The sequence below is a fragment of the Salmo trutta genome, chromosome 7, assembly GCF_901001165.1.
Source record: "Salmo trutta chromosome 7, fSalTru1.1, whole genome shotgun sequence".
In the NCBI taxonomy this organism is placed as follows: domain Eukaryota; kingdom Metazoa; phylum Chordata; class Actinopteri; order Salmoniformes; family Salmonidae; genus Salmo; species Salmo trutta.
Genome location: NC_042963.1, coordinates 43,197,512 through 43,329,506, shown reverse-complemented (window position 1 = coordinate 43,329,506; position 131,995 = coordinate 43,197,512). Strand labels below are relative to the sequence as shown.

At 42.2% G+C, this 131,995-nt stretch overlaps 5 protein-coding genes across 11 annotated transcripts; 1 reads left to right on the top strand and 4 right to left on the bottom strand.

Moving 5' to 3' along the window:
- Positions 1 to 13,714: 13,714 nt before the first annotated feature.
- elmo3 (engulfment and cell motility 3) lies at positions 13,715 to 67,800 on the top strand. 3 transcript variants are annotated; one of them, XM_029759006.1, is made up of 21 exons: positions 13,715 to 13,919; positions 16,371 to 16,477; positions 17,415 to 17,455; positions 17,577 to 17,649; positions 30,813 to 30,863; positions 31,056 to 31,225; positions 32,060 to 32,159; positions 32,567 to 32,718; positions 32,970 to 33,048; positions 34,954 to 35,004; positions 35,209 to 35,331; positions 35,541 to 35,663; positions 35,845 to 35,949; positions 36,097 to 36,205; positions 38,352 to 38,488; positions 55,480 to 55,643; positions 64,437 to 64,549; positions 64,750 to 64,854; positions 65,005 to 65,084; positions 65,457 to 65,537; positions 65,781 to 67,800. In XM_029759006.1, exons 2-21 carry the CDS (start codon positions 16,403 to 16,405, stop codon positions 65,991 to 65,993), a joined length of 2,145 nt encoding a protein of 714 aa, XP_029614866.1. In that variant the 5' UTR covers positions 13,715 to 13,919; positions 16,371 to 16,402; the 3' UTR covers positions 65,994 to 67,800. The 3 variants fall into 3 exon arrangements, with proteins under 3 accessions (XP_029614866.1, XP_029614867.1, XP_029614868.1); XM_029759007.1 differs by lacking the exon at positions 13,715 to 13,919 and adding an exon at positions 13,929 to 14,221; XM_029759008.1 differs by lacking the exons at positions 13,715 to 13,919; positions 16,371 to 16,477; positions 17,415 to 17,455; ... (10 more) ...; positions 36,097 to 36,205; positions 38,352 to 38,488 and adding an exon at positions 52,348 to 52,547.
- A 1,990-nt stretch (positions 67,801 to 69,790) lies between these two features.
- Positions 69,791 to 79,428, bottom strand: LOC115197455 (F-box/LRR-repeat protein 2-like). 2 transcript variants are annotated; one of them, XM_029759004.1, is made up of 9 exons: positions 78,465 to 79,428; positions 77,271 to 77,319; positions 73,631 to 73,732; positions 73,236 to 73,541; positions 72,482 to 73,141; positions 72,158 to 72,376; positions 71,764 to 71,976; positions 71,323 to 71,540; positions 69,791 to 71,157 (listed from the first exon to the last, which is right to left on the bottom strand). In XM_029759004.1, the coding sequence occupies exons 5-9, from the start codon at positions 72,620 to 72,622 to the stop codon at positions 70,989 to 70,991; spliced, it is 960 nt and encodes a 319-aa protein (XP_029614864.1). In that variant the 5' UTR covers positions 72,623 to 73,141; positions 73,236 to 73,541; positions 73,631 to 73,732; positions 77,271 to 77,319; positions 78,465 to 79,428; the 3' UTR covers positions 69,791 to 70,988. The 2 variants fall into 2 exon arrangements, with proteins under 2 accessions (XP_029614864.1, XP_029614865.1); XM_029759005.1 differs by lacking the exons at positions 73,631 to 73,732; positions 77,271 to 77,319; positions 78,465 to 79,428 and having other exon boundaries at positions 73,236 to 73,543.
- A 9,961-nt stretch (positions 79,429 to 89,389) lies between these two features.
- Positions 89,390 to 99,243, bottom strand: LOC115197454 (cyclic nucleotide-gated cation channel beta-1). Of its 2 annotated transcripts, XM_029759002.1 has the most exons (19): positions 98,979 to 99,243; positions 97,824 to 98,001; positions 97,629 to 97,646; positions 96,219 to 96,317; positions 95,734 to 95,888; positions 93,903 to 94,070; positions 93,255 to 93,463; positions 93,040 to 93,090; positions 92,549 to 92,635; positions 92,215 to 92,279; positions 91,881 to 92,003; positions 91,656 to 91,797; positions 91,290 to 91,449; positions 91,091 to 91,188; positions 90,905 to 90,988; positions 90,610 to 90,728; positions 90,350 to 90,496; positions 90,070 to 90,247; positions 89,390 to 89,904 (listed from the first exon to the last, which is right to left on the bottom strand). In XM_029759002.1, exons 1-19 carry the CDS (start codon positions 99,217 to 99,219, stop codon positions 89,680 to 89,682), a joined length of 2,547 nt encoding a protein of 848 aa, XP_029614862.1. In that variant the 5' UTR covers positions 99,220 to 99,243; the 3' UTR covers positions 89,390 to 89,679. The 2 variants fall into 2 exon arrangements, with proteins under 2 accessions (XP_029614862.1, XP_029614863.1); XM_029759003.1 differs by lacking the exon at positions 97,629 to 97,646.
- Positions 99,244 to 99,467: 224 nt separating this feature from the next.
- Positions 99,468 to 117,741, bottom strand: LOC115196613 (RNA polymerase II degradation factor 1-like). The gene is made up of 5 exons (XM_029757467.1): positions 117,504 to 117,741; positions 113,981 to 114,032; positions 104,982 to 105,276; positions 100,026 to 100,062; positions 99,468 to 99,708 (listed from the first exon to the last, which is right to left on the bottom strand). The coding sequence occupies exons 1-5, from the start codon at positions 117,739 to 117,741 to the stop codon at positions 99,491 to 99,493; spliced, it is 840 nt and encodes a 279-aa protein (XP_029613327.1). The 3' UTR covers positions 99,468 to 99,490.
- A 213-nt stretch (positions 117,742 to 117,954) lies between these two features.
- Positions 117,955 to 131,792, bottom strand: LOC115197453 (uncharacterized). Of its 3 annotated transcripts, XM_029759001.1 has the most exons (14): positions 131,540 to 131,792; positions 131,121 to 131,320; positions 127,787 to 127,871; positions 127,606 to 127,636; positions 127,416 to 127,467; positions 127,189 to 127,291; positions 127,037 to 127,056; positions 126,772 to 126,874; positions 122,104 to 122,128; positions 121,901 to 121,985; positions 121,566 to 121,657; positions 119,433 to 119,487; positions 119,206 to 119,310; positions 117,955 to 118,850 (listed from the first exon to the last, which is right to left on the bottom strand). In XM_029759001.1, exons 3-13 carry the CDS (start codon positions 127,868 to 127,870, stop codon positions 119,226 to 119,228), a joined length of 735 nt encoding a protein of 244 aa, XP_029614861.1. In that variant the 5' UTR covers position 127,871; positions 131,121 to 131,320; positions 131,540 to 131,792; the 3' UTR covers positions 117,955 to 118,850; positions 119,206 to 119,225. The 3 variants fall into 3 exon arrangements, with proteins under 3 accessions (XP_029614861.1, XP_029614860.1, XP_029614859.1); XM_029759000.1 differs by lacking the exon at positions 131,540 to 131,792 and having other exon boundaries at positions 131,121 to 131,421; XM_029758999.1 differs by lacking the exons at positions 131,121 to 131,320; positions 131,540 to 131,792 and having other exon boundaries at positions 127,787 to 128,132.
- Between the last annotated feature and the right edge of the window lie 203 nt (positions 131,793 to 131,995).

Below are 131,995 nucleotides of genomic sequence, written 5' to 3'. Positions count from 1 at the left end.
ATGGAAGAAGGTACTCTGGTCAGATGAGACTCCGATGAAAATGTAGCTTTTTGGCCATCAAGGAAAACACTATGTCTGGCGCAAACCCAACACCTCTCATCACCCCGAGAACACCATACCCACAGTGAAGCATGTTGGTGGCAGCATCATGCTGTGGGGATGTTTTTCATCGGCAGGGACTGGGAAACTGGTCAGAACTGAAGGCATGATGGATGACGCTAAATGCAGGGAAATTCTTCAGGGAAACCTGTTTCAGTCTTCCAGAGATTTGAGACTTTGATGGAGGTTCTCCAGCAGGACAATTACCCTAAGCATACTGCTAAAGCAACACGCGAGTAGTTTAAGGGGAAACATTTAAATATCTTGGAATGGCCTAGTCAAAGCCCAGACCTCAATCCAATTGAGAATCTGTGGTATGACTTAAAGATTGCTGTACACCAGCGTAACCCATCCAACTTGAAGGAGCTGGAGCAGTTTTGCCTTGAAGAATGGGAAAAAATCCCAGTGGCTAGATGTGCCAAGCTTATAGAGACATACCCCAAAAGACTTGCAGCTGTCATTGCTGCAAAAGGTGGCTCTACAAAGTACTGACTTTGGGGGGGTGAATAGTTATGCATGCTCAAGTTCTGTTTTTTTGTCTTATTTCTTGTTTGTTTCACAATAAAAAAAAATATTTTGTATCTTAAAAGTGGTAGGCATGTTATGTAAATCAAATGATACAAACCCCCAAAAAATCTATTTTAATTCCAGGTTGTTAGGCAACAAAATAGGAAAAATGCCAAGGGGTTGAATACTTTCACTAGCCACTGTATGTATGTATATATATATATATATATAGAGTATACCAAACATTAGGGACACCTTCCTAATATTGAGTTGCACCCCCTGCTTTTGACACTACAAGGTGTTGAAAGCGTTCCACAGTGATGATGGTCCATGTTGACTCCAAAGCTTCCCACACTTGTGTCAAGTTGGCTGGATGGTGGGTGGTGGACCATTCTTGATACATGTGGGAAACTGTTTGTTGAGCGTGGAAAAACCAAGCAGCGTTGCAGTTCTTGACACAAACCGCTGCGCCTGGCACCTACTACCATACCCCTACACCAGTGTTTTATTGCCCCCACCACAAGTTTTCTGAAAAAGAAAAGTTGAATTTCCATTGTTTTTCATTAAAAAAAACACCAGGAAATCAGCTCCAATTTATTTTAATTTGGGAAATCTGTACCTAAGTATTTCCAAACATAATAGAGAGACGTGATCATATACAAACGTAAGCAAGGTTTGAAATGATGTTTTAATAAAATATATCTGGGCTTCTTGCGGTCAATTTACAGGCTACAAATGATTTGTTATTACGTTCCGGCCCCCTACCATCCGCTCAAGAATAGAAATCGGCCCACGGCTGAATCTAGTTGATGATCCCTGCCCTACACTGATCGAAGTTGATTTAACAAGTTACATCAAGGGATCATAGCATTCACCTGGTCAGTCTATGTCATGGAAAGAGCAGGTGTTCTTAATGTTTCTATACTCAGTGTATATCTGTCAGATATATTACTCATTTGGGGTTATGGTGTATGAAATATATTGACAAAACTAGCATCTGTATCAAACTGCTCTCAAATCATTGCACTTTACACCATTCCAACCTGTTAGGATTGCACCATCCGTCTGGGTTGGGTGGTGTTGCCAGTTCACTGAAGCCTTCATTGCCCAGGGAATTGAAGCTGAGTCTGCTTACATGTAACATTGGATGTGTTAAGAGGCTCAGAGGTTCTGCAGTATCATTCCATTCGTAATAATAGGTTCATGATGACTAAACTGTTATGTTACATCACACATGAAAGGAATATATATATATTTTTTACATGTGTATTTGTAAACTTTGCATAAAGTTTTTTTCCGTTTTTGTCTCATCTTATTGTTGTTGGCAGAGAAGGCCAAATTGCAGGTAATGCAATGTTAGAACTTACTATGGCTAAAGAACCCCATATACAACTATGATGACTGCATGAATTGGATTGCAAAACATGTAGTATTGGCTGCTGCACTGGCTGCTGCACAGCTCTGTGTAGGTAGGTTATCCAAAACCAAGATAATATAATCTGACAGACAATATTTATCAGACCAGATTCATATTTATGGATTAGTAGTGGCCTATATAATTGAAATACCATATATATTTGAATGCGGACAACGATCACATTCCCCCAAAAAATGTATTACATTTTTTAAATACTGAATGTGGGAAATAATATGCGCCATATTTTAGTGTATTCTAAACCCACCTATGCTAATTTTGAGCGCTCTATAGGTGTTTCACTGAATTTCCCCTTGAAATGAAAATGCATTTACAGTAGACCTACTGTAATGTTGGAAAAGTTGGGACAGGTCTATGGTCTACAACAGGGTGGCAGGTGGCCTAGCGGTTAAGATCGTTTGGCCAGTAACTGAAAGTTCACTGGTTCGAATCCCTGAGCTGATTAGACAAAAAAAAAACTGTGCTCTTGAGCAAGGCACTTAACCCTAATTGCTCATGTAAATAGCTCTGGATAAGAGTGTCTGCAAAATACCTAAAATGTAACATGGATGGGCAACTCCAGTCCTTCGGGACATGATTGTCACACTTTTGCCCCAGCTAACACCTAATAATCAAGTAATCATGATCTTCAGTTTAGACTGCAATTGGTTTAATCGTCTGTAATTGCTAAGGATGGGGGAAAAGTGTGACACCATCCTAGGTCTACAACAATGATTTATATATATATATATATATATATATATATATATATATATATATATATATATACACACATTAACTCTTTAGACCCCAATAGAATTATAGAATGATGCTATAGATTACTGAGAATTTTCACACATTTCAAACAAAGACAAAGCTAAAAAAAAAGACAATTACAAGTTAACTTAGTTGTAAATAGCACAACCTTTTCTTTAATATGACACTACATTCATGTAAATAGGAATAACACTAATTTTGTGTAGACAATCACTATCAAAAAATATTATCTCTCAACACAACAAAGAACCCTAGAGTATTTCAATTGAAGTATATTTGACTAAATTACTCACTCAAAATGTACCAAGTATATACAGTACCAGTCAAAAGTTTGGACACACCTACTCATTCAAGGGTTTTTCTTTATTTTTACTATTTTCTACGTTGTAGAATAATAGTGAAGACGTCAAAAACTATGAAATAACAAATATGAAATCATATAGTAACCAAAAAAAGTGTTAAACAAATCAAAAAATATTTTATATTTGAGATTCTTCAAAGTAGCCACCTTCTGCCTAGATGACAGCTTTGTACAGTCTTGACATTCTCTCAACCAGCTTCATGAGGTAGTCACCTGGAATGCATTGCAATTAACAGGTGTCCCTTGTTAAAAGTTAATTTGTGGAATTTGTAGGGGTGGTATACAGAAGATAGCACTATTTGGTAAAAGACCAAGTCCATATTATGGCAAGAACAGCTCAAATAAGCAAAGAGAAACGACAGTCCATTACTTTAAGACATGAAGGTCAGTCAATACGGATGATTTCAAGAATTTTGAATGTTTCTTCAAGTGCAGTCGCAAACACCATCAAGTGCTATGATGAAACTGGCTCTCATGAGGACCGCCACAGGAATGGAAGACCCAGAGTTACCTCTGCTGCAGAGGATAAGTTAATTAGAGTTGCCAGCCTCAGAAATTGCAGCCCAAATAAATGCTTCACAGAGTTCAAGTAACAGACGCATCGCAACTGTTCAGAGGAGACTGCGTGAATCAGGCCTTCATGGTCGAATTGCTGCAAAGAAACCACTACTAAAGGACACCAATAATAAGAAGAGACTTGCTTGGCCCAAGAAACACGAGCATTAGACCGGTGGAAATCTGTCATTTGGTCTGATGAGTCCAAATTTGAGATTTTTGGTTCCAACCATCGTATCTTTGTGAGACGCAGAGTAGGAGAACAGATGATCTCTGCATGTGTGGTTCCCACTGTGAAGCATGGAGGAGGAGGTGTGATGGTGTCTCTAACCAGTCAAAAGTTTGAACATTCCTACTCATTCAAGTTTTTTTATAATTTTTTTATTACTATTTTCTACATTGTAGAATAATAGTGAAGACATCAAAACTATGAAATAACACATATGGAATCATGTAGTAAACAAAAAAGTGTTAAACAAATAAAAACATATTTAATATTTTATATTCTTCGAAGTAGCCACCTTCTGCCTTGATTACAGCTTTGTACACGCTTGGCATTCTCTCAACCAGCTTCAACTGGAATGCTTTTACAACAGTCTTGAAGGAGTTCCCACATATGCTGCGCACTTGTTGGCTGATTTTCCTTCACTCTACGGTTCAACTTATCCCAAACCATCTCAATTGGGTTGAGGTCGGGTGATTGTGGAGGCCAGGTCATCTGATGCAGCAGTCCATCACTCTCCTTCTTGGTCAACTAGCCCTTACACAGCCTGGAGGTGTGTTGGGTCTTTGTCCTGTTGAAAAATGAAAATGATAGTCCCACTAAGCGCAAACCAGATGGGGTGACGTATCGCTGCAGAATGCTGTGGTAGCCATGGTGGTTAAGTGTGCCTTGAATTCTAAATAAATCACTGACAGTGTTTTTTAAATGTATTTTTATTTCATCTTTATTTAACCAGGTAGGCCAGTTGAGAACAAGTTCTCATTTACAACTGCGACATGGCCAAGATAAAGCAAAGCAGTGCGACACAAACAACAACACAGAGTTACACATGGAATAAACAAACGCACTGTCAATAACACAATAGAAAATGTCTATATACAGGCAATACATAGGCCATAGTAGCGAAGTAATTACAATTTATCAAATTAACACTGGAGTGATAGATGTGTAGTTGATGATGTGCAAGTAGAAATACTGGTGTGCAAAAGAGCAAAAAAGTTAAAAACAATATGGGGATTAGGTAGATTGTTGGATGGGCTATTTACAGATGGGCTGTGTACAGCTGCAGCGATCGGTAAGCTGCTCAGATAGCTGATGCTTAAAGTTAGTGAGGGAGATTCTGCAATTCGTTCCAGTCATTGGCAGCAGAGAACTGGCGTCCAAAGAGGGTGTTGGCTTTGGGGATGACCAGTGAGATATACCTGCTGGAGCGTGTGCTATAGGTGGGTGTTGTTATGGTGACCAGTGAGCTGAGATAAGGCGGAGCTTTACCTAGCAAAGACTTATAGATGACCTGGAGCCAGTGGGTCTGGCGATGAATATGTAGCGAGGGCCAGCCGACAAGAGCATACAGGTCGCAGTGGTGGGTGGTATATGGGGCTTTGGTGACAAAACGGATGGCACTGTGATAGACTGCATCCAGTTTGCTTAGTAGAGTGTTGGAGGCTATTTTGTCAATTACATCGCCGAAGTCAAGGATCGGTAGGATAGTCAGTTTTACGAGGGTTTGTTTGGCAGAGTGAGTGAAGGAGGCTTTGTTGTGAAATAGGAAGCCAATTCTAGATGTAATTTTGGATTGGAGATGTTTAATATGAGTGAGTTTACAGTCTAGCCAGACACCTAGGTATTTGTAGTTGTCCACATATTCTAATTTAGAACTGTCCAGAGAAGTGATGCTAGTCGGGCAGGCGGGTGCAGGCAGTGATTGGTTGAAAAGCATGCATTTAGTTTTACTAGCGTTTAAGAGCAGTTGGAGGCCACTGAAGGAGTGTTGTATGGCATTGGAGCTCGTTTGGAGGTTTGTTAACAGAGTGTCCAAAGAAGGGCCAGATGTATACAGAATGGTGTCGTCTGCGTAGAGGTGGATCAAGGAATCACCCGCAGCAAGAGCGACATCATTGATATATACAAAGAAAAGAGTCGGCCCGAGAATTTAACCCTGTGGTACCCCCATAGAGACTGCCAGAGGTCCGGACAACAGGCCCTCCGATTTGATGCACTGAACTCTATCTGAGAAGTAGTTGGTGAACCAGGTAAAGCAGTCATTTGAGAAACCAAGGCTATTGAGTCTGCCGATAAGAATACGTGATTGACAGAGTCGGAACCCTTGGCCAGATTGATGAAGACGGCTGCACAGTACTGTCTTTTATCGATAGTGGTTATGATATCGTTTAGTACCTTGAACGTGGCTGAGGTGCACCCGTGACCAGCTCGGAAACCGGATTGCACAGCGGAGAAGGTACGGTGGGATTCGAAATGGTCAGTGATCTGTTTGTTAACTTGGCTATCGAAGACTTTAGAAAGGCAGGGCAGGATGGATATAGCTCTCTAACAGTTTGGGTCTAGAGTGTCACCCCTTTTGAAGAGGGGGATGACCACGGCAGCTTTCCAATCTTTAGGAATCTCGGACGATACGAAAGAGATGTTGAACAGACTGGTAATAGGGGTTGCAACAATGGCAGCGGATAATTTTATAAAGAGAGGGTCCAGATTGTCTAGCCCAGCTGATTTGTACGGGTCCAGGTTTTGCAGCTCTTTCAGAACATCTGGTATCTGGATTTAGGTGAAGGAGAAGCAGTGGGGGCTTGGGCAAGTAGCTTCGGGGGGTGCGGAGCTGTTGGCAGGGATTGGGGTAGCCAGGAGGAAAGCATGGCCAGCCGTAGAGAAATGCTTATTGAAATTCTCGATTATCGTGGATTTATTGGTGGTGACAGTGTTTCCTAGCCTCAGTGCAGTGGGCAGCTGGGAGGAGGTGCTCTTATTCTCCATGGACTTTACAGTGTCCCAAAACTTTTTGGAGTTAGATCTACAGGATGCAAATTTCTGTTTAAAAAAGCTATCCTTTGCTTTCCTAACTGACTGCGTGTATTGGTTCCTGACTGAGTGTCACCAGTAAAGCGCCATCACACCTCCTCCATGCTTCATGTTGGGAACTACACATGTGGAGATCATCCGTTCATCTACTCTGCGTCTCACAAGAGACACGGTGGTTGGAAACAAAAAGCTCAAATTTGGACTCATCAGACAAAAGGACAGATTTCCACCGGTCTAATGTCCATTGCTCGTGTTTCTTGGCCCAAGCAAGTCTCTTCTTCTTATTGGTGTCCTTTAGCAATGGTTTCTTAGCAGCAATTCGACCATGATTCACACTGTTGATGTTGAGATGTGTCTGTTACTTGAACTCTGTGAAGCATTTATTTGGGCTGCAATTTGAGGCTGCTAACTCTAATGAACTTATCCTCTGCGGCAGAGGTAACTCTGGGTCTTCCTTTCCTGTGGCGGTCCTCATGAGAGCCAGTTTCATCATAGGGCTTGATGTTTCTTGCGACTGCACTTAAAGAAACTTTCAAAGTCCTTGACATTTTCCAGACTAAATGACCTTCATGTCTTAAAGTAACGATGGAGTGCCGTTTCTCTTTGCTTATTTGAGCTGTTCTTACAATAATATGGACTTAGTATTTTACCAAATAGGGCTATCTTCTATACCACCCCTAACTTGTCACAACACAACTGATTGGCTCAAACGCATTAAGAGGTAAAGAAATTCCACAAATTAACTTTTAACAAGGCACACCTGTTAATTTAAATGCATTCCATGTGACTACTTCATGAAGCTGGTTGAGAGAATGCCAAGAGTGTGCAAAGCTGTCATCAAGCCAAAGGGTGGCTACTTTGAAGAATCTAAAATATATATATATATATTTGTATTTATTTAACACCTTTTTTGGTTACTACATGCTTCCAAATGTGTTATTTCATAGTTTTGATGTCTTCCCTATTATTCTACAATGTAGAAAATAGTAAAAATAAAACCCTTATATGAGTAGGTGTGCCCAAATATTTTACATACACTACCGTTCAAAAGTTTCAGTAATCTTTTCTTTTTATTGGCCAGTCTGAGATATGGCTTTTTCTTTGCAACTCTGCCTAGAAGGCCAGCATCAAACAAGGGGGAACTAACAAAGATTCACTGACAACAACCAAAACAAAAACAGAGGGGTTCTGAATGTTAACTAGTAACAACTGGGACCTAAAAGACATCCACCATGAGCGCCCCCTAAATTTGCCCACTGAGATACAAACAAAAGAAAAACCCATACCAAACTTAAAGACAGAATGCAAACCAAAAAGTTGAACAAAACAAAAACAGGGAAGATCAGACAAAGGAATGTTTTTCTAGAAATCTAAGGGTCAACTAAAGGTGTTGACCCTTCGCATCTCTCAAGACAACTAGAGCACTGGGCCAGCCACTCTTAAATATCACCTGGGCCAGCACTGGTGAAACTCCTGAATAACGATATAGACAAGCCAGCACAGGTGTAACACATATTGACTAATGAGATGACACAAATCGGTGCGCCCTACGTACTAATATGTTATACATGCTAAAAGTGTTACGATTGGGCCTTACTGTGCCACAATAATATGTGTAAGTGCTGTACTTCCACCATTTTCTGCCAGTGCGTCCAACATTATAGTTGCTCCTGAGCTTGTCAAGATGGTCAACCCCGCCCATTTTCTTGTTGTAATTCATTACAAACTCTGCAACAGATTTGTACATTTGTTCTGCCTGAACATAAGACAATGATTTGAGGATGTCCTTTCCTGAGCTGTTTGTGGACAGAAAATACACGTCTCTTTTGTCCCTCCAGCGACACGCCGTTATATGATCTACTGACCATTTCACACTGACCTCTCTGGAGCTTGCCCTCCATAATGGCCTTGGGGAAGTTCTTACGATTGGGCCTTACTGTGCCACAATAATATGTGTTGGTGTCAAGCAAGTCTCTCACCAGAGGAAGGGATTTGAAAAAGTTGTCTGCGTAAAGATGGTGGTGTGACAATAGGTAGCCTCTCATGAGCTCCATTACTAGCTCAGTTGCTTCACCCCCCCACCCTCCCGACCTGTGTACACATTGAAAACAAGGCAGTAACCAGTCAATGAGTCACACAGACACCATATTTTAATCCCCCACTTCACTAGGTTCTTCAGCATGACCTGTTTCCATAAAAGTCTACTGTCAACTTTGATCATTGATCATCCACAGAGAGGGCTTGCCAGGGATGAAATAGTTTGGGGAAGTTGTGTTGCAAAATGTGGATGAAAGGCCTAATTTTCTACAATTTGTCTGTCTCATTTGTTGAATTTGGATCCAAAAAGTGCATGTACCTACATAGCTGCTCAACTCGTTTGCGTGCCATTTTACTAGCTATGTATGTGTACCCTGAGGGCGGCGTCAGTGGACCAGTACTCGATGAGAGAGGGTAGGCGGTGGATTCCCATGAGAGTATTGATGCCTATGAAGCTTTTCAATTACATATTCAGACTCAGGGGAGGATGGCCAAAAATCCACAGTTTTACTTTAAAGTATTTATTTTTTTATTTCAATCTTCAATAGCTGTTACACAAAGCATGTCATGAGTATGATAATGATATATTCTGAATTGGGGAAGGATGGACAAAAATCCACGGCTTGTTTTTGTTTTCTAGATTTTTTTTTGCTTTCAGTCTTCAAAGGCTCTTTCTGTTAAGGAGCAGGTTGTTGGGGTGGGAGGAGGGTGATTAATGACCTGACAAAGATTCAACTCAGATCAAGCTACCCAGGAAAAGGGCTGAAAATAGCCCATATTATGACATCTATAGCAATGTGTGTTTTTTGGTCATGAGGTTAGGTGAAACACGAACAAAGTAGAATAAATATGTGTGTATCACAGTTTAGTGTGAACCCTTTTTACTCCACTCAACACAGGATTTAATATTATCCAGCACACAACCCCAACAAAGAAGACCAGGACAGGTAAGTATGCTCAAGGTAAGTTTTATTTTACATTCATGGGTTAACATGGATCGGACCCCGTTTCCCCACCTCCCACAGCAGACTGCACGATTTCTTGGACTGTGTCGACACAATAGAGCCTCCCCTCCGGTAGGTTACTGTCCCCCTGACTACCTCAGGTAAATATCGGGCATGCAAAAGTGACACTGCACACTGAATTATTCTGATATGGCACTGCAACAATGTGGTGAAAGGCACTACAAATCTCACTCTACTGCACACTGTGAATTATTCTGATATGGCACTGCAACAAGATAGTTATTCTAAGGGAAGGCACTGCAAACAATATGGTGAAAGGCACTACAATCTCGCTCTATTGCTGCACGCAATATGGGACCCACCCTTGGCCCTGCTCTACTCTGCCAACCCTCTATGGGACAAAATATGGAGGGGGAAAGACAGACAAGACAACATATAGAAAGGGTGGGGATCAGTTCATTTTCGAATCCGAGAATAAATAGAGACAAATATATTGATAAAAGTCACCTTGTCCAAGAGAGATTTAAATGGTTATCAAAACGCCACGCCAGTGTAAGCCTACACGAAATACAGGCCTTATTTTAAGTTTCTAAAATGATGGAAAAACGATTGGAACCATTTCCCTGTTTGACCACTAGGTTTTATGGGTATTATGACACCTCCACTGTGGGGCTCTATTGGCCAGTATAGAGAATAAAGTAAAATCACAAGTCCAAATCCTTATCTCCATCCATGGCTAATTTAGGAAAAGGACACTTTAAACCACTGGAGGACAACAACAAAATGAGATGCAACGACTTGCCTTGTTAAATAAAGGTTAAATAAAACATTTTTAAAGTTTTTTTTCTGTCAATTACATTTTGCTCATGATGTGATGTAATTGTTGTAAAGCGAAGTCCAAACTGGCTTTCCTTGACACTTTATTTTGGTGCAGCAGCTGAGCTCAACGCAGATTGGCTTGTATTTTATACTTTTTTTTTTAATCAAGGGAGGCCAAATGCTCGCTGGCTTCCCTTGCATTCAATGCTACGGGCGGTAACAATGTCATACTCTTTTTGACCAGACAGCATCAGATAAATGGGCTACATATACAAAGACAGAGAGGCGCTGTTTTGCTCGCACAGATGCTTTCTCCGGTGAGACACATTTAGCCTCTTGCGAATTAAAGGAAAGTTATGAAAGATAAATATTTTATGTTTTTGTCTTTTTATTGGTCAATTTTGGGGGGAAGCCTGGCTTCCCTTGGCATCCATTGACACACTGTTGATTCGAGAGAGGTTGTTAATCACTCCATCTCTGAAACCTCAAAAAGCCAGACTAAAATAATACAGCTAACTAGGGTAGCTACAAGTTAAGTAGTACTTGATGTAGGCTAACAACCCCTCACCCACAAACACACATAATCAAGAATGCCTAGCCCCAGCTTCACTATCTAAGTTAGCTAGCTAGTTAACTAGCAAGCTAGACTGTTGGTTTATAAAAGCCAAAGAAAGCTAAACTAGTTTTTATGAATTTCACATGCATTTAAATGGATAGACGAAGACCACTAATGTAGCCATCTAGCCAGGCTAATCTTGCTAACCATGAGCTAGCTAGCTAGATGACAGGCATTTTTAATTTAAAACTTGCCTTGCATAGTTCACAATTGTCCATTTAAACAACTTTAGCTAATTTATTAATTACAAAATGTAGCTAACATTAGATAGTTAATCCAGAGATTATTATGCTGCGTTCACATACTAGTGGGAACTAGGACATTTTCCAACCTGCTGATTCGTTGAATGCGTACGTGTATAACTACAACCAATTAGCAAGTTGGAAATATCAGAGTTTCCTAGTTCCTACTAGCACGTGAACGCAGCATTACCTTTGCCTTGATTTGGCAGTCTCGTCCAGATCATCATGGCCCTGTTGAGTGACGTGAAGCTTGAGACAGGCATTTCTGTATACATTTTTAATTCACATTAGCAGCTAATTAGCATTTCATTTTGGGGGGGGGTGAATACAGGCGAATATATTGAGAGATTTATACCATTATCAAAATGGCATGCCTACACGAATCACAGCCCTTACTTTAAGTGTTTCTAAAATCCACAATGGATCAAATTAATAGTGGAAAAATGATTGGAACCATTTCCATGCTTGACCTCGAGGTCAAAGATTTTTATAACTATCCCAAGATAGACCTGGGTTTTATGAGCATTATGACTCATACTCAGTGGTGTAAAGTACTTAATAAAAAATACTTGAAAGTTCTACTTAAGTCATTTTTTGGGGTGTCTGTACTTTACTATTTATATTTTTGACAACTTTTACTTCACTACATTCCTAAAGAAAATGATGTACTTTTTACTCCATACATTTTCCCTGACACCCAAAAGTACTTGTTACATTTTTATTGCTTAGTAGGACATGAAAATGGTCTAATTCACACACTTATGAAGAGAACATCCCTTGTCATCCCTTCTGCCTCTGATCTGGCGGATTCACTAAACACATGATTCGTTTGTAAATTATGTCTGAGTATTGGAGCATGTCCCTGGCTATCTGAAAATGTAAAAAACAAGAAAACGGTGCCGTTTTATAAGGTATTGTAAATGATTTATACTTTTGCTTTTGATACTTAAGTATATTTTAGTAATTACATTTACCAATGATACTTAAGTATATTTAAAGCCAAAAACTTTTAGACTTTTACTCAAGTAGAATTTTACTGGGTGACTTTCACTTTTACTTGAGTCATTTTCTATGAAGGTATCTTAACTTTTAGTCAAGTATGACAATTGGGTACTTTTTCCACCACTGCTCATACTGTGGTAGACTATGGAGGACTGCTCCTTCTGGGAGTGCCAATATGGCCGACCGGTGTCTCCATAGCACTGAGGTATAAGCCTCTCACTGGCAAATACATAGCTCAGCATTCCAGGGTTTATATACAGCTCCACAGTGGAGGTGTCATAATACCTGAGGCTCCCGAGGGGCGCAGCGGCCTAAGGCACTGCATCTCAGTGCTGGAGGCGTGACTACAGACACCCTGGTTTGAATCCAGGCTCTATCCCAACCGGCCGTGATCGGGAGTCCTATAGGGCGGCGCACAATTGGCCCAGCGTTGGCCAGTGTAGGCTGTCATTGTAAATAAGAATTTGTTCTTAACTGACTTGCCTAGTTAAATAAAGGTTAAATACTTTATTTATTTATTTATTTATTTACATAAAACCAAGTGGTCCAACAGGGAAATGGTTCCAATCATTTTCCACCATTCATTTTAGAAACACTTAAAATAGGCTTACCCTGGCGTGACGTTTTGATAACCATGTAAATCTCTCTCTGACAAGGTGACTTTTATCAATATATTCAACTCTATTTACTCTCAGATTCGAAAATGCTAATTTTCATCAAAGTAGACGTCATGCAAAACTAAAAATCCCTGCAAGCTCCTGCATGTCATCTCTAGCTGACATCTTTGCTAAAAGGAATTGTGTCAATTTAAAACTTACACAAGACAGTTCACAGAATTGTCAATTTAAAGAAATGTTGCAAATGTATTCATAACTACATTTAGATAACATAGTTAAAATAGTTAATCCAGAGATTTTTTTACTTTTGCCTCGATTCGGCAGTCTCGTCCAGATCATCATGGCATTTGCATTTCTTTATGATAGCCACATTAGCGGCTAATTAGCATTTACATTTTGGGGGGTAAATACAGGCGAATATATTGATAAAAGTTACCTTGTCCAAGAGGGATTTACATGGTTATCAAAACGTCACACCACAGTAAGCTTACACAGCCCTTATTTTAAGTGTTTCTAAAATCCACCTATGGGAAAAATGAATGGTGTAAAAACGATTGGAACCATTTCCCCGTTTGACCACTAGGTTTTATGAGTGTTATGATTCATACTGTGGTACTCTATACCTTCTTTTTACTGTCTATGGTCTACACACAGTGCTTCCTACAGGGGGCGGGTGACTAAACTCAACCCGGAACTTTGCATGGTCAATAATTTTTGGAAACCTCTCCACCTAGGCAGATAGGTTCTCCAAGATAGTTGAAAATATAATTCACTCTCGGATTATTGTCGTCCTCTCTAGGGAGAGATTTTAAATGTTTCCAGTCCCGATCTCGGCGCTTTCGCGAGGACAGTAACTTTTCTTTTCAAACAGGTAGGAGCCAAATAAAAGTGCAACTCAACCAGATATTTTCTTTGATTGTTCGCTAAACTTTGCGAACGAGAATGAACAAATCTGTTTCGTAAACCGGATACAAATGGCCCCTGGGTCCCAGTTCAGCATTACCTGTCTCTTTTTAACGTTACCTGTTTCGTCCTTTTTTGTGTCTATGGCGAACTAGTAGGATAAACGGGCTGACGAGCGTTGACATCATCAATAGTCAGTCACCCTAACTTTTATATATGAGTGAAACAACAACTCGAATCAACCTACATAATGAATAGTTTAATTCATTGGTGGGTATATTTTAAGTCATTTTCAGTGTATGCTAGCATGCTGTGAAATGGCTTACTGCAAAGAAAATAGTTTCCATTCCATTTTTGTAAAGTGTCAATGTTTCGACATACATTTGCTATTAATCACGACAGAAAAGGGCTGGCTCTGGAGCCATGGATCAATTTCACTAGTGTGTCGACAACTGTCATTGACAAAGTTCTACTCAGCACACAGAATGTAAAGCCTCAGGCACTAATAGCCCCTCTCAAGTGGTGGTGCCGATGACAACAGACTTCAAAGTGTGTGTGTGTTTGTGTGTGTGTGTGTGTGTGTTTGTGGTGGCAGTTGTAGGTGGTCTGTCAGGATTGGAATTCCAGGGAGCTGAAGGCCAGCTCCTCCCCACCCCCTAAGGGGACAGGCGGTGGGATGATTATTACAGAGTCAAGGGGCATGGCACAGTGTTAGTTCTGCAGGCTAACAGTAATAAAACAGTAATTTAAAAAAATGCATGAAATGAAAATGAAATGTATGTGTTCACTACTGTAAGTCGCTCTGGATAAGAGCGTCTGCTAAATGACTAAAATGTAAAATGTAAATGTAACAGAAGGGATACAGGAGGATACACATTTATGCATAGCCCTATATGGTCATGGGCACTATTACTATATGGTTCACTGTAATCAAATGAAGCTTTATTTATACAGCACATTTCCAACATGGAATGCAACGCAATGTGCTTCACAGGAAAAAACTAAAAATTATGAAAGTAAAAAGTTAAATATTTACTACACAACAAACATAAGAGGAGTGAACAGTAGTTATACCATTTATATACAGGATTTACAAATGCAGAGACACTGATTCACACGTTACCTCTACACTCATACAACACAGTCTCTTTCTGTCTTTTCTGTTTCTCTCTCTCGCACCTCTTCCTCTTGCAGTAGTAGCGGAGGGAGGGTGCAGCCCAATGCATGCTGGGACAGGCAGGGGAGAGAGCCTAGGAAACCCAAACACTGCTCTCCCTTCCAGCCTGTCATGTAGCCTACATTTTGCATTTTAGTAATTTAGCAGACACTCTTATCCGGTGTGACTTACAGTTAGTGCATTCATCTTAAGATAGCTAGGTGGTACAAACCAAATATCTCAGTCATAATAAGTAACATTTTCCTCAATAAAGTAGCTATCAGCAAAGTCACTGCTAGTAAGAGGGAAAAAAGTCAAGTGCGAGTGTTAGTTCACAAAAGCTTATTATTATAATTGCCTTGTATTAATAGTAGGCTGGTATAGTAATATTTTGGGTCGAAGGAGCATTGTCTTTCGCTAGGCTTCAAGAGTATTAATATATGAAGTGAGTGAGAACATTTTCAGGTTAGAGTTTCCATCAAAGCCAAAACACTGGTGGTGATCATGGTCATTCATAATCTGCTCTGCTTTCAATGTGTCTTAACAAAATCAAGGCTGAAGAGCTTATGACATTCCTGTAATTACAGTGTTATGTGATTAGCTAGCAAAGTAGGCTACAAGTTAACATCTATTGACCTACTTGGGATGACATGGGGCTACTGAAATGGAAGGGTTTTAGAAAACTATGTGCAGTTTGTCAGGTGAAAGAGGAAGTGTCCAAGTTTTGACAGAAATGGCACTTAAACACCAATAATAAAACATACCATATTTTCTGTAGGTTAGTTCCATTGACCTATGAATGGGAGACAGACAGACACACACACATATTTCCATTTTCATCAAGTGAAGCATGTGCAGAATTGTTTAAAAAACTTTAGTCTTTCCATATGTGCTGGAGAGAGTATGAAAAGAGCTTGACTGTCCTCTCCTCTGGGACTCTTCATCTGTGAGCTGAGGAGGAAATGGATGTCTATGTGTGCCATGGGGGTTGTGTATGTATGTCTGTCTGTGTCTGGCCTTGTATTCAATTGTATGTAGTCCTATACACAGAAAGGGCTATGTTTCTGCACACACTGAAGCAAATGTAGACATAGTACCTTAAAAGAGGAAGATATAAGTTCAGCAAATTCATTTGGAAAATGAAAGCTCCAATGACTCGAGGGCAGGGCTGATCTGGTCAGGCCAGAAACGTACAGAAAAATCCTAATTTACTGTGTGAATGATTTGATAGTAATATTAACTTAATTTGACCTTATCTCTCAGAGTCTTAGGAGGACACACACACACACTTCAAGATGCCCCAACAGGATATTGTGAAGATTGCCATCCAGATGCCAGGGGCATACCCTCAGCTCATTCAACTGGACCAGGTAAGCATCAGAACACAGGAGTGGAGCCTGAGTCAGATAGTTTAGAAAATCTACTGTACTATCAATGCCTAAGTGGAAAGTTACAATAGGAATCCGTATTGCAGCCTGTGGGTTGTATTAGAGCTGTGATATATGTAGCAATACTGAGCGGCGATGGGCGGGATAATAATGTTTTTTATGAAGGGCTGATGCACCTCGGCATTACAATGACGCATACCCCGGCCAAACACTAACCCCGACGATGCTGGGCCAATTGTGTGCTGCCCTATGGGACTCCCAATCACATCCGGTTGTGATACAGCCTGCAATCGAACCAGGGTCTGTAGTGACGCCTCTAGCACTGAGATGCAGTACATTAGACCGCTGCGCCACTCGGGAGCTAATGTGCTGGGTGTTTAGGATGTCAAACTGTTAATAGACGAAGGCCATAATTAAATAAAAGGTTTTAGTTCGATATGGGTGCCTGTGAAGTTTGAACAAGCTGGTTCTGTAGACATTTCATGGGAGAAAGAAACTAACGGCAAGTCCCTCAGAAGCACTCCTATTGGACTACCAGACCTCACCAAAAACCTCTGATTGGTTGACCCCCTACAGACCACAAATTACAGGGCAGTGATAGGTCTACCACAGTACACAATCACTTTTGATTGGTTGACCACCATGTATACCACAAATTACAGGGCAATTGAAGTGTAGACATTGAAGTAGTTTGTCTCAGTTTGTCTTATTTATTCACTCTACCGAATGTCCCTGTTGCCTCATAAGTCAACAGCATAGAGGAAGTAAAAGCTTTGAGTTTATCTTGGATCAGCAGGCTCAGGGTCATAGGACCAGTGTACTATAGTTAATCCACCATGGTTTACAAAATGAATGCATGATATCTAAATCAGTTCTTACCTTCTGCTGCTTATTGAAAACTATGTTTTTCTCCTGACAGAAAAAGCCCCTTTCTGCTGTAATAAAGGAGGTTTGTGATGGGTAGGTGTCTGTGTGTGTGTGTTTGTGTGACTGAGTGTGTGTTCATGTTATCCTTGTTGAGTTCAAGCAACTACTTTGTCCACTTGCAGTAGTTACAGTGCCTATGATGACTGGGTTTTAGGTGGAATCTTCCAGGCCCTGATAACTACGCCCTCCAGTATGCCGACGGTGTTCAGACCTACATCACTGAATCTGTGAGTTGATTCTCTTTTTTTTCAGTGAACATGGAGGCTGTCTGTAAACAAACATAGGTCTTTCTGTCTGTCCAGTGTGTGGCTTCAATACTTTAAGTTAACAGTAGAGGGTGTGGTGTCCCTGTCATGCCAGTGATGTCTTAAATGTCATCAACGCCAGTGGCCTTGGTCTGGGTAGCTGTTGGAGCTAAACTAAGCTTGTGACTTTTGAAAAGGCCAGACACAAACCTCTACCAGGGGGTATGCTGTGGCTGTGTTCATTGTTATTCCACTGGGTGTGTGATGAGCATGGGGTAATAGGAGGTCTGGTTGGCACTGTTACAGTTGTGTGTCTGTGTCTGAGGAGAGATTCCAGCTATTTCCTGGGCCAGTGCAGGCATGAATGACAAATGAAACTAAACCAACTTAATTTCTTGCTCTCTCTCGCTCTCTCTCTCATCCCCCTCTCTCCTTGCCCCCTTCTCTCTCCCCCCCTCTCTCCCTCTTTCCCCCTCTCTAATTCTACTGAACAAAAATATAAATGCAATATATAGCAGATCTACTGTATATAGTTATAGCGTACCTACTGTATATAGTTATAGCAGACCTACTGTATATGGTAGACCTACTGTATATAGTTATAGTAGACATAATGTATATAGTTATAGTAGACCTACTGTATATTGTAGACCTACTGTATATAGTTATTGTAACCCTACTGTATATAGTTATAGTAGACCTGCTGTATATAGCTATTGTAGACCTACTGCATATAGTTATAGCAGATCTACTGTATATAGTTATAGTAGACCTACTTTATATAGTTATAGTAGACCTGTATATAGTTGTACTAGACCTACTGTATATAGTTATAGCAGACCTACTGTATTTAGAATGCCTAATGTATATAGTTATAGTATATCTACTGTATATAGTTATAGTATACCGACTGTATATATTTATAGTATACCTACTGTATATAGTTAAAGCAGACCTACTGTATTTAGAATACCTAATGTATATAGTTATAGTATACCTACTGTATATATTTATAGTATACCTACTGTATATAGTTATAGTATACCTACTGTATATATTTATAGTAGACCTACTGTATATAGTTATAGCATACCTACTGTATATAGAATGCCTACTACACAAGTTATAGCAGACCTACTGTATTTAGAATGACTACTGTATATATTTGTAGTAGACCTACTGTATATAGTTATAGCAGACCTACTGTATTTAGAATGCCTAATGTATATAGTTATAGTATATCTACTGTATATAGGTATGCTATCTACTGTATATTGTTGTAATATACATATGTATATAGTTATAGCAGACCTACTTTATTTAGTTTTAGTAGACCTACTGTATATAGTTAGAGCATACCTAATGTATATAGTTATAGTAGACCTACTGTATATGGTAGACCTACTGTATATAGTTATAGTACACAACTGTATATAGTTATAGTAGACCTACTGTATATAGTTATAGTAGACCTACTGTATATAGTTATAGTAGACCTACTGTATGTAGTTATAGTAGAACTACTGTATATAGTTATAATAGACCTACTGTATATAGTTATAGTAGACCTACTGTATATAGTTAGAGCATACCTAATGTATATAGTTATAGTAGACCTACTGTATATCGTTGTTGTAGACATAATGAATATAGTTATAGTAGACCTACTTTATATTGTAGACTTACTGTATATAGTTATAGCTGACCTACTGTATGTAGTTTTAGCAGACTTACTGTATTTAGTTATAATAGACCTACTGTATATAGTTATAATAGACCTACTGTATATAGTTATAGTAGATCTACTGTATATAGTTATAATAGACCTACTTTATATAGTTATAGCAGACCTACTGTATATAGAATGGCTTCTGCATATAGTTATAGCAAAACTACTGTATATACTTATAGTAGATCTACTGTATATAGTTATTGTAGACCTACTGTATATAGTTATGGTAGACCTGCTGTGTAAAGTTATAGCAGACATACTGTATATAGTTATACCATACCTACTGTTTATTGTTTTTGTAGACCTGCTCTATATAGTATAGTAGACCTACTAGTTATAGTGATAGCAGGCCTACTGTATGTAGTAGACCTACTGTTTGTATAATTCCTGCCACATATAGTCATAGCATACCTACTGTATATAGTTATAGTAGATCTACGGTATATAGTTATAGTAGATCTACGGTATATAGTTATAGTAGACCTACTGTATATAGTTATAGCAGATCTACTGTATATATTTATAGTAGATCTACTGTATATAGTTAAAGCATACCTAATGTGTATAATTATAGTAGACATAATGTATATAGTTATAGTAGACCTACTGTATATAGTTATAGCAGACCTGCTGTATTTGGAATGCCTACTGCATAAGTTATAGCAGACCTGCTGTATATAGTTATAATCGACCTACTGTATATTGTTATAGTAGATCTACTGTATATATAATGGCAACTGTATACAGTTATAGTTTACCTACTGTATATTGTTGTGGTTGGCCTACTGTATATAGTTATAGTATACCTACTGTATATAGTTATAGCAGATCTACTGTATATAGAATGCATACTGCATAAGTTATAGCAGACCCACTGTATTTATTTATAGTAGACCTACTGTATATAGTTGTAGTAGACCTTCTGTATAGAGTTATAATAGACATAATGTATATAGTTTTAGTAGACATACTGTGTATGGTAGACCTACTGTATATAGTTATAGCAGACCTACTGTATATAGTAATAGCAGGTCTACTGTATATAGTTATAGCAGACCTACTGTATATAGAATTCCTACTGCATAAGTTATAGCAGACCTACTGTATATAGATATAGCAGACCTACTGTATTTATTTATAATGACCTACTGTATTTAGTTATAGCAGACCTTTATATAGTTATAGCAGACCTACTGTATATAATTGTAGTAGACCTACTGTATATTGTTGTGGTTGGCCTACTGTATATAGTTATAGCAGACCTACTGTATATAATTGTAGTAGACCTACTGTATATAGTTATAGTAGACCTACTGTATATAGTTATAGCAGATCTACTGTTTATAGTTATAGCAGACCCACTGTATTTATTTATAGTAGACCTACTATATATAGTAATAGAATACCTACTGTATATAGTTATAGTAGACCTTCTGTATATAGTTATAATAGACATAATGTATATAGTTATAGTAGACATACTGTGTATGGTAGACCTACTGTATATAGTTATAGCATACCTACTGTATATATAATGCCTACTGCATATAGTTATAGCAGACCTTCTGTATATAGTTATAGTAGACCTACTGTATATAGTTAGAGCATTCCTAATGTATATTGTTGTAATATACATATGTATATAGTTATAGTAGACCTACTGTATATGGTAGACCTACTGTATATAGTTATAGTATACAACTGTATATAGTTATAGTAGACCTACTGTATATAGTTATAGTAGAACTACTGTATAGTTATAGCAGAACTACTGTATATAGTTATAGCAGACCTACCGTTTATAAAATGCCTACTGTATATAGTTATAGCAGACCTACTGTATATAGTTTTAGCAGACCTACTGTATTTAGTTATAATAGACCTACTGTATTTAGTTATAATAGACCTACTGTATATAGTTATAATAGACCTACTGTATATAGTTAGAGCATACCTACTGTATATAGTTAGAGCACACCTACTGTATATAGTTGATGTCGACATAATGTATATAGTTATAGTAAAATTACTGTATATCGTAAAACTGCTTCACTAACAACTCTCTCTCTCTCCCTGCTCCTCCAGGTATGATCCTGTTTTGTTTGTTCCTTTGTAGGTTTACTTAGTTTCCACTCAGTCATGTTCACACACACAGGTTCATGCATCCCTGCACCTTACCTACACCCTACATTATGACATTTCCACACCTCATTACTTTTTCTTTGTTTAAAGGTAATCGTTTTTTGGTTTACAATAAAGAACCTTTTGATTGGCCTGTACCTGTTGTTCATGCCCCCTAATTTTTGCCACAGGCTATGAGCCGGCCTGTGACAAGTGGGAACTCGTCCGTAAGTTAAAGTTAATTGTACTTTAGTCTTACTTTAGTATTTTAGTTTACTTTAACATTTTGTCATAGTTGGTTAAGGTTTTGTCTAGATTGTCTTTGCTTTATTATTGATACGTTTGTTTATTTGTAATTTGACTATTGTTTTATAGTTGGGTTAGTTTAGTTCAGATTGCCAAATGTTTTTGTTTGAGGGGATGTTTTGGTTGGGCCAATATTGTTGAAGAGAGCGTTGACAGCCATGTGTTCTTTTGGTTCAGTTAACTTGGTAGCTAAATTTGGTTAGCAATTCACTCTGGGTTTTTCTGGGTTTTGTTCAAGTGGGAGTCCTCTCCTGTTCAGGCTTATCAGCGAGTGTCAATAGGAGGCTTGTGTTTTTGTTTTAGGTGGCAGTGAACGTGGGTAGAGCTTCCCTTTTCCCCTACATCGGCTCGGGAGCACCTCCGTGGTTATGGGGGGGCCGCCAGTTTCTGGTTGTCTTTTCCACTCCACTGGTTTTGTGTGCATAAAACCCCACCACATGTGACTGCACGAAGACCAGGGCCAGTTAGTTAGTTGTTTTTGGAGGATAGTGGGGTGTGGCTCCTGTCCTTGAACCCAGACTGACAGCAGGTGAGTTGTGTATTTTTTTTAGAGCATTTGTAATAGTTGAATTGGTTGAGGAAAATGTCTTCCATTCTGAGCAGTTTTGTTCAAGCTCCTTCAGAGGTAGCCTTAGAGTTGTGTACTAAGGAGCAGTTAATTGAAATTGCTGAACATTATTAGATTGAGATTGTTGATAAAAAAAATTAAAGAGACTGTTAAAGCTAAATTAAAGCAGGGTCTTAAGGAAACAGGTGTTTTTCGGGGTCAGTCTGCTAGTAGTGAGGATACAAGTTTTCAGTCTAGTCCTTCATTAACTTTTGAGCAGCAGAGGGAGCTGTTGCAAATGCAGTTGGAGATAGCGTGATTGAGAAATGCTAATAGACCAGAAGGCCTACCACAGTTTGATGTTTCACAGAATCTTCATTTGTTGTCTAAATTTGATGAGTCAGATCCAGATACATACTTTACTTTATTTGAGCGTATTGCGGAAGCTAGAGCTTGGTCAGATTTGGACATGACTATGTTGTTGCAATGTGTACTTACAGGTAAAGCACGTGAGGCTTTTGCAGCACTGAGTGTAGCTGACAGTAAAGTGTATGCTAAAGTTAAATCAGCAGTTCTGAAGGTTTACGAACTTGTGCCAGAGGCATATCGTCAACGTTTTCGTTACAGGAAAAAGTTAGATTCACAAACCTATTCTGAGTTTGTTCGTGATTTGACTTCTGCATTTTATCGTTGGTGTACAGCTTCTGAAGTTAGTAGTTTTGAGGATCTGTCTAATTTGATTGTGTTAGAACAGTTCAAAAATTCTGTGTGTGACCAGGTTGCGACATACATGAATGAACGTAAAGTTAAGTCTCCAAGTGATGCAGCAGTCCTTGCAGATGAGTACAGGCTAACACATAAAAGCCATTTTGAGTCAAGCAGTGACATGTACCAGAAAAATAACTTTACTTCTAGGAATAGTAGGTCAACTTTTTTTGGAGCTTCTTTCCAAAGGCCTCAGCAGAAATTTGGGTTTGGAGGACTTAAAGCACCGGTTAATGCTAATACCTGTCACTACTGTTTAGTTGAAGGACATTGGAAGAAAGATAGTCCTCTACTTAAATCAAAAAAGTCAGGTCAAGTTAAACCTGCTGTGATGGCAGCTCCTGTTTCAGCCTCTGACCACCAGGGTGAGCTTTTTCAGCCACTAGTTGAGTTTGATTCTCAGTCTTCCCACTGTGATTTTTCAGCCTTTATTTCAGATGGTGTAGTGTCCCTGAAAGATGGCAACCAAAATGTTTCAATCAAGATCTTAAGAGACACTGGAGCTTTAGATTATTTTCTCTAAGGAGTCTGATACTGGCAGTTGTATAATGGTACGTGGTATGGGTTTAGTTCCATTCTCTTCTCCTTTACATGAAGTTACCCTAAAATGTGGTCTGGTAGAGGGTGATGTAGATGTTGGGGTTAGACCCCAGTTGCCAGTAGAGGGAGTCCACATGATTTTGGGGAATGACTTGGCGGGTAGTAAGGTGTGGGCTGATGGCAAACTAAACATCTTTACGAAGCAACCTTCAGTGTCCCCAGCAAGGGTATCTCCAGATCGCAACTGTGTGTCTCCTGAGGTATTTCCAGTTTGTGCTGTTACCCGCGCTGCCTCTCGTAATAAGGTTGAGAGTAAGCCAGAAAGTCTTGAGTTGCCAGTCAAACTCCAGACAGAACAGTTGACTAGTTCTAGAGATTCATTGATGGCTGAGCAAAAGGCCGATACTACCTTGGCTGATCTGTTTGATAAAGTTGTTCCTGATTCAGTGGTGAGGAATAGTGCTCAGTGTTATATTCTTCTTGATGGGCTGTTGGTCAGGAAATGGGTTCCACACTATGATCAGGGTCCAGGAGAACCAGTCTTTCAAATAGTTGTACCTACTACTTTGCGAAATAAAGTGTTGCAAACTTCACATGGTGATGTGGCAGGTCATATGGGTGTTCGTAAAACGTATGATCGCATACTCCGTTATTTTTTCTGGCCACGTTTAAAGCGGGATGTAGCTCAGTTTATTAAAACTTGTCATACGTGTCAGTGCACAAGCAAGCCAAACCAGGTTGCGTCCCACCTACTCAACAGCCAGTGTAATCCCGTGGCGCGATATTCAAATACCTTAGAAATGCTATTACTTCAATTTCTCAAACATATGACTATTTTACACCATTTTAAAGACAAGACTCTCGTTAATCTAACCACACTGTCCGATTTCAAAAAGGCTTTACAACGAAAGCAAAACATTAGATTATGTCAGCAGAGTACCCAGCCAGAAATAATCAGACACCCATTTTTCAAGCTAGCATATAATGTCACATAAACCCAAACCACAGCTAAATGCAGCACTAACCTTTGATGATCTTCATCAGATGACAATCCTAGGACATTATGTTATACAATACATGCATGTTTTGTTCAATCAAGTTCATATTTATATCAAAAACCAGCTTTTTACATTAGCATGTGACTAGCATGTGACTAGCATTCCCACCGAACACTTCCGGTGAATTTACTAAATTACTCACGATAAACGTTCATAAAAAACATAACAATTATTTTAAGAATTATAGATACAGAACTCCTTTATGCACTCGCTATGTCCGATTTTAAAATAGCTTTTCGGTGAAAGCACATTTTGCAATATTCTGAGTAGATAGCCCGGCCATCACAGGCTAGCTATTTTGACACCCACCAAGTGTGGTACTCACCAAACTCCGATTTACTATTAGAAAAGTTTGATTACATTTGCTGTTCTTCGTCAGAATGCACTCCCAGGACTTCTACTTCAATAACAAATGTTGGTTTGGTTCCAAATAATCCATAGTTATATCCAAATAGCGGCGTTTTGTTTGTGCGTTCAAGACACTATCCGAAGGGTAAAGAAGGGTGACGCGCCCGACGCGTTTCGTGACAAAACATTTCAAAATATTCCATTACCGTACTTCGAAGCATGTCAAACTCTGTTTAAAATCAATTTTTCTGCTATTTTTCTCGTAAAAAAGCGATAATATTCCGACCGGGAGTCGTTGTTTTCGTTCAAAGAGAGAGAAAGTAAACATGGTGTTGGCTCATGCACGCGCCTCCAGTCTCATTGTCCTCAGATCGACCACTTACCAAATGCGCTAATGTTTTTCAGCCATGGCCTGCAAAGCCACCATTCATCGTTCTGGCGCCTTCTGAGAGCCTATGGGAGCGTTAGAAAATGTCACGTTATGCCAGAGATCCCCTGTTTTGGTTAGAGATGATCAAGAAGGCCAAGAAAAAGTCAGAGAGAGCGCTTCCTGTTTGGAATCTTCTCAGGTTTTGGCCTGCCAAATGAGTTTTGTTATACTCACAGACACCATTCAAACAGTTTTAGAAACTTTAGGGTGTTTTCTATCCAAATCAAACAATTATATGCATATTCTAGTTACTGGGCAGGAGTAGTAACCAGATTAAATCGGGTACGTTTTTTATCCGGCCGTGCAAATACTGCCCCCTATCCCCAACAAGTTAAAGCCTATTTATTTTTGTTACAAGCCGTGTTTCGTTAAAGCCTGTGTAAAGTTAATTTGTTTCAATGTACCGGTAGGCACCTGCGGCTTATAGACATATGCGGCTTATTTATGTTCAAAATAATATATATTTTTTAATTCAGTGGGTTATATTCAGGTGCGCTTAATAGTCCGGAAATTACGTTAGTTATAATAGACCTACTGTATATAGTTATAATAGACCTGCTGTATATAGTTATAATAGACCTACTGTATATAGTTATAGTAGATCTACTGTATGGAGTTATAGTAGACCTACTGTATATAGTTATAGTAGACCTACTGTATATAGTTATAGTAGACCTACGCTGTATAGTTATAGTAGAACTACTTTATATAGTCATAGTACACCTACTGTATATAGTTAAAGTAGAACTTTATATAGTTGTATTAGTCCTACTGTATATAGTTATAATAGACCTACTGTATATAGTTATAGTACACCTTCTGTATGTAGTTATAGTAGACCTACTGTATATTGTTATAATATACCTACTGAATATAGTTATAATGGACCTGCTGTATATCGTTTTAGCAGACCTACTGTGGATAGTTATAGCAGACCTGCTGTATATAGTTATAGCAGACCAACTGTATATATAAATCCTACTGTATATAATTATAGCAGACCTAATTGTTATTATTGTTATTGTTATAATATACCTACTGAATATAGTTATAATGGACCTGCTGTATATCATTTTAGCAGACCTACTATATATAGTTATAGCAGATCTACTGTATATAGTTATAGTAGTCCTACTGTATATAGTTATAATAGACCTCCTGTATATAGTTGTATTAGTCCTACTGTATGTAGTTATAATAAATCTACTGTATATAGTTATTTACATTTACATTTAAGTCATTTATAGTATACCTTCTGTATATAGTTATAGTATTCTTACTGTATATTGTTATAATAGACCTACTTTATATAGTTATAATAGACCTTCTGTATATAGTTAAAGCATACCTAATGTGTATAGTTATAGTAGACCTACTGTATATAGTTATAATAGACCTACTCTATATAGTTGTATTAGTCCTACTGTATATAGTTATAATAGACCTACTGTATATAGTAATAGTTGATCTGTTGTATAGTTATAGTATACCTACTGTATATATTTATAATAGACCTTCCATGTATAGTTATAGCAAACCTACTGCATATAGCATGCCTACTGCACATAGTTATAGCAGTTCTCTATATATAGTTATAGCAGACCTACTGTATATGGTTATAGTAGAACAATTGTATATAGTTATAGCAGACCTACTGTATATAGTTAGAGCATACCTATTGTATATAGTTATAGTAGACATAATGAATATATTTATAGTAGACATACTGTATATCATAGACCTACTGTGTGTAGTTATAGCAGACACACTGTATATAGAATGACTACTGCATATAGTTATAGCAGACCTTCTGTATATAGTTATAGTAGACCTACTGTATATTTTTATAGTAGATCTACATTATATTGTTATAATTGACCTACTGTATATAGTTGTTTCAGACCTACTGTATATAGTTGTAGGTGACCTACTGCATTTTGGTTTAGTAGATCTACTGTATATAGTTACAGTAGAACTACTGTATGTAGTTAAAGCAGAACTACTGTATATAGTTTTAGCAGACCTACTTTATATAGAATGCCTACTGTATATAGTTATATTAGATCTACTGTATATAGTTATGGTAGACCTACTGTATATAGTTATAGCAGACCTGCTATATATTGTTATAATAAATCTACTGGATATAGTTATAGTACACCTACTGTATATAGTTATAATAGACCTACTGTATATAGTTATAGTAGACCTGCTGTATATAGTTATATTAGACCTACTGTATATAGTTATAGCAGTCCTACTGTATATATAATGCCTACTGTATATAGTTATAGTATACCTGCTGTATTTAGTTACGGTACACCTACTTTATATAGTTATAGTATACCAACTGTATATAGTTTTAGCAAACCTACTGTATTTAGAATACCTACTGCATAAGTTATAGCAGACCTACTGTATATAGTTATAGTCAACCTACTGTATATAGTTATAATAGACCTACTGTATATAGTTATAGTATACCTACTGTATATAGTTATAATAGACCTACTGTATATAGTTATAGCAGACCTACTGTATATAGTTAGAGCACACCTACTGTATATAGATTGCCTACTGCATATAGTTATAGTAGACCTTATGTATATAGTTATAATAGACCGACTCTATATAGTTGTAGTAGACCTATTATATATAGTTTTAGCATACCTGCTGTATATAGTTATAATAGACCTACTGTATATAGTTATAATAGACCTACTGTATATAGTGATAATAGACCTACTGTATATAGTTATAATAGACCTACTGTATATAGTTATAGCAGTCCTACTGTATATATAATGCCTACTGTATATAGTTATAGTATACCTGCTGTATTTAGTTACGGTACACCTACTTTATATAGTTATAGTATACCAACTGTATATAGTTTTAGCAAACCTACTGTATTTAGAATACCTACTGCATAAGTTATAGCAGACCTACTGTATATAGTTATAGTCAACCTACTGTATATAGTTATAATAGACCTACTGTATATAGTTATAGTATACCTACTGTATATAGTTATAATAGACCTACTGTATATAGTTATAGCAGACCTACTGTATATAGTTAGAGCACACCTACTGTATATAGATTGCCTACTGCATATAGTTATAGTAGACCTTATGTATATAGTTATAATAGACCGACTCTATATAGTTGTAGTAGACCTATTATATATAGTTTTAGCATACCTGCTGTATATAGTTATAATAGACCTACTGTATATAGTTATAATAGACCTACTGTATATAGTGATAATAGACCTACTGTATATAGTTATAATAGACCTACTGTATATAGTTATAGCAGTCCTACTGTATATATAATGCCTACTGTATATAGTTATAGTATACCTGCTGTATTTAGTTACGGTACACCTATTTTATATAGTTATAGTATACCAACTGTATATAGTTTTAGCAAACCTACTGTATTTAGAATACCTACTGCATAAGTTATAGCAGACCTACTGTATATAGTTATAGTCAACCTACTGTATATAGTTATAATAGACCTACTGTATATAGTTATAGTATACCTACTGTATATAGTTATAATAGACCTACTGTATATAGTTATAGCAGACCTACTGTATATAGTTAGAGCACACCTACTGTATATAGATTGCCTACTGCATATAGTTATAGTAGACCTTATGTATATAGTTATAATAGACCGACTCTATATAGTTGTAGTAGACCTATTATATATAGTTTTAGCATACCTGCTGTATATAGTTATAATAGACCTACTGTATATAGTTATAATAGACCTACTGTATATAGTTATAATAGACCTACTGTATATAGTTATAATAGACCTACTGTATATAGTTATAGTAGACCTACTGTATATAGTTATAATAGACCTACTGTATATAGTTATAATAGACCTACTGTATATTGTTATAATAGTCCTACTGTTTATAGATAGCCTACTGCATGTAGTTATAGTAGACGTTCTGTATATATTTATGGTGGTCCTACTGTATGTAGTTATAGCAGACCTACTGTATATAGTTATAGTAGACCTACTGTATATAGTTATAGTATACCTACTATATTTAGTTATAGTTGAACTACTGTATATAGTCATAGCAGAACCGCTGTATATATTTATAGTAGACCTACTGTATCTAGTTATAATACATCTACTGTATATATTTATAGCAGACCTACTGTAAATAGTTAAAGCAGATCTACTGTATATAGTTATAGTAGACCTACTGTATATAGTTATAATAGACCTACTTTATATAGTTATAGTAGACCTACTGTGTATAGTTATAGTAAACCTAATGTATATAGTTATATTAGACTTCATATATATATAGTTGTAGTAAATCTACTGTATATAGTTATAGTAGACCTACTGTATATTGTTATAGTATACCTAATGTATGTAGTTATATTAGACTTCATATATATATATAGTTGTAGTAAATCTACTGTACATAGTTATAGTAGACCTACTTTATATCGTTTTCGCAGACCTACTATTTATAGTAGACCTACTGCATATAGTCATAGCAGACCTACTGTATATAGTTATAATAGACCTACTGTATATAGTTATAATAGACCTACTGTATATAGTTATAGTATACCTACTGTATATAGTTATAGTATACCTACTGTATATAGTTATAGTAGACCTACTGTATATAGTTATAATAGACCTACTGTATATAGTTATAGTAGACCTACTGTATATAGTTATATTAGACCTACTGTATATAGTTATAGTATACCTACTGTATATAGTTATAGTATACCTACTGTATATAGTTATAGTAGACCTACTGTATATAGTTATAGCAGACATACTTTTTATAGTTATAATAGACCTGCTATATATTGTTATTATAGGCCTACTGTATATAGTTATATTAGATCTACTGTATATAGTTATATTAGACCTACTGTATATAGTTATAGCAGACATACTTTTTATAGTTATAATAGACCTGCTATATATTGTTATTATAGGCCTACTGTATATAGTTATATTAGATCTACTGTATATAGTTATAGCAGATCTACTGTATATAGTTAGGAGTTATCTGTGACCAACAGATATATATCCATAGATTAGGGGCTAATGAATTTATGTCAATTGACTTATTTCCTTATATGAACTGTAACTCAGTAAAATCTTTGAAATTGTTGCATGTTGCATTTATATGTTTGTTCACTTAGATGTTCCTCGGTGGAGTGTGAAAATAGTAATCATTGCATGTATGACTGTGTTTGTTATTGTGTCTGCTCTGTGGTCTTCATGTTCTAGAACCGTCTGGACATAAAGAATGGCTGCATTCTCCGTCTGACCAAGGCACCGGTGAGTCTGCAAAGAAGAGCCTGTGTGTGTGTGTGTGTGTGTGTGTGTGTGTGTGTGTGTGTGTGTGTGTGTGTGTGTGTGTGTGTGTGTGTATCTGCCCGCTATGTAGGCCTATTGCAATTTTATTACATTATGGGTATATCTACTTCATCCATCCTTTGTCTGTGTGTTTTTATGCTGTGTGTGTTGTAGGGCCGTTGTGCCGAGGACCTCTACAAGGGCATCCAGAGCTCAGACTCAGGTGTGCGCTGTGATTCGCTGAAGCAGCTGGCCTGCGTGTCCACTGATGTCACTTTTGCCCAGGAGTTTATCAGTCGTGATGGCCACTCTCTGCTGGTGAAGATCGTAGAGGACGCTGACGAGTCAGTTCCCTTCTCTGTGTCTCTCTATATGTCTCTGTGTCTCTATGTGTCTCTGTGTCTTTCTTAGGTCTCTGTGTCTCTCTATATGTCACTGTGTCTTTGTGTGTGTCTCTGTCTCTCTCTACTCTCTCTTCAACTAACCTTATATAGCAGAGACAGCAGACTCACATAAGTGAGCGCTTCTCTGTCTGTCCTGTTCTCCTAGCAGACTGTGTGTGGTTATTTTGGGGGATGGGGGAAAGGCAGTGCAGTAGTGCATATTTTTGCTGGCTGCAGTTGAATGCTGTGCTTTGATAGATGCTGCTGCAGAGATATGAGACGATTACCTCACGTGAGAACACGTCCCTGGGTGAAGTATGGGCTGAGTCTGGCCTTCCCCTCATACTGTTAGCATAGTTACTGTTGAGGAATTCAAGGAAGCTGTAGTTGGGTTCGTCTGTTGAATTCTAGAATAACATTGAGTTGGCATGGAGAATTGGCTAGTAAGAATATGCAGCTCTGTGTTGCGTAGTTAGTGATGGGGTTATTTTGATCAAAATCAACATGGGATGGAGAGATCCAAGGATATGAGTCTGACCTCATGTTTTTGAAGATGTAACATCTCACAAATCAATTATACCTCTATTATACCACTTGAATCCCAGGGAAGGCATGAAACACATTCCTACCAAACCTGAGAAAGCATTTCAGCCTGGTATGGTCTAGTCTCTCCTAATCTCGCCACCTAGAACCAAATCAGTGGAAATACTCAGTGGCGTCTGTGGTTTTCTTTGTCAATGTTGTATTTCCTGAAGTTGTAATATTCTGTTCTGAGTTGTGTGTATTGTCTGTTAGGGCCCCTCTGATCATGACCCACACACTGACAGGCTTCATGGAGTTGATGGACCATGGGATTGTATCATGGGAGAATCTCTCTGCTGTCTTCATCAAGAAGGTATGTTCCTAAACTATTGGCTTCTTTAACCTAAGTGGAGGAGGAGAAATAAAGATATGTCAGGAGAAAGAAAGTAAGGAATTAGGCATTTAGGGCTGGTTCCCAGGCCTAGTCCTGAACTAAAAGGGGCTTTCAATAGAGATGATCTACTGTGAGTTATTTGTAAACCAGGACCAGGCTTAATCTTTGTCTGGGAAACCGGCCCATAATGTTAATGTGTGTAATCTTTGACCATGAAGAAATGTCTGATAGGAGCTCTGGTGACCACTAGTCGTGGGACTGACTCTCCGCACTCAGTTTCAACCTATTATATCCCTATCACATTCCATCCCACTAACTATCCCACTCTGCTATCTGTGCTCTACTATACTAACTGTATCCTGTGTCTGTTTCCTGCTACCTGTCAGATTGCTAGCTTCGTCAATGCCAAGGTGCTGGACGCGTCCATCCAGCAGGTGTCCCTGGCCATCCTGGAGAGCATGGTGCTGAGCAGCAGCAGCCTCTTCCAGCAGGTCAAGCAGGAGGTCACTCTGGAGAGACTCCTCTCACATCTGCAGGTGTAAGTGTGTGTCATCCATGGATAGAATTGTGGGAAAAACCTGCATTACCTTCAATTAATGAGTGTGCTTATACCTGCTTACACACATAGACCCTCATCTCTAAATCATTTTACGGTTAAATGTACCTCAGGAAAATGTAATGATAAGCTTGTCCAGGGTCTGAAGTCTACAGTTCATCAAAGAAATACACACACATACTACTCTCTCCCATCTCTCATTATGCCCACCCATACGCTCTCTTTTATTCCAGGACAAACCAACAGATTCAAACCAAAGCCATGGCCCTCCTCATGGCTCTGCTACAGACTGCTGGAGATGCAGACAGACAGGTAAGAATGGTCTCTATTTTCTCTCTCTCTCTCTCTCTCTAATTCAATTTGCTTTATTGGCATGACGTAACAATGTACATATTGCTTACTTTGGAGATTTACAATATTAACATAATTAATAATAATAATCAATATTCTCAATGGGACAACAGTAATAACAATAACCAAGGGTCAAAATAACCATACATTGAACAATAAAAATAAACATAGAGGACATGTGCAGGTTGGTTGGTCTGTCAGACACTGCCAACCCACAGCTCTCTGCGTCCTCCCCCAACAGGACAGATATCCTATCCTCATCATAGAGGTCTTTGAAACCTTGAACAAGGGTTTTTGTCAGGAAATGCAGCTCTGTCTTGGGTTCTGCTGTTGTGCAGTGGTTGCACAGCCTTTCCTCTACAGGGAGCCATGTTTTCCTGTGTCTACCCTTCTCAATGGCAAGGCTGTGCTCACTTGAGCCTGTACTTTCTCAACGTTTTTCTAAGGTTTTGATCAGTAACCATGGTCGCATAGTTTGCCACGGTGTACTGTCGATTTAGGGCCAGATAGCACTGCATTTTGCTTTGTGCTTGTGTTTACATTTCCCAATAAGTAATGTTGTTTTGTTTTGACTGTGTTGTAATTTGGTTTGATCTGATTGATTGGATGTTCTGGTCCTGAGGCTTCAGTGTGTTAGTAGAACAGGTTTGTGAACTCCCCAGGACCAGCTGGATGAGGGTCCTGAGGCTTCAGTGTGTTAGTAAAACAGGTTTGTGAACTCCCCAGGACCAGCTGGATGAGGGTCCTGAGGTTTCAGTGTGTTAGTAGAACAGGTTTGTGAACTCCCCAGGACCAGCTGGATGAGGGTCCTGAGGCTTCAGTGTGTTAGTAGAACAGGTTTGTGAACTCCCCAGGACCAGCTGGATGAGGGGACTCTTTTCTTTGCTCAGCTCTTGGTATTGCAAGGCTTGGTAATGATATGAGAGGGGGTCACTGTATTTTGGATGTTTCCAAAACTGAATTGCTTTTTTAAAAGTTGTTATTATTAGTGGATATTGGCTTCATTTTGCCCTACATGCATTGTTTGTAGTTTTCCTCTGGACATGTAGGAGAATCTTACAGAACTCAGCAGGGTTTCAATGGGGGGTTTTCCCATTGGGTGAAATCTTGTGGACCGCACTCCTCGCTGCCATAAAGTGCAATTGGTTCAATGACACATTCGATTAGGTATTTCAATTTGAATTAGTTTTTTAATGGCATAGAATGCCTTGCTTTCTCTCTCTGTCTCTCTGTCTCTGTCTCTCTCTCTGTGTATCGCTCTCTCTGTTTGTCTCGCTGTCTCTCTCTCTCTGTCTGTCTGTCTGTCTCTCTCTCTCTCTCTCTGTCTGTCTCGCTGTCTCTCTCTCTCTCTCTCTCTCTCTCTCTCTGTGTATCGCTCTCTCTGTCTGTCTCGCTGTCTGTCTGTCAGTCTGTCTATCTGTCTGTCTGTCTCTCTCTCTCTCTCTCTCTCTCTCTCTCTCTCTCTGTCTGTCTCGCTGTCTCTCTCTCTCTCGCTCTCTCTCTCACTCTGTCTGTCTGTCTGTCTGTCTCTCTCTCTCTCTCTCTCTCTGTATCGCTCTCTCTGTCTGTCTCGCTGTCTCCCACTCTCTCTCTCTTTGTCTGTCTCTTTCTTTCTTCTCTCCCTCGCCTGCTCTGTTTTCCAGAGGGAGGTACAAGTTAATCAGTTTAACCAGCCTGAGTGAGTCTGTTCAAAACAAAGGGTTTTGTTCAGATTTATGTGACCATTATGTCAGAGTCCTGACCTGATTTGTGACTGTAGCGCTTTTACCGCCTACTTATGGGGAAGTAGTGTCACTGCATTTCAGTAATAACTGATATAGCCAGTGGTAGTTATCTGGTGATGACACACATGATATTGGTTTTCAGGAGCTGTTTGCCTTCTTGGGAATGAAGAATCTTCGACAGTACATCTATAAGGTAAAGCCATCTTGAATGTTTGAGATTGAGGTACAAGGGCACCTTACTGTCATTGCATCCAGTAGAATGTCAAATTGGGGAAATGCAATTGTCTTTCATTAAATCTTCTATGTAGCAATTTTTTGGTCTTCTTCCAGTCATTTTATCCATAGTAAATACTCTACTGTCTTGAACCTATGGCTCATGGTTTGTTGTGACCCACAGAACATTATCCATAGTTCTGCCTCTGTGGGGGATGAGATGGCCCACTACCTGTATGTCCTCCAGTCTGTCACTCTGAACCACCTGGAGCCTCGCATGAGGATGCCCCTGGACTCCTACAACCAGGTGAGATAGGTTGACCTCCCTGACCTCTGACCCCTCCCACACCAGGAAACCACTGCCTCTTCGCACCCCAGGAGAGAGTGCTGACTAGTGCTTACTAAGTATCCTTGAAATCCACTTAGTCATATGGTACCATACTCCCTCTCATTGGACATTTGTGTCTCTCTACTGTTATCTTTCCATCCTTCCCCTTCCTCCCTCTCCTCCCACAGGACCAGAGGGAAATTCTACACGGCCTGCGGCAGGCAGCCTTCGAGACGGAGAGTGAGAACAGCTTGAGTCATGAGCGACGGCGCTCTCTCTGTGCCAAGGAGTTCAAGAAGCTGGGCTTCTCTGTGAGTCTACCCCATGGGATTCTACTTACCGCCACCTCAATCAGTCACTCTCATTCGGCCTCTGTGTGTCCTACATATACACATTAATAAACTTCTCTGAGTCTTACTCTTGTCTATCCAAACCGTTGTCTCCCTCCATACAGAGTTTGTTTTATTCCTGTTCTGTCTTCTCTCTCTAAAGAACAACAGTAACCCAGGTCAGGACCTGCTGCGGGCCCCTCCTGGCCTGCTGGCTCTGGACACCATGGCCTACTTCGCCTCCCGCTACCCCGATGCCTACAGCAGGGTGAGCAGAGGGATGGAAAGGGGAGGAACAGAGGGCGGGAGGGAGGGAGTTAAAGGGACAATCATGGCTCTTTGTTAGGGAGAGGGTTAAGTATTTGTCATCCTCTGACTATTTATTTCTCTCTCTGTCTCTGTCTCTTTATCTCAGTTTGTTCTGGAAAACAGCAGTAGGGAGGATAAGCACGAGTGTCCATTCGCCCGCAGCAGCATCCAGCTGACTCTCATCTTGTGTGAGATCCTACGCATCGGAGAGCCCCGTAAGTCAACCTGAGCTCGTACATGTAGGTCTACATGTATTTAAGACAGGTTAAGCCAGGTCTTGCTTTTTTTTCCACTGATGTCAGGCATGTTTCCTCTACTTATGACTTTCAGCTGTTAGTGTCTACATGCTGGTGTGAGTTCACATAGTATGGATACATCTGTGCATGGGTGCATTGGGTCTGTACTGGAAACATACAGTACCAGTCATGAATTTGGACACACCTACTCATTCAAGGGTTTTTCTTTATTTGTACTATTTTCTACATTGTAGAATAATAGTGAAGACATCAAAACTATGAAACAACACATATGGAATGATGTAGTAACCAAAAAAGTGTTAAACAAATCAAAATATATTTTGTATTTTATATTCTTCAAAGTAGCCACCATTTGCCTTGATGACAGCTTTGCACACTCTTGGCATTCTCTCAACCAGCTTCACCTGGAATGCTTTTCCAACAGTCTTGAAGGAGTTCCCACATATGCTGAGCACTTGTTGGCTGCTTTTCCTTCACTCTGCGGTCCAACTCATCCCAAAACATCTCAATTGGGTTGAGGTCGGGTCATTGTGGAGCCAGGTCATCTGATGCGGCACTCCATCACTCTCCTTCTTGGTCAACTAGCCCTTACACAGTCTGGAGGTGGGTTGGGTCACTGTTTGTTAAGTTTGCCTTGAATCCCAAAAAATCACTGACAGTGTCACCAGCAAAGCACCATCACACCTACTCCTCCAATGCTTATTGGTGGGAACCACCTACTCTGCGACTCACAAAGACACGGCGGTTCGAATCAAAATCTCAAATTCGGACTCATCAGACCAAAGGACAGATTTCCAGCGGTCTAATGTGGGCTCCCGAGGGGTGCAGTGGTCTAAGACACTGCATCTCAGTGTAAGAGGCGTCACTGCAGTACCTGGTTCAAATCCAGGCTGCATCACATCCGGTCGTGATTGGGAGTCCAATTGGGCGGCGCACAATTGGCCCAGCGCCATCTGGGTTTGGCTGGGGTAGGCTGTCATTGTAATTAGGAATTTGTTCTTAACTGACTTGCCTAGTTAAATAAAGGTTAACAAAAATTCCATTGCTTGTTTTTCTTGGCCCAAGCAAGTCTCTTCTTATTATTGTTGTCCTTTAGTAGTGTTTTTTTTTGCAGCAATTCGACCATGAAGGCCTGATTCACACAGTCTCCTCTGAACAGTTGATGTGGAGATGTGTCTGTTACTTGAACTCTGTGAAGCACTTATTTGGGCTGCAATTTCTGAGGCTGGTAACTGTAATGAACTAATCCTCTGCAGCAGAGGTAACTCTGGGTCTTCCTGTCCTGTGGCGGTCCTCATGAGAGCCAGTTTCATCATAGCGCTTGATGGTTTTTGCAACTGCACTTTCTTTGATTATTTGAGCTGTTCTTGCCATAATATGTACTTGGTCTTTTACCAAATAGGGGTATCTTCTGTATACCACCCCTAGCTTGTCACAACTGACTGGCTCAAACGCATTAAGAAGGAAATAAATTCCACTTTTTAACTTTTAACAAGGCACACCTGTTAATTGAAATGCATTCCAGGTGACTACCTCATGAAGCTGGTTGAGAGAATGCCAAGAGTGTGCAAAGCTTTCATCAAGTAAAAGGGTGGCTACAGCCTTCCCTGTGGCTCAGTTGGTAGAGCATGGTGTGTGCAACGCCAGATTTGTGGGTTCGATTCCCACGGGGGGCCAGTACAAAAAAAAATGCATGAAATGTATGATATGTATGTATTCACTACTGTAAGTTGCTCTGGATAAGAGCGTCTGCTAAATGACTAAAATGTAAAATGTACTTTGAAGAATATCAAATATTTTTTTATTTGTTTAACACTTTTTGGGTTACTTCATGATTCCATATGTGTTATTTCATAGTTTTGATGTCTTCACTATTATTCTACAATGTAGAAAATAGTAAAAATAAAGAATAACCCTTATGTATATGTATACTACTGTATAAGAATATACTGAAGCTATGTGTAGCCCTATAAATGTACGCTGATACAGGGTTGTGTTCATTAGGGTTTGCAACGGAAAACATTTAAAAACATTTTGCAACAAAAAACTAAAATGAACGTTTCTTACAGGTCTCATATTGTTCCTCTCGCTCTCTCTCCCCTAGCCTCAGAGACTGGTTCAAACTACCACCCCATCTTCTTCTCTCAGGACCGGCTGCTAGAGGAGCTTTTCTGCGTCTGCATCCAGCTGATCAACAAGACCTGGAAGGAGATGAGAGCCACGCAGGAGGACTTTGACAAGGTAACACAGCCTGTGTTACCCATCATACACCTGTCTGTGTCTCACAGTAACTTTTTTTCTCACTCTCCCCATATCTAACTTTCATCTATGAGTACAAGCAACCGCTTCTTGTTATAGGCAAGCAGGCAGTTTTAGGCAAGCAAGCAGCAATCATGTCCTAGCAAGTTACACTGTAACGTCTGATAGATGGTTCATTTGTGTGGCAAAGCAGTAATCTAATTTAGAAAATCTAACTTCAAAGCAGTCCATGGCATCCGGAGTGGACACAGTCTATTTGACTGCATACGCTACACTGAAAACAATAACAAGCGCTCTGTGTCCTGTGAGCCACCATAAGCCACTACAGTATCCAAGAACAGTATACAGGACAGTGACAGGCAACCCGCTGGGGCATATTAGTCAGACGGAATTGTTAGAACGGGACATTGATTAGTCAAAGTCTAGATGGTAGACACTGATGTAGAGCTATAGCCTTTGAAGCGTTTTTATTTCCCAATAACCATTCCTAGGTGATGGCCATCTCCTTTCTAATACTAACTGCACTGGGCTCCCTCAGACAGAGCTATTCAAGAACACTCAACAACAACAAAACAACCTCACAACAGGGCCATGTTTAACAAAGGAGTCATTCCATGTAATTTGAGCAAGCCATGACACCCGCCATCTCAGATTGTTCTTAAATTGTTTCTGTAGTTAGAAACAGGTAAGATTGTCATCCCTGAAACATTATTTGGTTGAAATTTTATATATGAGAAATTAAGCTAATTGATTGCACCCAAATGGGCCATTTTAATTTATAGGATTCAGATCATATTCAATAAATATAGTACCCAACATCTGACATTTCCTAGCCAAAGATTAAGCGTAAAAGAAGGCCAAACTAATTTGCTTTCATAGAGGACTAGCTTGAATTAAGAGGATGACCACACAATTTATTTTCATAATGAGCAAATCTATTGGTTTTCTACCCTAGTATAGCATGAACTGTGGCATCTAGTGGTCAAAACCTGATACTTTCACACTACTTTATGGTAAATAATGCAAGCGACTTTAATGACTAATTTCTCTGAACAGTTCAATTTTAATTTTTTTAATTACCTGGATTTCTGCATAAATTGGTCATGAAATTTGACACACAAACAATTATGCATTTTCATGTTTTTATTGAACACACCATGTAAACATTCACAGTGCAGGGTGGGAAAAGAATGTGAACCCTTGGATTTAATAACTGCTTGACCCTCCTTTGGCAGCAATAACCTCAAACAAATGTTTTCTGTAGTTGCGGATCAGACCTGCACAACAGTCAGGAGGAGTTTTGGACTATTCCTCTTTACAAAACTGTTTCAGTTCAGCAATATAATTGGGATGTCTGGTGTGAACCGCTCTCTTGAGGTCATTCTACAGTATCTCAATCGGGTTGAGGTCAGGACTCTGACTGGGCAACTCCAGAAGGTGTGTTTTCTTCTGTTGAAGCCATTCTGTTATTGATTTACTTCTCTGTAAATGAGATGTTAGCATGTTACTTCTCTGAGATGTTAGCATGTTCTAGAGATTTCTGTATGACTTTAGCTGACACTCAAGGATTCTTCTTAACCACAGTGAGCATTCTGCGCTGAGCTATTGCAGTCATCTTTTTTTGTGAAAATTAATATAATTTTTATTTATTTTTTATTATTTGGGATTTTTAAATTTGTAAAAATATATATATATAATTTACCCCTCCACCACTCCCCCTCTTCAGAGGACAAATATTGTAGTTTTTTTTACTGCTTTTTTGCTACATATACATACATTTTACCTTTACATTTTACATGCACATTTTACATATACATTTTACATACATGGTACTTTTATATATAACAACAATACATTACCAAACAAACTCTTTAATCCCAACCCTCAGCCACTCTCAGTCCATCCCACCTATCACCATAGACCACCCTTGTTTGGTTTCCATGTTCCATATATTTTTCAATTGTGCTCTGATGTTTTACAAAATGTTTGAATCTTTCTAATCGTATAATATCCACAGATTGTGAGCTAAAGATGAAAACCTTTCCTACGAGTATTATTATATTATTTATTGATTGGCTATGGCTTTCCAGATCGCCCAACACTGCTTTTCGTAAGGTTAATTTTAAGTGCATGTTGTGATTTTTTAACCATTCCTGAACCTGTGACCAGAAACAAGCTACATAGGGACAATACCAGAATAAGGGAACTATTGATTCTGTCTCTTCGTAAACAAAATCTACAGAGCTGAGATTGTTTTATGCCCCATATATACAGTCGTGGCCAAAAGTTTTGAGAATGACACAAATATACATTTTCACAACGTCTGCTGCCTCAGTTTGTATGATGGCAATTTGCATATACTCCAGAATGTTATGAAGAGTGATCAGATGAATTGCAATTAATTGCAAAGTCCCTCTTTGCCATGCAAATGAACTGAATCCCCCCCAAAATCATTTCTACTGCATTTCTGCAGAAGGCTTCAGGGCGCCCAAGAAAGTTCAGCAAGCGCCAGGACCGTCTCCTAAAGATGATTCAGCTGCGGGATCGGGGCACCACCAGTACAGAGCTTGCTCAGGAATGGCAACAGGCAGGTGTGAGTGCATCTGCACGCACAGTGAGGTGAAGACTTTTGGAGGATGGCCTGGTGTCAAGAAGGGCAGCAAAGAAGCCACTTCTCTCTAGGAAAAACATCACGGACAGACTGATATTCTGCAAAAGGTACAGGGATTGAACTGCTGAGGACTGGGGTAAAGTAATTTTCTCTGATGAATCCCCTTTTCGATTGTTTGGGACATCCGGAATAAAGCTTGTCCGGAGAAGACAAGGTGAGTGCTACCATCAGTCCTGTGTCATGCCAACAGTAAAGCATCCTGAGACCATTCATGTGTGGGTTTGCTTCTCAGCCAAGGGAGTGGGCTCACTCACAATTTTGCCTAAGAACACAGCCATGAATAAAGAATGGTACCAACACATCCTCCAAGAGCAACTTCTCCCAACCATCCAGGAACAGTTTGGTGATGAACAATGCCTTTTCCAGCATGATGGAGCACCTTGCCATAAGGCAAAAGTGATAACTAAGTGGCTCGGGGAACAAAACATCGATATTTTAGGTCCATGGCCAGGAAACTCCCCAGACCTTAATCCCATTGTAAACTTGTGGTCAATCCTCAAGAGGCGGGTGGACAAACAAAAACCCACATATTCTGACAAACTCCAAGCATTGATTATGCAAGAATGGGCTGTCATCAGTCAGGATGTGGCCCAGAAGTTCATTTGACAGCAGGCCAGGGCAGATTGCAGAGGTCTTGAAAAAGAAGGGTCAACACTGCAAATATTGACTCTTTGCATCAACTTCATGTAATTGTCAATAAAAGCCTTTGACACTTATGAAATGCTTGTAATTATACTTCAGTATTGCATGGTAACATCTGACAAAAATATCTAAATACACTAAAGCAGCAAACTTTGTGGAAATTAATATTTGTGTCATTCTCAAAACTTTTGGCCACTACTGTATATATAGCATTCTGCTGGTGGCAAGAATTTTAAATAATCAGTTAACTTGAAAAACTCTAAGTGTTGAGTCAGGTGTAGTTTTTTGTATCAGTTCATAAACCATGTGCCATGAAATTGGTACATCGAAAATCTTGCATTTATTTTGCAACCTGATTGGTGCAGCTGTCAACATCTTTGTCCTCAGATGAAACTGGTATATTTTTCTATTTATGCCAGTTAATTTCAGCCAATTTGTATCTTTAATATATGGCAGACAAACAAGTTCCCTACCTTCTCCCTTTTCCACTTGCCTCCTGCATTTTTGTGGTAGTGCTGCAATCAGTTGGTTGTAAATTTGGATTGAGCAGATATTCCCATATATTTTTGATAACTGCATATGTGACATAACGCCTCCATTTCTATTCATAATATCATGAATAAATATAACACAATTAAATTTTATATTTATTAATCAATATCTTTGAGTTCAACCATAACATTTGTTGAAGTATTATCTTTTCTGTATGATAAAACTGGAATTGTAACCAGCTTTGTATGGCTTGTTTAAGAAAGGGTGATACTTTAAACAAAATTTCATTTTCAATTCATCGGAAATTAGAAGTAGTAATCTGTATGAAGGCAAAAAAGCAATTTTTGAACAAAGGATGAGCTTTTCTTAATAATCTACTGGAGAACCATTTTGGGTTTAAGTATAACGTATGTATGAGTGAAACTTTTAGTAAGAGGTTTAAAGCTTTAATATTTAATAATTTTAGCCCCCCCAAACTCATATTCATTATATAAATAGGCACGTTTAATTTTGTCTGTTTAGCATTCCAAATAAAATGTTATATTTTGCAGAAATATGTTATATAAAATGTTATATAATGCAGAACACCACAGGATGTTTTTGTGCTGGTCAAGGGCAGTCAGGTCTGGGGTGAACCAAGGGCTATATCTGTTCTTAGTTCTACATTTTTTGAATGTGGCATGCTTATTTAAGATGGTAAGGAAAGCACTTTTGAAGAGCAACCAGGCATCCTCTACTGACGGGGTGAGGTCATATCCTTCCAGGATACCCGGGCCAGGTCGATTAGAAAGGCCTGCTCGCTGAAGTGTTTTAGGGAGCGTTTGACAGTGATGAGGGGTGGTCGTTTGACCGCGGACCCATAACGGACGTAGGCAATGAGGCAGTGATCGCTGAGATCCTGGTTGAAGACAGCAGAGGTGTATTTAGAGGGCAAGTTGGTCAGGATGATATCTAAGAGGGTGCCCATGGTTACGGATTTAGGGCTGTACCTGGTAGGTTCCTTGATAATTTGTGTGAGATTGAGGGCATCTAGTTTAGATTGGTCGGGGTGTTGAGAATGTCCCAATTTAGGTCACTGAACAATACGAACTCTGAAGATAGATGATAGACACCAATTCACATATGGTGTCCAGGGCACAGCTGGAGGCTGAAGGGGTCTATAACAAGCGGCAACGGTGAGAGATTTGTTTCTGGAAAGGTGGATTTTTAAAGGTCGAAGCTCGAACTGTTTGGGCACAGACCTGAATAGTATGACAGAACTCTACAGGCTATCTCTGCAGTAGATTGCAACTCTGCCCCCTTTGGCAGTTCTATCTTGTCGGAAAATGTTATAGTTAGGAATGGAAATTTCTGGATTTTTGGTGGCCTTCCTAAGCCAGGATTCAGACACGGCTAGGACATCCGGGTTGGCGGAGTGTGCTAAAGTAGTGAATAAAACAAACTTAGGGAGGAGGCTTCTAATTGTAACATGCATGAAACCAACGCTTTTACGGTTACAGAAGTCAGCAAATGAGAGCACCTGGGGAATGGGAGTGATGCTTTGGGCTGCATGGCCTGGGTTAACCTCTACATCACCAGAGGAGCAGAGGAGGAGTAGGATAAGGGTACGGCTAAAGGCTATAAGAACTGGTCGTCTAGTGCGTTTGGGAACAGAGAGTAAACGGAGCAGATTTATGGGCGTGGAAGAATAGATTCAAGGCATAATGTACAGACAAGGAAGGGTATGGTAGGATGTGAGTACAGTGGAGGTAAACCTAGGTATTGAGTAACGATGAGAGATGTTTTGTCTCTAGAGGCACCATTTAAGCCAGGTGAGGTCACCGCATGTGTGGGGGGTGGAACAAAGGGGCTAGCTAAGGCATATTGAGCAGGGCTGGAGGCTCCACAGTGAAATAACACAAAAATCACTAACCAAAACATCAATAGACAAGGCATATTGACAGTAAGGAGAGGCATGTGTAGCCGAGTGATCATAGGGTCCAGTGAGTAGCTAGGCGAGCTGGAGACACGGCGAATCAGACAGCTAGCAGGACGGGGCTAGCAGATGGGCCTCAGGGGGACGTCGCAATGGAAGAGCCTGTTGAAACCCACTCGGGCGGTTACGTCAGCAGACCAGTCATGATGGATCGGCGGGGCTTCATGTCGGCAGCAAAGGGTCCAGGCCAATTGGCAAAATAGGTATTGAAGCCCAGGAATTGTCTGATGGATCTCTTCAGCTTGATGGGCATAGCTCGAGGCTAGCTCCTGGCTAACTGGTGCTTGCTTCAGGACAGAGATGTTAGCCAGGAGTAGCCACTCGTATAGCAGCTAGCTAGCTGCGATGATCCAGTGTAAAGATTCAGAGCTTGCGGTAGGAATCCGGAGATGTGGTAGAGAAAAAGCAGTCCGCTATGCTCTGGGTTGATATCGCGCTGTGCAGACTGGCAGGAATTAATGGTGATGACCGCTAGCAGTGGCTAACTGACTACTAGCTAGTAGCTAGTTAGCTGGCTAACTTCTGATGGGAGTTCCAGTTCTAAAGTATAAAAAATAGCAGATCCATACCACATTGGGTGAGGCGGGTTTGCTGGAGAGTATGTTCCGTCCATAGATGGAAATTGAGATTAAATATATTAAATATATATACGAAGAAAACGATATATACACGGGACGGGTCAAGACAAACAAAACAGACATCCGACTGCTACGCCATCTTGGAAATTGTTGAGTAATTAAAAAATGCTAGTAATGGTCTGATATACCTCTATTGATATACCGTTAAGCCCTGGTGTTTTTCCAGACTGAAAAGATTTTATTGCCTCAAAAAGTTCCTCTTCTGTAAGTTGGCCTTCACACCGGTCTTTCTGTAAATTTGTTAATTTTACATTATTATTATTATTATTATTATTATTATTATTAGGAAAGAAATCCTTACAGTTAACATCATTCAGTGGAAATGGAGGAGACTGAAAAGAAAACATATGTTCTAATGTATCCATGATCTTTCTAATCTCCTTAAGTGCTTGAGGGTGATAGTTTGTAGAATGATTTATTTTACGATCCATTGAGGTTCTTAAAACCATATTATAATCTCCCACCATAATAATAGATTATTTCGTTGCTTGTGAGCTCAATATATTATTATATATATTTTCGAAAAAGTGTGGATCATCATTATTTGGCCCATATAGATTAATTAGCCAGATCTGTTTTTGGTCCAATAGCATATTTAAAATAATCCATCTTCCTTGTGGATCTGTTTGCACAGTTTGCACAATCGGCTCAAAATGTGTATTAATTAGTATAATCACCCCTTTTGTTTCTTTGACCATGGCAAAAATATATTTCTCCCTCCCAGTACTTTTCCCATCCAACCTCATCTATATTTGTAGAATGAGTTTCCTGTAAACAATATATATTATATTATTTCTCTTTTAACCATGTAAAAATTGATATTATTTTTTTATGATCTGCTAAGCCATTACAATTATATCTTGCTATACTTATTTTCCCACTTACCATAATGATACCCAAGTTTCAATTATACTTACCACAACCAATGTTTGTAAACTTACCATTATAAAGCACCATGATGATAAAGTGTCTATAGCTGTACCATAATAATTTGCACTGTTAAGCATACTGTAGCTGCAACATTGTAAACCTCCAATTATCCTAATATTCCACCCACTAAAACCTCCCCGCATATCTAGGTCTGTTGTCACTAAGACCATCAGACCGTCTCCCTGACTCATGACACACCTTTGCGTCCTAAGGCAAATCCTTGGCCGCCAATTGGTGTTGGCCAGAGGGAAATATGGGCAATCCCATGATAACATAATTATCTATGAGGATGCCTAAGAGAACTAACCAATAACATGGAAAACAGTCAGAAAAAAAAAAATGGTAACAATAATAGATAATATTACTTTAAAAAATAACAGCACAATCTAACAGCGTGCTCATATTTGAAAGTCCTAGCAAGGCTATAAGCATGTCAGCCCAGCCTGCTCAGTTCATTGGATTCAATTGTTCGTAAAAAATTAAATAAAAAATAAAACAAAGAAGAGAAAACAACCTAAATATATCGCAAGACCAGTCCCTTTTTTTATGACTATTGCATGCAAGACATATTTCATGTAGTCCTCATTATATCCTGTTGTATTCTGACAATAAAAGGAAGGAAAAAGGAACATAGATTCTAACACCCGCTAATGACTTCAAGTAAAAATTAGTCTTAGGCATCACATTATATCCTGTTGTATCGTGCCATGGCTGTGCCAGAGCCGACCGCAAGCCAACCCCAGGCACTCCCTTATGGGAAGGCATACTCAAGTTCAACTCACAATCGATTCCGGCACAGCCACGCAAGACAGCCAAGAACACATGCAGTACTGAAAATCCAGAGAGAGTAAACCTGTAAAACCAACCCTCTCTCCACCCTACACATTATGTTTTTTATTCCAGGGTCATTGCTCTATCACTTTGGCTGTTTTACACCTAGGCCTATATCATTAGGATCAAGAATATAAAAGGTAGCATAAATAGCTTATATAGAAATATATAATATACCTTTCTCTTGCTTAGAGAGATAAGCCAATTATTGTGTTAGTTCTACCGTTAACTTGAATCACTTTATCCCAGTGTTAACCAGCCCACACACACTAGAGACAACAACCCTGTTGACAATACCTAATCCATCCATTCACCCGTGTGTATCGGAAGAATAATCATCCTTTACATTTTTTATATTCAGATTTATTTTTTAAATGTAAAAGGGTAATACCAATTATTTTAGGATCGTATAGGCCTATTCCAATTGAGAACCTAGGCAGGTTTTTAATTATATAATTCTTTATCCTAGCCCTATAATACATCTATTCATATTTATTAAGTTTTATCTTAAAAGCTAATCATTCCGATTTACATTGGCGAACAAGGGCGGCACTATATAGCAGCTTTTAAGTCATAATATACCCGACCTCTACAATTAGGACATACAGTTGAAGTCAGAAGTTTACATACACTTAGGTTGGAGTCATTAAAAATAGTTTTTCAACCACTCCACAAATTTCTTGTTAACTTCTATGGGCTAGGTGGCGTCCCACCCCTGGTACACCCTATCAACAACAGGTGAAATATCAAGAGCGCCAAATTTGAAAACAATTAAATGTCATAATTCAAATTTCTCAAACATACAACTATCTTACACCCTTTGAAAGATAAACATCTCCTTAATCTAACCACGTTGTCCGATTTCAAAAAGGCTTTACGGCGAAAGCATAAAGTTAGATTATGTTAGGATAGTACATTGAAAATAGCTGTGTGTAATGTTTTGTCAATGCAAAGACAGGCGTCACCAAAAGCAGAAAACCAGCTAAAATTATGCACTAAACTTTGACAATCTTCATCAGATGACACTCCTAGGACATTATGTTAGACAATACATGCATTTTTTGTTCTATCAAGTTCTTATTTATATCCAAAAACAGCGTTTTACTATGGTGTTGATGTTGAGAAAATAATTTTCCCTCCAATACCGCCAGTCAATCAGCACAACAAATTAAATAATTACTATTCGAAACCATTGGTAAAATATTATATTGTCATTCAAATAATTATAGATTAACATCTCGTGAACGCAACCGCATTGCCAGATTTAAAAATAACTTTACTGGGAAATCACACTTTGCAATAAACGAGGTCCTGTTCTCAGAAAAATAGGCTTGGCGATACAGACTAGGCGCCATGTTGGAGAGATCTAAAATCAAAAATACTATGTAAATATTCTCTTACCTTTGATTATCTTCATCAGAAGGCACTTCCAGGAATCCCAGGTCCATAACAAATGTAGTTTTGTTCGAAAAAGCTCATAATTTATGTCCAAAAAGCTCCGTGTTGTTAGCGCGTCCTGTAGGCTACTCAAAAACATGAACATCGCCCGCCGGACTTGTCTTCACCAAAGAGGGAAAAAAATATATTTACGTTCGTTCAAACATGTCAAACGTTGTATAGCATAAATCATTAGGGCCTTTTTCAATCAGAACTTCAATAATATTCAAGGCGGACGATTGCATTCTCTTTTAAAACGTATTGGAACGAGAGGACCCAAACATGCACTCGCGCGCCAGAGTAGTATCGGCCATCCGCTTATGACCAACGTTCCAAGTCTCTTGTTCGGTCAGTTTTCGTTTTCACAGTAGAAGACTCAAACCACTTTGTAAAGACTGGTGACATCTAGTGGATGGCGTAGGAAGTGCTCAATGATTAATAAGTCCCTGTGTGTTTCAATGGCATAGGCTTAAAAGTAATTCAACACATCAGGTATCCACTTCCTGTCAGAATTTGTCTCAGGGTTTTGACTGCCATATGAGTTCTGTTATACTTACAGACACCATTCAAACAGTTCTATCCAAATCTGTTAATAATATGCATATCCTAGCTTCTGAGTTGGTGTAGGAGGCAGATAAAAATGGGCACATATTTTTTTCAAAATTCTCAATACTGCCCCCAAGCCCCAACAGGTTAACTTCTTATGGCTCAAATCCTGTTAACGGGATCGATTTGACAACATCCGGTGAAATGGCAGAGTGCCAAATTCTAATTAAATTACTATAAATATTAAACTTTCATGAAATCACACATGCAATACACCAAATTAAAGCTACACTTGTTGTTAATCCAGCCCACTTGTCAGATTTCAAAAAGGCTTTACGGCGAAAGCAAACCTTGCGATTATCTGAGGATAGCACCCCACCAAACAAACACAGACAATCATAATTCAACCCGCCAGGCGCGACACGAAACTCTGAAATAAAGATATAATTCATGCCTTACCTTTGACGAGCTTCTTCTGTTGGCACTCCAATATGTCCCATAAACATCACAAAAGGTCCTTTTGTTCGATTAATTCCGTCGTTATATATCCAAAATGTCCATTTATTTGGCGCGTTTGATCCAGAAAAACACCGATTCCAACTTGCGCAACATGACTACAAAATATCTCATAAGTTACCTGTAATCTTTGTCCAAACATTTCAAACAACTTTCCTAATACAACTTTAGGTATTTTTTTTACGTAAATAATCGCTAAAATTTAAGACGGGATAAACTGCGTTCAATATCGGAGGAAAACAAAGTGGAGCGTGCTTTCAGGTCACGCGCCTCAACCACAACTTCACTTGACCCTCGTTCTGAACAGGGCTACTTCTTCATTACACAAAGGAAAACCATCAACCAATTTCTAAAGACTGTTGACATCCAGTGGAAGCGATAGGAACTGCAAGCAACTGCCTTAGAATTCTAGATTCCCATTGAAAACTCATTGAAAAGAGAGTGATCTCAAAATGTTTTTTTTCCTGGATGGTTTGTCCTCTGGGTTTTGCCTGCCAAATAAGTTCTGTTATACTCACAGACATCATTCAAACAGTTTTAGAAACGTCAGAGTGTTTTCTATCCAAATCTACTAATAATAGGCATATCCTAACTTCTGGGCCTGAGTAGCAGGCAGTTTACTTTGGGCATGCTTTTCATCCGGACGTGAAAATACCGCTCCCTAGCCTAGAGAAGTTAATAGAGAATGGGGTGTTCTTCAATTCCCTACCCTGTTGTAAGAAGGCAATTTTCATTTTGTAGTGGGTTAGCATAGCTACGATCGGACAGGGCCTTCCCTCTGTTCTGCCACCAAAACGGTGAGCTCTTTGAAAATCAATTGTTTCCACCTGTTCGTCCGTCACCTTGAGATTACGTTTCATGAACACTTTGACTTTTTCCTCCGTTGACTGATAGATTTCGTTTTCATCCTCCTTTATTCCCATTATAACAATATTATTTCTCCTACTTCTGCACTTTAGATCAAGTATTTCGGCTTTCATTGTTTTATTATCATACCGTAGCCTCTCTGTTGTGTCTTGTAGGGAGTCCACATTAGTTTTCAATATCTTATTTTCCGCTCGTATTTCTTCCATAATTTTATTACTGTAATCCATTCCTGTTTTTAAGGCCTCAACCTCCCCCAGTAGCCCAGGCAATAGATCCAGTTTTTTTAACTGATCGCTCATGCATGAGCGATGTTAAGTTTGGAATTTTTGAAGGCGGCTTTCCTCCCGTTTCGCTCGCAGAACTCGAGGAAAGATCTTCTCTTGTTCGCTTCGATGTATCCGTTTCTTTTTCAAGCATATCAAAATGCTGATCAATAAATAGTTCCAGATTCACTATATTGTCCAGAATGTTTGTTTCGTAGTTAGCAGCTATTTTTTGTGATTAATTCATGGGACAAACTGTGCCTACCATGCTGCCACCTGCCACATCATCACCCCCCTTGCAGTCATCTTTGTAGGACGGTCACTCCTAGGGAGAGTAGTAACAGTGCTGAACTTTCTCCATTTATAGACAATTTGTCTTACTGTGGACTGATCAACATCAAGGCTTTTAAAGATACTTTTGTAACCCTTTCAGCTTTTGCAAGTCAAGAATTCTTAATCTTAGGTCTTCTGAGATCTCCTTTGTTTGAGGCATGGTTCACATAAGGCAATACTTCTTGTGAGTAGCAAACTCAAATTTTGTGAGCGTTTTTTATAGGGCAGGGCAGCTCTAACCAACATCTCCAATCTCGTCTCATTGACTGGACTCCAGGTTAGCTGACTCCTGACTTCAATTGGCTTTTGGAGAAGTCATTAGCCTAGGGGTTTACATGCTTTTTCCAACCTACACTGTGAATGTTTAAAGTATGTATTTAATATAAACAAGAAAAATACAATAGTTTGTGTGCTATTAGTTTAAGCACACTGTGTTTGTCTATTGTTGTGACTTAGATGAAGATCAGATCAGGTCAAATTCTATGACCCGTTTATGCAGAAATCCAGGTAATTCCAAAGGGTTCACATACTTTTTCTTGCCACTGTAGTATGGAGAACAATACTCCAAGCCACAGCTTCATACTACTTGGTGTGGGGGGTACATGGGTGGCGTTTGACAATTTTGGGGGATTCCTCATGTCTTACTCATTCGTATGAAGAACTTTGGTCCAAATTGGATGTTGGGTACTATATTTTGGTCATAAGTCCCTAACCTTGTGTCATTGTGTTGCACAGCTTGTGCCCACAACTCCCTCCCACAGTCCCGTGAGGCAGGGACAATGGGGCATTAGAAGCACAAAGAGAATCCCGCTCCATAGCAGAATCAGAGCAAGGGAGAAAGGCCCCACACAATCGCTTGGTTCCATCAGCAGTAATTACACAAGAGAAAAACCTCTGGACGCCAACAATGGAGAGATGGACAGTGGTCAGCCATGTTAGAAAGAGAGACAGAGAGAGGGGGGATACAAAACTAAGGCATCTTCCTATGTTGCTTGTGTTATTCTTCTCTCCGCTTTAGATTAGTTCACCCTTTAGTCAGATACTTGTTAGGTCTGATGAGAAATATTAAGGGAATGAATGCAGACTACTGGTGCTGAGCGAATGTGTTGTTTACTGCTTGAAGAGTGACTGGTATCTGTCCCATCCATGCTTGTCTCACAGGAGCAAATTCAACACCTCAGTTAGACTGTCAACAAGCCATACTGAGAGTCTATATTTGGCTTTTACTACCATGTCCCTCAGACTCTCTTCTCATCCTCTACCGCTCTGTTGCAGTCTCGCTGTTTCTCTTGTCATTCAATCACAAACCCTGTCTCTCCATCTCTTTCTCTCTCTCCCCCTTCCCTCCAATAAACCCCTAACTGTGCTGTCGATTTCAGCCGTTAATCGCTCCAGGCAACACGCTGCTGCCAGCTGGGGGCCTCCAACTAGCGCTGTGTGTATGTGTGTGTGTGACAACCCCCCCACCACACACACACACACACACACACACACACACACACACACACACACACACACACACACACACACACACACACACACACACACACACACACACACAACACAGCAGTGTGTGTGTGTGTGTAAGGGAACAGAGACAGCTGCTCCTCACTATGGCTGAGGTAACAGTCTCCTGTACTGGGGTTCTCTTTCTATTGGCTAAACCAGAGGAGTGACGGCAGGGGAGAGAGGCAGCGGACGGGAGTGTTTGTGACTATGTGTTTACAAAATAACCTTAGCTCTGGACTATGATGCCATAAAGGTGCTACTCTCTCTTATTCCCCCCTCGGCTGTCCTCTCCTCCATTTCTCTCCTCTCATATCTCCCTTTCTCTCTCTCTCTTGACTGTGGAACTAACATTGTTGGCCTCTGGGTTGTACTTGAAGGACACACTATGGAGGTGAGATACTGTATTTTTGTTCATTTATCATTTGTAGGTGGTCTGTACACAGAATGTGAATAATGTTGCTACACAGGGTGAAGCTTGGGGGCATTTAAGCAAAGTGTCAATTATAGCTTTGTTTTGTTCAAGTATTTATCAGAATATAAAATGACTGTCTGAATTTTGGTTACAGTTTTCGTGCTATTGTCCTTGGATGTGCTGTTATAAAGATGTTTTTGTGCCTACATGGATTAATTAAGTAATAAGGCCTGAGGAGGTGTGATATATGGCCAATATACCACGGCTAAGGACTGTTCATATCCACGACGCAATGTGGAGTGCCTGGACACAGCCCTTAGAACCCCCGAGGTGCCTTATTGCTATTATAAACTGGTTTCCAACATAATTAGATGTTTTGTCATACCCGTGGTATACGGTCTCATATACCACAGCTGTCAGTCAATCAGCATTCAGGGCTTGAACCACCCAGTTTATAATACATATTATATTACATGGCTATTACATATTAGTACAATTTTGGGCTTTTGTTTTAGAATTGTGTGATTACTTTACCATAAAGTGCTGTGTATGTCATGTACAGTAGTTGTGTTGTAGTGTAGCCTTGTCCAATTCTGTGTTTAATACAGGATATTTGTTTAACGGTCACTGGATGTAAAGTTATATTGTTTTTAGTAATATGTATTTTGTTATAGGTGTTGCATTCTATTTCCTTTCATTTCCGTTATTGAGGCTTGATTATTTTGGATTTAACATCAGCACGACAGGCATTGGGATGAATTGGTCTAATAGACTTGCTGCTGACAAATACAACTATGTGTCTCATGAGTACTATATGGACAGCAGATAGATGATGAGTGCCCCGTTGCTAAACACTGTTTGCTCCTTGCTTCTTACTCCATAGATACTGGGGTCTCTATGGATACTCTGTAATTTAGAGCCTGTCATCCTTCATGGGGCATGGTTATTGTGCCCTCCACATATCTGTACACATTATTTCATAAAAGGGCTCCATACTATGGTGCTGTGGAGCTTCTGAGAGGGCAGGTTACCATGACGCACAGAAAAATGACATTCCCATGGCGACGGCTGCTTGGGGTCAAGAGCAGTGTTGAGACACATTCCAAGTAGGGACATGCTGAGAGGAAGAGAGATGAAGATAAAGGGAGAGAGACAGAGGAGGGGAGGAAAGAGGGAGATTGAATTTAATTGTGGTGGGTTTGGTGTGTTCTCATAGATTTCTGCAATGAATTTTTAAACTGTGGCCGCAATGGTAGAGAGAAACATAGATTTTCCTCTCTCACATACAGACACACACCAGCGGCAGTCGGTACCATTTAAGATGATGGAGGACGATAATTTTTTTTATGAGCATGGCCTTATTTCTATTAAAGCATATTGGATGACTGTCATTCATATTCCATTCACCCAGATCAATGTGACATTGATAGGTTTAGGATACTACATGATACTCAACATGTTCCCTATACCCATCATGATGTTGCTACAACCTAGCCTATGAATGACAGTTTACAACATAGGTGCACAGGTTGAGAGAAAAATTTGAGTAATCAAGGTGACAGACAGTGACACATTCAATACTGCATTGCACACTCTTGCCTGCATCTAGTTGATCTATGCCCTAGAGTGTAAGCATTAGTCCAACAGTGGCAAACTCCAGTTTCTATTGGACAAATTCAGGTATGTTTATCCCTGTTTCGTTCCGTTTAAGAAACTGTTTTTCAACAGAATCGGGGAAAGAATACACCCATGATCACACGCAAACACAGTTCACTTTCATAGCAGCCACATACAAACAGCATGTACACTTTGCTCATTGTATATTCCTTCTCGCACCTACGTGCTCTCCTCCTCTCACCTTTTCCATTCACTTGTGGACTTCAGTGTACAACACAATCAGCTGTCTGTGACCAGGCTAAAAAAAACTTTCCAAGCCAAACTTTCATATCACAACCGCTAACCGCTACACACAGCCTACATCGGTGTCACAAAATGAGCTAATGTCATAGTCAACACAGCTACTAGAACTAATTCCTTAGTAAACTCGCTACAATCATGCAGTACAGTGTACGGTCGGCAAACAGTTTAGCAGTTACACCGGGAGGCCCCGGTGGCAATACATTAATACAATCAAAAGCTTACCTTGACTTGGAAAAGTTCCAATGTTGGATAACCATAGCCAGCTAGGTAACATAGCATCCCTCTCTGTTTGAGCTGGGTGTTTGAATAGGCTAAACTAGCTAGCTGCATTCACTAGATAAGTAAGTGAAAGTGAAAAAATATAATACAACGAAATATAGCTAGCTCTCTCTCTCGCTTCTCTTTCTTTTTTGAATAGAAGTATTTGTTCAAAACTAGGCTAGCTAGCTGTAGCTTATGCTTTCAGTACTAGATTTATTCTCTGATCATTTGATTGGTTGGACAACATGTCAGTCCTCCAGAAGCTGTCATAATTACTGTGTAAGTCTATGGAAGGGGGTGAGAACCATGAGCCTCCTAGATTTTGTATTGAAGTCAATGTACCCAGAGGAGGACGGAAACTAGCTGTCCTCCAGCTACCCCATGGTGCTACCATACAGAGTGCTGTTAAGGTTACTGTTGACATTCGCTGCAAAACAGTGTGTTTTAATCAATTATTTGGTGACGTGAATTGATTTAGCATAGTTTTATCTAAAAAGGTGTGTAAAGCCTTGTGTAAGCATCACTGTGTCCAGCTCTCTCTCAACTCATACCCACATTCACTCAAATTGCTAGCTACTGAAAAATATTGAACAATACATAAACTATGATATACAGTACTGCATACTTTTGAATAGTGTAACCCACCAGAGAAACCATTTCTACAGGTATAACATAGCTGGTATGTTTTCCATTTAAATAATCAATGTTGACTGTCTCTGTACATCTATAGGTAATGCAGGTTGTGCGTGAGCAGATCACTAGGACTCTGTCCAGTAAGCCCACGTCTCTGGAGCTGTTTAAGAACAAGGTGAATGCTCTGAACTACAGTGAGATCCTCAAACTACGCCAGACAGAGCGGCTGCACCAAGAGGAGACCCTCGCCCCGCCTGTATTGTGAGTCCTTTAACTGTTTGAGCAGAATTTTTTCTCTCTATCTTGCTCTCTCTCACTCTCTATGACACACACACAACCCCTTTTCAGCCTGTACTTCCCCCAAAGGCCTCTAGAGGGCAGCGATCAGCCCCCGTAGTGTGTGTATGTGTGTATACTTCAGGGTGTATCAAAATCAAATCAAATCAAGTTGTATTTGTCACATGCGTCGAATACAACAGGTGTAGACCTTACAGTGAAAACCATACTTTCAAGCCTTTAACCAACAATGCTTTAGGAAGTTTAAAGAAAAATAAGTGATAAGTAAAAAATAGATAAGTAAAAAAGTAACAAATAATTAAACAGCAGCAATAAAATAACAGTAACGAGGCTATATACAGGGTGTACCGGTACAGAGTCAATGTGCGGGGGCACCGGTTAGTTGAGATAAATGAGGTAATATGTACATGTAGGTAGAGTTATTAAAGTGACTATGCATAGATAATAAACAGAGATTAGCAGCAGCGTAAAGGGGGGGGCAATGATTAGATGTTCAGGAGTCTTATGGCTAGGAGCTAGAAGCTGTTAAGAAGCCTTTCGGACCTAGACTTGGCGCTCCGGTACTGCTTGCCGTGTGGTAGCAGAGAGAACAGTCTATGACTAGGGTTGTCTTTGACAATTTTCATGGCATTCCTTTCACCGCTTGGTATAGAGGTCCTGGATGGCAGGAAGCTTGGCCCCAGTGATGTACTGTGCCGTACGTACTACCCTCTGTAGTGCCTTGCGGTCAGAGGCCGAGCAGTTGCCGTACCAGGCAGTGATGCAACCAGTCAGGATGCTCTCGATGATGCAGCTATAGAACCTTTTGAGGATCTGAGGACCCATGCCAAATCTTTTCAGTCTCCAGAGGGGGAATAGGCTTTGTTGTGCCCTCTTCACGACTGTCTTAGTGTGTTTGGACCATGATAGTTTGTTGGTGATGTGGACACCAAGGAACTCTCAACCTGCTCCACTACAGCCCCGTCGATGAGAATGGGGGCATGCTCGGTCCTCCTTTTCCTGTAGTCCACAATCATCTCCTTAGTCTTAATCACATTGAGGGAGAGGTTGTTGTCCTGGCACCACACAACCAGCTCTCTGACTTCCACCATAAAGGCCAGGGGTGCACAATTAGAATTCAAAGAGGCCCAGTGACTAACATTTTCTCCCCCCAAAGGTCCAAACCATTAAAATGTCTAACGTGCGCTATGATTTGGGGGCAAATGTAGTTCTTGTATATGTATAGCTAATAAACAAAGTACTACATTTCAATAACATTTCAACAATATTTATTGCATATTTTCAATGCAGACACATTAAACATGAGGTAAAATAAATATGCAGCCTAATCATAAATAAAAGTAGGCCTATCACAAATGTTCTCATTTCAAGTAAAACAAGACTGCATCTTCACAAAAAAAAGTGCCTGTTTCTGAAAAAAGTGCTTTGATTTTTGAACAAATAAGAAACCACAGGTTTAATATTAATCTTTCCTACTCTCTCCCACTTCACTTCTCCATATCTCTTCTTTAGTGAGAGAAATGGGCTTTTGCTTTCCCTGCCAGTAATTTGAACCTTGGCTGGAATGGAGTCAGTGCCATTCTCATGCACATATGTAGGTGCTCATTGGTGAGTCTAGAATGGTAATTATTTTGAATGATGTTCATAGTGGAGAAAGAAGACTCACAACTGTATGTGGAGCCAAACATGGTCAAGGTGTTTAGTGATACTTTGGTTAGACCAGGGAAAACAGTCTCAGACACAGTCTGCAGCCAGAAAGGGTCATGATCAGTTAGTTGGTTAGACCAGGGAAAACAGTCTCAGACACAGTCTGCAGCCAGAAAGTATCATGATCAGTTAGTTGGTTAGACCAGGGAAAACAGTCTCAGACACAGCCTGCAGCCAGAAAGGGTTATGATCAGTTAGTTGGTTAGACCAGGGAAAACAGTCTCAGACACAGCCTGCAGCCAGAAAGGGTCATGATCAGTTAGTTGGTTAGACCAGGGAAAACAGTCTTAGACACAGTCTGCAGCCAGAAAGTATCATGATCAGTTAGTTGGTTAGACCAGGGAAAACAGTCTCAGACACAGTCTGCAGCCAGAAAGGGTCATGATCAGTTAGTTGGTTAGACCAGGGGAAACAGTCTCAGACACAGCCTGCAGCCAGAAAGTATCATGATCAGTTAGTTGGTTAGACCAGGGAAAACAGTCTCAGACACAGTCTGCAGCCAGAAAGGGTCATGATCAGTTAGTTGGTTAGACCAGGGAAAACAGTCTCAGACACAGTCTGCAGCCAGAAAGGGTCATGATCAGTTAGTTGGTTAGACCAGGGAAAACAGTCTCAGACACAGTCTGCAGCCAGAAAGTATCATGATCAGTTAGTTGGTTAGACCAGGGAAAACAGTCTCAGACACAGTCTGCAGCCAGAAAGGGTCATGATCAGTTAGTTGGTTAGACCAGGGAAAACAGTCTCAGACACAGCCTGCAGCCAGAAAGTATCATGATCAGTTAGTTGGTTAGACCAGGGAAAACAGTCTCAGACACAGTCTGCAGCCAGAAAGGGTCATGATCAGTTAGTTGGTTAGACCAGGGAAAACAGTCTCAGACACAGCCTGCAGCCAGAAAGGGTCATGATCAGTTAGTTGGTTAGACCAGGGAAAACAGTCTCAGACACAGTCTGCAGCCAGAAAGGGTCATGATCAGTTAGTTGGTTAGACCAGGGAAAACAGTCTCAGACACAGTCTGCAGCCAGAAAGGGTCATGATCAGTTAGTTGGTTAGACCAGGGAAAACAGTCTCAGACACAGCCTGCAGCCAGAAAGTATCATGATCAGTTAGTTGGTTAGACCAGGGAAAACAGTCTCAGACACAGCCTGCAGCCAGAAAGTATCATGATCAGTTAGTTGGTTAGACCAGGGAAAACAGTCTCAGACACAGTCTGCAGCCAGAAAGGGTCATGATCAGTTAGTTGGTTAGACCAGGGAAAACAGTCTCAGACACAGTCTGCAGCCAGAAAGGGTTATGATCAGTTAGTTGAAAGTGCTCTCTTGGTGCAACATTTGCTTGCAGATCAATCAGTTCCATCTGTAGAGATCCAGCATGTGCCCACTTGAAGGTCTATGTCACCTCCTTTAAAAATCCCCTGACATCTGTGATGAGGAATTGATTCTCAATTAGAAGAAGGAGCTGCTGTCCAAGACTGAAGCTGTCAAAGCAATTTCTGAAGTTTCCAATCAGCTTATCTATGAATTCAACATGAGGAGAAACATCTCTCTCACCTTGAATCTGTTCCTGCACTTTTGGGAAGTGTGCACAGTCTCCTTGAAGATCTTCCTTGAACACTTCCAGTTTCCCCTGGAAGGACCAGACAGATGTCATCAAATCACAAACAGAATTGTTCTTGCCCTGTAGTTTCACATTGAGCTCATTAAGGTGTGATGTGAAGTCTACCAAAAAAGCAACAATATCCATTTTGCTCTCGTCTTGCAAAAATAGTGAAAACTATGTTGCCTTCTCTTGAGCTGTACTAGGAAAGCTGTTATTTCCTTTCGAATGGACCAAAAGCGTTCCAACACCCTGCCTTTACTGAGCCATCTTACATTGTCATTTGCATTTGCCACAACTTCTTTCAGGAATTCTCTCAGCAGGCGATGTTGATGAGATGAGGATGCCCTGAGGAAGTTGATGAGTTTCATCATTGTATTCATCACTTCAGCATACTCTTCTGATAGATTGGTGCACAGGACAGACTGATGAATGCAGTGGTAAGCTGTGAGATCAGGGTTGTCCTCTTTCAGCCGTGCCACAGCTCCTCTTCCTGTCATGGCAGGGGCCCTGTCTGATGTGGTAGAGACCACTTGTTTTAGATCTATCCCCCTCTTTCTCAGCATCTCCTTTATGGCCATGTATACAGTGGGGGAAAAAAGTATTTGATCCCCTGCTGATTTTGTACGTTTGCCCACTGACAAAGAAAGGATCAGTCTATAATTTTAATGGTAGGTTTATTTGAACAGTGAGAGACAGAATAACAACAAAAATATCCAGAAAACCACATGTCAGAAATGTTATAAATTGATTTGCATTTTAATGAGGGAAATAAGTATTTGACCCCCTCTCAATCAGAAAGATTTCTGGCTCCCAGGTGTCTTTTATACAGGTAACGAGCTGAGATTAGGAGCACACTCTTAAAGGGAGTGCTCCTAACCGTAGCTTGTTACCTGTAAAAAAGACACCTGTCCACAGAAGCAATCAATCAATCAGATTCCAAACTCTCCACCATAGCAAAGACCAAAGAGCTCTCCAAGGAAGTCAGGGACAAGATTGTAGACAAGGCTGGAATGGGCTACAAGACCATCCCCAAGCAGCTTGGTGAGAAGGTGACAACAGTTGGTGCGATTATTCGCAAATGGAAGAAACACAAAATAACTGTCAATATCCCTCGGCCTGGGGCTCCATGCAAGATCTCACCTCATGGAGTTGCAATGATCATGAGAACGGTGAGGAATCAGCCCAGAACTACACGGGAGGATCTTGTCAATGATCTCAAGGCAGCTGGGACCATAGTCACCAAGAAAACAATTGGTAACCCACTACGCCGTGAAGGACTGAAATCCTGCAGCGCCCGCAAGGTCCCCCTGCTCAAGAATACATATACATGCCCGTCTGAAGTTTGCCAATGAACATCTGAATGACTCAGAGGACAACTGATGAAAGTGTTGTGGTCAGATGAGACCAAAATAGAGCTCTTTGACATCAACTCAACTCGCCGTGTTTGGAGGAGGAGGAATGCTGCCTATGACCCCAAGAACACCATCTCCACAGTCAAACATGGAGGTGGAAACATGCTTTGGGGGTGTTTTTCTGCTAAGGGGACAGGACAACTTCACAGCATCAAAGGGACGATGGACAGGGCCATGTACCGTCACATCTTGGGTGAGAACCTCCTTCCCTCAGCCAGGGCATTGAAAATGGGTCATGGATGGGTATTCCAGCATGACAATGACCCCAAACACACGGCCAAGGCAACAAAGGAGTGGCTCAAGAAGAAGCACATTAAGGTCCTGGAGTGGCCTAGCCAGTCTCCAGACCTTAATCCCATAGAAAATCTGTGGAGGGAGCTGAAGGTTCGAGTTGCCAAACATCAGCCTCGAAACCTTAATGACTTGGAGAAGATATGCAAAGAGGAGTGGGACAAAATCCCTCCTGAGATGTGTGCAAACCTGGTGGCCAACTACAAGAAACGTCTGACCTCTGTGATTGCCAACAAGGGTTTTGACACCAAGTACTAAGTCATGTTTTGCAGAGGGGTCAAATACTTATTTCCCTCATTATAATGCAAATCATTTTATAACATTTTTGACATGCGTTTTTCTGGATTTTTGTGTTATTATCTCACTGTTCAAATAAATCTACTATTAAAATTATAGACTGATCATTTCTTTGTAAGTGGGCAAATGTACAAAATCAGCAGGGGATCAAATACTTTTTTCCCCCACTGTATGTCCTTTCCTCTTGTATGTGTCTCGAGTGGTGTTACACCTAACAGGTCTTCACAGAATTCCTTCTTCTCTGTGTGGTAAAATCTAACATACACCAGAAGCTGGGCATTATCACTCACATCAGTAGATTCATCAACAGCTAATGCTCTGCAGGGTGCACTCCGAATAGCTTCACCAAGCTGTGTTAATACATCCTCTGTTAATATTTCACTCTTTCTTGCTGTTGTTGTACGTGGCATTGGGATTTGCTTGATCTTTTCACACAGCACGTCTTATTGTTTACCATCAAGTTTCAGCAACAGCATTCATGCACTCCATCACCACTCCCCCGTCAGTAAATGGCTTTTGGTGTTGACCCAAAATCCAAGCAATTTTATGTGAACATTCGTTTGCACGTTGTTGGGTAGTGAATGGATGGGAGAGGACTCTGGTGGACCGATCATACTGGGCTTTGAGTTCATTTATTTTGCGTGCCCTCACCTCAGACTGATGTGGATATATTTGCTGAAAAGATCTGTGCTTTGTCTCGTAGTGGCGCTTCACTTTGACACGGTCTCTGAACACGGTCTCTGAACACGGTCTCTGAACACGGTCTCTGAACACGGTCTCTGAACACGGTCTCTGAACATATCAGACAGAGTGATTTGACACTCGCTGCGGGAAGGATAAATGCATATTTGTCTGTCCACTTCTCTTTGAAAGCAACATTTTCTGTATCAACTTTCCTGACTTTTGTGCACGCCATTCTATAATTTCTCCCCTCGCTTCCGCTTCTCTCGCTGTCTCTCTCTCTGACAACATCAGTCTCCTAACATGCATTGTAAACATTCACTTTGATTGGCTGAGTTTCGTGACGTGATTTAAATAACACACGTGATTGGACAACACACAGTAGTATGGGGCGCTGTCTGGGACCTTCCCAGCTGCGCTTTACCAGCTCAGTATGTTAACATTGAAAAAAAGGGTTGCTTCATCAGTATTTAATTTAACAATTATTTATAAGAAATGTGTCAAAGTCCAGATAGAACCTTCACTCGGTCCGGACCCGGACCAAGGTCCGCCAATTGTGCACCTCTGCTATAAGCTGTCTCATCGTTGTCGGTGATCAGGCCTACCACTGTTGTGTCATTGGCAAACTTAATGGTGTTGTAGTCGTGCCTGGCCATGCAGTCATGAGTGAACAGGGAGCACAGGAGGGGACTGAGCATGCACCCCTGAGGGGCCACCTGGTTGAGGATCAGCATGGCAGATGTGTTGTTACCTACCCTTACCACCTGGGGGGGCGGCCCGTCAGGAATCCAGGATCCAGTTGCAGAGGGAGGTGTTTCGTCTCAGGGCCCTTAGCTTAGTGATGAGCTTTGAGGGCACTATGGTGTTGAACGCTGAGCTGTAGTCAATGAATAGCATTCTCACGTAGGTGTTCCTGTTGTCCAGGTGGGAAAGGGCAGTGTTGAGTACAATAAAGATTGCATCATTTGTGGATCTGTTGGGGCGGAATGCAAATTGGAGTTGGTCTAGAGTTTCTGGGATAATGGTGTTGATGTGAGCCATGACCAGCCTTTTTAAGCACTTCATGGTTACAGACGTGAGTGCTACGGGTCAGTAGTTATTTAGGCAGGTTACCTTAGTGTTCTTGGGCACAGGGACTATGGTGGTCTGCTTGAAACATGTTGGTATTACAGACTCAGTCAGGGACAGGTTGAAAATGTCAGTGAAGACACTTGCCAGTTGGTCCGCGCATGCTCGGAGTACACGTCCTGGTAATCCGTCTGGCCCTGCGGCCTTGTGAATGTTGACCTGTTTAAAGGGCTTACTCACATCAGCTACGGGGAGCGTGATCACACAGTTGTCCGGAACAGCTGGTGCTCTCATGCATGTTTCAGTGTTACTTGCCTCGAAGCGGGCATAGAAGCAATTTAGCTCATTTGGTAGTCTTGTGTCACTGGGCAGCTCACAGCTGTGCTTCCCTTTGTAGTCTGTAATAGTTTGCAAGCCCTGCCACATCAGACGAGCGTTGAAGCCGGTGTAGTACGATTCGATCTTAGTCCTGTATTGAAGCTTTGCTTGTTTGATGGTTCGTTGGAGGGCATAGCGGGATTTCTTATAAGCGTCAGGGTCCCGCTCCTTGAAAGCGGCAGCTCTACCCTTTAGCTCAGTGTGGATGTTGCCTGTAATCCATGGTTTCTGGTTGGGGTATGTACCTACGGTCACTGTTCGGACAACGTCATCGATGCACTTGTTGATGAAGCCTGTGACTGATGTGGTGTACTCCTCAATGCCATCGGAAGAATCCCGGAACATATTCCAGTTTGTGCTAGCAAAATAGTTCTGTAGCTTAGCATTTGCTTCATCTGACCAGTATGCAAGTGTGAATGAATGACCACCATTCTTCTCTGGTCCAGAATGCTTTCGACCCCTATGAAATCAGGGGTGTTGCTATACTTTGTCCTTGCTTTAGCAATGCAAGATACTCACTTATCAGTATCAGGTCAAATAAAGCTCATTGAATTGAATAGAATGATGTTGAGTGTGTTATGGGTATGGGAGAACTGGGACAAAAGTAACACTTTTAGTTTTCTTCCTAAATACTCAAAGATCGATTGAGCTAGAGAGACCATATTTTATGACAAACACGTATATATCTCCTCTGCCATTAGCAACTGTAATTTAATTTCTAGGGTAAATGAGTTGAAATTAAATAGACAGAGAACAGAACTACCGCAATGTTACTTTTGTACCTGCCGGCGGGGCAGGAGTAACACAGCCTTGGGACGGAAGTAACAGTTTGTGAGAAACGCACAATATCTGTCTTATATCCATGTTTCTGGTTTGTAATGCTCGTTACGTTCAACAAATGTACTACCAGCCATAATTTCATGTTTGTGTCGATTTGAATAATGAATTAACCATGCATCAATATCACAATGTTGTGCAGCCACAATATTTTGCCTTACAATATTAATTAGACTAAAATGGATGACATAGCTATATTAACCATCATTTTCTTGTCTCACTTTAATGGGAATGTAGTAGGATATGTTTCTCACCATTTTCATTGACTATTCATGCTTAGCCATAGCTCGGCCAGACATTGTAGGACTTTGCTGTTTTTTTTGCAGGCAGCTCGTCCTATGTATTAGGAACATACTGACTTCACTACGTCATTCTAGCTTCTGTCTTATCTGAGAAAATGAGTGCATTACTTTAGACCCATAGTACTTTCATCCTGGCTCTCCCCTACTTGCAGTGTGTGTGACTCTTTCTTTGTCTCTGCTCCTGCAGAGAGCTGAAGGAGCGTCTGAAGCCTGAGCTGTTGGAGCTGATTCGTCAGCAGAGACTGAACCGCCTGTGTCAGGGAACACTCTTCCGTAAGATCAGCAGCCGACGAAGACAGGGTGAGACTCCGCGCACCTCTACGAGGGGTGGACAGGCATTTACATTAGAAAGAGAGAGAAAAGTAAAAGGGGAAGGTACCAGGAGAGCCCAACCCCCAGTGAAAAATAGGGAGACGAATGAAGGATGGTAGATGAAGCGAGAAGAGACAGATGCCCTTTCTTTAATCATGCTGATGATTTGTTATTATTGGTCATTTCAGATAAGTTGTGGTACTGTCGTTTGTCACCCAATCACAAAGTCCTGCACTTTGGCGATGTGGAGGAGGACACAGAAACCCCCCCCATCGAGAGTCTCCAGGAGAAGAGTGAGTTATTAACAACAGCAACACTATGAGTAACTCTGTAACCTTCCATTGTAGCCTTGACACTCCTTTGACATCACTCTCTTGTCATTGGCTCTGTGTTCAAAGCTGAAGTGTGCCGCTAAACATGCTCTTCCGATTTTCCTCTCTCAGTTCCTGTTGCAGATATCAAAGCACTGCTGACAGGGAAAGACTGCCCTCACATGAAGGAGAATAAGGGCAAACAGACCAAGGTTTGTACGATAAGATATAAGGAATGGATATGTGTCTTCTGCTTTTATCCAACCCCCTCCCCCGGTATATACACCTACATACACATGGTCGGAGAGGCTGGAGCAGAGGCAGCGCAGCGCCCAATGAGAAATTTAGGGGGTTAAATTCCTTGCTCAATTGAACATCAGCAGAAGGTGGAACCTGAGATATTGATGCCAGCAACCCTCCAGTTGCCGGCTCACTGCCCGCTAGATTCCCCCCCCATCAGCATTGGCTACCACTGCCCTACTGACAACGTCCCCTGAACACTCCTTTGGCCCTACAGCTAATTTCCTCTTTCACACTATGTACCTGGCCCTCCATAAACTATGTTGTGCTGTGTCCTCCTGCAGGAAGGGTTGGACCTGGCTTTCAGCATCACTTATGACGTGGAGGAGTACAGCCTCAACTTTATCGCCTCATCCAGAACAGACGTGAGTAGTCATGTCACAGGACCTAGTGTCTGTATTGGCCACATAGATCCTTCTCCCACTCTCTTCCCAGAGTTAAATCACACATCTCTCTTTCTCTCTCTCTCTCTGTTTCTCTTTCTCTCTCAATTCAATAACTTAATTGGTGTGGAAATTTGAAGCATGTACAGTACATTGCCAAAGTAAACATAAAGTATAACAAAGATGGTCAAATAACAAGATGATCTCTCTGTCTCCCTCCTTCAGTTCTGCCTGTGGACAGATGGACTGAGCGTGCTCCTGGGGCGGGACATGAGTAGTGAATGCATGAGGAGTGAGCTGGATATCCTGCTTTCCATGGAGATCAAGCTCCGCCTCCTGGACCTGGAGAACGTTCCCATCCCAGACTGCGCCCCCCCGGTGCCCAAACCCCCCAGCAACTTCAACTTCTGCTACGACTTAAGCCAGGCTGAGCAGTAGGCCTGGAGAGAGGTCAAGGCATGGTAGAGGAGGAGACCTGGGGCCTGTTCAGGAGGATGTAACGTTACAGAATTTTCGGATAGAAATGCATGAAATAGAACATACATGATCATCTGTCCTATGGAATAGGGGCACATGTCAGTTCTATTCATTCTATTTCTATCTGCAATGTTCAGAAATGTTTCATGCCACTGAATGTACCCCAATAATGACCAAGCATGTGGACATAGCTAGATACACAGGAGGAACAGTGGCCTGGATGGACATAAAGATGATTTAAAGCAGAGGCAAAGGTGTCTTCTTATATGGGCGGAGTAATGTGGAAGACGAGAGGCTGAAGATGATTCCTTAGCTACTATTAGAGTGGTCATCTTTTTGGGTGTGGTCTGGGCACACAAGTGTATTGTAACTGTAGAAATGAAAAACAGAAAGGAAAACGCTGCACACTGCTGCTCCCAGGTGATATTTATTTATAACAACGTTTCAACCCTTAGGTCTTCATCAGGCATCCATATCCCAGGTGGGGGTGGAAGGTCCTATATATAGGGGCAGTTCTCAGTGACATCACAACCTGAAACAGGAGGTCAAAAATATATAACATAGGTTGACAATATTAACATTCGGTGTATCAAAATATATGATCATACACAATGTGATCAATATTTACAGTAATATATATATATATATATTACTGTAAATATATATATATATATATACACAAACAATATTCAATTAGGATAAAAAATATATATATAATTTGGATATTTTGAAACTATATAAACGGTTTTCAAGAAATTACCCACAAAATGAGAAGCTTCTGAAGGGAGTTATGTTTTCTATAGTTGAATGCATGATACTTTAGCATTACTTGTCTTCAGTGTTTCTGTCATTCGTACTTCGGTCTTCACCTCTCCATGGCTCCAGTCCTCTGTGTATTGTGTTTGGGCAGAGTTCATGTTTCATTTTGGTCATATCTGTGTTTTAAGTTTTTCTAGTTTTTCAACTTTTGGGGGGTTTTCCATAAACTGATAACTTTGTGAAACAGGCGGCATGACAGCTCTTCTGAACGTACTGAACCAAAGGATTGAAACAGAACAAAACAATACATATATATATATTTTTGCATATATATATATGCCTCTGAGACAGAATCACTTGTTTTGACGTTTACATTTTACATTTTTACATTTCAGTAATTTAGCAGACGCTCTTATCCAGAGCGACTTACAGCAGTAATTACAGTTAAGTGCCTTGCTCAAGGGCACATGGACCCTTGAGCACCTAGTTGACATGGTACTTAACAACTTGACCTCCTACACCAACAGAATCCTGTCTAGCAGATTGTAACGGGCTTTATTAGTCTTTACAGGATAGGTACAGTTTGGCATAGCACCAACCTTAAAGGGATTCTCTGGTACTTTTGTATACTTTTTAGACAGTAGTTCTGAAAGTAGCACCCATGAGCCAAAAGTGGTCCCCGAAAATTGCATAATACATCAAGTGCAGATATGTGTACCACGTCATTGCTCTCACTCTGCTGTGTATGATTCTTGCTAGTGGTCACTCAAATGGTGAAGGGGTCAATCTCATTAGCTGGAACTCGAATTGCTAGGGGACTGGCCCACAAGGGGGAAAATGGCGCAGATAGTATCGCCGAGTTAAGGTTGGTTCAAAAATTCTCTGTGCTATGCCAAACAGTACTTATTCTGTAATGGCTAATGGAGCATCACATTAGCCTGTTACAATCTGCTAGCTAACAGAATCCTTACTTCCTGTTCTAAAGTGGTACTTTAATAATTTGAAGACAGAAACAAGAAAATAGAGATAACCGAGATAATCAGGCTCCAAGCCTGGTAGAATCCCTATTTATAATATATGAGATATCCTGTATATGTACAGTGCCTTCGGAAAGTATTCAGACCCAGTGACTTTTTCCACAATTTATTATGTTACAGACTTATTCTAAAATGAATTAAATATTTTTTCTTCGCATCAATCTACACACAATACCCCATAATGACAATACGAAAACAGGTTTTTAGACATTTTTGCAAATGTATTAAAAATAAAAAACAGAAATACCTTATATGCATAAGTATTCAGACCCTTTGCTATGAGACTCGAAATTGAGCTCCGGTGAATCCTGTTTCCATTGATCATCCTTGATGTTTCTACAACTTGATTGGAGTCCACCTGTGATAAATTCAATTGATTGGACATGATTTGGAAAGGCACACACCTGTCTATATAAGGTCCCACAGTTGACAGTGAATGTCAGAGCAAAAACCAAACCATGAGGTCGAAGGAATTAGCCGTAAAGCTCCAAGACAGGATTGTGTCGAGACACTGATCTGGGGAAGGGTACCAAAAACAATTCTGTAGCATTGAAGGTGCCCAAGTACACAGTGGCCTCCATCATTCTTAAATGGAACTTTGGAACCACCAAGACTCTTCTTAGAGCTGGCCGCCCGGCCAAACTGAGCAATCGGGGCAGAAGGGCCTTGGTAAGGGAGGTGACCAAGAACCCAATGGTCACTCTGTGGAGATGGGAGAACCTTCCAGAAGGACAACCATCTCTGCAGCACTCCACCAGTCAGGCCTTTATGGTAGAGTGGCCAGACGGAAGCCACTCCTCAGTAAAAGGAACATGACAGCCTGCTGGGTGTTTGCCAAAAGGCACCTAAAGACTCTCAGACCATGAGAAACAAGATTATCTGGTCTGATGAAACCAAGGTTGAACTCTTTGGCCTGAATGCCAAGCGTCACATCTGGAGGAAACCTGGCACCATCCCTACGGTGAAGCATGGTGGTGGCAGCATCATGCTGTGGGGATGTTTTTCAGGGACTGGGAGACTAGTCAGGATCGAGGCAAAGATGAACGGAGCAAAGTACAGAGAGATCCTTGATGAAGACCTGCTCCAGACCTCAGACTGGGGACAACGACCCTAAGCATACAGCCAAGACAACGCAGGAGTGGCTTCGGGACAAGTCTCTGAATGTCCTTGAGTGGCCCAGCTAGAGCCCGATCTAACATCTCTGGAGACCTGAAAATAGCTGTGCAGCAACACTCCCCATCCAACCTTACAGAGCTTGAGAGGATCTGCAGAGAAGAATGGTAGAACCTCCCCAAATACAGGTGTGCCAAGCTTGTAGTGTCCTACCCAAGAAGACTTGATTCTGTAATCATTGCCAAAGGTGCTTCAACAAAGTACTGAGTAAAGGGTCTGAATACTTATGTAAATGTAATATTTCAATTTTAAATGTTTTTTATTTGTCATTATGTGGTATTGTGTGTAGATTGATGAAAAAAATGATTTATTCAATTTTAGATTAAGGCTGTAACGTAACAAAATGTGAAAAAAGTTAAGGGGTCTGAACACTTTCCGAAGGCACTGTATGTGCAGATAGCATTTTAATTAGTTCCATTTGCTCATGAGCCCTTTGATGAGAATACCTCAGAGATACTCACATGGGCTGATGATCATGATTGATCTTCTGTACGTTTTATTTAAGGTTGCCATAAGGTTTGATGGCTAACATTCAAACGGTTCTGTCTTAGGCAATGGGCTTTTGTGCTTTTATTGGTGTTGAGAGCTTGATCAATGATACAATCACCTTCCATATGCTCTTTATTGTAGGTACTATTCAAGCTACAGATAAGGTAGCTTAAGATACAGATAATGTAGCTTAGGTACAGATAAGTATTTTGTATCACTGACAAATGATTTAGCTTCAAGCACCATATATTTATCTCTGCTATTAATACATTTTGCCTGGTAACCTTTTTTGCTCTGGAGCTGAGGGCAAAGGCTCTTAAAGGTCCATTATGAATTTCAGTCCATATTAAATGGATATTAGTTCAACATTGATATTGTTGTAGGGTACTTGGGCTTTATTTTCATGACAATATGAATGATTCTGATAAATAAATCTGACCTCATCAAATTTTACTGTAATATATTGTAAAACAGTAAACAAATGTCCTATCAGTATGGTGGATTTTCAACTTTTCATATTCAAAATCTCAATGGCCAGTGAGACGGGTGAAAAGGTAAACTCATAATAATGGATTTTTGTAGCCAGTGATCTGGGCTTCTCTGAAATTTGGGGTGATTTTGCTGTTCATTGCAAGTGTGTTCATGTTAAACACACAATAATCTCCATGGTAACCCCTAATTTATGCTTTACTAAGATTAGGGTTGACATGAATAAATATGATTTATACAGATTGTCTTTGTCTAGCTTGGTTCATGGTCTGGTGGAATTGTAGAATAAACAAATCTACTCCAACTCATTGATGATTCCAAGCAACAGATAAACGAGATAAATGTACATTTATTGATGGAATTAAATATTCAATAAATACATATATACTTTTACACAAATAAATATTTTAACTATTTTGCAGTGTTAAATTAAGTTGAATACAAAATGACTTAAGCCTGCTCAACTAAAAACGTGATGATTAAGGGCCAGGGTTCTCAGACACAGATTAATTCTGGTCCTAGACTAGATAAAATACTTTATTAGTCCATACAGGATGGAAATTTGTCTTCTGCTTTCCCCCCCCCAACCTCTCTCACACATATACACATTAGGTTGGAGGGGCTGGAGCAGACTAAGGCCAGGATGTAATCTGATCGTGCTTTGTCTGCTAAGCACCTTTTGAAGGCAATGTTCCCGCATTCGCGAGATCGCATTCACGGTAAATGCTCCATATGCTCCAATGAATCCTGGCCTAAAATGCACTTACATGGGAGTTTCTCCAATGAGAAGGATTTTTAATCCAGCACTTGACAATTTGAGTCTAAGAAATTGGCTCTATGAGTCCTACTAAGTGTCTAACTGCTGGAACCTGCCAGTTTTAGGGTTTACATGGGTTTGAAACTAAGATAAACTACTGAATCTATTACAAATAAACTCTGGATAATAGGTGCAGGTAGGTGCGTAATGCAATTACTGAAATGTGATTCAAGCAGCTGGAGAGAGAAGAAATCAGAGTAGGAGGGTCAGGTCAGCTCCACCCACAAAGCGGCAGTGGACGTTCTCTATGAATGGAAGCTGTGATTGAAGGAGCTCAACCGTTGTTAGGGAGATGTGTTTACACATGGAGATGTCCAGTGTCCGCAGTCTCTTACAGTGTTGGACGAGCATGGATAGAGACCTGTGGGAGCATAAGTTTACTGCTGTCACACACTGATATACAGATAACATAATTTATTTATCACAGTCTAGTTCTAGTTACTCAACTTTAACAATGCTTCACTGTTTCATAGTATTGGCATAGTTTCACATTCTGTCTGTGTGTATGTTGGTGTGTGTGTCTCACCTATCTGTGAGTGCATTGCAGCAGGACAGGTAGAGGTGCTGCAGCCTGGCGAGATAAGGGGCGGCACGGGTGATACCCTGGTCACTAATGTGTGGGCAGTGGCTGAGTTCCAGGCTGGTGAGGCTGTGGCAGTGGTAGGCCACTGACGCCAGGCTGTCATCACTGATCTCAGGCAGCATGGAGAGAGAGAGGCGCTGGAGGTCTGGATAACACAGCACCTGCTCACAACAACAAAGGCCCGGTTAACTAGGGTTCCCCATTCAATGGACACAGGACATCAACCACTCAATCACTTTATGGAGTTTTTCCTAACCTGACCAGGAAAAACTATTGGCATTGATAATAACCTAAAACTAGGGCCAATAGTTAATCCCGCCTCATCAGGAAAAACTCCTAGCCTTAACCATAGCCTGTATATATATATTCTCATGGGAATCCCACCTGTGTGATGCTGCTGTCAGTGAGTTTGGAGCAGGCAGACAAGTCGAGGTCCTGGAGGCTCCTGAGGGCCAGCAGTGAGGCCCCCTCCTGTTCCCTGAACACCCCCAGGTCCTCGTCCGTCACCAGCCGAGGCTTCTCTTGGAAGGGCACGCTGGGAGGTCGGAAGAAACCCATGTTCCCAAAGGTACGGGTGAAGCTGGACCCCTTGGACTCCTGCAAGGAGTCAAGATGAGAGGTTGAAGGTCAGATAACGGTCAGGGGAGCATGGTCGTACTAAGCTACATTGGTGGTAACCTGAATGGTAACCTGAATATAAGCACAGAAAAGACCAGGTAGTCTTCTTATATCCTATTCCCAAGACTTCTACACTTTTCCCAACCCAGCCCTCTCTCACCATTTCTTTGTTAGGCTCACTCTCCTTGGTGGGCTCCACCATGTCCAGCAGCCCCCAGTCTGTGATCTCCTTGCACCAGCCCAGTCGCAGAACCACAAGCCCGGGAAGGTAGGTGGCGATAGCACCCACACTCAGGTCTATGAGGTAGATGCAGAAGGTGAGGTCCAGCTCCCTCAAACTGGAGCCCAGCAGCTGAGCCAGAGAGAACACAGCCAGGTCCTGAGAGAGAGGGGATACAAAGGAGCATGAGGAATAATGTCCTGATAAACATTTCATTCTATAAATGAGAAATCCTGAAAGAGATAGAACAGCACACACACTGACCCTGATATAGGTGCAGCTCTTGAGGCTGAGGGTCTCCAGCCGTGCCCTGGGCTCCGGGGCAGAGAGCCCTTTCACTATCTCGGCCCAACTGACGTGCAGGCACTCGGAGAGATCCAGGGTCCTCAGCTCCGGCAGCACCATCAAGTCAGCCTTTATCCGTCACCTTCTAGTCCCGGGACAGAGAGAGGAGCCAGAGGCCCTTCAGGTCTAGGGCCACAGCTTGTACAGCCCGGCTGGTGAGCTCTGTGCAGGCGCTGAGGTCCAGGATCTGAAGGCCAGGCTGGTGCTTACAGAGCACCTCCACAGAGTAGTGCGTCAGCTCTTTACAGCCCCGCAGACGCAGCTCTTCCAGAGACAGGCCCTCCACCTGGGCCACAGAGCGCAGCGACTCTTGTGTGATGCTGGTTCTGCTCAGGTCCAGCCAGTGCACTGTGGAGGCCTGCTCCGGCAGCAGCCTGTGGAGGCTCCGTAGGGAGAGTAGAGCAGAGGAGTCAGGCTCTACAGGGCAGCCACGGATGGGTCAAACTCAAAGGTGATGTGGCATCCAGCCAGGGCGATACGGCGTAATCTGGGAGTGCAGCCTGTTAGCCGGTTAAAGGTGAGGTCTGATAGGTAGCGCAGGTCAGAGAGATTCAGTTCCTTAAAACCTGCTAAAGCTACCTGAACCAAGGAAAAGGACAAACTAATTTAAAAACTGGCATGTGTAAAAAAAAAAAGAATAATTAGAAAAAGAATCATCATCATCGTGTCCAACCTCCAGGGTCTGACCAGCTGGCGGTGTTCCTCTCTTGACAGGAAGGCTCCAGACATGAAGAGGCTGTCTAGGCCACTGAGGTCCAGCCTGCGCAGGGCCAGGAGGGAAGACTGTCACGCTGCTCCCAGGCAGGGCTAGGCTCTCCAGCCGAGGGCCCAGGTGAAGCCCTATCTCCTGCAGCACAGCCCGGGACATACTGGAGCCATCCAGGTGGCTGATGGCCAGGCTGCAGCTGGAACGCCTACTGAGGCCCCCGATCAGATCCAGGGAGGAGATAGAGGCTTGGAACTTGAAGGTGAGATTCCTCTGGAAAGTGGAGTCAGAGTTAGGCTTAGCCTACTTGTGAGATTGATGAAGTTAATCTCACTAAGGGGAATTGTGGAATAGAGTAGTACCTGAAATTGGAGGTCTTGGCTGGCATCATACCAGCTCCTGCAGACCAGAGAGGCTTCCTTTCTGTCCGAAGCTTTGAGGAAACTCAGAATGTATGTGATGATCTGGACAGGAAGTTAATCAGGGTAGGACAATCAGGTCTTTTACAACAGTTTTATCATAGGATAAATCCATTTGAATTTAATCACTTTTTGACAGCACCCCTTTTTATTTGAATGAAACCTTCCATACATATTTACCCATTGCAGAAGTGCAAAACATTCAAGAGATAAAAGTGCTCAAAGTTGACCCATTTCGCATACCATACCATGAGACATCCATGTCTTCATCACTATAAAAGATCAACAGTTGAGATTGATATCATTTAAAAGCTTACAAACAGGATTGGCAAACTATATATTATAATTTCTGGAAAAAAATGTTTAGTAAAATATTTATTTTTTTAGCAAATATCTAAAACGCGTAAACATATGTTGTAGCTTAGACCCTATTTCACATCATGTGAGGTTTTTGTTTTGTGCCCGCCATCGGTTGAGACAGTAGAGGACTGCTGATATCTTTTGTCTTTATCTGCTGTTGTCTAGTACTGTCTTTTTGCTAGCTAGGGCCATCTACTTTAAAGCTGCAATATGTCACTTTTTGGGCAACCCAACCAAATTCACATAGAAATGTGAGTAATAGATCTGTCATTCTCATTGAAAGCAAGTCTAAGAAGCGGTAGATCTGTTCTATGTGCGCTATTTCCATGCTTCCCATTCTTACATTTAGTATTTGCATCTTTTACTTTCGGTTTTGTACACCAGCTTCAAACAGCTGAAAATCCAATATTTTTGCTTATTGAAAATATATTTCACAGTAGTTTAGATTGTACAATGATTCTCTACACTATGAATTGCTTGTTTTGTCACATGAGCTGAAATTAGGCGAACAATTAGAATTTTTGAAACCAGGAAATAGAGAAGCGATTTCTGCATATTGAACCTTTAAGGGCTGCCTGTCTTCCTTGTAGCCGATTTGGTGTGTGAACTGCTGACTGCTCATGACCTGTAGATGATTGTTGACACATCAACCAGGATAAAGGGGCAGGGCAATTTGTGACTGTTGTCGTTTTGGTAATTAGTGACTGTTAGAGGGGGAGTGGTTGCTCCTCTCCTTCGCAATCAGCAATTAGGACCGGGAGACATGCTCTTCACCTTTGCAAGGCAATTAATAATTAGTACTTCAGTCTCCCCTTTTTTATCAGCAGCCTCGTCGCAAAACTAAGGCCGTCACTGAAATAGACGGTTCTGCCAAGTTGTTTGAGGAAGGCTCCACACCACTCTCTCACTTGAGTATCTTACCAAGTTATTTTCAGATGATCTCATTTTGCTCTTTTGTAGCTTTCGTAACTGTGTTTTCTATACCTGTTCGCTTTACAGACGCTCCCCACCCCTGGGCTGCAACATTTCTCATTTAGTGAACCCTGTACGCACAACCCATGTGGAATTCCTGATCTCTGGCAGCATTTGGAACTGACGATCTGCAGTCAAGAACACAGAGTTCATCTCAGCCTATGCTGCCCTTCAGTTCCTTTACTTTTTGGATCACCCCAGAGCACTCTGCTACTCCAGCTGCTCTCTCTTCATTTATGTTTTTCTCTCATAGTCCGAGAGCAGTTGGTCATCGCTGTGGTGGTACAGGGCTACTCATTTCTCCTAAGTAGAGATTCTCTTTTCACCCTCTCTCACCTGTCCACCTCGTTTGAATTCCAAGCTGTCACTGTCACTTGTCCACTCAAGATTAACATTGTCATCTATTGCCCACCAGGCACCCTTAGAGAGTTCCTCAATGAGCTTGACACCTTAATAAGCTAATTTCCTGACGATGGCTCACTGCTGTTCGTACATGGCAACTTCAACCTACCGACGTCTGCCTTCAATTGATTTCTTTCCAAATCTTTCTTTCCCCTCCTTGCCTCCTTTGACCTCACCTTTTCCAAGTCCCCTCCCTCTCACAAGGCAGGCAATACGCTTGTCCTAAACTTTACTACAGGCTCTTTGCCTACTAATCTACAGGCTCTTCGTCCTCTTGCCCCTCCAGGTCTCTGATCACTACTTTGTTTCCTTTTCTGTCGCCCTCTCCTCCAACCCTAGCATGTCAGCCCCTACCCAGATTGTCATGCACCGTCACAATCTTCGCTCTCTCTCCCAGTACTCTATCCTCTTCTATTCTATCATCTCTCCCTTCTGCTAAATCCTTCCCCCTCCGGTCTCCTGATTCTACCTCTTCGACCCTACTCTCATTTTACATTTACATTTTAGTCATTTAGCAGACGCTCTTATCCAGAGTGACTTACAGTAGTGAATGCATACATTTCATAAAACATTTTTTTTTCGTACTGTCCTCCCTTTACGCATCCTATGAATCGCACTGTCCCCTTTTCTCCCAGCCGGCTCGTTCCTCCCCTCCTACTCCGTGGCTGAGTAACAAATTGCAAACTTACAGAACAGGGTAAGTTCTGCAAAGGACCTTGTGAAGATGCTGGAGGAAACAGGTACAAAAGTATCTATATCCAAAGTAAAATGAGTTCTATTTCGACATAACCTGAAAGGCCGCTCAGCAAGGAAGAAGCCACTGCTCCAAAACCACCATAAAAAAGCCAGACTACGATTTGCAACTGCACATGGGGACAAAGATCGTACTTTTGGAGAAATGTCCTCTGGTCTGCTGAAACAAAAATAGAAATGTTTGGCCATAATGACCATCATTATGTTTGGAGGAAAAAGGGGGACGCTTGCAAGCTGAAGAACACCATCCCAACTGTGAAGCACGGGGGTGACAGCATCATGTTGTGTCGGTGCTTTGCTGCAGGAGGGACTGGTGCACTTCACAAAATAGATGGCATCATGAAGATGGAAAATTATATCGATATATTGAAGCAACATCTCAAGACATCAGTCAGGAAGTTAAAGCTTGGTTGCAAATGGGTCTTCCAAATGGACAATGACCCCAAGCATGCTTCCAAAGTTGTGGCAAAATGGCTTAAGGACGACAAAGTCAAGGTATTGGAGTGGCTGTTATAACCAGTTTTAACAGTTGCAGCCAACAGTATTTTTCATGGACAACATGTTTGTGGCCTCCATCTTCTGTTAATACACGGGTGTTCAGCGAAGCAGGTAGCTAACTATTTTAGCACAGGTAACTCTGTTTTCCCTAAACAAATGCTGTAACATGGAAATATGGCGGTGTGGTGAATCCTAAACCTAAACTTATAAAAAGGTGTGTATTAATTAAACATTTTAGTTTTTTTATTATTATTTCTCACTGATGTGAAAGATAAGGTTCATATGCTTTCAAAACCATACCACAAGCTATACATTATAATGTTCAACCCGAGCGTAGGGTTCTTAACGAAACTCCCCCATACAGAATTTGCCTTTGTCCAACGACTCGTGTAATGTAATGGAACAGAGTCATGTTTAAGGGCTACTTTACCTACTGAATGTTTAGGCATTCAGGTCAAAAAGTCACTTTCTGACCACTTCTTCCATGGGCAAACATGTATGGAAAGTTAAAAATGTTTTATCAACATATGCTACATGATAACACATATCGAGTTGTCAAGACAACCAAAGCATTGACAACCACATCATTGACACTGACTTTTTATTTCACCTTTATTTAACCAGGTAGGCCAGTTGAGAACTGCGACCTGGCCAAGATAAAGCAAAGCAGTGCGACACAAACAACACAGAGTTATACATGGGATAAACAAATGTACAGTCAATAACACAATAGAAAATCTATATACAGTGTGTGCAAATGTAGTAAGATTAGGGAGGTAAGGCAATAAATAGGCCATAGTGGCAAAATGATTACAATTTAGCAATTAACCACTGGAGTGATAGATGTGCAGAAGATGAATGTGCAAGTAGAGATACTGGGGTGCAAAGGAGCAAAAAAATAAATGACAATATGGGGATGAGGTAGTTGGGTGTGCTATTTACAGATTGGCTGTGTACAGGTACAGTGATCGGTAAGCTGCTCTGACAGCTGATGCTTAAAGTTAGTGAGGGAGATATGAGTCTCCAGCTTCAGTGATTTTTGCAATTCATTTCAGTCATTGGCAGCAGAGAACTGGAAGGAAAGGCGGCCAAAGTAAGAGTTGGCTTTGGGGGTGACGTGCTATGGGTGGGTGCTGCTATGGTGACCAGTGAGCTGAGATAAGGCGGGGCTTTACCTAGCAAAAACTTATAGATGACCTGGATCCAGTGGGTTTGGCGACGAATATGAAGCGAGGGCCAACCAAAGAGAGCATACAGGTCGCAGTGGTGGGTAGTATATGGGGCTTTGATGACAAAACGTATGGCACTGTGATAGACTGCATCCAATTTGCTGAGTAAAGTGTTGGAGGCTATTTTGTAAATGACATCACCGAAGTCAAGGATCGATAGGATAGTCAGTTTTATGATGGTATGTTTGGCAGCATGAGTGAAGAGGAAGCCGATTCTCGATTTAATTTTGGATTGGAGATACTTAATGTGAGTCTGGAAGGAGAGTTTACAGTCTAACCAGACACCCAGGTATTTGTAGTTGTCCACTTATTCTAAGTCAGAACCGTCCAGAGTAGTGATGCTGGACGGGCGGGCGGGCAGGTGCGGGCAGCGATCGGTTGAAGAGCATGCATTTAGTTTTACTTGTATTTAAGAGCAGTTGGAGGCCACGGAAGGAGAGTTGTATGGTATTGAAGCTCGTCTGGAGGTTTGTTGTCACAGTGTCCAAAGAAGGACTGACATTAACTGAGTTATAAAATAGCAATTTTAGCAATGAAGTAGGCTACTAGCCTATTAGTCTTACCTCAAGAGGTAACTCAAGCGTTTCCATGGTTATTTCAGATGCCAAATCATATCCTTGGATTACACGATTGAGTTTAGTCCTTTATCGCTACAACATCAAGTTCTGTCAACTAACGTTACCGGTAGCTAACATTAGCTAGATCGCTTCCTCACTGGCTAGTTAATCATTAACGTTAGCTCTTGAGAGTTTCATTCATTCACGTCCCAATCAGACCTGGTTTGACAAGTTGACCTCAGTTGATGCATTTCAAATATTGTTTACACTTCAACAATAGTTGAATAATTTAGAGCACGAAGATGTCATCACCCTCTTTACTTGGCAATGTACAGATGGTCCATCAGCTGACTGCAGATGAAAACAAACCCTATGATGTCACACTAAAACCAAGGGGCTCTTTGGGTAACGTAGTTGTTCACTGCTTTATTATTTTATTTTCTCTGCATCATTTTAAGACTCACATCAAATATTGTCTATTGTATTGACAAGATAGTCAAGTGACCGAAATACATGTCCTCCATAGAGATCCTATTAAATTACTAGATGGGCTATGTCATAAACCCTCAACGGTCCAGAATGGGGTGAAAATTGCACCCATAGAAATCCAAACCAGTCTAATATGGGAGGCGCATAAAGATGGCCCCTGTTTGTGGGTGCCTTCAAGACAATGCCTGTTGAGGCATTGCAGGTGGATAGTGGGGAACTGTCACTGAGGATAAGGCGGGACAAACTTGTGTACTGGGTGAGGTTGAAAGGGAGTTCAGAAGGACATCCTGCAGTCACGGTGAAGAGGGGGTAAGCAGAAGGCGTACGGGTGGACAATCAGGCAGAAGGTGGTAGAATATGGACTGGGGGAGAGAGAGAGGGCCAGCTGTTTCTGAAACCAAGTGTAGATGAGGACATGATTGAGGGCAGGAGGCTGAAGAAATTTGGCTTGTCACCGAAAACACTCACAAACTTTTACAGATGCCCAATCGAGAGCTGTCGGGCTGTATCACCGCCTGGTATGGCAACTGCTCTGCCCACAACCGTAAGGCTCTCCAGAGGGTAGTGAGGTCTGCACAACGCATCACCGGGGGCAAACTACCTGCCCTCCAGGACACCTACAGCACCTGATGTCACAGGAAGGCCAAAAAGATCAAGGACAACAACCACCTGAGCCACTGCCTGTTCACCCCTCTATCATCCAGAAGGCGAGGTCAGTACAGGTGCATCAAAGCTGGGACCGAGAGACAGCTTCTATCTCAAGGCCATCAGACTGTTAAACAGCCATCACTAACATTGAGTGGCTGCTGCCAACATACTGACTCAAATCTCTAGCCATTTTAATATAATGTTTACATACCCTACATTACTCATCTCATATGTATATACGGTATTCTATACCATCTACTGCATCTTGCCTATGCCGCACGGCCATCGCTCATCCATATATTTATATGTACATATTCATTCCTTTACACTTGTGTGTATAAGGTAGTTGTTGTGAAATTGTTAGATTACTTGTTAGATATTACTGCACGGTCAAAACTAGAAGCACAAGCATTTCGGTACACTCGCATTAACATCTGCTAACCATGTGTGTGACCAATAAAATTTGATTTGAGAGAATGGGTTGAGGACCTGAGACGGTGTGTAGAGAGATATATAATCTATTTATTCATTTTTAAGAATATATGCAGATGGTTCAAAGGATCCAGTCAGTGGTAGGGTAGGGGCAGGGGTGTATATCCCAGATTTCAATGTTTGAGTATGTAAGCAGTTAACTGATTGTGTCAGTGTATGCGGCCGAGTTGATGGCCATGATGATAGGTTTGAGCTGGGTGGAGGAGGTGAAACCACTCAGAGTGGTGATCTGCTATGATTGGGCTGCAGTGTTAAGTAGTGTGAAGATGGGCAGGTTGGATAGGGGACACTTGTTTGTGGAGATGATGGCGTTGTTAATGGGATTGGAGAGGATGGGAGTGGTGTTAAGATTTTGCAGGATTCCCGCCCATATGGGTGTAGAGGGTAATAAGAAGGCCGATGTGGTGGCTAAGAGTGCTGTGAGGAGAGAGGGGGTAGATATTCAGATACCGCTGGGCCATATGGAAGTCAAGTCCTTGATCCGGGGGAAAAGGGCTTGATCTTTGGCAAAGGGAGTGGGATGCTAGTAGTAAGGGGAGGCAATATTTACACGTGCACCGGTCAGTAAAGGAAGAAGTGGGGTGTATGGGATGTAGGAGAGAAGAAGTTGTGTGGAGTAGACTACAGTTTGGGCACACAGGTTTGAATGCCAAGTGGTGGATGATAGGGAGACATGAAACAGGTCTGTGTGATGAGCGTTTAGTGGAGGAAACGGTAGAGCATGTGTTTTGATATTTTGTGAACTGTATGACGTAGATAAGGAGAGATTGACGATGAGACGACCTATAGGGAGGAGGTCAGAGAACTGGCCGTGTGGTGCCAGGACAACAACCTCTCCCTCAATGTGAGCAAGACAAAGGAGCTGATCGTGGACTACAGGAAAAGGCGGGCCAAAGAGGCCCCCATTAACATCGACGGGGCTGTAGTGGAGCGGGTCAAGAGTTTCAAGTTCCTTGGTGTCCACATCACCAACGAACTCTCATGGTCCAAACATACCAAGACAGTTGTGAAGAGGGCACGACAAAACCTTTTCCCCCTCAGGAGACTGAAAAGATTTGTCATGGGTCCCCAGATCCTCAAAAGGTTCTACAGCTGCACCATCGAGAGCATCCTGACCGGTTGCATCACAGCCTGGTATGGCATCTGAACGTAAGGCGATACAGAGGGTAGTGCGAACGGCCCAGTACATCACTGGGGCCAAGCTCCCTGCCATCCAGGACCTATACAATAGGCGCGTCAGAGGAAAGCCCATAGAATTGTCAGAGATTCCAGTCACCCAAGTTGTAGACTGTTTTCTCTGCTACCGCACGGCAAGCGGTACCGGAGCGCCAAGTCTAGGACCAAAAGGTTCCTCAACAGCTTCTACCCCCAAGCCATAAGACTGCTGAACAATGAATAAAATCACCACCCGACAATTTACATTTAACCCTCCCTTTTGTACACTGCTGCTACTCGCTGTTAATTATCTATGCATAGTCACTTCACCCCCACCTATATGTACAAATTACCTCAACTAACCTGTACCCCCAAACACTGACTCAGTACCGGTGCCCCCTGTATATAGCCTCGTTATTCTTATTGTGTTACTTTTTATTATTACTTTTTATTTTAGTCTACTTGGTAAATATTTTCTTGGGCTTGTAAGTAAGCATTTCACGTTAAATTCTACCCTTGTTGTATTTGGCGCATGTGACAAACAAAGTTAGATTTGATATTGATTTGATTGTGTGAAAGGGTTCGAGACAGGGTTGGGGTTTGGGTGGTGTAGTGGGGGTTGGGAAGTGGTGTCTGAGGTTCTATTTCACATTCTTAGAGGAACAGGACTAATGAAGTATATTTAATGTACAGTTGTGGCCAAAAGTTTTGAGAATTTCACAAATATTAATTTTCACAAAGTCTGCTGCCTCAATTTGGCAATTTGCATATACTCCAGAATGTTATGAAGAGTGATCAGATGAATTGCAATTAATTGCAATGTCCCTCTTTGCCATGCAAATGAACTGCATCCCCCAAAAAACATTTCCACTGCATTTCAGCCCTGCCACAAAAGGACCAGCTGACATGTCAGTGATTCTCTCGTTAACACAGGTGTGAGTGTTGACGAGGACAAGGCTGGAGATCACTCTGTCATGCTAATTGAGTTTGAATAACAGACTGGAAGCTTCAAAGGGAGGGTAGTGCTTGGAATCATTGTTCTTCCTCTGTCAATCACGGTTACCTGCAAGGAAACACGTGCCGTCATCATTGCTTTGCCCAAAAAGGGCTTCACAGGCAAGGATATTGCTGCCAGTAAGATTGCACCTAAATCAACCATTTATCGGATCATCAAGAACTTCAAGGAGAGCGGTTCAATTGTTGTGAGGCTTCAGGGCGCCCAAGAAAGTCCAGCAAGCGCCAAGACCGTCTCCTAAAGTTGATTCAGCTGCGGGATCGGGGCACCACCAGTACAGAGCTTGCTCAGGAATGGCAGCAGGCAGGTGTGAGTGCATCTGCACGCACAGGGAGGCAAAGACTTTTGGAGGATGGCCTGGTGTCAAGAAGGGCAGCAAAAAAGCCACTTCTCTCCAGGAAAAACATCAGTGACAGACTGATATTCAGCAAAAGGTACAGGGATTGGACTGCTGAGGACGTTGGTAAAGTCATTTTCTCGGATGAATCCCCTTTCCGATTGTTTGGGGCATCCGTAAAAAAGCTTGTCCGGAGAAGACAAGATGAGCGCTACCATCAGTCCTGTGTCATGCCAACAGTAAAGCATCCTGAGACCATTCATGTGTGGGGTTGCTTCTCAGCCAAGGGAGTGGGCTCACTCACAATTTTGCCTAGGAACACAGCCATGAATAAAGAATGGTACCAACACATCCTCCGAGAGCAACTTCTCCCAACCATCCAGGAACAGTTTGGTGACGAACAATGCCTTTTCCAGCATGACGGAGCACCTTTCCATAAGGCAAAAGTGATAACTAAGTGGCTCGGGGAACAAAACATCGATATTTTAGGTCCATGGCCAGGAAACTCCCCAGACCTTAATCCCATTGAGAATTTGTGGTCAATCCTCAAGAGGTGGGTGGACAAACAAAAACTCACAAATTCTGACAAACTCCAAGCATTGATTATGCAAGAATGGGCTGCCATAAGTCAGGATGTGGCCCAGAAGTTAATTGACAGCACTGCAAATATTGACTCTTTGCATCAACTTCATGTCATTGTCAATAAAAGCCTTTGACACTTATGAAATGCTTGTAATTATACTTCAGTATTCCATAGTAACATCTGACAAAAATATCTAAAGACACTTAAGCAGCAAACTTTGTGGAAATTAATATTTGTGTCATTCTCAAAGCTTTTGGCCACGACTGTAGGTAGGCCATGACTGGCCTCACACTCCAGTACAGTAGGTGGTGGTGTATGCACATTAAAAGTTAGAGGCGATCCACCAACCCAATCCCAAAGAAGGAGCCCCCCCCATGCATTTACCACAAATTCCTCATTTTGACAAATTTGCTGTATTGTACATTGCTCTGTTACTCTTGTTTGTATGTTCATTAGCACTGTATACATGATGCAAATAGCTAGGTTTCCATCCAACTTTCGACAGATTTTCTTGCGAATATTCTAAAATCCACATACAAACAATATGCGCACTTTCCCAGCAGATATTTTTCCATCAAATTAACAGGCTGTGCATGTTGATGTAGTGCACATAAAAATTCATTTTGCAGAATAAATGTACCAAATTAAAAATACAAGTTAAATGGGTTTCCATCGCATTTTCAACTCTACTGGTGATTTACTCACAAAATGGTTTCATTATATAGCGAGTGTGCTCACTCTTGCATTGGCGCCCGCACTCCACCTAACAGCTCGCAGATACAGTGCCTAGCCTACATGATGAGGTTATTATGGACAAAAGAGCAAATTATTCGATGATCCTGACACCGTCAACATTTATTGGAAAGGAGCATCAAGCTCATCACCTCATAATTTATTTTAGCTGTAGCCGAATAAACTGCATGCTTTCCCGTTGAGTCCCAGTTGGAGGACCACACGTCATCACGTGACTCCAAGTTTACTTCTAAACTCAGCAAAAAAAGAAACATCCCTTTTTCAGGATCCTGTCTTTCAAAGATAATTCGGAAAAATCCAAATAACTTCACAGATCTTCATTGTAAAGGGTTTAAACACTGTTTCCCATGCGTGTTCAATGAACTATGAACAATTAATGAACATGCACCTGTGGAACGGTCGTTAAGACACTAACAGCTTACAGATGGTAGGCAATTAAGGTCACAGTTCTGAAAACTTAGGACACTAAAGAGGCCTTTCTACTGACTCTGAAAAACACAAAAAAGAAAGATGCCCAGAGTCCCTGCTAATCTGCGTGAACGTGCCTTAGGCATGCTTCACGGAGGCATGAGAACTGCAGATGTGGCCAGGGCAATAAATTGCAATGTCCGTACTGTTAGACGCCTAAGACAGCGCTACAGGGAGACAGGACAGACAGCTGATCATCCTCGCAGTGGCAGACCATGTGTAACACCTGGACAGGATCGGTACATCCGAACATCATACCTGCGGGACAGGTACAGGATGGCAACAACTGCCCGAGTTACACCAGGAACACACAATCCCTCCATCAGTGCTCAGACTGTCCGCAATAGGCTGAGAGAGGCTGGACTGAGGGCTTGTAGGCCTGTTGTAAGGCAGGTCCTCACCAGACATCATCGGCAACAATGTCGCCTATGGGCACAAACCCACTGTCGCTGGACCAGACAGGACTGGCAAAAAGTGCTCTTCACTGACGAGTCGTGGTTTTGTCTCACCGGGGGTGATGGTCGGATTCGCATTTATCATCGAAGGAATGAGCGTTACACCAAGGCCTGTACTCTGGAGCGGGATTGATTTGGAGGTGGAGGGTCCGTCATGGTCTGGGGCGGTGTGTCACAGCATCATAGGACTGAGCTTGTTGTCATTGCAGGCAATCTCAACGCTGTGCGTTACAGGGAAGACATCCTCCTCCCTCATGTGGTACCCTTCCTGCAGGCTCATCCTGCAATGATGTACATTGTATTTTTACTTAAGTACTTTACACCACTGACATTCAGATTTGCTGCATATAGAAGGGTTGGTTGTTTAGCATAACGGGTGGGTCTAATCCTGAATGCTGATTGGTTAAAACCCCATTCCATCCGGTGTCTATTCCACAAGTTGCCACCGTCTAAATGTATGGGGTTAAAACGCCTATTTACTCTGTTTCATCTGACTGCGCAATCCATCAGCCCAGCCAGGCAATTTTATAAACTTGATCTCCACAATAAAAAGCTTATAGACATTATCTCACATTTCTTTTAGACTAACATTTAGTTTTCAACAGCGGAGATTTGTATAAACCTTGCCATCTGTCTCTCCGACATTTTCAACATTGTTTCAATATTGAATTTCGATCTCCTGCTGTCCCATAGTAATGTCTTCGGGACGAGACAGACAGGCAGGCAGCGTTTCTCATCCAGTCAAAACATTTTCTATGCCAGGCAAAATCACACCTCATTAGCTTAGCTCATTGTTATGGATGTATCCCCCAAAAAAATCACTAGAAAACAGCTTAAACAAATGTTAACGGGGAAAAAAACAGCTACTTTGCTGTTATTTCTGCTGCACCTTTTGACGTGACTAAGTTAGCCATAGTTGGCTGGCTAGCTAGCAAGCAAGGGATAAGAATGTTGCCAGCCAATATGGCAGTGGAACATTTAGAACGAACAGCTTTGCACACTCGTCATTCTCTCAACCAGCTTCATGAGGTAGTCACCTGGAATTCATTTCAATTAACAGGTGTGTCTCCTTAAAAGTTAATTTGTGGAATTTCTTTCCTTCTTAATGCGTTTGAGCCAATCAGTTGTGTTGTGACAAAGTAGAGGTGGTATACAGAAGATAGCCCTATTATGGCAAGAACAGCTCAAATAAGCAAAGAGAAACGACAGTCCATTATTACTTAAAGACATGAAGGTCAGTCAATACGGAAAATTTCAAGAAGTTTGAAAGTTTCTTCAAGTGCAGTCGCAAAAACCATTAAGCGCTATTATGAAACTGGCTCTCATAAGGACCGGCACAGGAATGGAAGACCCAGAGTTACCTCTGCTGCAGAGGATAGGTTCATTAGAGTTACAAGCCTCAGAAATTGCAGCCCAAGTAAATGCTTCACAGAGTTCAAGTAACACACATATCTCATCTCACATCAACTGTTCAGAGACTGTGAATCAGGCCTTCATGGTCGAATTGCTGCAAAGAAACCACTACTAAAGGACACCAATAATAAGAAGAGACTTGCTTGGGCCAAGAAACACAAGCAATGGACATTAGACTGGTGGAAATTTGTCCTTTGGTCTGGAGTCCAAATTTGAGATTTTTGGTTACAGCCGTGTCTTTGTGAGATGCGGTGTGGGTGAACAGATGATCTTCGCATTTGTATTTCCCACCATAAAGCATGGAGTAGGAGGTGTTATGGTGTGGGGGTGCTTTGCTGGGGACACTGATTTATTTTGAATTCAAGGCACACTTAACCATTTACATTTTACATTTACGTCATTTAGCAGACGCTCTTATCCAGAGCGACTTACAAATTGGTGCATTCACCTTATGATATTAACCAGCATCGCTACCATAGTATTCTGCAGCGATACGCCATCCCATCTGGTTTGCGCTTAGTGGGACTATCATTTGTTTTTCAACAGGACAATGAACCTACACACCTCCAGGCTGTGTAAGGGCTATTTTACCAAGGAGAGTGATGGAGTGCTGCATCAGATGACCTGGCATCCACAATCCCCCGACCTCAACCAAATTGAGATGGTTTGGGATGAGTCGGACCGCAGAGTGAAGGAAAACAAGCCAACAAGTGCTCAGCATATGTGGGAACTCCTTCAAGACTGTTGGAAAAACATTCCAGATGAAGCTGGTTGAGAGAATGCCAAGAGTGTGCAAAGCTGTCAAGGCAAAGGGTGGCTATTTGAAGAATCTCAAATATAAAATATATTTGGTTACTATATGATTCCACGTGCTATTTCATAGGTTTGGTGTCTTCACTATTATTCTACAATGTAGAAAATAGTAAACAATCCAAAGTAATAATCCCCTCAAAGCCGTTGTTCTGAGGATATATTGGCAATATTGGCACGGTGTTGTTAGGCCCGAGAATAAGTCGAGGGCTGACAAACCATGCCAATATTTCCTCCAAACACCGGCTTCTCGGACATTATCACTTAAACAAAATCAACTCCTGCGCAACTATGGGGCAAAACAGATGCGGTTGGCTTAAATTGTTGACAATGTAAACTACATTGTCTCCAATGTTTATTGAAAACAAATATAGTTGCACAATGAGCATTTGTTAACTGTTGTTGGTTAGCTAGGTAGCGAATTTGAGCCATATTAGCATTGACATGAAATCAGCCAAAACAAGACACGGCATCAAGAACAAGATGAAACAAGTCACTCGCGATACCCCACATGGCAGTTTCTTGTCATTGTTGGTAGCTACCTGACGATCCAGAATCACAACAACTCATGGACTTCTGCCCCATTGAAGCGTGAACATCGTCAGCTAACCCATCTATTAAAAGCAGGTGTATCACAAAAGTTTTTTTCTCAGCATCTGTTACATGACAGCTTTTGTCACCTACACCATATACACAAAGAAGGTAGTCAACAACCAACATAACAATATTCACATACAAGCTACACATTGTCTGGCAGTTTCGGTAGCTGGTTTATAGACCCTATGTATTCAATTGGTGAATTTAGGATCTATACAATTATCTTACACCTCGCATTGCTTCCTGAAAAACTACATTCAAGGGTTTAAGTATTTTCCTGTAAAAACGAATGTAAAATACACACAATCCCCCCCCATGTACAATGTATTTACAAACTTTTGAAAACAGCATTTGGTTAACAGTATGATTAAAAAGTATATCCAATAGATAACAAAACCTCTAACTTAAAAACATGTACTGTACATGTATAAATTGTGGACATGAGTCGTCTTCTGATCTGTCAAGTTAGTAAAAAAATTATAAACAGTCATTTTAAACATATGTGTTATTTTAAACATACCCATCAGTGTCAAAAGCTGTTGTAACAGTCATTTGTTCAGCTAAATTCAAAATTATTTTGTAAGGTATAGCTGCAGACTAAAAGTAAATCTTTGATTGTCTGGCATGGTGAACTCTTGATTGGTAAACTGTCAGTCTTGATTAAATTATTAGCTGCACTTCTACCTTTCTGCATACAAAACAATATGTACACTGACAAGCTGACCATTATAAAAATTGTACACTCAAGGTGTACACATTTAAACATTTTCAGATGAAAAATATATACATCATTGACCCATTCACCCCAGAAACACTATCTCAAGGGCCATGAAAAATAAGGCAATAATAACATTCCATTGAACAAAACTATAAATAACTGGTCATCTTTACAAAACGTAAACATTTCAAAATCTTTCCTCAGATTCCAAAATTTTTAAAGTATTTCCCATTCACACCCCCCCTCACTGAATGAATACATTTTAAAAAAGGAATAAAATGAACAAAAACTAGGGTTTAGGAGAAGGCATTTGTTTTTCCGAAAACAGACAGAACAGAAGACTTGGAGAGGAACTCCCCCACACACACACAGCTGTACCCTGTGTGACCACCTTGTCATACCCCTGATGAGATGATGTCTGTGTCAATTATTGCTGATTAGTACATTTACCTCTGGGATTGTAAACACAAACATATACTGCAATATCAAAGACATCAGTTTAGCACCCGTTTCTCCATCCCTGTGGAATTAGGTAGCCTAGGCCCTATACACTGAGTATACAAAACAACATTAAGAACACCTGCTCTTTGCATTACATAGACTGACCAGGTGAATTCAGGTGAAAGCTATGATCCCTTATTAAATCCACTTCAGTGTAGATGAAGAGGCAACAGGTTAAAGAAGGATTTTTAAGCCTTAAGACATTGAGACATGGATTGTGTATGTGTGCCTTTCAGATTGTGAATCGGCAAGACAAAATATTTAAGTGCCTTTGAACGGGATATAGTAGTAGGGGCCGGGCGCACCGGTTTGTGTCAAGAACTGCAACACTGGGTTTCACGCTCAACAGTTTCCCGTGTGTATCAAGAATCGTCCACCACCCAAAAGACATCCAGCCAACTTGACACAACTGTGGGAAGCATTGGAGTCAACAGTGGCCAGCATCCCTGTGGAATGCTTTCGACACCTTGTAGAGTCCATGCCATGAGAAACTGAGTCTGTTCTGAGGGCAAAAGGGGGGGTTGAACTCAATATTAGGAAGGTGTTCCAAATTTGGTATACTCAGTGTACTTCACAAGTATCAAAGAGTTAGCTAAAAGAAGAGTATATGGGTATAAAGGAACAGAAACTGTGAGTCTGTGACTAATGAGACATAATTGGATGATCTTTGGGAACCATGGCTCTTCTCTCTCTGGTTTCCCTCTCTGCAGTAGAGTACAGAGGGACAAAAAAGTGCATCCCTTTCTCCACATGAAGACAGCTTTTAAAGCTTTTTTTTGGAGACAACTCATGCCTTTCTCTTTTCTTTCTTCTTCCCACTCTCTCCTGCAACTTCTCCCTCCACTTGGCCCTGCTCCTTGGAGAGTGTCTCATCTCCGTGACAATGGGAGACGGGGCAGAGCAGCGTAGAGCTGTCTAAGGTTGGTGACATGGCGTTAGCCTCGCGCTCTGGGTCCAGACTGAAGACTGGAGAGACTGGGGACAAGGGAGGCAGGGAGGAGGACATGGAGGGCTGTGGGGAAACTGGGAGGTTAGCTCATTCAGAGCATACAAGTGTGTGTGTGTGTGTGTGTGTGTGTGTGTGTGTGTGTGTGTGTGTGTGTGTGTGTGTGTGTGTGTAGATAATGTGGGTGTTTTTCTTTTGTGTTTTTTTTTCTTTTTACAGCACATGCCATACCTGTAGAGAAACGCTGGATTTGTTGATCTTCTCCTTAATCTTGGCGAGGGTCCCTTTGAGGCCTGTTTTCTGATGCGCCACATCCAGAGCAGCTTTGAATAGCTTGGGCGTGACCGTTCGAGGAGGGATCACCTGGGCCGGCTCCTTCGGAGGCTTCTTATCTTTCGTGAGCATCTTCCTGATTCCGGAAACATCAAACAATCACAAATTCTTATACACTAAAAATGGTGAACTTCGAAACACCCAGAAATGAATAGTAGTCTTTATTCCCCTGTCTAACCTGGCCTTCTTGCGGAGCAGCTTCTGGGACTCGGGGTAATGCACTAGAATCTCATTGAGGTCCTTCTTGTCCAGGATGAATAGGTTGGCGAAGCCATGAGCCACCACGTTTGCTGTTCTCCTGTTCCCTCCACCCACTGCCAGCAAGCTTTCAACCCAAAGAGAAGAAATCCAACTAGAAAAAGTACATTTCCTGAAGAAAATGTGTGTGCTTACTTCAGTGAAACAAAGAGCATAGGTCAGACCTGACATCGTGCTCACCTGATTTCCCCAAACACTGACCCCGCCCTCAGCGTGACAAACACAGTCTTCCCATCTGGCCCGCCCACCACCTGCACCTCTCCGGCTTTGATGATGTACATTTCCCGTCCAACTTCACCCTGAAACACAGAGCGACAGTCAGACGTCTCCTGCTCTTAACAGTTTACCTTACACAAAGAAGGTGCAGAGTGCATACATTAAATACATTCAAACAGAGAAGCACACTCGCACATGTACGCAGACACAAACAAGCTAGAGAGGCGGCACAGCTACCGCATATTGCTTTAACCTTTACCTTTTTGCAGACATAGTCCCCTGGGAGGTAAACAACAGACCTCAGTCTCTTCAGCATGTCAAAAATCATCTGTCTATCGCAACCCTGAGAGGGAGAAGTAGGGCTGAGTGAGAACTAGAGAGAGATAGAGCTCGTCAACTCTTCTGTGGGCTGAGACAACCTGAAGAGGCCCTAAGACTTACGCACCTGGAAGAGAGACACTTTACTGACAATGTCATAGTTGACATCCACAGCGATGTCCAGCCTCATCTTGTCTGGGAGCTGGACCAGAAGCTCCTGTTCATCTGTATAGAGACAGACACAAATAGAGAGTAAACACAACGCAACACAAGGCAATGCAACACAATGCAACAGAACAACACAGCACAAAGTGACATGTGCCTACCCAGCATGCCCTGGGACTGCCAGGTGTAGTTGTACCAGGTTTTAACCCGGTTCTGCACGTCTTTAGGGATACGGTAGGAGGCCATGTATTTGACAGTGTTGTCCATGCATGCTCTGTAGTACGTCTGTCCTGCTGTGGCTGCACCAACCACGTCTCTCATCTGAAAGAAACGGTCATTGGCCAATCAGGAGTCGACACTAATCACAACAGCCAACACTATAATTAGTGTTGAGAAAATGTTCAGATAATGATTCAGAGCTAGATAACAAGTAGTAGTCTTATCAATCGACAAATCTAGATATTTCATCCTTAAACACATTATCATATTTTACATTATACACAGCTATTGGTAATGTGGTAACCAACCTGTCCAATCATGATGGAAAAGGCAAACACTCCAACAAAGTAGTTGATGAGCTGAAAGATGATTTCAAAGAGCGTTGTGGGGTCTGGCAGTCCACCAATGGTGATTAGGGTCTTCACAGCAAAGTAGTAGCAGCGGATGTAACTGAAAAACATGATTACAGGGACAATTCAATGTGAAGGTATGATTATGATGATTATAAGTTTATTGAAGGTGAATCCTCACACCTGTTGCCCTGTCCATCATAGACCCACTGCGTGGAGCCCAGACCTTCATACGCAGAGCCCCAGTAGTACAGACAGGCATTACAGTGCAGGCAGTACAGCAGGTAGGTGGTGGTCCGGATCACTCTGATCAAACCAGACAGAAGGAGAGAGTGGCTTTTACATACTGAGCTGCCCCTCATGTCCCTCAGAAAGACCAGGGCCTGAGTCTCAGAATAGGAGTGCTTATCTAGAATCAGGTCCCCCTGCCCATATAATCCTATTCATTGTAACCTGAGCATGGTGATGCAGATAAAATACTGTGCTAAAAATGTAACAACAAGTTGATTGTGCTCACCTGTAAACGTAGGCTTTGGTCAGGATGCCCTCAAGACGGTCGTTGAACTCGAAGAAAGACATTATCTGGAGAATGGAGGAAAGATTAGATTTTAATTGCTGTCTGAATAACATGATGGTATGTTTCACAGTAGCCATCAATTGTCCGATTAACAAATCACCCATATTAGTGAACTTATTTCATTTCAAACTTTCTAGTATAGGCTACTTATTGTAATGAACGATATCGGCAAAATGCCTGCGATAAGTGATCAGTGCCGATAATTTTTTGGTTAATCTCAGCTCTATATCACAGTCAACCCAGGTAGACCACACAAGTGGCAGGTAAGCCTTACCTTTAGTAGTCGTGGGAATCGGAGGAGTGGGTTGATCCCAGTTTTAAAATAGAACAACTCCAGTGGAACAAGACTGATGACATCCATCTGTAACCCAGAGAAACACAGTCAGAGACATGGTCTGTAAATAAACTGACATCATCACATGGCTAAAAAACATTATCTTTCTCAAAGCTATTCAGTAGTAAGTATATAGCCTTGAACGAGCCAGAAAGGTAGGCCCTGTTTCTGTAGAGTGAGGCAGCTTAATGTACAAGTACACACCCTGGGCAAGATGCTAGTCTATCACAGGGCCTTACCCCAAAACTATCTCCTTAATGCTGAGTGCCAAGCAGAGACTCATCAGGTCCCATATTTACAGTCTTTGGTATGACTCAGCCAGGGATTGAACTCACAACCTTCCAATCTCAGGGAATACATTGTAACAAAAGGGCCACGGAGTAGTCATTCAGTAGTGAACACTGCAAAATCATTTTCAAGTGAAACCTTACCTTGAAACGAAAGGTTTTCATGTAATTCACTCTCATGTCCTTTTTGTCAAACTGCAATGGGAACAAACAAAAAACACATACATCAATGATTTTGACACGTGTATTTCTGTGTGTGTATCTGAAAAATCCATTTGAGACCTAACCCCTCGTCTGGCAACATGGTCTCATTAGAATGCCAAAATAGGTACATTTCACAATTGTAGTCTCAATCTCACCACTATGTCTCCACTGCGGACAAACTGCAGGCGGGGCTGGAAGACCAGGATGTCCAGGATGTAGATGAGGTCACACAGATAGTCAGTGAGTAGCCACAGGTAGATGTTACTGGGGGTCTGGTAGGGGAAGGCCCAGCGCACCGGGATAAGCCACATGTTCCAGTTCCACGCCAAGGTGACGAAAAACAGCCACAGCACATAGACCAGATCTAGAGAGAGAGATGCATCATCCCCATAAAGCAAAAGAAGGAGCAGGTATGACAAAGATCAACAAATTAGGTCACTGAAAGCAAAACTAACATTCAGATCAAAGCAGGAGTTTGTCACTAGTTACCATAGCCACAGTCATAATTGCCTATTTCTACAATTTCTCTTCTTAAAATCTGATTTTAAACCTAACCTTAACCACACTGCTAACCTTATGTCTATTCTTAACCTTAAATTAAGACCAAAAAGCAAATGTTTGTTTTCAGGAATTTTTACAACGTAGCCAAATTTGACTGTGGGTGTGGTAACTAGTGACAACCATCAGATGACAAAATTGGAGTAGAAAAAGTAATAGAAAAGGAGGAGGAATTAATAGGAGGAGGAAGAGAGGAGGGTTAAAGGAGGAGGAGATAGTGAATGCTAGGCGGAGGGGGCGCTCACTGGTGAAGGGGTCGATACTCGCGGGAAAGCGGTAGTGCAGCAGAGCTCTGATCCAGCGAGGAGGCGTCACCTTGCAGCATAATCTAGGCTTGGGTTGCTGCTCCTCCATCTCCTCCTCCTTCGGCTCCTCTGGAGGAGCAGGAGGAGGTGTTGGAGCTCTCGCAGGGGCTGCAGGTAAAAGAGCAGAGGAGAGTCACGGGTCAGAGGTGAAAGGTCGGGTTAAAGAGGTCGTTGGCCACAGCTGTGCTGATGTAGCTCACCTGTGTGTGAGCGGACAGTCCGAGTTTTGATATGTTTGGCTGTGCATTTGCACCTGGAAATAAATGGTACTGTAACCCTTCACTTGAAAAAGGAGAGCCTCACACTCTAGGAACTCAGATGCAATCATTTTATAACCAAAACTTTGACAGCCAAGCTGTTTTCATCAGGGTACAAATGACAAACACTGTGGGTCACTAGTTTATATATACTGAACAAAAATATAAACGCAACATGTAAAGTGTTGGTCCCATGTTTTATGAGCTGAAATAAAATAAAAGCTTATTTCTCTCAAATTTTGGGCACAAATTTGTTTACATCCCTGTTAGTGAGCATTTCTCCTTTGCCAAGATAATCCATCCACCTAACAGGTGTGGCATATCAAGAAGCTGATTAAACAGCATGATCATTACACAGGTACACCTTGTGGTGGGGACAATAAAAGGCAGTTTTGTCACACAACACAATGTCACAGATGTCTCAAGTTAAGGGAACGTGCAATTGGCATGCTGACTGCAGGAATGTCCACTAGAGTTGTTGCCAGATAATTTTATGTTAATTTATCTACCATAAGCCGCCTCCAATGTCGTTTTAGAGAGTTTGGCAGTACGTCCAACCAGTCTCACAACTGCAGATCACGCTCAACCACGCAAATTCTGATTGGCTGGGCATGGCTACACAGTGGGTGGGCCTATGCCCTCCCGGGCCCACCCATGGCTGCGCCCCTTCTCAGTCATGTGAAATCCATAGATTAGGGTCTAAAGAATTTATTTGACTTATTTGAACTGTAACTCATTCAAATTGTTGTATGTTGCGATTATATTTTTGTTCAGTATAGTTTGAAAGGAACACACACAGGTGTCTGTAATCATGGCTGGCTGTTGTTCGATTTCATTGGTTGATTTAGAAATATAACATATAAAAAAGCATGAATGGTTAACAAGATTATAGATACCATTTGGCTACATAGGCCTACAAACATTATTTACAATGGATAGCAAAAACACAATCACAAGAATGGCTTCAGATCAAAGTCTACGCTGAGACCGAAGGGAGCAAGGGTCTTTAAATTAAAGATCCAGGCGGCCCCTCGTTTTAACAATAAATTGTCAAGGTCACCCCCTCTCCTAGGAAGGGTGACGTATTTGATGCCGAAATAGCGAAGGGACAAAATATAGAGTGGTTAGCTTCCAAAAAGTGGTCTGCAACTGGGTACGTCAAGTTTTTGCACCTAACTGTAACCCTTCACAACAGGTGTCTTTCTTAGTCATGGAGCGAATGAGGTTGCTTCGTAATTCAAGACAACTGATACACAAGGGACTGAATTGTATCTACTGTGTTGCATTCTAACAGTGTGCAGATTACTGCTGCCTGTCAGTTTTTAAGAAAATGTTACTACAAGTATTGGGAGTATTAGTATTTCTTCTTATTTTTTGCTCCCTTGTTGCTAGCATTGTCAAAATCAGGCCCATTGTCTGTAAGCCATGTGTGTTTGTAACTGTATTTGTGGCATGTGTACATTGGACATTGAGCACATGACCAGACCTGAGTGTAACTGTTATGTGTTACCCACAGGCAGTGGGACTGTCATCATCAGAGTGATCTGGGTCTATGAGTTTCTCTTTGGCCCTTTCTGTCCTCTCCTTAAACATCTTGACCAGCTCCTGTAGGCGCTCGTTCACCACGTAGCTGGCCTGGCTAGCGGACGACGCAGGGCGCTCCTTTAGCCTTCAAACACAAAACATCCATAGGTAATTAACACACACCCACCAAACACTTTCCCTGAAACCACACATCAATGTTCTTTTGAAGTGAATATAACACTTGTGTTGCTGTGAATAAAAGCACAGATGGAAAATGTCTCCCATACACACATTTTATCTCTGCACCTTTATTGTGCCTGAATTTCAGTCAATATGACCTTCCTCAAGAGACATTCACTGATAGTATGAGAAAGGCTATTCTGACCACATTGTCGATACCCACCGACCAACACATTTTGTGAAGTAGACATATGTAGCTAGCTAACAGTGGTGAAGTGGAGGTATTCATATTCACCCATCGTCTCCACTGAGGATGCTGGACTGGCTAGGCCATGCCCTCACTGCGATCTCCATCTCCTCTTCATCCTCCTCACTCTGAGAGTACAACTTCTTTCTGTGGAGGGGAGGCAGGGAATAACACTGTAGCACAGTGCCTGATACACAGACAGATGGAAAAACTAAGGCAGCTATCATTTGGAACCTGCTCTGTTATTAGAGTGCTCCCTGCAGTCTTGGCCTTACCATGAGGCATTAGAGTTTACACAGGAAGGGAATGGCAGTATAGGGAATACAGTATGTGGAACATGGTGAAATTATGTTGTCTGAACATTCAACACAAATCTCATGTACACTAAATGAGGCCCTGAACTATCTTGAGCATCAGCTTTTTCAAGTAGTATACATTTTTACAGAGAACCACATAGGTTAGGATGGGGTGAAGGAGTGAGGATGCAGTAAGGGTGATGTAACGATGTACGCTGAGAGTCAGGAAGCAAGTTCAGGGAGTAAATACATTGAATAAATAAATAAACAAAACAAGAAACACAAACAGCACACGGACATGAAACAGCAACAATGACGACTGGGGAAGGAACCAAAGAGAGTGACATAAAGGGCAGGTAATCAAGGAGGTGATGGAGTCCAGGTGAGTGTCATTATGCGCGTAACCCTGGTGACAGGTGGGTCGCCGTGACGAGCAGCCTGGTGACCTAGAGGCCAGAGAGGGAGCACACGTGACAGGTGAATTTCTGATGATGGGATGAATGTTGATGGTTGGATGGATCCTTGATGTGACAATGATTACACATCTTACATATTGGTCTAGATATTCTTGGGTTTCTTCTCACTAGGTCAGTCCATGGTTCCATCAACAGGGGCAGAGAAGTATGTGTGTGTGTGTGTGTGTGTGTGTGTGTGTGTGTGTGTGTGTGTGTGTGTGTGTGTGTGTGTGTGTGTGTGTGTGTGTGTGTGTGAGTGAAACAGAATGAGATGGGAGAGGTAGAGAATCACAATGACAACAACAATCACTAACAGCATTCATACAATTAGTCACAGACGGAACACACAACCAGATGACAGGTTGAAGATAGTGCAAGATACTCTTATTGTACTTACTTATCCATTTATTGCACTTACTATTGACATGACTCGCATCGGTAGCAGACAACAGAACAGACACATAACAACAGAAAACAGCACAAGATAGAACGCACAGCAACACAACACAAAACAATAAAACAGAGCAGAACAAGACTACAAACATAGATGAACATGCTATTGAGAGACAGACAGTAGATGGACAAGTAAAGGGACACTAAACAACATGTCTAAAGAGGTTGGGAGTGGGGGGGCTTTCAATCAACAAAATAAAATAGAAATACAGTCTATAAACTAAGATATAAACTAAGACATTCTCCATTCTTACTCTTTTTCAGCAACTTTACTGTTGACCAAAGCAATATAGAAGGAAAAAAGAAAACACCAATTTAGAGGATATCAGAGGTTGGGAAATAAATTGCAGTAGTAATAGTACTATTAGAGACAGCAGTCATGTGCTTTATATATATATTTGGACAATATCTTTATGTGGAGGCAATTTCATTTGGGAGTATACGCTCACCTCTGACGGCTGGTTTTGGACACTCCGGGTACGGTCAGGGTCTTGAAGTTGGGGTCCTGTAGGGTAAGGATTTGGGGAATGTGGTGGCGGTAGTGCTCCCCTCCGCCCCCTCCTCCCTCTCCGCCTGAATCCACATCCTCCACATTGACAGCTGGGTGCACACTGAGCCTGGAGCTCACTGGGGAAGCAACAGGAACACACTGAGTGACTCAACTGTTCTCCAGTGGAACACAGCTAGTAACAAGGCTTATGTACTGTGGTACTCTACACACATATACTAGACCAGTGGTATTCAAAGTTGGGGACTTGACCCCTAGTGAACTGCAGTGGGGTTGACAATTTTTTTTAAATATTTCTTTTTTTAGGGGGGGTGGACAACAAAAATACAGATTATTGTATGGGTTATTGGTTTACTTTCATTTTGATAAGAGGTGAAAATGCAATGAATTTAAGGTTATTTGTTGACGTAAAAAACAAAATTTACAGATTTTAAGGTTGTGACATTAGATTTGCTATGGGGTAGGGTTGCGAGAAATTCTTGGGGAAAAAATGGGGTCCCCAGAAATTCTATCTGAAAAAATGGGGTCCCCACTGAAAAAGTTTCAATACCACTGTACTAGACGCTTTGAAGCTCTAAGTGTCAACACAAAATAGGACACTACAAGTGTCAAATACTCTGGGCCGCAGGTAGCCAAACGGTTAAGAGCGTTGGGCCAGTAACCGCTGGTTCGAATCCCCAAGCTGACTAGGTGACAAATGTTGATGTGCCCTTGAGCAAGGCACTTAACCCTAATTGCTCTGGATAAGAGTGTCTGCAAAATGACAAATGTACTCTCTCTTCAACTTTTGTCAGCGCTTCAAGTGCCACTTGAAGGCTTGCCTATCACAAAACAGACAGCTGAAACTATTATATAACAAACAAACATACAGAGAACAAACAGACCATTTAAAGCAAGAGCTTCCTGGAACCACAGGATCCTAAGCTTCTAGGTTTTTCTGAGAAACATGCTACAGTACATACAAAACAGACAGAAACAACAACAAAGAACAACTGACTGCAACACAAGCCCAGCAAATCACAGCACAACATCATAGCACAATATCACAGCACAGCACTGAACAGAGCAGGATGTCTGTGGGCTGCTGCTGAATCACCTGAGGGTACAGCGGACGTGGGGTCGTCCTCGATGTGGAAGGTGGGGTTGAAAAGCCCTGACAGCTGCCTGGACAGGCTGATGGGTGGCAGGCGGGGGTAGGAGGGCACGTTGGGCAGCTCTAGGTTACTGTTGGGGGAGAACGGTGAGGGGGTGCGAGTCGGAGAGCGGTGGTGGAGAGGGACCTGGCGGACCAGGCGGTCCAACTCCAGGTCCCGGTTTTGCTGCTGCTGCTTAGGCATCCTGGGGCTTAAGGCTGTTCAGGCGGTTCTGCACGTTGGTGTAGGACTGTCCCACTCGCTGAGGTAAGTTATATATCTGGCTGGGAAGATTGGCCAGGGTTTGGGGTAAGCTGGATAACTGCTGGAGTAGATTGGTGGGAAGACCAGTTAACTGCTGAGGTATTTGAACTTGGAGCTGGTGGGGCAGTTAGGACATCTGTTGGGGCAGTTGAGAGATCTGTTGTGGGAGTTGGGAGACACGCTGGGACATTTGGGTCAATGGCCAAGTGTACTAGAAGAACTCTTGGGAGAGTTCTGGGGGGAGAGAGGGCATTAGCTGGGTGACCAGGGAGGTGAACTGGGAGAGGTTGGTGGGGAGCTGGGGCATGGGGGGAAGTTTAGGAGCGGTGATGTTGTGCTCTTTCAGCAGGTTATTGAAGCTGTTGAGGCATGCAGGCGTGTGGGGAATAGGCATGAGACAGCTCTTTACTGCATCGCAGCTGGCAGGGACTGGGAGGAGAGCACAACACCGTCAGTCAGGCAGCACGAGACAACACTCATACAAAATGAACGCTCTGACGTCAGCTTCTTCAGTCACATTGTCTGTCATCAGATAGCACTGTGAGAGAGCATGAATGCACGCACCCAAGCAAAATGCAGGCACACACACATTGTGGTCACTGCATTCTCCGAAGAGAAAGGATTGGCCAGGTCCATCATGGGACTTGCAAGTTACAAACCAAAATAGAAGAAATGCATTCAAATGTGATTACAATATTCTCCTTACAAACATAAAAACTGTTGTATTATAATGAGCAAATACTTACCACCACAATCGCCCTCGTCTAAAGTCTTCACCTCCTCCTGCAGAGCCATAGAAGCAGCAGAGGAACAGGAACAGCCATGAGTGACAGAACAACAGCAGGGAATAGCATTTAGTGACAAGTAGTTACCACAGCTGCACAAGCCTCAAGAGAGACAGCTAAATGTTGTGTCTTCCCACATGGAAAAGATCCTAACACAATTCTTATATGTTCTACCTGGAACTTGTAAGTAATGCATTTGGCAGCAAATACAAATACAAAATGCATAGAATATTCTTGTAATATCTGACTTACAGTTGAAGTCGGAAGTTTACATACACCTTAGACAAATACATTTAAACTCAGTTTTTCACAATTCCTGACATTTAATCCAAGTAAAGATTCCCTGTCTTAGGTCAGTTAGGATCACCACTTTATTTTAAGAATGTGAAATGTCAGAATAATAGTAGAGAGAATTATTTATTTCAGCTTTTATTTCTTTCATCACAGTCAGCAGGAGCAGATACCCCGGTTATAGGGGTGGAGGAGCGCGTCCGGGAGCACGCAGCAATGCTTCACCATCTTGCCATCGCCATGGACCTCGTTGTCCAGGCTATGGACCGCTGGGAGAGACAGGGAGTTCTTCCAGCGCCTCCACCAGCACAACCGGGGTCTTCTCTGAGCGCCCCTTTTCCACCTGGTTCCAGTGGGATTCGTCTCTTCCTGCCCCAGGAGTACGACGGATAGGCTGCAAACTGCCAGGGTTTCCTGCTTCAACTGGAGCTATACCTGGCCACCATCCACCCGGCTCCATTGGGCCGTGAGAGGGTGTCCGCCATCGTCTCGTGCCTCACCGGGAAAGCCCTGGAGGGGGCCAACGCTGTGTGGAGAGAGGGAGATGAAGCGTTGGATCAGTTTAAGGAGTTCACCCGCCCGAGGGTAGAGCAGCGGGTGAGCGGCTTTTCCATCTGAGACAGGAGACGAGGAGCGCCCAGGAGTTTGCCCTGTAGTTTAGGACCCTGGCTGCCAGTGCAGGATGGAGCGACAGGGCCCTGATCGACCATTACCGCTGCAGTCTGCGCGAGGACCTTCGTCAGGAGTTGGCCTGCAGAGACACCACCCTCACGTTCGACCAGCTGGTGGACTTGTCCATCCGGCTGGACAACCTGCTGGCTACCCGTGGAGGGGCAGTGTGCAGGGAGACCGGAGGGGGTTCCCGCTCGTGCACCATCTGTGGCCGCAGAGGTCACACTGCCGGTCGGTGCCGGGTTGGTTCCACTGGGGTTCGAGGCAGCAGGCAGGGAGCTCTGGCGTCACCCCAGGTGAGCCGGCACCATTCTCACCCAGAGCCCTCTGTTGCACATATGTTTGTCACTTTCCCTGAGTTTTCCCCGCATTCCCAGCATAAGGCACTCGTCGATTCAGGCGCGGCTGGGAATTTTATTGACAGAGCTTTAGCCCATAATTTAGGGATCCCCATCGTTCTGGTGTATGTGCCTTTCCCCGTTCATGCCTTAGATAGTCGACCATTAGAGTCAAGGTGGATTAGGGAGGTCACCGCTCCTTTGGGCATGGTGACGCAGGGGGGTCATACGGAGAAAATTAGTCTCTTCCTTATTGACTCTCCTGCGTTTCCCGTGGTGCTGGGCCTACCCTGATTAGCTTGTCATAACCCCACTGTTTCTTGGCCACAGAGGGCTCTCACGGGATGGTCGCGAGAGTGCTCAGGTAGGTGTTTAGGGGTTTCCGTTGGTGCTCCTACGGTGGAGAGTCCAGACCAGGTCTCCACCATGCGCATTCCCCCTGAATATGCCAATTTGGCTCTCGCCTTCTCCAAAAAGAAGGCGACTCATTTACCACCTCATCGACGGGGCGATTGTGCGATAGATCTCCTGGTAGACGCTGCACTTCCCAGGAGTCACGTGTATCCCCTCTCACAGGCGGAGACGGAGGCTATGGAAACATATGTCTCCGAATCCCTGCGCCAGGGTACATTCGGTCCTCCACTTCACCCGCCTCCTCGAGTTTCTCTTTTGTGAAGAAGGAGGGAGGTCTGCGCCCGTGTACTGACTATCGGGGTCTGAATCAGATCACTGTGAGGTATAGTTACCCGCTACCGCTCATAGCCACAGCGATAGAGTCAATGCACGGGGCGCGCTTGTTCACCAAATTAGATCTCAGGAGCGCTTACAACCTGGTGCGTATCCGAGAGGGAGACGAGTGGAAGACGGCTTTCAGTACCACCTCAGGGCACTATGAGTACCTCGTCATACCGTACGGGTTGATGAATGCGCCATCAGTCTTCCAAGCCTTTGTAGACGAGACTTTCAGGGACCTGCACGGGCAGAGTGTAGTGGTGTATATTGATGACATTTTGATGTACTCCGCTACATGTGCCGAGCATGTGTCCCTGGTGCGCAGAGTGCTTGGTCACCTGTTGGAGCATGACCTGTACATCAAGGCTGAGAAATGCCTGTTCTTCCAACAGTCCGTCCCCTTCCTAGGGTATCGCATTTCCACCTCAGGGGTGGAGATGGAGAGTGACCGCATTGCAGCCGTGCGTAATTGGCCGACTCCCACCACGATAAAGGAGGTGCAGCGGTTCTTAGGGTTTGCCAACTACTACCGGAGGTTTATCCGGGGTTTTGGTCAGGTAGCGGCTCCCATTACCTCCCTGCTGAAGGGGGGCCCGGTGCGCTTGCAGTGGACAGCTGAGGCGGACATGGCTTTTAGTCACCTGAGGGCTCTGTTTACCTCGGCTCCCGTGCTGGCCCATCCGGATCCCTCTTTGGCGTTCATAGTGGAGGTGGACACGTCCGAGGCTGGGATAGGAGCTGTGCTCTCTCAGCGCTCGGGTACGCCACCGAAGCTTTGTCCCTGTGCCTTCTTCTCGAAGAAGCTCAGCCCGGCGGAGCAAAACTATGACGTGGGAGACCGGGAGTTGTTGGCTGTCGTCAAGGCCTTGAAGGTGTGGAGACATTGGCTTGAGGGGGCTAGACACCCTTTTCTCATCTGGACTGACCACCGCAATCTGGAGTACATCCGGGCAGCGAGGAGACTGAACACTCGCCAGGCAGTGTGGGCCATGTTTTTCACCCGTTTTGTGTTTACCCTTTCTTGCAGACCAGGCTCCCAGAACGCGAAGGCAGACGCATTGTCCCGGCTGTATGACACAGAGGAGCGGCCCCTGGATCCCACTCCCATGCTCCCTGCCTCCTGCCTGGTGGCGCCGGTAGTGTGGGAGCTGGACACGGACATTGAGCAGGCGTTACGTGCAGAGCCCGCTCCCGTCCAGTGTCCCGCTGGGCGTCTGTACGTCTTGTCTGCTGTTCGTGACCGGTTGATCTATTGGGCCCACACGTCACCCTCCTCTGGTCATCCTGGGATCGGTCGGACAGTGCGCTGTTTGAGTGGGAGGTATTGGTAGCCTGCCTTGGCTAACGACGTGAGGGTTTATGTTTCCTCCTGCTCGGTATGCGCCCAGTGTAAGGCTCCTAGGCACCTGCCCAGAGGTAAGCTACATCCCTTACCCGTTCCACAGCGGCCTTCGTCGCACCTGTCGGTGGATTTTCTTACTGATCTTCCACTCTCACAGGGTAACACCGCGATCCTGGTCGTTGTGGATCGTCCCCGAGGCCAGTGTCAACACGCGGCTCGGGGGGGTACTGTCACGACTTCTGCCGAAGTTGGTCCCTCTCCTTGTTCGGGCGGCGTTCGAAGTCGCCGACCTTCTAGCCATCGCTGATCCTCTTTTCATTTTCCTTTGGTTTTGTCTTGTCTTGTATCACACCTGGTTCCAATCCCATTCATTACATGTTGTGTATTTAACCCTCTGTTCCCCCTCATTGTCCTTGTCGGTGATTGTTTGTTTGTAAGCTATGTGCAAGACATGTTCTGGTGTGCGATGGGTTTTGTACCCACTTGTATTATTTTGTATATTTTGGTTTTCTGAGCTTTTGAGCACTTATTAAACTGCTCCGTTTTATATCAAGTTCGATCTCCTGCGCCTAACTTCCCTGCCACCAGCACGCACCCTTACAGGGGTCAACTGCCTTGCTCAAGAACAGCAGATTTTCCCACCTTAGGGATTCGAACCAGCGACCTTTCGGTTACTGGTCCAATGCTCTTAACCGCTAGGCTACCTGCCGCCCCCAAAACATACAAAAGACATGTAAGCTAAGCCTTCTGCGGTCTCATATACATGGGACATACACATTTCAAAGCACTTGCATACAACTGTCTGACGCCATCAACGCACGCAAAGTCACACTTATTGAAGAAAGAAGCAAAGTCTGCCGCGAGGAAGAGCAGGAAGGGGGAAAGCAGAAAGAGGAGAAGAGGAGGAAGTGGGGAGGACAGGAGGAGGAGAAAGACAGGAGAAGGAAGAATAATTACTTTTTGATAGCAGCAGTGACTCTATTTAGTTATTAAGTTGAGATCGCTCAACAATCATTCTCACGATAGCACATTGGTAGTAATCACTGACAAATATCAAAGATAAGCAGGGCTGGGCTTGGTTAAAATCCTGGATAGTTGACCAAAGGCATAGCTGTAGATACAGTATATCAACTGTCCAGTAGGAGCCCAGCATTAATATTGTATTTTTCTTACAGTAATTGTCATGTTTTTGTTTTGTAAGAAAAGCATTTATTTTGTAGTGGTTACATGTCAAAACATACACTTTTCTTATAATATTCATAGATTACTCATATTCATGTATTTTGTCACATATATGCCATACAATGTCCATGTAGGAAAGTGGCCATCTTCATGTATTCGATTGTGTTTGTCATACAAAGCCAAACATACACCATTTCAATGTTGATATAGAAGATACATGTACAAATCATTATTTGTATCTTACCTGATTCTTACTAGATTTTTGTACAAATAATCTACTTCTGCCATTCAAAATGATTATTTTAATTTCATGATTCTTTTCCATATGCGTTACAACGAAAACCATGGCTTTGACATTACCTTGGTAGTGGTGTCAGGTTTATTGCAGTCCTCTGCCTCCTCTGCTTTCTGTGGTTGTTGGGTCACCGGTTCATGTGCTACTTTGGCGTCCTGGGCCTTTGGTTTAGGTTCAGGCTCTACTGTCTTGAATCGTTCTGGCTCTGGGCTTGAACGAGGGGATGGAGAGGCCCTCTGGGGCTCTGGCTCCTCCTGGGGTTCTGGTTCAATGTCGGGTGATGCAGCCTCTCTGGGCTCTGACTGTGGGACACTCTCTGCTGCCTCCACTGGGTCCTCCTCAGCGGGACACACCTGGCACCTACTGTATAGTACAGGTGCAGTTAGGGGCCACATCAAAGAAATGTGCATACAGTGATATGAACAAATAAAAATTAACACAGCATGGGAAAAAAGTGATTCGATAGCGTCATGGTTGCCCCATTACTACAGTGAAAATGGATTTCTTCTAGCCCAACCAGGTCAAAAGATCTGACCTATATATGTCTGGCATAATTTTTTTTATCTTCCTATAGCGGATCGCCGGGTTGTCATTAGTTACCACAGCCACAAAATAAAAATTGTCTATATCATAAGAATTCATGAAAACAAAAATGTGCTTTTTGGTCTTCATTTAAAGATGCCCTTTGCAGAAATCGCTCCGCCATTTCCTGGTTGCTGAAATTGTAATAGTTTGCCTAATTTCAGTTTATATGACAAAACAAGCAAGTATGTGTAGAGAATCATTGTACCATCTAAACCATTGTAAAATATATTGTCCATAATCAAAAATATTGTACTTTCAGCTGTTTGAAGCTAGCATACAAAACCGAAAGTGAAGGACGCAAAAACGGAACTTAAGCATGGGAAGCATTGTGTGGAGTACAGCAGGTCAGCCACCAGGGGGAGACTGGTGGCTGACCTGCTCGACGGGATCTCCGGCCAGGACTAATTGGGGCTGATTGGACTCCCGTATAGTTGGGGACGGTACCAGAGGTAACAGGAGGGAGTTCAGTTTTGATCCCCACAGGACACAGCAAGACCCGGAGCCCAGAAGACAGTATCCCGGAGAGGGTCTCTTGGGGTAGACTTATTCTTTTCTTTTGGACTATTATTTTAATAAACACCTTTGAAACTGAGCTTAATCCTACTCTGTCCGTGTCTGATCTTGGTAAACGTTTTGACCCAACCCCCTGGTCTGCCACAAGTGGTGGAGAATGCGTGCACTCTGACAACGTGGTCAGATCAGGGTTGACGTTTATGCAGCATCAGCATGGACGAGTTGATAGCTCAGTTCATCCGGGCCCAACAAGCCCAACAGGCGGTGCAGGAACGAACGCTGGAAGAACAGCGGCTACAAAACGTCCGCCTCACTGAGGAAATCAGGAAGCTACAAGGAGGGGTGTCTACTGAATCACATTCAAACCAGTTTTTAATCAAGCTAACAGATGACGACATCGAAACCTAACTCTATATGTTTGAACAGACAGCACTACCGGAAGGATGGCCAAGGCAGAAGTGGGCCAGTCTGCTGGCCCTGTTCTTTCTCTGGGAATGCCAAAAAGGCATATTGGGACCTGAACGATGAACAGGCAACTAACTACAACGGATTCAAACGGGAGATACTCAGCCACTACGGATACAGCCTGGCCCAACGGGCTCAACTATTCCACAACTGGAGGTTCGTAGCCGACGCATCCCCCGAGCCCAGATGAGCGACTTACTACGCGTCACCAGGGGATGGCTCCTAACTGATGTACCCACCCTCTCCATCTTAGAAAAAGTGGTCCTGGATCGCTTCCTATGGGCACTACCCCACAACATGAAGAGGGCAGCGAGTCTATGCGTGCCCCAGACCTTTGAGGGCCTCCTGGAAGCAGTGGAGATGCATCAGAACACTCAGGCCCTGCTGAGTGGGAGCCGAGTCAAGTCGACAACCCATTCGAGGAGTCGGAAGGACAGCCCCACTGCTGGGTACCCCGAACCGACAGTCGGCAGGGCCAAAGGACCGCAAACCCGTGGAGAGACTGCTGGGGTAGGGCCGACCCGCCACCGACGACCCCAGGTAGATGGAGACCAAAGAAGGTGTTTTGAGTGTGGTGCCCGTGGGGGCACATGGCCTGGAATTGCCCGGCTCAAGAGGAGTCGATGCCATCTGCAAGCCCCGGAAGCGAAGTGGGTCACGCAGTGAACTACGTCACCTCCTGTTAGGCACACCACGAATATAACTGCACCCATGGTCCCGGTGAAGGTTGACGGACACGACACGGAAGCTCTATTAGACTCCGGAAGTATGGTTACCCTTGTAACCATGAACCTGCTGAACCAGGAGTCGGAACGGGGTAGGGAGTTGTCCATTTCCTGTGTTCACGGGGACACAAAGCGGTATCCAACCATATGGGCCAACATCGTGACGCCACAAGGGAACTGCCAGATGATGGTGGGTGCAGTACCAGAGTTGCCGGTACCTCTCCTAGTGGGACGAGATTGTCCACTGTTCGCGACCCTGTGGGGGCACGAGCTGAGGAAGAAGGTACAAGCCGTCCGAAGACGAGAGCGAGGACGACCCATCGCCTGTGCGGCCCGGAAGCAAATGGTTGACCAACCTGTATCAAGTCCCCTGTGGCTCAGTTGGTAGAGCATGGTGTTTGCAACGCCAGGGTTGTGGGTTCGATTCCCACGAGGGACCAGTACGGGGGAAAAATGTATAAAATGTATGCATTCACTACTGTAAGTCGCTCTGGATAAGAGCGTCTGCTAAATGACTAAAATGTTTTAAAAAATATCGGATTCCGGAGGCCCGAAGGAAGGCCGAGAAACAGGAAGTGGAGGCGAGGCTGAGGATGGGGGTCGTTGAAGAGTCTCACAGTGCATGGTGCAGCCCCATCGTGTTGGTGTCCAGACCGGACGGTAGCCTGTGCTTCTGTAATGATTTCCGGGGTGTGAACGACATAAGCTTGTTCGACGCCTCCCCCCTTCCCGAGGGTGAACGAGCTCATCGTCCGATTGGGAAAGGCCCGGTACATCAGCACCCTTGACCGGACCAAAGGATATTGGCAGGTACTGTTGGCAGCCTCCTCCCGGGAGAAGACGGCGTTTTAAAAACCAGACGGATTGTATCAGTACCGCGTGCTCCCGTTCGGTGTCCACGGAGCACAGCCCACATTCCAGCGACTGATGAACAAAGTACTTCGACCACACCAGTAGTACGCAGCAGCATATTTGGATGATATTATCATCCACAGCCAAGGTTGGGAAGAGCACCTGACACGCTTCCAGGCGGTGCTGGACACGCTCAGACAAGCCGGGTTGACCGCGAACCCCAAGAAAAGCAAACTAGTATTCGAGGAGGTGGAGTACCTGGGGTATTTGATCGGACGGGGGAACGTCAAGCCCCAGGACAGGAAGGTTCCCGCGGTACGTGACTGGCCTGTTCCACGCACCAAGACACAGGTCAAGTCCTTCCTGGGACTGGCAGGATACTATAGCCGGTTTATCCCCAACTTTGCGGCTATAGCTTCCTCCCTCACCGATCTAACCAGGGCCCGCCTCCCGAAAACAGGGAAATAGACGGACAAGATAGAAGCGGCGTTCAGCCGCTTGAAGGAAGCGCTGTGCTCCCATCCGATTTTCGTAACGCCGATTTCCAGGTGCCGATGTTGGTCCAGACGGATGCATGTGACACAGGACTAGGGGCCATTCTGTCCCAGGTACATGGGGAGGTGCACCCCATCATGTACATCAGCCGAAAGCTGATACCCAGAGAATGGCCCCTAGTCCTGTGTCACATGCATCCGTCTGGACCAACATCGGCACCTGGAAATCGGCGTTACGAAAATCGGATGGGAGCACAGCGCTCCCTTTCTTATTGAGAGTGTCTAGCGGTGAAGTATTAGCTGTTAGGTACCCACTTCACCCTGGTCACAGACCATGCTCCCCTGGTCTGGATGGCCAGGGGAAGGGACACAAACGATTGGGTCCTCAGGTGGTTCTTGTCCCTTCAACGCTTCTCTTTTTCTGTTGTGCACAGGTCAGGGGCGAAGCATGGAAACGCGGATGCCCTATTGAGAAGGAAGACATACGTCGCACTGATGACAGTCCCCTCCCGACAGAGCTGGGGGGGTGGCATACAGCAGGTCAGCCACCAGGGGGAGACTCGTCGAGGCCTGGTGGCAGACGGAGTATACATCACGTGGCGATGGCTCCATCTGCTGGACGTGCCAGGTCTCGACGGGATCTCCGGCCAGGACTAATTGGGGCTGATTGGGGATTGGTGAGTAATCAAGGGCCGATTCCTCACCAGCTGTACAAGTCCCATTAAGCTGTCAGAAGGGAGGCACACAGGAAAGAGACTGGGGGAGGAAAGGACTCCCGCATAGTTGGGGACGGTACCAGAGGTAACAGGAGGGAGTTCAGTTTTGATCCCCACAGGACACAGCAAGACCCGGAGCCCAGAAGACGGTATCCCGGAGAGGGTCTCTTGGGGGAGACTATTTCTTTTGGACTATTATTTTAATAAACACCTTTGAAATTGAGCTAATCCTACTCTGTCCGTGTCTGATCTGTGTAAACGTTTTGACCTAACCCCCTGGTCTGCCACAGAAATAACTTTGATTTTCTTTCAATGAGAAAGACATCTATAACTCACATTTCTATGTGAATTTGGTCGAGTCACCCAAAAAGTTACATATTGCAGCTTTAAGGTTAGGGTTACGCGTAAGGTTAATAGTGTGGTTAAGGTTACGGTTAAAGTTAGGGTTAAAATACGATTTTTAAGAAAATAAATGGGCGAGGTTCAGTCATTTGAGACTGTGGTAACTAGTGACAACCAGACCGCCATGTTGTGGGCTGTTCTAAAACTACTCAGTCATGTTACCTCATTGGCTAGCTAGCTAACAGCCTGTTAACTTTAACAGTATATCCAAACATTTGGGGGCATAGAAAGGAGATCAATACTTATAGCAATGCATGATGCTGCGTTCACATCCTAGTCGGAACTTAGAAACTCAGACATTTCAGACTTGCTAACTGATTGTAGTTATAGAGAACCACATTATGAGTCATAATACCCATATAACCTAGTGGTCAAACAGATAAATGGTTCCAATCATTTCCCACCATTTTTCCCATAGGGGATTTTAGAAACACTTAAAATAAGAACTGTGTACAGTAGGCTTACCCTGGCATGACGTTGTGATAACCGTGTAAATCTCTCTAGGACAACATGACTTTTATCAATATATTCGCCTGTATTTACCCCCAAAAAATGAATCTGGACGTAAATGGAGCCGACTATATTGATAAAAGTCACCTTATCCAAGAGAGATTTACATGGTTATCAGCCTACACAAAACACAGCCCTTATTTAATCCCCTATGATGAAAATAAATGGTGGAAAAACTATTGGAACCATTTCCCTGTTTGACTGCTGAGTTTTATGGATATTATGATGCCTCCTCTGTGGCGCTCTATACACATGCTGATTTCAACCAGTTAGCAAGTCAGACATTTCCGAGTTCCTAGTTCTGACTAGGATGTGAACACGGCATGAATGACAGGTCTCTTGCATGTTGTCATCGCAATACTTTTTAAAGAGACAGTGCACAATGTAATGCCGGTGAGGTATGATTCAATTTTAGTCCTGTATTGACGCTTTGCCTGTTTGATGGTTCATCAGAGGGCATAGTGGGATTTCTTATAAGCTTCTGGGTTAGAGTCCCACTCCTTCAAAGCGGCAGCTCTACCCTTTAGCTCAGTGTGGATGTTGCCTGTAATCCATGGCTTCTAGTTGGGGTATGTACGTACAGTCACTGTGGGGACGGCGTCATCGATGCACTTATTGATGAAGCCAGTGACTGAGGTGGTGTACTCCTCAATGCTGTTGGAAGAATCCCAGAACATATTCCAGTCTGTGCTAGCAAAACAGTCCTGTAGCTTAGCATCATCTGACCACTTTTTTATTGACCGAGTCGCTGATGCTTCCTGCTTTAGTTTTTGCTTGTAAGCAGGAATCAGGAGGATAGAATTATGGTCAGATTTTCCAAATGAAGGGCGAGGGAGAGCTTTGTACGTGTCTCTGTGTGTGGAATAAAGGTGGTCTACAGTTTTTTTCCCTTTGGTTGCACATTTAACATGCTGGTAGAAACGAGGTAAAACGGATTTAAGTTTCCCTACATTAAAGTCCCCAGCCACTAGGAGCGCCGCCTCTGGATGAGCGTCTTCCTGTTTGCTTATGGCCGTATACAGCTCATTGTGTGCGGTCTTAGTGCCAGCATCGGTTTGTGATGGTAAATAGACAGCTACAAAGAATATACAGTGGGGGGAAAAGTATTTGATCCCCTGCTGATTTTGTACGTTTGCCCACTTACAAAGAAATGATCAGTCTATAATTTTAATGGTAGGTTTATTTGAACAGTGAGAGACAGAATAACAACAAAAATATCCAGAAAAACGCATGTCAAAAATGTGTCTGTCAGCGTAGTGTCCAGAGCATGGAGGCGCTACCAGGAGACAGAACAGTACATCAGGAGATGTGGAGGAGGCCGTAGGAGGGCAACAACCCAGCAGCAGGACCGCTACCTCCGCCTTTGTACAAGGAGGAGCAGGAGGAGCACTGCCAGAGCCCTGCAAAATGACCTCCAGCAGGCCACAAATGTGCATGTGTCTGCTCAAACGGTCAGAAACAGACTCCATGAGGGTGGTATGAGGGCCCGACGTCCACAGGTGGGGGTTGTGCATACGACCCAACACCGTGCAGGACGTTTGGCATTTGCCAGAGAACACCAAGATTGGCAAATTCGCCACTGGCGCCATGTGCTCTTCACAGATGAAAGCAGGTTCACACTGAGCACGTGACAGACGTGACAGAGTCTGGAGATGCCGTGGAGAACGTTCTGCTGTCTGCAACATCCTCCAGCATGACCGGTTTGGCGGTGGGTCAGTCATGGTGTGGGGTGGCATTTCTTTGGGGGGCCGCACAGCCCTCCATGTGCTCGCCAGAGGTAGCCTGACTGCCATTAGGTACCGAGATGAGATCCTCAGAACCCTTGTGAGACCATATGCTGGTGCGGTTGGCCCTGGGTTCCTCCTAAAGCAAGACAATGCTAGACCTCATGTGGCTGGAGTGTGTCAGCAGTTCCTGCAAGAGGAAGGCATTGATGCTATGGACTGGCCCGCCCGTTCCCCAGACCTGAATCCAATTGAGCACATCTGGGACATCATGTCTCGCTCCATCCACCAACGCCACGTTGCACCACAGACTGTCCAGGAGTTGGCGGATGCTTTAGTCCAGGTCTGGGAGGAGATCCCTCAGGAGACCATCCGCCACCTCATCAGGAGCATGCCCAGGCGTTGTAGGGAGGTCATACAGGCACGTGGAGGCCACACACACTACTGAGCCTCATTTTGACTTGTTTTAAGGACATTACATCAAGTTGGATCAGCCTGTAGTGTGGTTTTCCACTTTAATTTTGAGTGTGACTCCAAATCCAGACCTCCATGGGTTGATAAATTGGATTTACATTGATTATTTTTGTGTGATTTTGTTGTCAGCACATTCAACTATGTAAAGAAAAAAGTATTTAATAAGATAATTTCTTTCATTCAGATCTAGAATGTGTTGTTTAAGTGTTCCCTTTATTTTTTGGAGCAGTGTACTTTTTTCCCCCACTGTAGATGAAAACTCTCTTGGTCAATAGTGTGGTCTACAGCTTATCATGACATACTCTACCTCAGGAGAGCAAAACCTCGAGACTTCTGTAGATTTCATGCACCAGCTGTTGTTTACAAATATACTTAGACTGCCACCCCATGTCTTACCAGAGGCTGCTGTTCTATCCTAACGAAAAAGTGTAAAACCCAGCAGCTGTATGTTATTCATGTTGTCGTTCAGTCACGACTCAGTGAAACATAAGATATTACAGTTTTTAATGTCCCGTTGGTAGGATATACGTGCTCGTAGTTCGTCTATTTTATTATCCAGTGATTGTACGTTGGCTAATAGGATTGATGGTAAAGGCAGATTACCCACTCGCAGTCGGATCCTTACAGGGCACCCAGACCTACGTCCCCGATATCTCCGTCTCTTTCTCCTACGAATGACGGGGATGAGGGCCTTGTCGGGTGTCTGGAGTAAATACTTCACGTCTGACTCGTTAAAGAGAAAAAAAAAGGATTCTTCAAGTACGGGGTGAGTAATCACTGTCCTGATATCTAGAAGCTCTTTTCGGTCATAAGAGACGGTGGCATAAGCATTATGTACAAAATAAGTAACAAATAACGCGAAAAAACACACACAATAGCACAATTGGTTCGGGGACCGTAAAACGGCAGCCATCTCCTCCCGCGCCAATTTGTCCTGTCTCAATAAGAAAATTGTGCTTTTACACAATGTAGAAACCTAATATTCCACAAATTACTTTTGTAATTTCAATGACATGTATTCATGTCAACATTTTAGCTTTTATAATAAACTAAAGTTTTTAGTGTTACATATTAGTTTCCAGGGCACAACATGTGCTTCAAAAGTAGCTAGAATTCATTTCGGCTCAATATAGGCTGTATCTCAATCAAAAAAAAAAGTAATCTTATTTTCAGATCCTCCTCAATTTCATGTGGTGCTCCTAACTTTTTAAAGTTGGGAACACCAGTGCTACCAATGAAAAATGATCATTTAGAGCCCTGGTCACAGCAAAATGTTGCTCCCTGATGATCCCAATGCCTCCCCCCTATAACTGCCTGACACTATTGCATAGGTAGAACAACAACATGTCACTTGCCAATCCTACTAATACCGTGCATTATGTAATCAACCTAGCAACCAGTTCAGTAGCCAACCAAGAAAATTCAATAGAAGAAATAAGTGTAAAGTTAAACATAAACAAAATATATTTTCAGACATTTAGTTTGTTGCCAGTAAACAGTTAGCAACAGGTCTCCTCAAAGTGTTACATCTGATAGACTAACGTTACACTTGGTCAAAAACAATTCGCATGCAATATGAACAAGGCAGGCTTGAGGCTACTCACTTGAACACTCGACAGATTTCGAGTGCATTCGGTAATAGTTTACCTCCCAAGACTCATCTTTGCGACATTAACGAATCTGTTGTCAAGTCAACGAACGTTTTGCTGTGTTTAAAAGTTTTGAAATAGAGAGAGAATCGTCTACCTCAATGGATTCGCTCGAGCCCAAACCTTAGCCACCCTTCACCCGCGTTGAAGCGAAAAACAGGAGGCCCGCTCAGTTACTAGGCAACCGTCGAGAGGGACCAGCGGTTGCCAGGGGAAACGATGTCGTGGTTATGCTTACATCAAATGTTTTGATTAGATGTGTATTTTGTCACATGCATAGGTTCTTCACAAGCTTCTTCACAACTGTGTCCGTGTGATTTGACCATTTCAGCTCCTCGGAAATGTGTATGCCAAGGAACTTGAAGTTTTTGACCGTCTCCACATCGGCCATGTTGATGAGGATGGGGGCGTGCCCAGCCTGATTCCTCCTGAAGTCCACAATCAGTTCCTTTGTTTTGCTGACGTTGAGGGAGAGGTTGCTTACCTGACACCACAATGTCAGCGTTCCTACCTCATCCCTGTAGGCTGTCTAATCGTTTTTGGTAATCAAATCAAATGTTATTTGTCACATGCTCCAAATACAACAGGTGTAATACAACCTTACCGTGAAATGCTTACTTACAAGCCAGGTTAACCAGCAATGCAGTTCAAAAAATCAAGTTAAGAAAATATTTACCTAATAATCTCAAGTAAAAAAATGAAATGTTAAAAATAACACAATAAAATAACAATACCGAGACTATATACAGGGGGTACCGGTACCGAGTCAATGTGCAGGGGGTACAGGTTAGTCGAGGTAATTTGTACATGTAGGTAGGGGGAAAGGGACTATGCATTGATAATAAACAGCGAGTCACAGCAGTTTAAAAACAAAGGGGGGGTTGTCAATGTAAATAGTCCGGGTGGTCTGCGATCAGGCCTACCATTGTTGTGTCGTCAGCAAACTTAATGATGGTGTTGGAGTGGTGCTTGGCCACACAGTGAACAGGAGTACAGGTGGACTGCTTAAAACATGTAGGTATTACAGACTTGGTAATCCATCTGGCCCCGCAGCCTTGTGAATGTTGACCTGTTTAAAGGTCTTGCTCAAATCGGCTACGGAGAGCGTGTGTCACGTATACTCCCTCTCCGACGTTTAGCTCAGCTGGTAGGCCTGCGTCACTGGGCAGCTCGCAGCTGGGTTTCCCTTTGTAGTCCGTAATAGTTTGCAAGCCCTGCCACATCCGGCGAGCGTCAGAACCAGTGGAGTAGGATTCAATCTTAGTCCTGTATTGACGCTTTGCCTGTTTGATGGTTCGTCTGAAGGCATAGCGGGATTGCTTATAAGCGTCCAGATTAGTGTCCCGCTCCTTGAAAGCGGCAACTCTAGCCTTTAGCTCGGTACAGATGTTGCCTGTAATCCATGGCTTCTGGTTGGGATATGTACAGTGAGGGAAAAAAGTATTTGATCCCCTGCTGATTTTGTACGTTTGCCCACTGACAAAGAAATGATCAGTCTATAATTTTAATGGTAGGTTTATTTGAACAGTGAGAGACAGAATAACAACAAAAAAATCCAGAAAAACGCATGTAAAAAATGTTAGAAATTGATTTGCATTTTAATTTTTCACTAACTGGGATGTGAAAAAATGTGTGCACAAAATTTGAGAGAAATAGGCTTTTGTTGCGTATGGAACATTTCTGGGATCTTTTATTTCAGCTCATGAAACATGGGACCAACACTTTACATGTTGCATTTAGATTTTTGTTCAGTCTAGGTTGTGCCTTTAGATTTCGAGAAAATTAACAACTAAGGAAGAATTTTTCACTTCTCTCATTCCCTGGCCTGGTCTGCTTGGTCTGTTTCGCAAGCGTTCCCAAAGGTCTTGCGATGCTGCGCCTCTGGATTGAGAAACTCTGTGGTAAAATTATGCCAAAGCAGCGGGAATCAGTAATGAACATCCATGAGGGATTTGGAACGAAACTGGTTATGATATTGGGAACCTAAATAACTATGACACAAAGCATATTTTACATTGGTGTAACAAGTTATCAATCGATAGTGCAAACACATATACTGTTTTTTTTCAACTCTGTAAAGCATTGAGGCAGCTAGGGAATTTTAGAAGGGAGAACCTTTATGGGCATGTTCCCCTCTCTATGTTTCGGTTAATTACACAATCTTATTTTAAAAGGGTTCTTCGGCTTTCGCAATAGGAGAACACTTTTTGGTTCCAGTAGAACCCTTTTGGTTACCATGTAGAACTCTCTGTGAAAAGGGTTATTTAAAGGGTTCTCCTATGAGGACAGCGGAAGAACCCTTTTAGGTTCTAGTTGGCACCTTTTTTTCTAAGAGCCAGGAGCATACCACCCTGCATCCCACTGCTGGCTTGCTAAGCAGGGTTGGTCCTGGATGGGAGACCAGGTGGTGTTGGAGGGCCAGTAGGAGGCACCCTTTCTCTGGTCTAAATGTCCCAGGACAATGATTGGGGACATTGCCCTGTGTAGGGTTCTGTCTTTTGGATGGGACGTTAAATGGGTGTCCTGACTCTCTGTGGTCACTAAAGATCCCATGGTACTTATTGTAAGAGTAGGGGTGTTAACCCTGGTGTCCTGACTAAATTCCCAATCTGGCCCTCATACCATCATGGTCACCTAATCATCCCCATCTTACAATTGGCTCATTCATCCCTCTCCCCTGGAACTATTCGCCAGGTTGTTGGTGTAAATGAGAATGTGTTCTCAGTCAACTTACCTGATAAAATAAATATGAGCGGGTTAATCTTACTCTGTCATCTTATTCTTAGAGTGATCCACCTCACTCTCCTCCTCCTGTAGCAAGTGTAACCTGTTCAAGGCATGACAGGGATGAGACAGCCTTACCTCCCCTCCCACACATGTACAGGCATGTGTGGGAGGGGAGGGACTTCACACGTTTATGGCCAGTTGTCTCTTAAACCATGACCCCAATAAATGCTACATTTAAAATGCTATACAAGTGTAGGGCAGGTGGTTGGAGATAGCCTATGCATTTGTTCTGGAGTAGACAGGGGACTCTGAGGATGTTAAGCATGAGTGAAAACTTACTCTGGGTCTTCGTCTTCCTCCAGAATGGCTTCCTGGCTTTGAATGGACAGTTTGATTGATTGGGCATCTTGCATCTGCCTGATCGCCGTCTCAGCTGTGTGTCTGGCCACCTCCTCCGCCATTCGTACCAAATCCACGCAGTCCTGGGTCATCCTGCAGAGATGTGCACATTGCTGGGATATTACTACTATGTCATATTAAGCTAACTTTATTTAGCCAACTTTATTTCTCATTTAACTTACTCCTTTAGACTGAAGGGGAAAAAATTATGGTTAACCCAATGAGAAGATATGCAACTTCTGTTGGATCACCATAACCAGACAATGTGTAAAATAGTGACTGTGTGTAGGCTGCTGTGATATTCTACATAAATTACTTTGAGACATTTGATCTTGTCTGACTCCTTGCTTACCATTCCTCATGGTAGCTATAGCTATGCCCTCAGCCTCTCTCTTGATGCTCTCTATGAAGGGTGTCCACCTGCCTGTCGGAGTCACAGCATCCTCCAGCGATTGGGTTGTTGACTCTGGCACACTTGGAAGATTCGGTTCAGGCTCATCTGGTTTCAATGGCTGTTTTTGCTGTGCCGGCTGTGCCAGAGCCATCTCTTTTGGCTGTGTCATCTGTGTTGGCACCTCCAGATCCTTCATGTCTGCTTCTACTACTTCCTCCAGAACCAGATCCACTGCTTTGGGTCTTTTAGATACTTTAGCACAAGCAGTCATACAGTACGTCACTGTCTGTATCTGGACTGTTACAACTGATAAGACACCCAGAGTCAACATGGTAATGTGAACAATCGATTGTGTTTGATGTGTAGCATTTGATTTGGGAGGAAAATCTTTGAATTAACAATTAAAATATGACATTCTCTTATTTTATTTTTCAATTATAAGCAATATGCTTAAATGAATACTATATACAAAATGTTTTGTATGAATTTGATATCATCATCTCTTAACACGACAAAATATTTCAGATGATATCTTTATTATTTTTTTTAAAATAATATTTCACAACACGTTATTATAATGTCAGGCATACTTTTTAGGCATGATGTCATAATTTATCAACTTATTTGTAATAACTTGACTGCCTTGACTCTGTTTGTTAAATCCTCTTTTGTGGATTTCATTCCAAAAAAATTTATCAGATCAAAATAAACATAATTACAACCTTAGGCCACATTCATAGTTCAAGGCGATGAGAATAGGTCACAAGGGAAAACATGTATAATAGGATTAAGTCGTTTTTGTGTTAGCTTTTTAGTGCATCTTTACCTTCAAAAAGTAGTTTAATATGGTATATTTCATGTACAAAAACTATGAGTCACAATGTTGCCTGATAGCTCTATGTGTCTGTATGTATTTTCTAATATACTTAATCTCTTAATGCATCCAAATTACTTCAAAGATTACTACAATGAAGACCAGAACCATTTCTTGCTACATATGGACAAGAGTTGAACAACTGACATTACTGACAAACAGTTCATTTTATTGAACTGATATACATTGACTATACACAATTAAAATAAAACAAAAGTATCTGCATTCCATAAAGAGTAAGGTAAGTTAAACATATTTTTTAAGCGATGTCTCACAGCTGCCAGGTTGCTCAGTGGAGCTGTAAAAATGTCCACAATGATCTATGTCGGTAAGTCTGTCTCTATCTCTTTGCTCTCAGTCTCAGTCTCTCTCACGGTTCCTCAGTCTTCTTTCTCCTTTTGTTTAAGGGGCTCTCAGCGCTCCCACCCCCCCTGAAACAGAAGGAGAAGATGGACTGAGTTAGGGTCTCTCTAAACCGGACCAACAGAAGGAGAGGGTTACAGTCTCTTCTGTGACTTCAACACTTTATGGAATATAGAAGAAATAGTACAAAATAAAAGAGAAATAGTAGGTCCCAAGCATACACTTACTGCATGGCATAACATCTCAATTAACCGGAATTTGTAAAAAAAAATGCTGACGGGTCGAACTGTATCTAACTGACTCTGTAGTGAGTCCTTTGTGTGATTTTAGATCTGCTTGTATTTTGAACTGAGAATGAGGCCTCGGTTTGAAGGTAAGAGGAATAGAAAATGTGAAAAACAAACAAAAATAAATGTCACGTACCATTCGGCACAAATTCAACATCATCTCTGGATCTTGCGACAGGCTGTGGCATCATGAGGCTGTGGCATCATGAGGCCGAGGCCCGTCACGAACCAGCCGACGACACTGTGGGACACGTAGAGAAACACCTTACTAACGGGCCAAAGGGAACACAGAAACATACAGGCATACAGCTGAGCCTACATTCTAATGGCTGTAGCATAGTGTCGTCTGTGGGTTACATTTACTTCGAGTTCTGTGAGTCCTCATCTCCTTTGAGGGACTGTGGAGGTGGTGAGAGAACTGAGAGAAAATGAGAAGACAGGTGTACAACATTAGCATACACGCATAGCTAGTAGATTTGTATTATTAGGTGCAGGTTTCTTGGACACAGATTAAGACTAGTCCGGGACAGGGCCTACAAACCATTACAAACTACAAAGGGAAGCACAGCCGAGAGCTGCCCAGTGACACAAGCCTACCGGACAAGCTAAACTACTTCTATGCTCGCTTCGAGGCAAATAACACTGAAACATGCATGAGAGCACTAACTGTACCGGAAGACTGTGTGATCACGCTCTCCGCAGCCGATGTGAGTAAGACCTTTTGACAGGTCAACATTCACAAGGCCGCAGGGCCAGATGGATTACCAGGATGTGTACTGCGAGCATGCGCTGACCAACTAGCAAGTGTCTTCACTGACATTTTCAACCTCTCCCTGTCCAAGTCTGTAATACCAAAATTTTAAGCAGACCACCATAGTGCCTGTGCCCAAGAACACTAAGGTAACCTGCCTAATTGACTACCGACCCGTAGCACTCACGTCTGTAGCCATGAAGTGCTTTGAAAGGCTGGTCATGGCTCACATCAACACCATCATCCCAGAAACCCTAGACCCACTCCAACTTGCATACCGCCCCAACAGATCCACAGATGATGCAGTCTCTATTGCACTCCACATTTCCCTTTCCCACCTGGACAAAAGCAACACCTATGTGAGAATGCTATTCATTGACTACAGCTCAGCGTTCAAGTGCCCTCAAAGCTCATCAATAAGCTAAGGACCCTGGGACTAAACACCTCCCTCTGCAACTGGATCCTGGACTTCCTGACGGGCCGCTCCCAGGTGGTAAGGGTAGGTAACAACACATCCGCCACGCTGATCCTCAACACAGGGGCCCCTCAGGGGTGCGTGCTCAGCCCCCTCCTGTACTCCCTCTTCACTCATGACTGCACAGCCAGGCACAACTCCAACACCATCATTAAATTTGCCGATGACACAACAGTGGTAGGCCTGATCACCAACAACGACGAGACAGCCTATAGGGAGGAGGTCAAAGACCTGGCTGTGTGGTGCCAGGACAACAACCTCTTCCTCAATGTGATCAAGACAAAGGAGATGATTATGGACTACAGGAAAAAGAGGACCGAGCACGCCCCGATTCTCATCGACGGTGCTGCAGTGGAGCAGGTTGAGAGCTTCAAGTTCCTTGGTGTCCACATCACCAACAAACAAACATGGTCCAAGCACACCATGACAGTCGTGAAGAGGGCATGACAAAACCTATTTGGCATGGGTCCTCAGATCCTCAAAAGGTTCTACAGCTGCATCATCGAGAGCATCCTGACTGGTTGCATCACTGCCTGGTATGGCAGCTGTTTGGCCTCCGACCGCAAGACACTACAGAGGTTAGTGCGAACGGCCCAGTACATCACTGGGGCCAAGCTTTCTGCCATCCAGGACCTTTATACCAGGCGGTGTCAGAGGAAGGCCCTAAAAATTGTCAAAGACTCCAGCCACCCTAGTCATAGAATGTTCTCTCGGCTACCACACGGCAAGCTGTACCGGAGCGCAAAGTTTAGGTCCAAGAGGCTTCTAAACAGCTTCTACCCCCAAGCCATAAGACTCCTGAACATCTAGTCAAATGGCTACCCAGACTATTCGCATTGCCCTCCCCCCCTCCACACCACTGCCACTCTATGTTGTCATATATGCATAGTCATTTTAATTAACTCTACCTACATACTACCTCAACTAACCGGTGCCCCCGTACATTGACTCTGTACCGGCACCCCCCTGTATATATTGATATTTTTTACTGCTGCTCTTTAATTACTTTTTAGTATTATCTCTTATTCGTATTTTTTTAAACTGCATTGTCGGTTAAGTAAGCATTTCACTGTAAGGTCTACACCTGTTGTATTCGGCGCATGTGACTAATACAATTGGATTTGATTTTGATTTGACTAGAAAGTTATTTCAATTGAAATCCTCCATTGAGTAGGTTTCATACTCCAGGACTAGGCTTAATCTATGTCGTGGTAACTGGCCTCAAACGTTTAAACTCTGCTTCTACCTTTGTCAAGAGATGACCTCTTACCCTGGGCCTGTTGGGCCTTACTTAGGGCCTCTATGTAACCTGCAGGGAGCATCACAGGCTGAGGAATAGCATTCTTAATCCAGTTAACCACACTGCAATGCAAGACAGACGGGAAGAAAACAGATAGAGAGGAATAAAGAGATGGGGGGTAGAAGCCAAGAGGTATAGAGAGAGAGAGGGGGGGGAGATTAGGATTAAGATACATTTTGTCAGCATGATGGGGTGAAAGTAAAGTTACTGAAGTTGAATTTGGCTGTGTATATGTGTCTGTCCTGGTGGCAGAGAAGTGGGAGGGGGCTGTACAGTGGGGGGAGGTGAGTCTCTGTGTGACTCACTTGGGAGGGAACTGTGGTATCTGATCCTCTTCCTCATATTCTGAAAACATCTCCACCACAGGTATATGTGGGAGGGGCTCTGCGTCTAGAAAGAAAATAGACCAATCAGTGACCACATCAATAGTGAGTCAAAGCAGTTATAAAATTTGTGACATACCGGTACACACAAATGGGATTGCTGTGTGACAAATTTAAACACATACCCGGCACATCTTTCATGTTATAAACCTGAAAAAGAGAAGTCAGCATTTGATTTACATAATGATTCACATAATGTGAATAACTCAGCATCACAAACTTTCGTTTTTTACAATGGGTATATTAAATATTTACCACATAGTTGTTTTGATCATTTTATGTTATTACATTACAATAGTTTAAAATGCTCCTCTGCTGTCAAATTATACATTTATTTTTAAATGGGCTATTTGGTTATGAAAGCGTGCTGTTTTAAAGGAATTATGAACCTATTTATATAAATTGTAAAACAATTTACAATTTGAACCGTATCTATATCTGTCAAAGTAATGCTGTTAAAGTTTTCAGAAAAATGTTTTCAAACCCAAAACATCAAATCTACACTGAGTATACAAAACATTGAGAACACCTGTTCTTTTCATGATATGACTGACCAGGTGAATCCAGGTGAAAGCTATGATCCCTTATTGATGTCACTTGTTAAGCTTAAAGCCACTTCACTCAGTGTAGATGAAGGGGAGGCAACAGGTTAAAGAAGGATTTTAAGCCTTGAGACAATTGAGACATAGATTGTGTGTGTGCCATTCAAAGTGTGAAGGGGCAACACAAAAGATTTAAGTGCCTTTAAACAGGGTATAGTAGTAGGTGCCAGGCGCACCGGTTTGTGTCAAGAACTGCAACACTGCTGGGTTTTTCACGCTCAACAGTTTCCCGTGTGTATCAAAAATGGTCCACCGTCGAAAGGACATCCAGCCAACTTGACAACTGGGGGAAGCATTGGAGTCAACATGGGCCAGCATCTGGGAAATGCTTTCGACACCTTGTAGAGTCCATGCACCGACGAATTGAGGCTGTTCTGAGGGCAAATGGATTGGGTGCAACTAGGGCTGTGGCGGTCATGAAAATTTGTCAGCCGGTGAGTGTCAAGCAAATAACTGCCGGTCTCACAGTAATTGACCGTTAATTAGCATAAAGACGTTTGGCATCTCCTGGCTTCCACACATAGCCTACAAGCCACCAATGCAGACTTTTGGAACATCTACATTTTAAAAAGTGTAATAAATCCATTTAGTATAGCCTACACCTTCACAATAAACCCATTATTTATTTTAGACAGGTCTAAAGAAACATGATATGAAGAAAATGTAGTCTATTTCAGAAGAACAGAATAGCATACTCTGAGTTGTCCTTATGTTAGGCCCTGATATGGCTGTGCCATATGGCTGTGGACTACACTAATTCATTTAGCAGACAAGATTTGTTTAGAATTCCGTGGCATTCTTTTTTTCAATTATTTTATAGTATGAAGAATATAATTGAACATATAAAATAGAAAGGATATTTTCCCCAAACGATTTCAAAGGAAGTGCGCACATGCGACTATTCTGTGTTGAGCGGTTATGTCACGTTGTCTAATGATTGGAGACAGGCGTAGGAATATGTAATAGGTTTTTTTATTTACTACACCCAAACAAAAGAGTGAGGTGTAAACCTCTAAATAATACACAGGACGAGGCCCGTAAAACAAGTGCACAATAACACGTAGCATGGAAGCCGATACAACAGCACAGGTACTCTCAGGACCAACGGACATGGTAACAATAACCGACAACGACAATGAGGAACAGAGGGCACATAAATAACATACTAGTCAGGGGGAATGGGAACCAGGTGTGCATAATAAGACAAGACAGTCCGGGGTAGTGAATCCAGTTCAGTGACACCTAGAAAGCCGGTGACGTAGATCTCCGGAGCTGGTGAACGGAATGAGCAGCAGTACCGGGGGATCCGTGACAGGTTAACAAAGAAACTGGTCCTATATGCTTAATTTAGAGTTATTTATGCAACTTTAGTTGTGATACAAACGTTGGGCTATATGTTCTATCTACATTCTAAGGCTGCATGATGGTACTCTGATGATGATTTGAAAAAAGTTGCAAGATGCACACACTTCATCAGTCTCTCATTCACAATTTGACAAGCACTTGAAAATAATCTCACCAGACCTCGAATTTCCCAGCGGCATTCCCCTTGTGTGGCCATAATGCCCCCTAAAAAATCCATACCTTTTGCGGCCAAAGTGGCCGTTGTGCCCTTTAGCTGAATATAATAGGCTAATCTTTATTCCCTCTTCCCTGCTGCAGTGCCCTGAAGCACTTCTTACTCACATGGCTCTCTCAGATGTAGTCAATGCCCGTCATGTGATCGGGTCCTACTCACAGACATTTCAGCTAAGAAGAAGGCTACAAGTGAATGAAGACAGACACATCAGAGACGCACTGTTAGAACTGTCCACATTTAGCTACTTTTAGTCAGCCAACAAGATGAGTAGTCCTAACGAACAACAAAAGCACAAGCCTATGTCAATCTACTATCCCTCATAATACAAATGTTGACCTATTCTATTGCTCAACTTGTCCTTCTGTGCAAGAAATAAATATTCCAAACATAATATCGAACAGCTTAAAATGTTGATAAACTATTAGGCTATTTTTTCACATTATAAGCGCAGAAATGCACACACGGCAGTAGGATATAAGCGCAAATGTTCCAAAATGCAATCAAACACTGTTCTCAAAAGTGACGGCAAATGTGATTATGCATGTAATGCTTTATTATAAAGGTGCATTTTTATGGTAAAAATGATCTTCCCCAAACTTAAAACTCACGCCAATTAGGCTCTACAGTACACTGGTTATAAAGCGGATTAATGTGCTTAATTTTGAGAAGTTATTTGGCCACTTTAGTTGTGATACAAACCTCATCAAAACATATAGAACTATGGGCTACATGAGGTGTGCGACTATGATTTGAAAAAGCCGCAAAAAAAGGTATGCACTGTTTCTTGCCTTATGCTGGGCATCATTCACAAGTGATAGGCTAATATTGTCACCCATCAGACTATTCTTAATTTACTGTTGTCTTTACATATACTAAATAATATATGTGTGAAATGAGTTTTGATTTAGAAAGGACCATTATCGTGCACCTGTCTCGGAAAAGGGGCATGGGAGAAGAAGAATTTGTAAGTCGCTCTGGATAAGAGCGTCTGCTAAATGACTTAAATGTAAATGTAAATGTAAGAAAAATGTAATCTATGCACTTAAAAAGCGAATGGAGGATGCATATCCCGTGGTTCGTTTTCATGCAAGACAGAAGATATGCTGTACTCCTGTTGTAAAGAGAAGCAATGTGCTTAATATTAGGAAAGTTGAGAAATAAATATAGTAAGTCTAGCCAAAAGAACCGGCACCAAGTCAATGTGCGGGGGTACAGGTTAGTCCTCCTCTTTTTAATAGAGGCCATCAAAACTATGTTTTCTCACGCGATTGCATAGCCTATAGAAATGTTGCACAATTTGAGCTCATGGGCTCTCATTAAGTGTTTGATGAGATTTTCAATTACATTTGCATTGATGTCAGAGAGATTAGAAGGACAATAGAGTGCTGAGTACAAGGCACTTAGCAAGTTCGGTAGACTACTAATGACCATCAGCAGCATCAGAGCTTGGAGAAGCGTAATTACTGTGACTAAACGGTCATGTGGAATTTGACTGCCATCATGATTCGTGACCACCGGTGGTGGTAATACGGTCACCATAACAGCCCAAGGTGCAACTCAATATTAGAAAGGTGTTTCTAATGTTTGGTATACTCTGTGTATTGCACGTCTGTAAGATAAAGAGTACATTTCATCAATCATTGATATAATTTGTCCTTGATTTCAACATTTTATTCTATTCTTTCATTCAAATAAGTGGTTGATGAAATGTGAAGCTTTAGAGCAAATACTATTCTGGATCGATTGCAGGTGTTTGTAAGACTACTCAGACCACTAAGGGGTTGGGTGGGTGTCCGGCCCAGATACAGCCCATTACCTAGCTGTACTTACACATGGCTCTGTGATATACTCCTCATGCGTTTTAAGCAGATAGAGGAACATAAAGGGGAAAAGATTAATTACCGGTATTAGAAAATGAAACTCCAGCACAATGGCATTCTTGTTAGACAACTGGACTTTCTTTAACTGGACTTTTTTTGTCTAATCAGCACCACCCTGCTGATTTCCGAAAGCTGATCTAGAATACAATTCAAACTACAGTAGGCGGACCTGGGGAGAGACTGGTAAGCCATAACCGCTCAATGCTTTTAAAAGGGTTCAATGCTTTTAAAACTAACAGTTGGCATACAATAAAATAAATCATTAAATCTATCCGTTAATGATGAGATAATGATGAGATGAAGTCTATAGTGTCTTAACACCCTTGATAATATCACAGATTATTTGTTTATAAACCTCTCTCATTTGTAGATCTCTGAAAGCCCCGTGAACAATTTTCAAAAGCCTGTTATTCAAAAGCCTGTTCTAACATTATAGACCATCTCCGGTTATTCATCAAGCAGGGAGCAAAACTATTTTACAAAGGGATTTTAAGTGAGAATATTGAGTTATCATGGGGAGGTATGGGTTTAGTGTAGCATTAATGTAGTAATCATGTTTTAATGAAACTGGAGCACTTTTAAAGTTATTATATTGTTTAAAAGCCTTGAGGCAACCTGACAAACATGATTTTTATAATCTCTTTTTAATCTAAGAACAAAGTCTTTTAAATCATTGAGCACCATGTGCTCTCCTGAAAACAAAGCTACCATGACATGATGGTGTCACCTCACCTCTGTTTCATCCTCCTCCTCTCGAATATCCTCTCTGTACTTTTCATCTGGCTGGGGTACCACTTTACTCAGTCCATCTGCAATCCACTTAATCACCCCATTCCTGTTGGAAAGAGGAATCTTCAGTCAATTTATAGAACTATCAAACTTTTTTTCTTTTTGTTTTATATATTTCCACATTTCAACATACCTTGAAGTAATATACAAGAAACAAATTATACAGAATAAACCAATTCAACACAATGATAAAGTCCTCCCTTCATACCTTTCATCCTCCTGCAGTGACTGATGGATTGAAGCAGAAAGTGGAGGGAGAGAATGAAAGAGTCACACATTAACCCTTTATACAGCAACAAAACACATTCCACTGATGAAATCACAGGCTGATTGATACAGGTAGTGTTGTCTGCCACTCACCCTGGATACAGAGTTGGCTCTGCTGAGGTTAGGTGTGCCTGCTGGTTGAGGAAGAGCACTTGTGAATCCATTGGAGAGCCAGGTCATCACTCCACTCTGAATACTGAGAGAGAGAGAGGAGAGAGAAGAAATTACATCAATAAAATAATCACTTTCATCATCATCATTGGTTGAATACTGTATGCAAGCAGACCAACCAGCTCACAGATCCAATTTAACACACATACCTGTTGTCCTCAGAAATATCATCTTCCTTCTGTTTGGCTGGTTTTGCCTTGACTGTTGAGAAGCATTTACATAAAACAGAAGTGAAGAAGAGGATCAACAAATTGTCTAAGCAATTATAAAACACATATTCACAGTTATTTCATTGTGTTACAAAACTATGATACAATGTTTGTAGAACAGGAGCATTACCTTTTTTCACTTCATCTTTAGACACATTTTTCTTTGGGAGAGAAAGATTAAGAAAGACAATCAGGTAATGTGAAAAGGACAAAAGTCAAAGAAAAAAAACCTATCTTTTGTAATATCATGTGAGTTTTTCAGATGTAGATTTGAGTTGATCTGTGAGCAGGCATGATTAGTGTGGTCTTACTGGTGCGGGATTGGCCGTCTCCTCTCCCAGACAACCAGGGGCGTCAGGGGGCTGAGGAACCACCTTCACCACCCAGTGAAACATCCTGAGACAAAGGCACAGACCAGGACAACAGCTCAGTAACACCTGCCGAGGTGAGCATTCCATAATATGAATAAACCAGATTTGTTACTATGGTACCTTGAGGTCAGACAGAGTCAGAATGTCAGATATGCTATAATGGAACATAAAATTATTGAAGGTTAATCTAGTCAATCCAGAGACCATACTGATTATAATAGTCACGATCACATACAGTTGAAGTTGGAAGTTTACATACACCTTAGCCAAAAACATTTAAACTCAGTTTTTCACAATTCCTGACATTTAATCCAAGTAAAGATTCCCTGTCTTAGGTCAGTTAGGATCACCACTTTATTTTAAGAATGTGAAATGGCAGAATAATAGTAGAGAGAATGATTTATTTCAGCTTTTATTTCTTTCATCACATTCCCAGTGGGTCAGAAGTTTACATACACTCAATTAGTATTTGGTAGCATTGCCTTTAAAATGTTTAACTTGGGTCAAACGTTTTGGGTAGCATTCCACAAGCTTCCCACAATAAGTTGGGTGAATTCTGTCCCATTCCTCCTGACAGAGCTGGTGTAACTGAATCAGGTTTGTAGGCCTCCTTGCTCGCACACACTTTTTCAGTTCCTCCAGCATCTTCACAATGTCCTTTGCTGTTGTTCTGGGATTGATTTGCACTTTTCGCACCAAAGTACGTTCATCTCTAGGATACAGAACGCATCTCCTTCCTGAGCGGTAAGACGGCTGCGTGGTTCCATGGTGTTTATACTTGCCTACTATTGTTTGTACAGATGAATGTGGTACCTTCAGGCATTTGGAAATTGCTCCCAAGGATGAACCAGACTTGTGGAGGTCTACAAATTTTTTTCTGAGGTCTTGGCTGATTTCGTTTGATTTCCCCATGATGGCAAGCAAAGAGGTACTGAGTTTGAAGGTAAGCCTTGAAATACATCCACATGTACACCTCCAATTGACTCAAACAATGCCAATTAGCCTATCAGAAGCTTCTAAAGCATGACATCATTTTCTGGAATTTTCCAAGCTGTTTAAAGGCAGAGTCAACTTAGTGTATGTAAACTTCTGACCCACTGGAATTGTGATACAGTGAATTATAAGTGAAATAATCTGTCTGTAAACAATTGTTGGAAAAATGACTTGTGTCATGCACAAAGTAGAAGTAAAGACATTTGTGGAGTGGTTGAAAAATGAGTTTTAATGACTTCAACCTAAATGTATGTAAACTTCCGACTTCAACTGTATCTCTTAAAAAAATAGAAATAAAATGTTATTAGTCACATGCGCCGAACACAACAGGTGTAGACCTTACTGTGAAATGCTTACTTACGAGCTCCTAACCGACAGTGCAGTTTAAAAAAATGCGTATAAGAATAAGAGATAAAAGTAACAAGTAATTAAAGAGCAGCTGTAAAAAATAACAATATATACAGGTGGGTGCCGGTACAGAGTCAATGTGCGGGGGCACCGGTTAGTTGAGGTATTATATACATGTAGTTAGAGTTAATTAAAGTGACTATGCATAGATGACAACAGAGAGTGGCAGTGGTGTGGAGAGGGGATGGGGGGGCAATGCAAATAGCCTGGGTAGCCATTTGACTAGATGTCCAGGAGTCTTATGGCTTGAGGGTAGAAGCTGTTTAGAAGCCTCTTGGACCTAGACTTCGCACTCCGGTACCGCTTGCCGTGTGGTAGCAGAGATAACAGTCTATGACTAGGGCGGCTGGAGTCTTTGACAATTTTTAGGGCCTTCCTCTGACACTGCCTGGTATAGAGGTCCTGGATGGCAGGAAGCTTGGCCCCAGTGATGTACTCGGCCGTTCGCAATATCCTCTGTAGTGCCTTGCGGTCGGAGGCCGAGCAGTTGCCATACCAGGCAGTGATGCAACCAGTCAGGATGCTCTCGATGGTGCAGCTGTAGAACCTTTTGAGGATCTGAGGACCCATGCCAAATCTTTTCAGTCTCCTGAGGGGGAATAGGTTTTGTCGTGCCCGCTTCACGATTGTCATGGTGTGCTTGGACCATGTTAGTATGTTGGTGATGTGGACACCAAGGAACTTGAAGCTCTCAACCTGCTCCACTGCAGCCCCGTCGATGTGTATACTGTATATTACTAAAAACTCGCCTGTTGCCGACCCCTGATTTACAATGTCATGTCATGTCAGATCTTGTGGGGAGCTTTGACTTTGGCTCTTGCTGGCAGCAATTATGTTGTTGTGTTTTGGCCAGGTCAATAAACGCTCTCCACATGCTGCTTTAAGATAAGAGTTGCCAGTGCTTGAGCCTGTGATCAAAACAGCACAGCTACTTTAATCTTTTTACGGAAATCAAGATCAATGAATCGTCAGCCACATTGTTAGGCAAAACCTGACTTTGACTGTTAAAGAGATGTTTAAATAGAATAGCATGTTGCAGGGCATAACATTCAACACCACTAATAAGCTGCTTTAGATGACTAGCAAGTTAACGCAGAACAGAAGATGGGAACAAGAGCAACAAAACGTATTTCATCAACAGTGAGAGAACATGCAGAAAACATCATTATCCCGGTGTGTTTCTTCTGCCTTTTGTTTGTCTCTAAAACAACCATATGTTATGAATATAATTCAATTCGACAGCAATTTATTCTGTAACATGTCATCCCATGTACAGGTCAAGTGAATTAATGTTGCACCTACAAAACCTACACTCTGCCACACTAGTATACCTGTAGAGAACCTGTGGCCATTTAATCCCAGACTAATTTCTAACCAACTTTCTCAATCCTGATAGATTATCCTTTGCCACCTGATTTTTGGCCTAATCTGAGGATCATAGCTCAAACTGTGCACCTTTGATTTCTTTGCATTGAAGCAGGCACCAGTAAATTACTATACTATAAAGTCACAAAAACACGCTCCACTGGTGCAGCCTAAACATGCTTTACAAAAGCAGAGGATTTTCCCCTGCAGACAATAGTGCTAGCAGTGGTCTGTACAACCTTCTCTGTAACCAACAACCTTGCAAACAACGTCAAAATGAACTATTCCAAACCTGCATTTTCTCACCTATTGCAAGTATTATAAATGTGCACAACACCACTATAACTACTCTTAAATATTAACATATACCTGTAAAATATATACACATAAGCATCACAATCTCAGTTTACAAGATCAGCACACCACAACACTGACATCTCAGCAGAAAATGTGAAAAGTGAATCCATTCAGAAATAGTAGGTGAAGAGTTAGTATGAATATATCTTACCTGTATGTTCAGTGGTGGTGCAGCTGCATACCTGAGGGAGCCCAGGACGGACAGCAGTGTTCTGGCTGGATTAGGATGAAGAGAGGCTCTGCTAACGGGATTATGGCCCTGAAGGACGGCACTACTTTGCTGAGATTAGCAATAAAAACCTTAGGCCGTACATGAACCCCAAAGCCTCAGGCCCAAATTGACAAGATTCTCTGTAGAAATGTAAGCTGTTTAAATAAATGTAGTTGTTTGAGGTGCATGAATAAAATCAGGGCTCACTGAGGAATGAAGGGTCACTGTGAGTGGAGTGTCATTTGGCGGGTACTTATGACAAAATACTGTATGTAAATCATAGATAGCAAGATATAGTACAAATTACACACTATACAATAAAACAAAATGATAATCAAACATATTCTATACTTTCTCACCCTCTCTTAAAATTCCAGTGCTCCAACCTTTTACCCCGTAATCTCTCTCTTCGTATGTTTTTGTGTGCCCCCGTTCTGGAGCGGCACATTTCCTGAAAGATAATCTTGGCAGTTAGCTAACACTGTTGCTATTACAGTATGTAAAGTATAATTGTCTATAACTGTCTTTCAGATTGTTTCTAGTATATCTGTCTATTCTCATTATTGTTAAATGTGCATAGAAACAGACAGCAGCACTTGTTGACGTAACTGTTGTTGTGGTGTGTGGTCACCGAAAGGCCAAAAAAAGGTGTCCTTGCAGTACCCAGTGGTAGGCAGTCCTTAAGCTAATTACTGAATCTGAGAAACAGCGATCCCTCTACTTATCCCTGTCTCACACGCCAGGGGATCATTACTTGTGATGCATGTCTGTCAGGGACAGTCAGGGACGGGACCACTGCCAGGAACGGGACTTGC

What these genes read in the sequence shown, in the direction of transcription:
- LOC115197455 (XM_029759004.1), bottom strand. Translation starts at nt 72,622, where the DNA reads ATGGTGCTGCCGGAGCTGAGGACCCTGGATCTCTCCGAGTGCCTGCAC. An exon ending in AGAGCTGCACCTATATCAGG is followed by an intron (nt 72,377 to 72,481) that starts GTCAGTGTGTGT and finishes CCTCTCTCTCAG; the next exon opens with GACCTGGCTGTGTTCTCTCT. An exon ending in GTGAGCCTAACAAAGAAATG is followed by an intron (nt 71,977 to 72,157) that starts GTGAGAGAGGGC and finishes GACTCCTTGCAG; the next exon opens with GAGTCCAAGGGGTCCAGCTT.
- LOC115196613 (XM_029757467.1), bottom strand. Translation starts at nt 117,741, where the DNA reads ATGAAGGATCTGGAGGTGCCAACACAGATGACACAGCCAAAAGAGATG. An exon ending in TATAGCTACCATGAGGAATG is followed by an intron (nt 114,033 to 117,503) that starts GTAAGCAAGGAG and finishes CGCAAAGATGAG; the next exon opens with TCTTGGGAGGTAAACTATTA. An exon ending in AGACGAGGGCGATTGTGGTG is followed by an intron (nt 99,709 to 100,025) that starts GTAAGTATTTGC and finishes CTCTCCTCCCAG; the next exon opens with TCCCTGCCAGCTGCGATGCA.
- LOC115197453 (XM_029758999.1), bottom strand. Translation starts at nt 127,933, where the DNA reads ATGGAATGCTCACCTCGGCAGGTGTTACTGAGCTGTTGTCCTGGTCTG. An exon ending in TCACTGCAGGAGGATGAAAG is followed by an intron (nt 126,875 to 127,036) that starts GTATGAAGGGAG and finishes TCTTTCCAACAG; the next exon opens with GAATGGGGTGATTAAGTGGA. An exon ending in AGGAGGAGGATGAAACAGAG is followed by an intron (nt 122,129 to 126,771) that starts GTGAGGTGACAC and finishes TCTCTTTTTCAG; the next exon opens with GTTTATAACATGAAAGATGT.
- elmo3 (XM_029759006.1), top strand. Translation starts at nt 16,403, where the DNA reads ATGCCCCAACAGGATATTGTGAAGATTGCCATCCAGATGCCAGGGGCA. An exon ending in AGCTCATTCAACTGGACCAG is followed by an intron (nt 16,478 to 17,414) that starts GTAAGCATCAGA and finishes TTCTCCTGACAG; the next exon opens with AAAAAGCCCCTTTCTGCTGT. An exon ending in ACCCCGATGCCTACAGCAGG is followed by an intron (nt 35,950 to 36,096) that starts GTGAGCAGAGGG and finishes TCTTTATCTCAG; the next exon opens with TTTGTTCTGGAAAACAGCAG.
- LOC115197454 (XM_029759002.1), bottom strand. Translation starts at nt 99,219, where the DNA reads ATGCCTAAGCAGCAGCAGCAAAACCGGGACCTGGAGTTGGACCGCCTG. An exon ending in GAGTATCGACCCCTTCACCA is followed by an intron (nt 93,464 to 93,902) that starts GTGAGCGCCCCC and finishes CTCTCTCTCTAG; the next exon opens with ATCTGGTCTATGTGCTGTGG. An exon ending in TCCGCAGTGGAGACATAGTG is followed by an intron (nt 93,091 to 93,254) that starts GTGAGATTGAGA and finishes TTCCCATTGCAG; the next exon opens with TTTGACAAAAAGGACATGAG.